Raw genomic sequence first — 139,012 nt, 5'->3', positions numbered from 1 at the left:
TGCTGATAGCAGTACCAATCTCTTAGGGTAATTGTGAAGATTACATGAGATACTACTTTTGAGGTTCTGAGAACAGAGTCTGGCCGGAGTAAACACTCAGTAAAAAACTTGCTGGGCCTGTGCCTTACTTGCTTTCCTGCTTTCTGCACTACAACTACACCTTTCCTAAAGGTTTCATGATCTTTCCTGCCCCAGGGCCTTTGCATGTGCTGTACCCTCTCTTCAGTTCTCTTTTTCCCTTTGCCTCCGTCATCTTTTTGCATTCTGCTCAGGTAACCTTTCCTTAGGCATCTCCTCCTAATACCCAGCTAGGTCAGCTTTCTTTGTTATACTTCGAGACCCACGTGTTTCTCTTATCTCAGCTTGTCATTTTATGATACATACCATGATTATTTATTGCTGTCTGCCCTCTGTGGTCCTATAAACCTCGGTATCGTCTTTGTAAGCTCACCTTTGTAAGCCTAGCCCCAGCAGAGTGCCTGGGACGTGACAAGTGTTCAATAAATACTTGTTGATGAGGCAATACATGAAAAAGCAGACAGCCAGAGTTCAAATCCCAGCTCTGTCACTTTCTATCAAGTAATCTGAGGCCCGCGGTTCACCTCAGTGTGCTTATCTGTAAGGTTAGGGCATTCATGCTCACCTCGGAGACTTCTTATGATTATAAAGTGAGAGGGGTGCAATGTACATGGCCCAGAAGCTGGTACAGGAACATTTGGGAGGCCTTGCTATCTTCTTCATTCCTCAGGCCTGAGAATAGTCCTGGGTCCTGGGGTAAGAGAGCCTCAGCAGCAGGCCCAGGGGCAGCCAGAGGCAGAAGTGCCCTGAGGTCCCTCCACGTGCAGCCAGAATACCAGGCGGGCAGGACGGCACAAGGGACTGTGACCCTTTTGTTTCCGAGAGCTCCAGAGCAGTGTTTTTTCATGACTTGAGCCTGAGTCCCAGCAGTGCTACGGGAAGGCTCCATCTGGGGGCCAGAGCATCAGAAGAAGAGCGCCCCCTTCAGGCCGGTACAGGAGGGGACCTATTGACGGAATCCGGTAGAATCAGGGCTGGGAGGTCCCGTCCCCGGCACCTTCCGGGAGGGGATATTCTTTTGCTGTCGCCAGCCTCCGAGGAGGGGTTGATTTATTCAAAGAGTTGAAAGACTTCCCTTCGTGGACTCCATCCCCCACAGGCCACTGGGTTGCGCCCTGAGTAAATGGGCAGGTGGATGATAAGGCCAGGTGGGCTTTTTCTTCTTCTCATAAACTTTTTCGTTTCAAAGAATGATGACTCACAAGAAGTTACACAAATAGTACAGAGAGGTCCTGTGTGCCCATCACTTTGCTTCCCCCCCTCCCCCCCCCCCCCCCCCCCGTGGTAGTGGCAACTTTGGTAACTGCAATGTGCTCTGAAAACCAGGAACGTGATCAGCACCATGGGACGAACTAGACTCACTCCATTTCCTCCTTTCTTACGTGCACTCCTTTTTCGTCTGTCTTTGTGTATAATCCCATGACATTTCTTATCACATGTATAGATTCGTATAACCGCCACCACAGTCAAAAAACCGAACTGTTCCGGGGCGCCTGGGTAGCTCAGTCGGTTAAGCGTCCGACTTCGGTTCAGGTCATGATCTCGCCGTTTGTGGGTTCGAGCCCTGCATCAGGGTCTGCGTTGACGGGGTGGAGCCTGCTTGGGATTCTCTCTCTGCCCTTCCCCTGCTTGCACTCTCTCTCTTTCTCAAAAATAAATAAATTTAAAAAAAAAGATATCAGGGGCCCCTGGGTGGCTCAGTCGGTTGGGCATCTGACTTCGGCTCAGGTCATGATCTCAGGGTTTGTGGGTTCGAGCCCCATGTCGGGCTCTGTGCTGACAGCTCAGAACCTGGAGCCTGCTTTGGACTCTGTGTCTCCCTCTCTCTCTCTGCCCCTTCCCCACTCACACTGTCTCTCTCTCTCTCTCCCTCTCTCAAAAATAAACATTAAATTAATTAATTAATTAATTAAAAGATACCGAATTGTTCCATCACCTTAAAAGAAATCCCTCATGCTGCCTCTTTACAGCCACACCCTGCCTCCCCTTCCCTCATGCCTGGCAACCTTGTCAGCTGTCCATCTCTCTAATTATGTCATTTCGAGAAAGTTCTATAGATGGAATCATAAATTATGCACCTTTCGAGATTGGCTTTTTGCGCTCCGTGTAATGCCTTTAAGAGCCATTCAAGTCCTCCTGAGTATCAGTTCACTGCTTGTACTCCACAAATACACTTCTAAAGAGGTTCTCCCAGCTGTGGGCGGATGATGGAGGGAAGAAGACCAGTTAGGAAGCTGCTGGGGTCCAGGTAAATCTCGCAAGTCAGACTTCCATCCCTGCAAGGGCTCCCCGCCTCTGGAACCAGCCCTAGATGGCTCCAGGCCCCCTGCCTCAGGGTCGGCCACAGGGACGACGTGATGCGGCTTGTGGGAGCGCGGCTGACAATAGGGGGCGCCCGAGGTCTTCTGTCCAAAGGGTGATTCTCCACTTTGAGTGCTAGGCAGGGATCCAGGGCCCTTTGGGCGGCTGTACGCGCCAACCAAGAGAACTTTAGGGTCTTATCCCCCTGCAGACCCCAGCCCCAAGTTTCAGGGCATCCTTGAGCCTTAAGACCGGGGAATGAGGCTGATAAAGTATGCGGAGGAGCTGCTGAGGAGAGGCCTGAACCCGAGGAAGTAGGCAGGTGTGGTGCAGGGGGAAGAGGTTCCGGCCCTCCACCTGCCCAGGGGTCCCTCTCAGAGGGGGGCTCTGAGCTCAGACCACCGGGCTGGGCCTTGGCACCTCTGTCGCATCCACCCTGTCCCGCCCAGGACAATTGCTCTCTTGTCCCAGGGAACTCTCCCAGGACCCTGGAACATGTGTAAGCCCTCCCTCCCCATACTCTGTCCCCCTCTTGCACGCCTCCCTGCAAGCCGCCTTCCGCCTTTCGCTGGCCCCCAAAACGCCGGGCTGATTAAGCGCGATGGGCTGTATAGAGCCTGTCTTTGTGAAACGCAAAGCGGGCACTTACTGCGTGAGGCACCTGCTAACCCTGAGGGCCAGGAAGAGAAGCAGCATTCCCAGGGATCTGGCCCCTGTCTGATGGTGGAACAGCGCTGAGTCGCTGGATTATCCTCAAAACCTATGCTGACCCATCACCTTCTGAATTCAAGCCACTTTTCATGATCTTAACCCAGTCCCAGGCTCCCCGTCCTCTGGCTTGCTCCAGCCCTCTCCACACCCCTGCCTAAGCCATTCCCTCTCTGTCATCAGCCCTGCGCCCATTCTCTAGCTCCATGCCCCCTCCTCCAGGAAGTCTTTCCCAGTGCCTAGTGCAGAGTAGGTTCCAAAAGTTATTTCTTTTCTAATTCTTTCCCGCCTTGGCGTCTTTTTCACTTGCTAGTCACTTAACAGGGATCAGGACTCTAGCCTTGCTGCCAGCAGATTTTGAGCTAGAATGTAATGACATTGTCTTATTTTTATTTCACGTATTTTCCAGTCACCTACTACCTATGACATAGGATATGGATTTTTCAGTTATTAGCATAACTGAAAATATTCAGATTCATTTATTGCAAGTCATATATCCATCAAAGGACTAATATCCAGAATACATAAAGAACTCTTATCAAAAAGAAAAATCAGGGGCACCTGAGTGGCTCAGTGGGTTAAGCACCCGACTTCAGCTCAGGTCATGATCTCACGGTCCATGAGTTCGAGCCCCACACCAGGCTCTATGCTGACCGCTCAGAGCCTGGAGCCTGCTTTGGATTCCGTGTCTCCCTCTCTCTCTGTTCCTCTCTTGCTTACACTGTCTCTTTCTCTCTCTCTCTCTCTCAAAAATAAATAAGGATTAAAAAATTAAAAAAAAAAAAAGAAAAGAAAAATCAATAAGGCGCCTGGGTGGCTCAGCTGGTTGAGCATCCAGCTCTTGATTTCAGCTGGGGTCATGATCCAGGGTTGTGGGATCGAGCCCTGAGTCGGACTCCACACAGAGCATGAAGCCTGCTTGGGATTCTCTCTCTCTCTCTCTCTCTCTCTCTCTCTCCCCCTTTCCCTCTGCCTCTCCCCTGCTTATGCACACTCTTGCTCTCTCTCTCTCTCTCTCTCAATAAAAATGTATATATAACAAAGTAAAAAAACAATTTTAAGGAAAAAAAGAAAAATGAATAGAAATTAAAAATCAAACAGAAAAATGAGCAAAAGACTTAAATACTTCGTAAAAAGAGGCTATATGTGGCCAATCAACATTTGGAAACACTCAAGCGCCTTAATCATGAGAGAAATGTGAATGAAAAGTCCACTTTGAGATCCCCGGATGGCCACTAGGACCAAAATGAAAAAGACTTCCAGTATCAAATGTTGGCGAGGATGTGGAAAGATTGGAACTCTGATTCACTGGTACTAGGCTGTAAACTGTGACAGCTGCTTTGGGACGTTGGCCATATCTACTGAAGCAGGACGTACCCAAAGTACTCTCTGACCCAGGAGCTCAGCCGCCGGGTATAACTCCAACAGAAACGAGTGCATGAGAGCACCGGGAGTCGTGCACAAGAATGTTCACAGCAGCTCTATTCATAATGGCCCCAAATTAATACATTCTGGTTAATACATTCTGGTTCATGCATATAATGTAATACTGTATAAAAGCGAGAATGAATACATTGAACTGTACAAATGTTGAGCCAAACACACAAGAAGTCTTTTTTTTTTTAATTTAAAAATATTTTTTAAACATTTTTATTTATTTTTGAGAGACAAAGTGTGAGCGGAGGAGGGGCAGACACACACACACACAATCCAAAGCAGGCTCCAGGCTCTGAGCTGTCAGCACACAGCCTGATGCAGGGCTCGAACCCATCAACTGCGAGATCATGACCTGAGCCAAAGTCGTACGCTTAACCGACTGAGCCACCCAGGTGCCCTGAAAAGAATGGTCTTTACGGTTCCACTTATATGGAGCTCAAAAGCAAACAAAACTAATCTGCTGTTACAACTGGAAGAGTGGTTGCCTGGCGGCAGGCGGGCGGGCGGGGGCGGGGGGGGGGGGTGGTTCCGGGGAGGGGTGGGTCGTGCCTGGCTGGAGGCCTGAGGCTGGCTACTGAGAGGCTCGAAACATTCTGGTTTTGACCTAGATGAAAAATTGTCATTTTTCACATGAGTGAAAATTAATTGATCTGTGTCCTTTTCATAGGTACGTTATACACCGAGAAAAAGTACTCAAAATTTTTTAAAGTAAAACATTTAAAGACAGCATTAAGGAAATGAAAGTCTGAGACGTGACGGTGCTCTTGATGGTGGAGTGCGAGTGGCAGGCGTTCAGGGGACTCAGCCTTCTAGAATCAAGTCCAAATGGCCACCTCTGGCTCCTCGGGTCCTGCGTCCTGTTATGGGGCAATTCAGCATGGCGGATGGAAGCACAGATTTGGGAATCTGATGAACCTGAATTTGAACCTGAGCTCTGCCACTGGCTGTGGGACTTGAGACCAGTTACCTAACCTCTCTGAACACCAGTTCCTTCGTCTACAAAAATCACTTTGGAGGGTGACGGGTTTGATCAGTGGAATGAAGTGGTCCAGCACGGGGCACACACAGTGGACAGGAGCCACATCCAGCTGCCTGCGCCTCCCCATGCAAGCCCTGCTGTCTCACACCAAGTGTCTGTGCCTGCTGTTCCCTCCCCTGGAATGCCCTTCCGCCTGGAGATCACGCTGCCCATCCTTCAATGCCCAGCTCAGACACCTCCTCCTGTGTGATGCTACCCCCCACATGAGATTAACCCTGCCCCCATCCCAGCCACAAGCATGTAGAGTTTATACAGTCTGCTGCATGGAAAAATGAACAGGTCTTGGAATGATTCTGGTTTCTCTGCTGGTTCCTTCTGCGTGCGCAGAAGAGTATTAGCCACACAGCCCTGCGTTGGGGACCTCATCTACCTCTCTGGCACCACGAGATGTGTTGTGGGTGAGTGGTTATCAGAATGACGTCAGCCTCAAAGGTTAGGGATGTCCCCAAGTCATCCCAGTTCCCGTTACCACCCTATATGGATAGGTCACCCATGACAGTGCCTCCAGCTCCCACTTAACCTCTTGCTGGCCTAACAGGTTCCCCAAGCCAGGCACTCTCTGTGTGAGGCAGTGACACTTAGTTTCAAACTATTAGGAGTTTTCAGCAGGGCACTGGGGACAGTGGGACAACTTGGTCAGGCGTGACTGCACATGTGACCACGTCCGCGGCTTCCTTGGTGGTTTAGTAAATCGGGACATATCTCTCGGCAAGACAAGCGCTACAGAACCCCATTTGAAACCCGCACAGCCGTCCAAGATGCGGCTCACGTGCGGCTTCACCCCACCGCCCTGCACCCCACGCTCTTCCCAAACCTGCGGGCACTCACGCGGTGACGCGGCTCTGCCCATTAGGGCCCTCAGCCGGGAACGCTGCGCCTCACCTTTCCAGCCCGTGGAGTGCGACCCAAAGGTACAGTTCCCACCAAGACCCATGCCGGTCAGGATAAGAGATGGAAAAGACGAGAATCCAGGTTCCCCTGGCTTCGAAGTGGAGACAGATCCCCACGGAAATTCACAGTACACGGTGGGGAGTGCCGTGGGGGCGGGGCACAGGGACCCGAGGGTGGTCAGAGGCACCGGTTCGGGGAGGAGAAACTGGGGAAGGCTTCCTGGAGGGAGGTTAATGTTTCCATTGCTGATCAGTCCACAGAATGTAAGTGCCACGAAGGCAGGGACCTCAGGCTCGTTCTCAGCTCTTCCCAATGCCTGAGTGTCTGTGAAAGAATCCGGCAAGGGCGGAACAACGTTGTGGGGGGTCGAGCAAGTCGGCCCCTCTGGAGGCATCCTGGGAGGGAGGTACTTTGTGACCCGAGGGCTGGAGGCAGGAACGGCAGGGCCTGGGAGGGAAAGTGATACAGCTGGGGTTGGGCCCGGTGAGGGGTGAGGCGGGCAGGGTGATCTCACACCCAGTATCCCCCCTCTTCTTCACAACAGCCCTAGAGGAAGGACCCCCTCCGTCCACGCTCGGATGCATCCACCCCCCCATTGCTTCCTTCCTTCCGTCACTGATACATTTAACACGTACCTATTGAGCGCCTGGCCTGTGCCAGGTGCCAGGGACGTAAGGCAAGCTGGACCGGCCAGGCGCCTCTCGCCAGCGGGTGTGAAAGAATGAACTCCAACACACGCACGAGGTGGCCTTGGATTAGGACAAATTCTGAAAGAGATGATAAACACGGTGACGCGACAGGGGGTGACGCGGCGTGACTGGGGGGGCTGGGCCGGACGTGTGCTCAAGGAAGGGCCCTCCGAGAAGGTGGCATCTGGGAAGTCACCAGCCACGGAAAGAGCAGGGTAGACCGCGCGCACAGCACACGTCCAGGTGCCGGCGGCGGGGACGATGCCTGGGGCATCAGAGAAGCGGAGGAAGGCGCTCAGAACCGGAATGTTCCATGGGGGTGAAACGGAGGCGTGGAAGGGATGAGGTAGAAGAGGAAGCCAGCAGCCAGATCGTGTAGATACCTGGATTCATTCTACAGTGAGATGTGGATGCATTAAAGGGGTTCAAGGAGGGGCGCCTCGGTGGCTCAGTTGTTAAGCATCTGACTTTGGCTCAGGTCATGATCTCACGGTTCGTGAGCCCAATTCCCACATCAGGTGAGCCCAAGCCCTGCTTCGGGTGAGCCCTGCTTCTCTCTCTCTCTCTCTCTCTCTCTCCCCCTTTCTCTCTGCCCCTCCTGGGATTCTCTATCTCTCTTTGCTCCCCCCTCAAAAAATAAACAAATAAAAATAAAAGGGTTTAAGGAGGAGATATTCTCATTGATGTATTTTAACAAGACCACAGGCTCAAGCTGGAGGCGGCAAAGGTGGGAGACTTTCATCGGCTTAAGATCCACATGGGAGGCAAAACTGTCAGAACCAAGGGCTAGGAGCCTCGGTTTCTCTTCCCAGCCTGTTTCTCCCCATCTTTCCCGTCTCAGAAAACGGGCATCACCACACACCCTACTGCTCCAGCCAGAAATGTCTAAGTCCTCTCTGTATCCTTTCTCTCCCTCTGCCTACGCCCAGCCAGTTCTGTCCATGTCCACACCAGGGAAAGGGAGCAGTTTCCAGGCAAGGCCAAGGTTAAGGCGCGCCCAGGGAAGCGGGCTTGTGGGATGGCCTCAGCAACTTCCCGCTTCTCTGGTGCAGGTGGGGAGAAAGCGGAGAGCTGGCTTCGGCCACGGTGAGGCTCCGCCACGCACACGTGACAAAGGGGGCAGGGAACAAGAGTCCGGATTGTTGCAAAAGAATAACCAAAATGGTAGACCGTGGACTCCAAGGTGTCAAGGAGAGGGGTGACAGCCAGTGAGGGAGCGGGAGGGCTCCTGGGGGTGGGGGCGGGGGGGGGTGGTTATAGAAGGGGCCTGGAAGGATAAGAGGTGTGGCCGGGGTGGAAATCCAGGAATGGCACTGTTAGCAACGAGGCAAGGTGTAGGGTATGACCTTGGGAGTGGGCAGCTGGGCAGAGCGGAGAAAGTGATGTCTGGGGGCGAGGAGGTCAGGGTGTGGACAGGGAGTCGTGTGAGTGCTGGAGTCACTGAGAAGGAGGCTGGGGTGGAAGGCCGGCGGTGAGCACCCCCAGAATGCAGGGGAGTGGCCGGGAGGTGGTGGACCCGGTGCTGGCAGGCAGGGGCAGGGGAGATCTAGCCGGTTGCGGTGTATTCAAATGAGCCCAGGGGTTGAAGGAAGAAGGGGGAGAAGGAATGGTTTGTAAGAGGCACAGGGGAAACCAGAAGGATGCCCTTCCCTGCCTCCCAGCCCCAAGGTGCCTCCTCTTGGAGGCTGCTGGAAAGTCTCCACCAGGGCCAGGAGGTGAGGGGACACCCTAGAACCCCAAGGTCCCCAGAAAGGGCTGCAAAGGGGTTACAGAGAGGCCTGAAGAGGGAGGTGAGCCTTGCCGACATGTGGCAGGCTTGCCCGCTGGCAGAGGTAGAAGACGAGCCAGCTGGGCAGCGAGGAGAGGGGAAGAAGAGGATGTGGAGACCGTGGGTTGTCATAGCAGAGGGCACTGTGGAGGGAGGAACGGTCCCAAGGAGGGTCAGAAGTTAACTAGCTGTTAACAGCGGTTAAAACTAGCTTTTCGGGAACTGCAGAACAATCTCTCCCTGCCCTGTCTCTCCTTCGGTCCCCTCCCAGCCAAGCCCGAGGCTGCACAGACCCAGGTGCGGGTACCTGAAGGCCCGAGGGAGGGCAGGCCCCCTGTCTCCTCACCCCTGCTGCTTTGCAGATAATCTCTGTGGGCACCAGAGAGGTCCTGCCTAACGGATGTCTTCAACCACGAGGAGGGCGGTGGGGAGCTTGGGGAACCAGATTAGCCACCAAGCCCCTCCTCGGTCTCCCTGCTGTGTTTGCTGTGCAGAAAGCAGGTGCCTCCCAGAGGGCCATGCCACCTTATCCGTGTGTGCAGGGTCGACCTGGTTAACACTGCTTCTGCCTTCCTCTCGACAGGCTCCCATGGCACTCCCGCCTGGGGAGGAAACTGAGAAGAAACTGGCCCTGTGTGATCCACCTTCTTGGCTGTAATCCTTACAGTGTCATGGAGGGAAGCTCTGGGGTTTCGGGTCAGAATCTGACGGATGGGAAGGTATCGGGCAATCTCAGAGGAAGCTCTGACCAACTCATTCTCCTCGCTGTCCTTTCCCCAGCACTCACCGGGCAGGAGTGGGGCTAGGCCCTGGGATACGGGGGGTGAGGCCCCATCCCCAGCCCCTGGGATTCCACAGACCAACAGGTGATCTGTGTGCCAGAGCTGGGTTTGGGGAACACAGGGTGTGGGGGCCTACGGGAGCCCCAAGGAGGTACCCCATCTGCTTGGAGGGTCAGAAGCCCCAGTATGTTCATGGGTTGGGCATCTCCATGAAGCCTGGGCCAAGGGCCTTTAAAAACCCCGGATTTGTCTTTCTGGTCACAAGGAGACTCAACCTGTGATGACCAGTAATGCTAACGATCCCCATAATCCCCTCCTGAACTTCAGCAATGCTCTAGGCAGGGGCACCGGCCCATTCTCTCAAGTCACCACCAACACTCCTGATGGATAGGCCCCATCATGGCACCCATTTCACAGAGGAGCGAGTGGTGCAGCCGGTCTGGCCTCACAGTAATAGACACACCATCCATCCATCCATCCATTTACTTACTCAGTGAATGTTCACTGAGCACCTACTGTCACTGTTAGAAGCACTGGAGATGTAGCAAACTACAACACAGATAAACTCCGGTGAGCTCCTGTCTTTGTGGAGTTCATACTCTACTGGGTAGAGTATAAAGGAAACACAGATTAGAGAGTGAGCGTGTTTCAACAAGCCAGATCGTTGGTCCCTTCTAACCCAGTGACCGTGGGAGCACTCTGCCCAGAAGAAGGGTGGGAGCAGCCTCCAGAGCCAAGCTCTCTCACTATTGTGAGCTCAGATGTGGGCGGGGGGGGGGGGCTCTGACCCTCTGAGCCCGTGGGGCCCTGATGGAGAAGCTCCCAGCACCCTGGCAGGTCCCCCTGGCTCATCCGTTCCTAAGTGCAGCCCCCCTCGCTGTCTGTAGTTGACATTGGCTGGCCACACGGACCTTGGCTGGGACTGCTGGCCAGACACCTCCACAAATATGGCGGAGTTTGTACCGTTTACATGGCAGCTCCTAGCGCCAAAGGTCACTGTCCCTGGAGAACTCGAAGGAAGCTGAAGTGTCCTTAAGACCTAGCCTTGGAAGTCCTATCACAATAACTTCTGCCGTCCCCTATTGTCACCGGCCTCTCTAAGGTTGGCTCGGCTTCGAGGAGAGAAGACGTAGGCCCCATTTCTTGACGGGCACGGTGCCAAAGAATTTGTGGGTACGTTTTCAAACTGCCACACAAAGCCGGGAGTGGTGGCCCCAGATGCACTTGGGAGGTCTGAAGGCAGAGTCTACACATTAGGCCATAGGACTTCACGGGATGCCAGGCTGCCAAGAAAGAGAGGGCAGGGTCTTCACCAAGGCAGTGGATCTGGGCATGGAGAGGGGACAGAGAAGACAGTCATGAGGGGAAAGTTCTATCCTGTCCCTCACGGGCATCCCAGCCTGGATCCACACAGAGGATCGGGGACCGCTGGGCTGGATGGGTGGTTCTGAGAGGTGGGGGTGTGCATGCTCAGGGAACCCCTTCTGGATGTGTGTGGGGGGGTGCTGAATCAGGACGTAGCACTGGGGACCAGGGAGGAGGAGCCCTCAGTGGGTAGGTCACAAGTCAAACTCCTCAGGGTTTTCAAAAGAAGCCGGTGAGGGAGCATGAGGGATGTCAGATCCCACTGCCCGGAGTGTAGCCACCACAGTGAAATCTGGGAAGTGAAACTTTTTCAGATTTCTCATTTGTTGTTTGAGGTCGGCTTTCAGCGCCCCCCCCCCCCAACCCCCGTTCGGAGCTGCAGACCGAGGCCAGGGGCCCAAACCACCCAGAAACTTGCCTGGGGGCTGTGGGAGAGGGCGGGCTGCTGGCTCCCAGGTGACCCCTCCTTGGGGATTCCCAGTGAGAAGGTGGTGATCTCATGCGGCCTTCTCCTTTAACACCATGGGGCCTGCGGCCGGGAGGGGGCAGGGCAGGGACTCTGGCCCGGGAGTCAGTCTGGGTTTTGGTGGCAGCTCCTCCGGGAGAGATCTGTGTGACCTTCAGAAGTCACTTCCCTCTCGAGTGCTCCGTTTCCTCATCCATCAAATGTCAAGTCAGTTGATCTTTAAAGGCGCTCCCCTCCACTGACATCACCAGCTGACCGCCCTCTCGAGAGAAATCATTCACCCCAAACCCCTTCTCTTAGCGCCCACCCAGAGCCCGCCGGCTAGACAAACACACAAAGTGTTCCTAAAGATTAAGGCTCCGATTCAGCCCAGATCCCCCTTGGTCTCAGGTGGAGCCTCTCGGCGGCCGCACCTGATCCCTCCCACCTCACCCCATTCCCAGGGAGGCTGGGGACAGTGTGGATGGCTCGGGGCTGTCAGCCCCACCGTGGGAACCACCATGTACAACGACCCTCCTTCCCAGGGATCAAGAGCATCTCTCCGAGCCCTTGTCCCCCAACACCCCATCCAGGCACCCACCAGGCGGGACACTGAGGGCGAGAGTGAGAGGGAAGAGATGGAAAAGTCTGAGGCTCGAGTGCCCACCCAGCCTGTCCTTGGCCAGGACGTCTGCTTGGGGCTTGTCGCAAAGCTTATTCATCGTCCAGGGTCATTCACACTTAATATTCGTCTTCTTGGCCAGCCTGGAAGCTCCATGAGGGTAGGGGCTAGTTCTGGTTCACTGCTTTATCCTCAAGGCTTGGAACCGTGACTCGCATATAAAAGTTGTCCAATAAATAATTGTTAAGTGAATGAATGCATGAATGAATGAATGAATGAATGCTTTTAAAGTGCCTTTAGGGGTGCCTGGGTGGCTCAGTCAGTTGAGCGTCCGACTCCGGCTCGGGTCATGATCTCCTGGTTTGTGAGTTCAAGCCCCGCGTCGGGTTCTGTGCCCACAGCTCGGAGCCTGGAGCCCGCTTCGGATTCTGTGACTCCCTCTCTCTCTGTCCCTGCCCCGCTGACACTCTGTCTCTCTCTCTCTCTCAAAAAGTAAATAAACATTTTTAAAAAAAATTTTAAGTGCCTTCAAACTACTGGGGAAAGATCAGGCAGATAGAAATACTGTGATAAAAAGCTTTTCACGTCACTCAACATTTATTATTAATACACCAGCTAATGTACACCGGGAACTATCTCTGTGCCAGGCTAGAGCTGTCAGATTAGCAAGTAAAGACACAAGATACCCCGTTAAATTGCAGGTAAACAACGAACAGTTTTTTTAGTGTAAGTATGTCCCACGCAATATGGGTGTTTTGCATTTTATTCTCTAATTGTCACGCCAACGCTCTGGGAGGAGTATTATTATTCTGCCCTTTTACAGATGAGGGAACTGAGGCACAAGAGAGCTAGGTAACCTGTCCGACGTCACACCACTGCGGTGTGGCCAAATCAAGGCTAGATCCTGAGGGGTTGGAGCCTCCGGTCAGCCCGCTCGCTCACCACCATGGTCTCCAGTCTCCCAGCAAGTATCCATAAGTGGTAGGCACTGGCCCGGGCTCTGGGACCCAACGGGGAAAGAAAGGTCCGCTTTGGCTGGGGTGGACAAGAAAAGCTTCCCAGAGGAGGGACAGGCGAGGAGGTGGGACACAGGGGAGGCAGAGTCTTGTGGGAGGCAGGTCAGGGAGAGAGAGCAACTCAGACATATACCCACCAGCCCATTGGCAGCTGTGACCCCCCCCCCCCACTCTGAGCCTTGACTCTGCTGGGAAAAAGAGGCACAACACAGACCCACAGTCTCTTACCTAGACTCCTGGGAGCCAGATGGGTTTTCAAATTCAGAATTTTTCAGACTTTAGAAAGGAGATTCTAAAATATGCATCAATTGTATATGATACAGCACCTCCCCGGGAACCTAGGACAGACTCTCGTGTACTCAAGATAGGTACATTTCTGCAGCAAAATGTATAAGCGTCCATATTTCAGCAGGATAAAGACTGCAACTCCTTCTCTTTGCAGTTCAAGTCAGGTTTTGCCGTCCTGTAAATTTGGCTGCCGGGCATTTGGAGATTCTTGAATTGGGGACAAGGAAGCATACACCCATCCTCTCTAAGGCCGGTCGTGGGTCCCCCTCCGCAGAAAAGGCGCTTGTCCCCAGGCTTCCCTGCCCTCCTTCCCAGCCGCCTACGGGGGACCTGGGAGGAGACCGGGTGGCTGGCGCGGAGGCGGCTAAGGAGTTTCCAAATAGGAAAACCAGCGGCTGCGGGCCCAGGACGAGGCCGGGCGTTCCCGGGCTGCCTGAGCCGTGAGTCACCGGGTCGGCAGCAGGCAGCGCGCAGGAATGCGGCGGGGCGATCGCCCGGCCGGGGGTGGGCGGCGGGCAGGCGAGGCGAGGGCACCGCCGTGCGCCAGAGTCGCGGGTGACTAAGCAAGACCCACCCCGCCGACCCCCACCATCTGGCGCTGCCCTGCGCGCCCCCTTGTCCCGGCCCCGCGCCTCCGCGGCCAACGCTCCCCCTGGGAGGCCCCCACCCCCACCCCGCCCCTGCTCAGGGGCCTCCGAAGAGGATGTGGGAAGAAACAGTCCTTCCATGTCTATTTGTAGACCATCCTTTTCGTTTTTAATTATTTTTTTCAAATGTGTAGTGTCTTCATACACCTCAAAAAGGTAGACACAAGGGTCTCGAAGAGGTATTTGTAGCAACCGTCTTCACAGTATCCAAAAGGTGAAGGCACAGGTGTCCACGGAGGGCTGAATGGACAAACCAAATGCGGTATATGCACGCGATGGAATATCATTCAGCCTTAAAAAGGAAGCGAATTCTGACACGTGCTGCAGGATGGATGGGCCTTAGGACGTTATGCTACGTGAAAGCAGTCAGCGACAAAGAGGCAAGCCCTGCGTGATTCCACTTGTAGAAAGTGGCAAGAGTGGGGGCACCTGGGTGGCTGCGCTGGTGGAGCATCTGACTTGGGCCCAGGTCATGATCTCGCGGTTCATGGGTTCGAGCCCCGCATGGGGCTTTCTGCTGTCAGCACAGAGCCGGCTTCGGATCCTCTGTCCTCCCCTCACTGCCTCTCTCTCTCTCTCTCTGTCTGTCTCTCTCTTTCTCAAAACTAAATAAAACCTTAAAAAAGAATTTAGAAAAAAAAGAAGTGGCAAGAAGGGGTGGGGAATGGAGAGTGGGTGTTTAACGGGCACAGAGTTTCTATTTGGAAAGACGGACAGTGGGGATGGCCGTACAGCCGTGGGAATGGACCGAATGCCTCTGAGCTGGGCGCTTCCAAATTGGTAAGGTGGTAAAGCCTAGGTTACGTGCGTTTTACCACGGTGAGTTCAGAAAAGAAGAAAAATGTAAAGGTACAAACGTCAGTCTTCCACTCCCGTCCAACAGCCCTGCGGCTCCGTCACCCAACACTCCAATGTCACCGCCAGCTCTTCCGTCTCCTCCCCGACAGAGGCTATGAGACGCGGGCAATTCCACGCGGCGTGTCTGTGTGGAAATGTGGAAATACAAATGTGAATACGACCTCTTCTATGCACCCCTTTTCTTTTTCAAAAGGCGTCGACAGCAGCATACTCGCACCTTGCTTTTTCCACTTACCGACCGACACATCTTGGAGACCTTTCTCTACGGATGCTTAAAGAGCTTCCTCGTTTTGTGCTTTTAAAAATAGCTTCACTGTGCTCGCTTTGGGAGCGCACATACGAAAAACAGCTTTCCTGATAGATTTTGCACGAAATTCATCCGTTGTTAGGGCACGGTGCGATGATTTTCAGAAAACTTACAGGCTTGTGCAGCCTTGAGCACAATGGGTTTTAGAACACTTCCATCATCCGTAAAGCTCCTGGGGTCTTTTGGAGTTTAATCCCCCACCCCCACCCCCACCCCACCCCGCTAACGACCGAGCTGCTTCCTGTCTCGAGGGCTGGCCTTCCCTGGAAATTTCTCCTGACTGGATCATACAACATGTGGTCGTTTGTGTCTGGTTTCTTTCACTGGGCCTCGGGTCTTTGAGGTTTGTCCGTGTTGCAGCGGGTTTCATGCGCTTGCTCCTGAGTAGTATTCCATTGCGTGGGCATTTCACATTGTGTTTGTCCATTCACAAATTGATGGCTCGTCGGACGTTCACAGGGGTTTCTAGTGTGCATAATGCTGCTATGAGCATTCGTGGACAGGCCTTTGGGGTGCCCACGTTTTTAATCCTCTCGGGCAGACCCCTGGGAGAATGGTTGGCTCATGTGGTTGGGATGGGTTTAGCTTTTTAAGAAACTGTGAAGCTTGGGGCGCCTGGGTGGCGTAGTCGGTTAAGCGTCCGACTTCAGCCAGGTCACGATCTCGTGGTCCGTGAGTTCGAGCCCCGCATCAGGCTCTGGGCTGATGGCTCAGAGCCTGGAGCCTGTTTCCGATTCTGTGTCTCCCTCTCTCTCTGCCCCTCCCCTGTTCATGCTCTGTCTCTCTCTGTCCCAAAAATAAATAAAAAACGTTGAAAAAAAAAATTAAAAAAAAAGAAACTGTGAAGCTTTTTTTTCCGAAGCAGGGGCACTATTTTACATTCTCCCCAGCAATGCGTGAGCATGCCTGAACACTTGTTACGATCTTTTTTAATTCCAGCCCTGCCAGAGGGTGTGAAGGGGTATCTTGTGTGGTTTTAATTTGCATTTCCCTTACGGTAAACGACATGGAGCATTTCCATGTGCTTATGGACCATTCATATACCTTCTCTGATAAAATGTCTATTCAAAATTGTATCCGTTTTTAAATTTAGTTCTCCTCTTATCATGGGCTTACGAGACTTCATTCTTTTTTGTAGCTCTGTAGCGATCCGTTGTGTGGGTGGGCCATGATGTGTTTGTGTCTTATTGAAATCTCTTTAAAATTTTTCATTTTGGGGCGCCTGGGTGGCTCAGTCAGTTAAGCGTCCAACTTCAGCTCAGGTCATGATCTCACAGTTCGCGGGTTCGAGCCCCACTTCGGGCTCTGTGCTGACAGCTCCGAGCCTGGAGCCTGCTTCCGATTTTGCGTCTCCCTCTCTCTCTGCCCCTCCCCTGCTTGTGCTCTGTTGCTCTCTGTCTCTCAAAAATAAATAAACATTAAAATTTTTAAAAATCTTCTATTTATATATAATTCTATAGTGGGCATAATATATTAGTGTAATAGTATGTGTTCCTCAGTAAATAAACACATGTGGGGGGAAATTTTCTCAAATTATTTTCCTGAGAGGGGATCAGAAAAGCTTGGTGACCACTGGTTCGAGCCTTTATCCTCCTCCTGGCCAGCCTCACCCCATCCTTCAGGCCTGTTCCAGCCATCCTGAGCTTTGTAGAAACCCTGTTGAAAGCCTGATCTTCTGGCAGCTGGGGGGCCCCAAAGAACCTGATCATTGTCCCCTAATTGATGGGGAATCTGAGGCTCAGAGGCATTTTGTTCCCCCCACCCCCGCCCCCCGGGGCATTTTGGCACAGTGTGACTTTCCAGGGCCCTATGGCAGGACGCCTCTCTTAATTTGGGGAGCTCCAGGCTGGATGATTTGATGTTCCCTTGGGCATTCCCTGAGCCCAGCAGGGCCAGAAGAGCTCAAAGTCCAGGAGCTTGGTTTGGGGTTCGTGCTGCCCTCGGCCCCCGCACTCTGTCCATGGCGTCATGCTAAGCTCAGAGCTCCAAGGGACAAGACTCTGCTGGTCCTTTCCTCTCTCCTTGGTTGGTTCTTTCCTCTTCCTCATCTCCACTATCGTCATTGTCACCATTTACTGTAGATGTACCGTGTGCCTGGATAAAACATGCAGAGCCCCATTTAATCCTCCCATCATACTTGTGAGGCCGAGCTTAGTCGTTCCATTTTGCCCAAGAGGAAACAGAAGCTTGGGAAGGTTATGCGTCTGGTCCTTAAGGGATAGAGGCAAAATTCAAACACAGGTTGACTAACTCCAAAGCTCACACCTTTGACTGGTCCTTGGCCCTACTGGAGGGGCTTCGGCTAATCTTCCTCTGGTTCTTGGCAGACATCTCGGAGATATCTCTGAGTGATAAAATGGGGGCAGTGTCAGGGGAGGAAATGGGGGGTGAGAATTGAGGGTAACCCCCTTGCCCTGAGCCAGGGCAACTCCAGAACAAGTACTATTGCGGGCAGGACAGGGGTAAGGCAGGAAATGGACGCTGGAGAGCCGGAGGGACCCAGAGAGTGGACACCTCTGCCCTTTACCTACCCCACCTCGGGCTCAGCCCCCCGGGTGGGAGAGAGGAAATTAAGCCCAGAGTAAGGGAAGATGTCAAAGGTACTCAGGCTTTCAGTACTTCGGAAGGACAAAGCTAAGCTCTGTCATCACATTTGGTGCTTTCACTCTCCCTGTTTCTCAGTGAGCATGTCTTTTTTTAAATGTTTATTTATTTTTGAGGGAGAGAGTGAGAGCGAGCAGGGTAGGGGCAGAGAGAAAGGGAGACAGAGGATCCAAAGCAGGCTCTGCACTGACAGTGGAGAGCCTGATGCGGGGCTTGAACTCATGAACCGTGAGATCGTGACCTGAGCTGAAGTCAGACACTTAACTGACTGAGTTATCCAGGCACCCCTCTCGGTGAACATTTCTTTTTTTTCTTTTTAAGTTTATTTATTTATTTATTTTGAGAGAGAGAGATAGAGTATGAGCAGGGGAGGGGTAGGCAGAGAGGGAGAGAGAGAATCCCAAGCAGATTCTGCACTGTCAACACAGAGCCCGGTGTGGGGCTTGAACCCTCAGACCGTGAGATCATGACCTGAGCTGAAACTAAGAGTTGGATGCTTAACCAACCAAGCCACCCAGGTGCCCCGTGAACATTTCTATTGGAAAGCTCCAGCCTTGTCTGTGCTGAACCAGCGGAGGAGGGAACTGTGGGCACCCAGGGGGATGGGGAGGAACAGAGGGTCCAGACACTCTGGCAGACAGTACCAGTTCTCAGGAGCTCAGATCTGATGACCCCCCATCCTCCAGAACCATGCATGAATGCCTCCCATATTCAATCCATACCCCTTGATCCGGCATTCACGGCCTTTCCTCATACGGTTTCAGACTTTGCTACTCTCTGTGCTTATCTCTAGGTTTTTGCTCACATTGTTCCCTCTGCCCAGAATATTCTTTCCTCCCCATCTCCCCAGATCTACTGTTCAAACTGCAGTCATCCTTCAAGGCCCAGCCCAGATGCTTCCTCCTCCATGAAGCCTTCCTTGATCCCCTTAACTGGAAATGACATCTCCCTCTTCTGAACTCCCACAGTCTTTGGTTCATACCTTTCTGAGGGCGCGTTTCATTGTCCCACCAGCAGTAGGCACTGACCCTTACTCCACCCAGCTTTCATCGCCCTTCTGATCGTAATAGCCCAATCTTCCCCCACCTTCGGTCATGTGATCCAGAAGAAGCTGACCGCACCCCAGGATCCAGAGAGGGATCCGGTCGAAGCATCACATCTTCTCTTCGGCTACTCCCACCCCCACCCCCACCCCCATCTCCAACCACTACAGAGATTCATTCAGGGTTGGGCCTGTGACCCAGAGTCAGTTAAATCAGGGCTTTCCTGGTATGACCAGGAGATGGGCCCATTCTTTGGGGTGAGACTGATAAGCACAGAATATATAGTCCCAGGAGTACGAGCTTCAAGAGCAAAGCTAAAACAAAGAAAAGCAAAGCCAGGCAGATGGCATACAAGGATTGGGATTCAGCCAAGCCTGAAGCTGGAATTTTTTCAGACGTGGGGACGAAATATTCCTTTTTTGAGATTGGTTCACTGTAGATAAGTCAAGCATCGACTTAAGGTAGCAGTTAACTTCGGGGACCAACAAAAGGAGAAAAGAAAAGCTCTCAGCCTTGATAAACGTCCTTAGAATTTTGCAGTCAGAAAATCTAGAGTCACTGTTAATTTTGGTATACACACATCGACACATCGTTTCAGAGAATAACGTTTTGAATCTGAGTTACTTTCGGAGGTGAGACACAACCTTTTCTCTCTAGACGTCCAGCTGCTTGTAACCGAGAATCCCTGACGGATATACTCCCCTGTGTTGTGTTTTTCTGTAGCTAATGTCCTACTTGAGCCTACAGAATGGAAGCTCTTAGAAAGCAGGGACCACAACCTCTTGCCTTTGTGCTCCCCCACCACCACGCACGCACAGGGCCAGCCTGTGTGTCTGGATCCGAGAACTGTGAACGCTCTCGCTGTCCTGGCCCAGGCAGGGGCCAGCCCAGGGTCCTGAGACTCTCACCTTCTCCCCAGGCCTGACCTGGCTATATATAGCCCTACCCTGGGCTTCCTGCTGGCCACACCCAGCCAGTGGCTCCAGAATGAGCAGAGGCCAGAAAGCTCTGATTTGCCCAGATTGCAAAAGCTCTGTGTCCACATGGATACATCTAAGACACAACGTGTGGCTCAGAGAGACTTCCAGGCACCCTGGCCAGCATCTGGACAGCAGCCAGCGGCATCTGGACCTCAGCTTTTGGAAGCCGTGTTGGGGGTGGAGACTGAGGGGCTGTGCCAAAAAACAAACGGCTTGGGAAACCAGCAACAGGGGGTGCCTGATCTCGGGAGAAGGAGGCACCAGAACAAGAGTCCAGGCTCAGGGGGTCCCTACTGCCCAGGGGCTCAGGGAGATCTTCAGTATCCTCCCATCTGTTTCTGACAACTTGGCTCGGGACAGTCGCCACAGTCCCATTCTTAGTCTGGGATTCTTGAAACAAAGTGTCCGAGGGACTCTATGTTGTCCATAGCCAACCGGGTGCAACAGGGATGCATTTGGTGTCCTGTTCTCGTGTTATCAGTCAAGAGAGGCCCTAGTAAGCTGCAGTAACAAATCAGCCTCCAAATCTCAGGGCTGTAACACAACAGAGGTGTGGGTCTCATTCACACAAAGCTCCTGCAGGTTGGACAGCTCCCCAGGTCAGCTGTCCTCTGCACAGTAGCCGGCTGATCCAGACGGCTTCCTTCTGGTGGCTCCTCCCTTTCCAGCCATGGCCTCTGTAGTCACCACTAATGGGAAAGAGCAAACCGGAAGGTCGGGTACCAGCACTTAAATGCTTTGGTCCAGAAATGACCTGTGTCCCTTCCATTCACAGCCCACCGATCAGAGTTAGTCACTCGGCCCCAGCCCGACTGCAAGGAAGGCTGGGAAGCGTGGAGAAGCACATGGCTATCCAGTGAGTGTCGAGTGCCTCTGTCGCACCGGGTGTCCCAGGGAATAGGGACACAGAGGCACAGAGGGATTAGCAGACTTTGAAGTTGGCTATCCCGGTTCGAACACAACCTCCTCCAATCATTGGCCATGTGACCTTGGGAATGTTCATTTCTCTGAGCCCTGCTTTTTTCATCTGCAAAACAGGGATAAAATGAAAGTCCCTACCTCATTAGGTGGTTGAGAAGATTAATCGGATAGTGCTCATAAAAAGTACTTAGCAATGCCTGACACATGGTAAGTGCTAACAAACACACACTATTTAATGAGTCTCACTTTGCTTAGGAAAAGTCGAAGAGGCCGAACCTATGATCGAAAAATCTAGCCGAGACAGCAAGAATGCAAGAGACACCAGGCCCGCGGCTGGCCATGCCCTCTCAGCTGAGGCCAGAGAGCCCTGGTCTCCTTCCCTCCCCTCTAGAAGGGTCTGTAAGGACCCGCAGTGTGTGAGAATGCTGCCTGTCTCCCAAGGCACATGTATCCGACGCCTTGGTGTTAGTTGTGGGGAGAAAGCCTTGGTCCTCAGTTGAGAGAGTTCCAAACATTGTGAACAGATGGGAAAAGGGGGTTCTGCCCCCCAAACATTGCTCCTGCTCCTGTTTATGGCAAACAGGACACCCAGACAATGGAAGACCTCAGTGTGGGTATTAAGATCCCCGAAAAGCTTCTTGGAAGAGGCCAGATTTAAGCAAGTGTCTAGAAGGAGGGGGAACTGGGGAGGGAGCGGTGGCTGAGTGAGGTGGAAAGCAACTTCAGAGACAGAGGAAAACCAGGAGACGCCCAGGGTGGGGATGGGGTCTATCACCTCCAAACAGCCCTCTACAGTTTACAGGGCAAGCTCACAGGACTGGTTAAAATTCAGCAGGGCTCAGTGGCAGGGACGGAGAAATCCAAACCCTTCTTTCTAGTTAGTGTCACTTGTCGTTGGCAACCAGCTGCTGAGCCAGGGGGCACATTTTCCAGGCTCCCTGGCATCTAACTGTGGCCCCCTGACAGGTCCTTGCCAATGGAACACGAGCAAAGGTAAAGCACGTCGCCTCTGTACCAAGGCCTTTGCCGAGAGGTTATGCTTTCCATGGGGTTTCTTTCCCCTCCCACCGGATGGGCACGAGGATGATAGACCAACGGATGATAGATCCTCAAAACGCAAAAGGCCTGATCTCTAAATCACTGCATTGGACGGGAAAGCCGCCTGCAATCCAGGATCAGCTGCCGTGAACCGGTATGCGAGAGAGAAACACAACGCATCTGTGGGATTTATTGTTATAGCAACTAGCGTCGTCTTTTTTTTTTTTTTAAGAACTTTTTTGAAGTTTGTTTATTTTGAGAGAGAGAGAGAAAGCATGCGTGGGGGGCAGGGCAGAGAGAGAGGGAGAGAGAGAATCCCAAGCAGGCTCCGCACTGTCAGCGCAGAGCCCGACTCGAGGCTCGAACTCACAAAACTGTGAGATCATGACCCGAGCTGAAGTCACAAGCTTAACCAAGTGAGCCACTCAGGTGCCTGTAGTTAGCATTGTCCTCAAGCACGGTAGGTAGGTACACCTTTCCTTGAAGGGGCGTGGGGGGCATCGTGGGGAGTACAGAGGGGTGACGGCCCCCCTTTGCGTGCCCACTGCCCCCCACATTCCTTCTGCCTAGCAACGGGGCAGCCCCTGTGCCTTCCCCCCTCCCTCCCCTCGCACACCCTTCCTGATGGAATATGGACAGAATCCAGGATGGGTGGAGTCTTGGTTTGTCCTTTCCTGCTTCTTGAGAATCTTTCCTTAGAGCATGATGTGGAGGTTTTGGCCCTTGCAAGAGGCGTGGGCAGTTGGTTCCCTGGGTGGGGTGATGTGAAGGAATGGGGCCAGGGAACCCCCGGGGGGGGGTGACAGTAGGTGGGGGGCGAGCTGAAGGCCAGCCCAGGAGCGTGGCTGTGATCTTCTGAACCGAGTAATCCCAGGTGTTTCTGCCTCCCTCTCCTCCCTGCAGGCTGGGTAAGGACCAGAGGCCATGGTGGCTTCTCATAGAGAGGGCAGAATGTGCTACTGAGGCTGGCTTATCTGTCCACAGGGGGCCGCGCTCCTCCCAGGCCAGGGTGATAGCCACCCCCCCACCCCTCTGCGGAGCTGGGTGGATAAGGCAGCTTAGCAGCTCGGAAGGTTGGGGAGGGAGGCACAGGAGCCCTTTCCTGAGGCCCCAGTTTTGGCACTGGCCTGCTCTTCCTCTCCTAGGAGGGCTGTTGAGGAAGGACTTCCCTTCTTAGGAACAGGACAGAGAAAGGAAGCCAGTCTTCCGCGCCGTGTTGTGTATCCGACCCACTCCCACACGTGCCTCGAGTTTCCCACCCTCTCAGATCCTCCGCAGTTGCCTGCAAACAAGTGACACCTCCCCCGGTCACTTCCCCACACCTAGGGCCTCCTGAAGGTCTGTCCCTCCCGTCGCTGTTCTGGCTTTCGGCTCTGTTGCCGACGCTAGAAAATGAAATTTGAAAAACTTTCCTTTACAACAGCATTAAACACACACACACACACACACACACACGAAATACTTTGGAGTAAGTTCCACAAAAGATGCCTAAGGCCTGTGCGCCGAGGACTACAAAATATTGCTGAAAGAAATTCGAAATTCAAGAAGACCTAGAGAAATGGAGACATCCGTTCATGGTTCATGGATTGGCAAGGGCTCACTGTTGAGTATCAATATTGGGATGTCTGTTCTCTTCAAAATGATCTTTAGAGGCAACCCAATTTCAAGCACAATTCCAGCAGATTCTTTTGTAGAGGTTGACATGTTGACCTGAAAACTTTTTCAAAAAATTTTTTAATTTTTTAATTTTTTTTTTTTGAAAGAGAGAGCACAAGCAGAGGAGGGACAGAGAGGCACAGAATCTGAAGCAGGCTCCAGACTCTGAGCTGTCAGCACAGAACCCAATGCGGGGCCTGAACCCATGAACTGTGAAATCATGACCTGAGCCAAAGTCAGGCACCCAGGTGCCCCAGACCTGAAATTTTTTATGGAAACGCAAAGGACCTGTAATATTCAAAGCTTCTTCAAAAATAACGAAATGAAAGAGTTTACCTTACCTGACTTCCTGATTTAGTATAAGACTAGAGAAACTGAGGCATTGCAGCACGATCACGGTGACAAACAAATAGATCCATGGAATAGAAGATAGAACCCGGAAACAGGCCAACACTTAAACAGTCATTTGATTTTGTTATACAATCACCAAAGCATTTCAATGGAAAGGGGAAGGTTTTTCTTTTCTCTCTCTCTTTTTTTAAATTTTTTAATGTTTGTTCATTTTTTAGAGAGACAGAGTGTGAGTGGAAGAGGGGCAGAGAGAGGGGGAGACACAGAATCCGAGGCAGGGTCCAGGCTCTGAGCTGTCAGCACGGACCCCAACGCAGGGCTGGAACTCATGAACTGCAAGATTATGACCTGAGCTGAAGTCGGCCACTTAACCAACTGAGCCACCCAGGCGCCCCGAAAGTTTTTTCAACAAACGATGCTAGAACCGGCTATCCACATGGAAAAAAAAAGAAACTTCAACTCCTCCTTCACACCATTCACAAAAACTGATTTTAAATGAATGATCGACCTCAATCAGAAGCAGCTAAAATCATAAAACTTCTAGAAGAAAATGTAGGAGAATATCTTTGAGACTTAACGGTAGACAAAGGTATCTTAAAATGGAACACAGAAAACAACTATTTTTAAAAGATTGAGAAATTATACTTCATCAAAATAAAAAATACACCATTAAGAAAATGACAGCAAGCCTCAGACTGGAAGAAAATATTTGCAAAATATATCTGACAGAGGACATGTACACAGAATATATAAAGAACCCCTGCCACTCCCTGATAAAAAGATAGAGAACACAATTTTTAAAATAAACAAAAGATTTGAATAAAAACTTCACAAAGGGAACTATTCAGATGGCCAAGAAGCATAAGAAAAAATGCTTAACATCATTAGTCATTAGGAATATGCAGAATAAAACCACAACGGGACGCCGGCTATACACCTACCAGAATAGCTAAAATTAAAGACTGATAGCATCAAACGCTGGCAAGGATGTGGAACAATCAGAACTCTCGCACATTGCTAGAAGGAATATAAAATCGCATAACTTCAGCCCTGGGGATAAAAATCTGGTAGTTTCTTAAAACAAAACCTATCCCAGCAATTCTACGTCTAGGTATTCACTTTTAAGAGAAAGGAAAACATATGTCCACACACACACAAAATATGCCCACAAGAATGTTCAGAGCTGGTTTCTTCTTCTTCTTCTTCTTTTTTTTTTTTTTAAACGTTTATTCATTATTGAGAGGCAGAGAAGGAGCATGAGCAGGGGAGGGGCAGAGAGAGGGGAAGACCCAGAATCTGAAGCAGGCTCCAGGCTCTGAGCTGTCCGCACAGAGCCCGACGCGGGGCTCGAACCCACGAACCGCGAGATCATGACCTGAGCTGAAGTTGGATGCTTAACCAACCGAGCCACCCAGGCACCCCAGAGCTGCTTTATTCTTAATGGCTACAAACTAGAAACAAGTCTGATGGCTATAACAGAGGAATAAATAATTCTTCTGGTATAATCATATAATGGGATTTACTTAGCAATGAAAATAATTAACTACCTACACATATAGCACCGGGAACGATTCTCCCATTGTGCTGAGAGACGGAAGCTAGACATACAAAAATACATATAATACAATTTGACTCATATGAAATCCTAGAATAGGTAAAGCTAATCTCTGGTGAAAATATTAGAATGATGGTTACCTGGGTAGGGGTAAGAAGAGACTAGGAGGAAACATGGGGAATTTTCTGGGATGATGATGACGTACTATATTTTGATATGGGTTTGACTTCAATAAGTACAGGCATTTGTCAAAATTCACTCATACTTGCGATTCAGGTATAATTAAGATCTGTGCAATTCTTGTATATACATTTTACCTTAGGGGCCCCTGGGTGGCTCAGTCGGTTAAGCGTCCGACTTCAGCTCAGGTCATGGTCTCACGGTCTGTGAGTTCGAGCCCTGCGTCAGGCTCTGTGCTGACAGCTCAAAGCCTGGAACCTGCTTTGGATTCTGTGTCTCTGTCTCTCTCTTTCTGTGCCCCTCCCCTACTCTCTCTATCTCTCTCTCTGTCTCAAAAATAAATATACATAAAAAATGTTTTTAATAAATTTTATTTACCTAAAAAAGATAAACAAATATTGAAGTCTACTTAATTGTATATATCCTGATTAAGTGTTTAGGGGTAAAATATACTGGTGTCTACAACTTTCTTTGAAATGATTCAAAACAATAAAAATATGGAAAATTGGTGGATGAGTGGGTGGGTGGGTAGATGGATGGAGAGAGATGTATGGATACATGATTAAACCAATAGAGCAAAATGCTAACTGTAGAATCTAGTTGGCATATGAGTGCTCACATAAAATTCTTTCAAATTTTCTGTATGTTTGACATGTTTCTTAATAAAATGTTTTCTGAAGAAAGGCAAAACAAACAACTTGTTGATTGCTATAACTTCAGCACCTCGAACAGTGTCATAGTGTGCCTTAGGTGCTCAATGAATGCTTGTAGGAAGGAAGGAAGGAAGGAAGGAAGGAAGGAAGGAAGGAAGATAGAGAAGGAAGGAAGGAAGGAAGATAGAGAAGGAAGGAAGGAAGGAAGGAAGGAAGGAAGGAAGGAAGGAAGAGGAAGGAAGGAAGGAAGGAAGGAAGGAAGGAAGAAAGAGGAAGGAAGGAAGGAAGGAAGAAAGAAAGAGGAAGGAAGGAAGGAAGGAAGGAAGGAAGGAAGGAAGGAAGAGGGAGAGAGGAAGGGAGGGAGAAAGGAAGAGGGAGGGAGGAAGGGAGGGAGAAAGAAGGCAAGGAGACAACTGCAATTAGAAAATAGAAGCAATCTGGGGCGCCTGGGTGGCTTAGTCAGTTAAGCATCTGAGTCTTGATTTCGGCTCAGGTCATGATCTCACATTTTATGATATCAAGCCCCGCGTCGAGCTCTGTGCCGACAGTGGAGAACCTGCTTAGGATTCTCTCTCTCTCTGCCCCTCTCCCCCTTGCACGTGTTCTCTCTCTCTCTCTTTCTCTCTCTCTCTCAAAACAAACAAAAATAAACTTTAAAAAGAAATAGAAGCAATTCCTCAGGAGGACCCTCCCCTTCCCACCTCCCCACCTGTACCATGTTCTTTCTCCTTACCACAGTTGGAAGAGTGTCCCTGCTCCTCTCCAAGACCATTTGTCCCCCATGAGGCAGATGCCATCTCCTCTCGCCTTCTCAAGAACTGGGCTCCCAAGAAGTTCTGGCACCGGCAATTCCTCCTCTGAATCATTTCTTTTTTTAAATTTTTTAAAAAATGTTTTTATTTATTTTTGAGACAGAGAGAGACAGAGCACGAGCAGGGGAGGGGCAGAGAGAGAGGGAGACAGAGAATCCCAAGCAGGCTCCAGGCTCTAAGCTGTCAGCACAGAGCCCGACACGGGGCTCAAACTCACGGACAGTGAGATCATGACCTGAGCTGAAGTCGGACACTTAACCGACTGAGCCACCCAGGCGCCCCCGAATCGGATCATTTCATTTGTCTCTACTATCTTCCATTTTTTCAATCTCCTCCTTGACCCCACATGCACGTCCAACTACTGGGCCATTTCTTTGTTCCAGTGGTTCTGCTGTTATGCTGTATTACATTTACTGATGTAACAGATGTTAAACCATCGTCGCATGTCTAGGATAAATCCCACTTGATCATGATGTGTAATCCTTCGGATATGTTGCTGGGTTTAGTTTGCTAGTATTTTGTTGAGGATTTTTACACCTACAGTCATTATTTTTATTGGTCTCCAGTTTTCTCTGCTTGTACGGAATTTTGCTTGGTTTTGCTATCAGGGTAACGCTGGCCCCATAGAATGAATTGGGAAGTGTGTAGTTTCTTTCTGACTAGTCTTTTGCTCGAGCTTATCTCTGGATCTTTACAACACTCTGAGAAAAAACCAAGGCCGGGGAAGGTTTATCTGGGGTTCTCGGCCTAAGCATGCATCACAATTAGCTGGGAACTTGTTCAAAGCAGATTCCTGGGTCGTGGCTCCAGAGATTCTGACTCAGAAAGTCTGCAGCAGGGCCGGGGATTCTCTATTTCCAACAAGCACCCCCAAGAGATTTTGGGACGAGTGCCCTCTCATTTCACTTTAAGGAACACTGACACAGCTGAGTAGCCCCAGGGGATGGGCTAGAAAAGTCATGTTTTTTCATACAGGAGTCTCAGAGCCTTCTGGGTGTTCAACGTCTGAGGGGGAATCTAGAGCACGCGCTGTTTGCCAAACTTATTTGTCCACAAAAGCTTTTCGTTTCGGAGGAACACCGCATCGGATCGCTGTTCCTCAGAGCACTCTTTGGGAAACACTGCCCCCAGAATCGTTCAAATGTTTCTCTGAGCTCTCATGGGGGTTTGTGCTGAGCACTCTCCCCTCTGGCCTGCAGCTGGTCTGTCGGGGCCTCGATGAGGGTTAGATGAGTTGGGCATCTGCCTCAACAGCAATATCTCAGGAGGTACCAACAAACTCAGGAATCAAGACGTGTTATTATCTGGCAGCTAGGTCAACCAGCTAGCCCGTCAGGCAGCCAGTGGGATATGGGGTGGGAGGCGAGTAATAGCACAGCAGAGGTATAGTGACCACAGTGAGTGGGGCCAAGAGCCAGGGTCTGCCCAGGTGGGGTCCAGCCCTAGGGCAGCAGGATAGTCAAGCCAGACCTGTGGTCTGTCTCCCCCCTCCGTGGACTGTGAACCCCTCCAGAGTAGGGGCAGATCTTCCTCACCTCTGAATCCACAGTGCCTGGAACACAGAATTGTTCAACTCCTTCAAAGGAGAACACACGGATAATGCCAAGTTTACTTACCTCCCAGCCCCCACTTGCACGTCTAACCAGTATCAGGCACGAGGGGACTAAGCCAACACACATCTTGACATGATTGCGTGGATTTCACCTAGAAAGTTTCTCTAGGATCTGAGCAGTCTTCTGGCGATGCCTTGCTTTGGACGTGCTCCCAAAGCCGAATTGGGGGAAGGGAGCTGGGTGCCAGAGATTTTCTGGAAAAAGTCTGTCCTTTCCCGAATACCCTTCCTCTCCGTTTGCAACAGAGCTTGACCTCAAATGTGCAAGTGCTACTATTCAAAAAAAGTTGGGCTCGGGCCTGATGGGGCTGGCACTAGATGTTTGTGATTTATGTAATCATCGTGGCCTGATGGGGCTCTGTAGCTGGGAGGCTCTGAGCTTGGAAAAAAAAAAAAAAGTCTGAAAGCCAAAAGCAGTTGCCCGGGGACACTTCCCGGGCCCGCCCTTCAGGCTGGTTCCAGGACATTCCCCTACCTCAACCCTCCTCATTCCTGTGTCTAATTAGAAGGACTTTCTATGTCTCCTGTGTCTTCCTGAGAATTTCCATTTCTTTCTCCTAAGAACTATAAAATCTCGTCCATTCGTTGGCGACCACAGGAACAGGAACAGGATTCCATTAAAAAAAAAAATAGTGTAAAAAAGTTATTACAGGGGCGCCTGGGTGACTCAGTCGGTTAAGCCACCAAATTTGGCTCAGGTCATGATCTCGCCGTCTGTGAGTTTGAGCCCCGCGTCGGGCTCTGGGCTGACAGCTCGGAGCCTGGAGCCTGCTTCGGATGCTGTGTCTCCCTCCCCTCAGCTCCTCCCCTGCCCACACTCTGTCTCTCTCAAAAAAATAAACGAAGATTAAAAAACAATTTTTTTAAAAAGTTATTACAATAGCTCCACATCGATCTGCTAAGAGAGGAAACATTTGCACTCTTAGGCAACATCCAACTGAAGATAAGCCTCCAGCTGATTATAGAAGATTTTCTTCTATGCGATAAAAAGCTGATTCCCCCATGACCTCTGCTTGTCAACACCTCCCAAGCTACCTTAGAGTTGCTTCATAACCTCAAAATTACAGTGATGTCTTCTGGGAATTAGGCTTTATAATAACGCGATTGTGCTAAACAAATAAACTTCAGAAAGCAGGGCAAGCGAGGGGCCAGGGAATCTGCATGCAGGCTTCAGGATTGTGGGAAGGCTGGTTCTTAGGGACGGTGGAATTGGTCCTAGCTTTAGGATGTGGGCTCTCAAACAAATGTCATTTCACGGAGCGGGGAACTGAGATGTCAGGTGGGAGAGACAGCTGATTTGTCCATATTTACACAGTGGCAAAGCTTAGGACATAGGTCTCCAGACACCGGATCCTGTCTCCCTTTTCCTTCCCAATCCCAGGACCCAGCTCCTCTGCTCTCCTCCCCTCCCTGCCAGGAAGGCAGAGAAAAATCTGAGCCTGTGTAGGAAAGACATTCGGCCATTTCCTCTCCTCAATCAGTCATCTGCATTTTTTTTTATATGAAATTTATTGTCAGACTGGTTTCCATACAACGCCCGGTGCTCATCCCAACAGGTGCCTAGTCATCAGCATTTTGAAACCACTTATCTTTATTGTGCTGTGAAAGCCCCTGTGTCAGATGAATTTCAGGCCGGTGGGAAGGGAGCATCAGGAAGGCAGACGACCCTAAAGTCATACCTGGGGCCAGGCCACAGTTCTCACCCTTGTCTACACAGTAGAATGACCTGGGGTCCTTTTAAAAGTCCTGAGGTCCAAAAATAAATAAATAAATAAATAAAAGTCCTGAGGTCCAGGCCACACCCCGGATCAATTACACTAGACTCTCCAAGACTGAATTCAGGCCTGGTGATTTTTTATTTTTATTTTTATTCCTATTAAACTCCCCTTTGAGTCCGACATACGGCCAAGTTTGGGAACCAAAGCGGTAAAACGATTGCAGATCAGATGATGCCAACGGAGGGGCAGAACAGCTGTGGTGCGATGATGGATGCCCACCCTCAATGGAGACAAGGCCGTGTGATCTGGTACAGGAGGTCCTGGGCCCTCACCTTCGCCCATCCCTGTCACCAGAGGGAATCGTCATCACAGCGGCCTGCGTTGGCCAAGGCGAGCTCTGCCCGGCCAGGCGTTCCACTGGGTGCTCTCTGTGCGTGGCCTCACTTCCCCCCGGCTGCCCAACAGGCCAGGTGCGATTCTTGTCTGCACTTTGAAGATGACAAAGCTGAGACTTGCTTAGATAGCACGGGAACGCGGGTCTGTGTGGCTCCTAAGCCTATCTTCCAGGAAGTATTTTTGAAGTCATTGTTGTATGGATTAATACTGTATGCTTAACTGTAACGATGGCTTTGACCGGTATCTCCTGGGTGCCTCTTGTGGGCTGGGGGTGGAGTGGGGAGTGAGGGTGAGGCCTGGCCCTCCGGGAGCTTACAACCCAGTGGGCCAGATGGACTCTATTCGAAGACTCTATTCTAACACTCGTGCATGGAAACGGGTCATTTCCAGAGGCCGAGGCTGTGAAGGAGGCCAACAGGTGGCCCGAGTTGGGAGCAGGGGAGGGGCTGCTTTCACTGGGGGCCCAAGTGGCCGGAAGTGAGAAAGTGGGTCCTGAGAAAGATCCAGGCTGCTTCCAGCAGGCCGGGGGCAGGGGCCTCCCCCCTCTCCTGGGAGAGCCAGAGAAGGTCCCTGAGGGTTTCAGGGCAGAACAGTGACAGGACCGGCTTTGGGTCATTAAGAGACAACCCCCCGGTCAGTGGACTCACTCTGGGTCTCAGCACCTACCAGCTGGATGACCTGTCCTCTTCCATCCCCACCCCCCCACCCCACAAAGGAGGGGCGAGAACAGCAGGATCTCAGGCCACCAGCCCACAGAGCCCGTGGGTCACGGGCCGAGGAGCCCATTTGTTAGCCAGCCCCGGCTCCGATTCTCAGGAAATACCGAAATGCCAAGTGACCGGAGTGACCTAACTCAGCCAGAGAAGCTGGGAGGTTTTAATCAGAAACATCAGAGAAATGAAAACCTCACCCCAAACAATCTCTGCCAGCTGGAAATTCAGGCTCTCCTTCAAGGTCTTTAAAAATGAGTTCTCTGTACACAACACACTGGTCAGTTTTTGTACTTAACCAATATTCGTGGCTGGGACTCCAGCCTGGGCCTAAATCTTCTTTACTGAAATCAAACATGAATACCAGCTGATTATCACCATTCTTCTGTTGGTGGCGTTACGTATATTTAAAGATAGTTGGGGTGCCTGGGTGGCTCAGCGCAGGTCATAGTCTCACGGTTCGTGACTTCAGCGCAGGTCATAGTCTCACGGTTCGTGAGTTCGAACCCCGCATCGGTCTCTGTGCTGACAGCTCACAGCCTGGAGCCTGCTTCGGATTCTGTCTCCCTCTCTCTCTGCCCCTCCCCTGCTCACGCTCTGTCTCTCTCTCTCTCTCTCTGCCTCTCAAAAACAAATAAGCATTAAAAAAATGTTAAAGACAGTAAATTGTTTTCCAACAAAAAGTTAAAAATTAAAGATGACCCTGAGCTCTTATATAAAATAGCAGGTGTTCCCTTAAGCCACATCTGTCCCGGGTTCTGCACCCAGTAGGTGCCTTATCTATATTGCCAGTAAGGAAAACAGCGGGGTTCCCTCAGGGCAGGCCCTGGGCCAGACACTTCTCACAAGATTATCTCATAAGAGCATCCAGAGGCAGATGCTCTCATTCTCCCATTCTACAGAAGAGGAAACTGAGGTTCTGTTTCCAGGCTGAGCCAAGCATTCCCATCTGATCTCTAATCCCTGTGCTTTGAGGCCATAGGGTGGGGCGGGGGGGGGGGGGAGGGGAATTGGTTTCTCCGGGACAGGAAAGTGCTAGGAGTTTCCCCCACAGGGCTGACCTAACCATTAGGTACAGGGCCCATGATACTTTTAGGGGCCCAGGAAAATGTTTCCATTTTAATTTCTTTTAAAACCACAAGATAGGCGTGCCTGGGTGGCTCAGGTGGTTAAGCACCCGACTCTCGGTTTTGGCTCGGGTCACGATCTCACAGTTCGCGGGTTCGAACCCCATATCGGGCTCTGCACTGACAGCATGGAGCCTGCTTGGGATTCTCTCTCTTTCCTTCTCTCTCTGTTCCACTCCCATCTCTCTCAAAACTAAATACACATTTAAAAAAATAATAAAACCAAACCACAAGATAAAATGAATAATCATGAAAACATAACCATGAATCCAGCCTGAATTACATTCTCTACACTAATACAGCCGTATAATATACTTTTTAATACTTTTTATAGAAGATGGGCCCCATGAAGGCAAAAGTCATATGTGACCCTGGTGCCCCATAATTCTGTCCCCACAGGACAGAGGAAGGCCGAGAGCTCCTTCTCCTGGCCCCCCACCTCTCCATGTCCTCTTGGCCCCTGGGTAGCTCAGCAAGGCCCAGCCTGAGCCCAGGCTAGGCCACCCTGGCTTGGCCTGCAGAGCCCCTACCCCACACCCTGTCCTGTGACCTGCCCCCCCCCCCCAGACTCCCCCACTGTCCTCGCAGCCCAGGGCTGAGGAAGGGCGTGTTCTGATTCCTGGCAGAGCCCAGCTTCCTGTTTTTCTCCAAGTGGACGAGGTCAGGCTGCTGCTGGACAGGGACACGGAGACTAGTTATGGGCCAACAGATCCCAACCGCACTGATAGATTCAGAGGCTGAGGGAGGCAGGGGACAGCAAGGCAGGTCACACTGGGCTCCCGGACGTCCTCCTCCTCTTCCCAGAGGGCCCCCCCCTTCCTGACACCCCTGCAGACCCCCAGAGACCTCCACAAGGCTTCCTTGTCCTCTCTGACCTCCCTGGCTTCAATGTGCTCATCTGTGAAGCAGAGGAAGGTTCTGCAGAGCCTGCCCACCCACTGAGAGGATCCGAGTCAGGCTGACATGGGAGCAGATGGAGCTTTGTCAACTGCAAAGACCTCATCAGCCATCAGCGAAGCAGGGCTGGTGAGGAGGGGCCGCAGTAACGGCATCCCTCCCTGCCCCGTGCGGGGGTCCGCCCCTAAGCAATTTCATCTTCGCCTTGACCCTGAGGATAGACCTGCGTTCCTATTTTGCGACTGAGGAAAGTGAAGCTAAATGCCTCGCCTCTGGTCCCGGGGGGAGGGAATGACCCATGGCAAGCTGTGCCCACACCACAGCCCCTCCGCGGCAGGTGTGGGCCGTGCCACCCCAGAGCCGGTGAATCCAGGTTCCCTCTGGCTGGTGGATTGCAGGGCCCTGACCAGGGTGAGGAGTTACTGGGTGGGGAAGACGAGAGGCTCTACTAGCCGGTGCCAGCAGACGCCAGACCCCGGGGGTTTATGTAAAGAGCCAGCCCCCAGCCTCCCGGCCTAACGCCCCTGCACCACCAACCGTTCAACACTATTCATTGCGCGCTGCCTACATGCCAAATGCATGCCTTGCTCAGGATGCCCTTTGGGGGCTTTTGCACCCTTCCCCACCCAGGGGTTGGAGCCACCTCTACCACCTCTGTCGTAGGCTTTGGGTGAGTTTCATAACCCGTCTTTGCCTCAGTCCCTTCCCCTGGAAAACAAGAATGGTAACAGTACCGACCTCGCAGGGTTGCTGTTCAAATTAAGACATTGTGGGGTTCCTGGGTGGCTTAGTCGGTTGAGCGTCCGACTTCAGGTCAGGTCATGATCTCACAGTCTGTGAGTTCGAGCCCTGCGTCGGGCTTTGTGCTGACAGCTCAGAGCCTGGAGCCTGCTTCGGATTCTGTGTCTCCCTCTCTCTCTGCCCCTCCTCTGCTCATGCTCTGTCTCTGTCTCAAAAATAAATAAAAACGTTTAAAAAAATTTTTTTTAAAAGACATTAATGTGTCAATTCATGTTAAATGTCATCATCAGCGTTCTCTCACACTTTTGTCTTTTTAACCCCTCTTGCCTCACTAGGTCTCACTTGTTTCATCCACTTGCCCTGCCCCCTGTCCTCTCTGGTTTACCCCTTTACTTCATCCCTTCCAGGTCCTTTCCTGACATCGAGAGAGACACAGGAGACAGAGGCCAGGAGTACACAAGGCCTTGGCCAACGTAGGGTCAATGTGGAGAACACAGCCACATGAGACAGCAGGGTTCCAAGCTGCCAAGGACCCTCTCTCCCGCTGAGCCCTCTTGGGTCCAAGAGGAAGGGTCCACGGGGTCCTTCATGAAGCTCATTCTCCGCCACCAGCTGAAGGTCCAAAATGCAGGACAAGAGGTAGCTGGGCCACGACGGAAGCTGGCTTTCCATCTGGGTGACTTTGAGCACGAACGAGAAATGGCAGAAGACACAGCCTGTCATCAAGGCAAAAGCAAGCCCAGGGTAGCCTGTCCATTTGCCGAAATACTTATGGGATGCAGAATAAAACAAGAGTTTGGGGCCTGATACATGGGTAGGAGCTCAAGAAATATTTGTGGAATGGATCAATGACTCCAAGTGGGAGTGGGGAACGGTGTGCTGGAGACAGGAGTCGAAGGGAGATGAGGCCCAGAAGGGGCACCAACAGCCACATGTACCATGCTGAATGCAGACCAAGATGGCAGCTGACGGGGAAATACCAATGGCTAACCCCAAAGGAGCACTTTGCGTGCGCCCCAATAGTTCTGTTATCATTACCACTGTTTTACAGGGAAAGAAACTGAAGCATAGAGAAACGGAGAAGCTGGCCTGAGGTTACGTAAACTCAGGCACTCTGGCCTCAGAGGCCATGATGCTAACCACCGTGTCTCCTGTCTCTCAATTTATTCAGAAAAGGGAATATCCTCAACGTTCAGGTCATACGCTGATTTTTTTCAGATCAAATGTCATGTTTTGGGCTTCCCTCAGGTTTTTTAAGTTCACGTGCTCTGCCTGAGGCTCCTTCAGTGGTCTGATTTTTCTCTTCACGTTGTCACCCGTCCTTCAGCAACATCTTGTTGTCAGCCGTCTTGGTTCAAAATCAAAACCATGTCCGCAGCTAGGAGAGAGGTGGTGGTTCGCACTAGGGCAGAGGTGGCGAAGGTGGAAAGGAACGGTCTGGGGCTCCGTTTGGAGGTAATGATGAGAGAACTTCCTGATAGTTTGGATGTGGGGGTGAGAGTAATAATTACCCTCACCTCACCGCAAATTAAATGATATGATGCACGTGCCGTGAGTGACGTAATGCATGTGAAATGATCTGATGCACGTAAGAGCCACCAGCTGTTCTCTAAAGCCGAGGAAACAGGCGAGGGAAAGGAGGAGAGCGAGCGATGAAGAGCTTGCAGACTGAACAAGCCCTGAGCTTAATGCCACCCTGCATTGACACAAGGTTCCAGCTGAAACCCCCGACAGGTGCTCCTGCTGTGGGTGCCTCGTTTCTGGCTATTGCCTAGGCATCGTTGTCATCCGTGCCTCCGTGGCAGACGCTGTGAGGCACCATCCAAATCCCCAGTTATTGGGAAAGCCGCCAGAAGATGCCTTCAGCTGTCAGCCCTCCTTGGGGTCAGCCTCACCCAAGGTCACACCTCCTTCCAGAGGCAGCCAGTATGACTGATCAACACGACGGTGCACAAGGCAGGCCACCCACCCCAATTGGAGCTGCTGCCGAAGGGCCATCCCAGCTCTGAGCGCCCTGTGGGGTTGGCTGAAGCCTTCACTGAGACTGTGTCACATCTCGATTTCTTCTCCCTCTGCTCAGTCTTGCTTCCGTCCCTTCCCTTCCATAGGCATTGACCCCAAAGCACTTCTTTTTCTTTTATATAACAAATTTTTTTAAGTTTTTTTCTTTTTCTTTATTTATTTTGAGAGAAAGAGAGAGAGAGAGAGAGAGAGAGAGCACGTGCACGCGCAAGTGGGGGAAGGGGGAGAGAGAGGGAGGGAGAGAGAGAGAGAATCCCAAGCAGGCTCCATGCAACAGAGCCTGACGCAGGGCTTGAACCCACAAACTGTGAGATCACGATCTGAGCCGAAACCAAGAGTTGGAAGCTCAACCGACTGAGCCACCCAGGCATCCCGACCCCAAAAGCACTTCCAATAAACTTTCTGCACTCGAATCCCCATCTCAGAATCTGCCTCCCGAAGAGTTCAACCTGCAACAATCACTTTTACTCTCAACAGTGTTCCAGCTGGGATATTAAATTATACAGTCACTCCAGCTCTATGAGACCTACCAGGTCCCAGCGCTTGTCACAGCTCATTGTAATTACTTATGTAGTGACGCTGGGCAGGCTTCCAGAGGCAGGCAATGTGTGGAACTCATTCATTCCCAATCATGCAGCCCTGGGCTTGTCACAGCAGGTGCTCAGTAAATATTTGTTGGATGGACGAATGAACCACATTATCTGAGCATTTAGAGACCAAGGCAGGTAGTGGGGGCTTCGGGGAGGAAGCTTCTCTGAATCTCCGAAAGAAAAGTAGCGGCAGGACGGGCGTACCCCACCCCACCCCCATCCCAATCAACCGCCTTTGCTCTTAGCTCCTCCTCCCAATGACATTCCACCCTGACTGTGGGTTTTCACGTTTGCGGCTTCATTCATTCATTAATTCATTCACTCCCTCCTTCATTCATTCGTGTGATACCTGCTGAGCCATCCCTACGTGTCTGGCTCAGTGCAGGATACTGGGGTCAGTACAACCCAGCCCTCTATCCTCTAGAAGCTCACAAGTGAGAGGGAGGAACAGATGTGTGAATGACGATTCTGATACAGAATGCAATCGTACGCCCAGGCTACCCTTGATTTTTATTTTAGCAAGATTTCACTTGCACCAATGTTGGGTGGAGGAAGGAAGTGAATCCTTGGGTTTGTCTGCAACCTCAGGGATAGCTCTGATTCCAATTATACCTTTTCCTAAGAAGCCACACCCATACCCGGCCCTCACTGCTCCTCCCACGCCCTCCTCCTCCCCCTCCGACTGAAATCCATCAGTCCTGCCGCCCAGGCCAGGCTCACAGTGCCCTTCAAGATGACAAACGCCGACTCATAAAAATGGCCGTGGGGTCAGTTGTTCCTGCCTGGATAAGGGTCAGGGTTTGCTTTTTAAAAAAAATATCTTTATTTATTTTTGAGACAGAGCATGAGCAGGGGAGGGGCAGAGAGAGAGGGAGACACAGAATCCCAAGCGGGCTCCGGGTGGTCAGCACAGAGGCTGACGCAGGGCTCGAACTCACGAGCCGTGAGATCATGAGCTGAGCTGAAGTCAGACGCTTAACCGACTGAGCCACCCAGGTGCCCCCACTTTCTGGAAGAAAGCAAGCCTTCTAGAGAGAACAGCCTGTTTGGTTGCCTGCTCCAGACCAGGCAGGCAGAGAGCTTGTCCTGGGTAGAAAGAGAACCCAGCCCATAGACTTGCCCGGGCCTCTTGCACCTTCATGGGTGAGGTTCTCAGGAGACCCAGCTTGGCTCCCAGAGGAATCCTGGAGCCAGTCTGTGGAGCTGACAGTTCCCCGGGAGAGCTGTCAGGCCAAGCTACGTCCCCACCCATCCTCTTGCTTCCCATTCAAATCTGCTTTTAGTCAGAGGGGCCGGGGCTGCCTCGGGAAGCTTACACACAAAGCAGAATTCCAGGAACACCGGGCTAGGCAGACTCCTGGCTGTTCTCTCAGTTCCTTTTTACTTCTTAAAGGTCTCTGGTGCCAGAGCTCAGCCCCATGACCTTCCAGGCAGAATCCTGGTTGATTGTCTCTGCGCTGCCCGCCCCCTCCCCCACAATCGCACTTCTCCTCGGTGGCTTCTGAGAATCCTAGAAGGTCACTGCTGGAAAGGACCGTTATAGATATCGAAAGAGGAAGCTGATGGGCTCCAGCCCGGAGAGATGGCCTCCTGCACCTGCCAGGCTGCATTTCTTCAGGGTCCCCAGCCTCTGGAAATGCAGCCATGAATCAGGAGCCAGCGGTGTGGGGCGCTGGAACAAGAGAAGTTCACTCTTGCGTGCCTGACCCTTTCCAGAGGTGACGAAATAAAAAAGATTTAACTGTTCTAGGAAAGGGGGGTGTGTGTGCCTGTACAGATAACATACAAAACCCAGACTCTGAAGGGAAAAGGCAGAAAGCTCCCCATCCCACCCCCAGCAGCACGGGGGGGGGGGGGAGGGGGGGTTGATGCTGAATTTTCTAGAAGGATGAAGACTCCTAAACTGAGTGTCAAGTGATGGGAAGATTGAGAAGTGACTCCAGGCAGAAGTGGGTGATCGGAACTGCTTTGGAGAATTCAGGAGGCGATTTTTCTTAGCCCGTGATCTGGCCTGTGATTATGAAGATGCCAGAAGCTTGGGTATATAAGTGCACTACAGCCCCCTTCCTTCCTTCCCTCTCTCCCTGGCGCCACAGAGCAGAACTCTGGGTAGGATGGACTGTAGCCTGCCTTCGTGCAAAGTGTCTATGCACTTACTTATTCATTTCGTTCTTCAGCAAAGGTTTTCAAGCACCCGTTTCAAACCCCAAGGAGACAAGCTGGGCGTGGGGTCTGCCCTCATGGAGCATACAGTCCAATGGGGACAACTGAACCATGCCACAATCGGGGCACCCGGCTGGCCCAGTTGGAAGACCATGCGACTCTTGATCTCGGGGTTGTGAGTTCGAGCCCCACATTGGGTGTAGAGATTACTAGAAACAATAAATAAACTTCAAAAATAAATAAACACACAATCATCGTGTGGGATAAAGTGCTGTGTGGGCAGGAAAAAAGAATGCTGAGGAAGCACAGATGAGGGACCTGGGGGTACGACCTGAGAGTGAGAGAAGGTGAAGTCTAACCCAACGTCAGGGATGATGATGGGTTGTGGGTGTTAGACAATACCTCAGGCCCAGAGAGGCTCATTTTCCCAAAGATCACACCTCCAGTAAGTGACAATCACCAACACAATCCCATCCCTAGAAACTGACTTGTTTTGAATCCTGACTTTGCCGCTTTCTCACTCAGTGCCCTCCAGTCAGTTACTTTACTTCTCTGTGCCTCAGTTTCTCGATCTGTAAAATCAAGCTAATGAGAAACCTGCCTCATTGGGCTGCTTGGAAAAATGAAATGCCTGAGGACATCAATTCTCAAAGTGTGGTCCAGGGACGCCTGGAAGGCCCCAGGACTCTTTCTGGGGGGTCCAACAGGCCAAAACTAGTTTCATAGCAATAGTGAGACTTATTTCCCTTTATTGCTCTGCAATGTTTCCCAGAGACCACACGATGTGTGACATCATAATGGATTAAATGCAGATGTATGAACTCAGCTATCTTTGATTAAACTAGACATTTTTAAAAATATTTTTTAGGGGAGCCTGGGTAGCTCAGTCGGTTGAGCATCCAACTTCAGCTCGGGTCATGATCTCACAGTCCATGAGTTTGAGCCCCGCGTCGGGCTCTGTGATGACAGCTTAGAGCCTGGAGCCCGCTTCAGATTCTGTGTTTCCCCCTTTCTCTGCCCCTCCTCTGCTCATGCTCTCTCTCTCTCTCTCTGTCTCAAAAATAAATTAAAAATTTTTTTAAAAATTAAAAAAATAAATAAAATGGTAAATATCATTTAAAAAATATTTTTTAAATGTCCATTCATTTATTTATTTAGAGAGGCAGAGAGAGAGGGAGAGAGAATCCCAAACAGTCTCTGTGCTGTCAGTACAGAGCCTGACATGGGGCTCGAACTCACAAACCATGAGATCATGACCTGAGCTGAAATCAAGAGTCACGCTTAACCGACTGAGCCATCCAGGCACCCCTGATTAAACTAGACCTTAAAGGGAATGGCAAAAATATAAAAAAGCAAGGCCACTGTTCTCAAAAAGGATTTTTTTATTTGGGGAAAATAACCGTTTTTGCACGAAGAATGTTATCTGTATTGACATGTAATGGGTTTGTTATTAGTATTTTTAACAAATGCATATTTTGAAATTTCCTCAGTTTTCACTTCGAACACCTTAAATATTGATAAATGTTCCAGCAGTGTGCCAAAGTCAGCTTGCTTGGCTTGAGAGAGCGCCTCTGCAAATGTTTTCTCATTTGACGTTCAGTGATGGTAGGCTGGGGTCTTGAAACTGGCCACAGCAGAAGTCTTTTCACCATGGGAATTGGCGAATGCGACAAATCAGGAGTTTTCCCCCTGTAGAAGCAAGTTGTTAAACATCACATCATCAGATATAATCCACAGAAACAAAAGCTCTTTGCGGAGGGGTGGGGGGGAGGGGTCCTAAAAAATTTTTAAGAGTGTGCCCAAAAGTTTGAGAACCACTGAGCTAGCACTTATAAAATGTGTGAATCAGGCGTGCTGAGTGGCTCAGTCAGTTAAGCATCTGACTTCGGCTCAGGTCATGATCTCGTGGCTCATGAGTTCAAGCCCCACACCGGGCTCTGTGCTGACAGCTCAGAGCCTGGAGCCTGCTTCCGATTCTGTCTCCCTCTCTCTCTGCCCCTCCTCCGCCCACGCTCTGTCTCTCTCTCAAAAATAAATAAACATGAAAAAAGAAATTTTTCTTAACGTGTAAATCAGTGCCTCCTACCTGGTACATCCTCAGTAAATAATTGTCAGCAGTCAGTCTCCCCCAGATTTCAAAGCTCAAGGATTTAACCATTAACAGATGACCTCACTTTTTGTTTCTCAGTTTCCAGGATCCTAGATGCCCCTTCATTGCCTACAGCTCTGCTTGGCCCCATCCCCACCCCCCCACCCCCCCCCGCCCCCCCCCCCCCCGCCCACCTCACCTCTCCATTAGCTCTGGTCCCTCTTATCTCCCAGCACAGAGATTGTCTGCCACAGGGCCTCGAGGCATCTCCCATCCTCTGACCACAGCTGACAACCGCTGGCAGAAACTTACTACCACCTACTTGGCATAAAGGGCACATTTGTGAAATGCACTCTTGTTCACACCTGCAATCACCGAGCTAATTGTGTCTTGAGCTAACAAGCTTGTGGGTGGTTACAGACCCATCGGTGGTTGTGGAATTGTTCAGAAGCTTCTGGCTTTGAAATCTCCTCAAAGGCCTCCTTTGGGTTTGGTTGCTGTATCTTGGTATATTTTAAGAGAATTGTGGAGCAAGCCTCAACCAGGTGATGAATATCGGACTAAGCGTAGTGCGTGAACACCCCGGCAGAGGCATCTCCAAATAGCTCCAGCGCCAGCAATGACAAAGAGGCCCCAGGCATCTGGGGAATTCGAATGAAACAGATTTTCCGAGAGCTCGAAAATTGCTACCGGTTCATTACAGCACCACGCGTGTGTGTGCGTGCACATACACACCCTGTTACGACCAGACCAGAAACTCTGTGAAATCTAAGCAAATAATACATGATAAATAAATAAACTTGCCTAGGAAGAAACATGGAGGCAGGACCATTTCAACACCAAAGATGAGTAAGGATACAAAAATAAACATCAACAAACATTACATCTTTACAGCGTAAAGAGCCTCGTCTTGTCCCTTTGTTTCGTTTACATCAGGGATTTCCTCACCTCCATCATTTGAATATCACCTTCATGGGATTTCTTCCCACCTCTGAATTCCACCCATGTTATTATTTACTTAACATTCTTCTCTAAACTGACTCATCTTTCTTTTTAAACTTAGATTATTTTGAAAGGAGCCTTCGTATTTTGACGATAGATGAAAAAATCAGTACCATTTGCTATGTAAAATAAATCCAATAAAAACCAAACATGATTGGGCCGCCTGGGTGGCTCGGTTGGTTAAGCGTCCGACTCTTGATTTCGGCCCAGGTCAAAATCTCGAAGTTCATGAGTTCAAGCCCCCACGTGGGGCTCTGTGCTGCCAGCGTGAAGCCTGCTTGGGATTCTCTCTCTCCTCTCTCTCTCTGCTCCTCCCCTGCTGGCGTGTGCTCTCTCAAAATAAATAAATAAACATTAAAAAAAAAAAAAAACAACCACAAAACATGGTTGTTAAACTCCAGCTAGGCTCTGTGGTCTGACAAAAACTCTGATCCTTAGACCAATACTCGGTCTTAAAAAGATCAGCAAGTGTTAGAAAAAGGTATTAAAGACACACTGGCACCAAAGTGAGACTTTCTTCTTGACTTAATTAGAAGGATTGGCAGAAAGTGGGACCCCTTCCTAGGGATTTAATCCTATGTCTATTCTGCACGACAGCATGGCAGCTCTATGATGCAAGGACCCAGGGTCTTTGCGTTCAGTGCTCTTTTCCTGGTGTGTAGAGCTGGCCGGGCATATGCTATGTGGTCAATAAATGCTCATTTAATGCATGGATTAATTAACATGCAAAATGAAATAAGTACAAGGCAACAATTCTTGTAATAGGAAATGGTTGGAAACGGGTAAGTCCATCAATGGGGACCAAGTAAATTACATACCAGCCACACAATGGGATAGGATGCAGTCTTTACTACATGGAACTCACTGATATGTACAGTGAAATAAGCAAGGTACACACACAGCAGTCGTGTAGCGCATGCCTCCATTAATTTTTTTAAAAGAAAGCTATATGACTGTGTGTGTTTGTAGATGCATGACACATGTCTGGAAAAATATACAAGAAACTGGTAAGAATGGTTGTTTCAAAAAAAGGAAAACTTCTGGCCGGAGATGGGTCCAGCATACTCTTGAAATTTGTACAGGGGCGCCTGGGTGGCTCAGTCGGTTGAGCATCCGACTTCGGCTCAGGTCATGATCACATGGTTCGTGGGTTTGAGCCCCACGTCAGGCTCTGCGCTGACAGCTCAGAGCCTGGAGCCTGCTTCGGATTCTGTGTCTCCCTCCTTCTCTCTGCCCCTCCCCTGCTCGCGCTCTGTCTCTGTCTCTCAAAAATAAATAAACATTAACCCAGTGCTTTAAAAAAATAATTTGTACCAAGTGCACACATCTCACATCGACTCTTCAAGGAATAGACAAATCAAAACAAGACTTGGGACGAGAACAGCTTTCTCAGCATGACATCAATGCTACTTAGGGCTCTGGCCCACCACACACAGTCTGGTGCACCACCGGGGGACCAAGTGCCCCCCTTTGGGAAGCCGTGGTTTATAGGAGAGCTCCGTGAGAACGGCACAGATTTGTGAAAGCACTCTCCTCTCTGCCATGTGCTCTAATCTCTGAATCTTAACGCCTGGGTTTTCCCTTTACCTCATCTGAGCATCTTTTATCTTAATTGAGTGAAACACATCTTGGTCCTGATTGGCCTATCAGCAGCAGAATCACATAGGCCTTCACTGAAATTTCTGGCATTCTCTCCAGCCCATTCAGTCACTTATCTCCTTCCATGGCTTTTGCCCAGGAGAGGTTCCCTTTCTCAGAAAGTAGGAGTGGCACTCGAACTGACCTGGGTCACAGACCCGCCTGTCTCTACTGTTTCCACATGTTACACAATCCCTCAGAAGCACAAGCTTATCACACAGAAAGGCTTTTGACAGAGTGGGATTTCATTCCCGGGCCATTTCTCCCTATCGAGAACTCTCAAGATGGATAAATTGTTACAAATCTCCACGAACAAGTCGGTATTGCATGTAGCAGAAACTCAGCTGGAGTGGCTTCACCATGTAGCAGGAGCTGGAGGACAGAGGTCCCTAGCGGGTGGGCAGTCCCTGGTTGTACCACGGTTCCAACGAGGCCATCAGGGACTTAGCCCATCTCACTTTCTCCTCTGCCGTCAGAGAGTGAGGTTCTCATTCTTAGGTTCCAACACCGGCTGCTACATCTCCCGGCAGTGGGTCCACATCCCAGACGGAAGAGGGTCATAAGGCAAAGGACAAAAGGCTTTTGGGCACGTGCCAGCTGGACTGGCCCTTTTTAGCAAATTTTCCCAGAAGCCCCATCCAGAGTTCTGCATGTACACCTCACCGGCCAGAACTGTGTCACATGGCCACCCGCAAGGGAGACTTTAAAACCGAGCAGGTCGCCACTACGAGCAAAATGAGAATTCCAATCTTAAGAAAGAATAGGCAGGATAACCCATGAGCAAAAGACATTATTTTAAACTATTATTATACTAGCTATTAAAGTATGGATAGCTTATCCACCCTTGTAGATACAGGGAAGGCAGAGAGGATGTATTTTATCCTTTCTGTTTTTTCCACACTTTTAGCATGGAGTTGAAATTGATTGTGGGACACATCTTGGGGAACGGGGGTGGGGGTGGGGGAGTGAGGTTAGATACATAAAATGGAACCTGGGAAGCCACTAGAAACGGGCTCCTGAAGTGGTTGACAATAAGGAGCCACGGATCGAGGTTCTTGATCTGAGGAATGGTTTTGAGCCAATTCAGTTCAACACACATTTACTGAATACCAACTCACCAGTTGACATTATAGGCTGTCTTCAAGGCACTTACTGTCTGTTAAGGAGATGAGGCAGGCAATCACCTACGAAGTGTGATCTTAGAGAGGAAGCCTTTCATCAGGGCCTTGGGGGATGGGTGTGATTTGGCAGGCGGAACCAGCGGGGTGCATTTCAGTCTGCAGGACCGCACCCCCCCTCTACATGCACCACACACGGGGTGGGTTGGGCAATGGTTGGTAGTACAGAAGGGTGTCCGCAAGGAAGTTGTAAAAAGTAACAGCAAATACTAAGGTGGGGCTGGGCTGTGAGGACCTTGAGAGCCAGATAATAAGCTTGTACTTTATCAGTAGGCAATGGGGAGCCACTGAGAGTTTTGAGCAAGGCAGTGACAGGACAGAGTAGGAAGGATTGGAATGACGATGATAGGAAGCAAGAGGGGTGGTGAGACGTCACCAGGGCACTGGCAGAAAGGGGGGACAAAGGGAGGCCACAGACACAGTGGGCATTATGGAGACAGAGTCAACACGGCTTGGGGGGGAGCTGGCAAGAGGAGGTGATGGAGGTTCCTGGGGCGAAAGGTGATGTCATTAACAGGGAGAGATGGGTGAAGAACAGGTTTGGGGCACTGTGTAGACAGAGCTGGAGATGTCAGGTGGCTAGAAGTGGAAATGTTTGACAGGCCCCTGGAAATTCCAGTTGGAAACTCAAGATCAAGGTCAGAGAGAAAGGTATTAATTTGGAAAACAACAACCAAGAAGGACAACTGAGGGAGCCAGAAGCACCTCGGATACATTCTGTCCCAAGCTGACACACCTGTTCCTCCCAGAACCTCCCTCCTACCTACCTTTGCACGTTATTCCTTCGGCCAGAATGCTCTTCCCGCCTCATTCACCTGGCTTGCTGCTAGTGTGCCTGGCAGCAATCTGTTCGAGCATCACCTCCTCCAGGAAGCCTTCTTTGATCTCTTCTATGTGTTCTTATCTTACCCAGGGCTTCCTTCTACCCTCCACACTGTATGGCATCCCTCACTTAGTAATAAGCATTTAAGTTTCCTGCATGTCTTCTCGTGGCTTGCTAGCTCATTTCTTTTTAGTGCTGAATAATATTTCATTGTCTGGATATATCACGATGTATTTATTTATTACTATGGAGACAGTACAAAGATCAGTGGTTGCCAGGGTTGAGACAGAAGAAAGGAATGAAGAGACAGAACTCTGGATTTTTAGGGCAGTGAAAATACTCTGTATGATGCCATCATGATAGATATTTGTCATTATACATTTTCCAAACCCATAGAATATACAGCTGCAAGAATGAACCCTAATATGAGCTATGGACTTTGGGTGATTAGGGGGTCAGTGTAGGTTCATTGGTTGGTTGGTTGTTAAATTATTTAAAAAACACCACTCTGCGGGGGTGGGTGCCTGGATGGCTCTGTCAGTTAAGTATCTAACTCTTGGTTTCGCCTCAGGTCATGATCGCACAGTTTCATGAGTTCAAACCCTACATCGGGCTCTGCACCGGCAGCATGGGGCCTACTTGGGATTCTCTCTCCCTCTCTCTCTGCCCCTCCCCTACTTGTACTGTCTCTGTCTCTCTCAAAATAAATAAGAAACTTAAAATAATTTTTTTTTAATTAAAATAAAAAACACCACTCTGGTGGGGGGTGTTGAGACTGTGGGAGGCTGTGCATGGGTGGGAATGGGGATACATATGGGAAATCTGCACCTTCTGCTCAATCTTGCTATAAACCTAAAACAGCTCTTAAAAATCTTAAGTCTTTTGGGGTGCCTGGGTGGATCAGTCGGTTGAGTGTCCAACTCTTGATTTTGGCTCAGGTCGTGATCCCAGGGTCATGAGATCAAGCCCCACAACAGACTCAGCACTGAGCACGGAGCCTGCTTGGGATTCTCTCTCTCTCTCTCTCTCTCTCTCTCTCTCTCTCTCTCTCTCTCTCTCTCTCTCCCCCTCTGCCCCTCTCCCCTGCTCATGCTCACTTGCTCTCTCTAAAAAAAAAAAAAAAAAAAAAAAAAAAAAAGTTATGCCTTTTTTAAAAAAATGCCCGTGATGGCTGGTAATATTTTCCCTCTCTCTCCTCTTCACCTTTCAGGTCTCAGCTTAGTTTCAGGTCTCAGCTTAGCTCTGCACTGGTGAATGATCCCTGCAGTCTCCCAGGCTGATGAGAGGCTCTGGCAGAAGACCAGAGAGTGGAAGATAGAAGGAAAGGAGACTCTTCATCCCTCTTGGTCTGGAGTAATGTCTACAGAAGGAGTTGTGTCTCTTCTCTGGTTCCCACTTGTTCCAAGAGACCCTGGCCCCCAGCCCCTGATTGCACTGCTTCCCCCCTCAAGAACCTCCAGCCCAAGAGTAGCAGTGGATTCCTGAATATCTGGCCATCTCCTCCTGGGCTTCTCAGCAATTCCATCCTTTACATAACCAATTCCTTGCATGTTTAAAAACTCAGAGTGAGTGCTGCCTGCCTACTTGGGCCCTGCCTGATACAATCTATTCTATGCTCCCTTTTGTTGCCTTCATCACCTGGAATGACTTAGTCACTTGGTCAAGGTCTGCCCACCCACTAGACTGGAAGCTCCTTAAGGGCAGGAAGAGGTCTAGAGGTTCTGCATTCCCTAGGACCTGGCCCGGCAGGTGCACGGAGCACCGCATTTGTGGTGGCTGTAGATGAGAGCTGAGATGAGGTCATCCGACAAGGGGGCAATTAGGGTATCCATGGAGAGAGGGGGTGGTGGGCAGAAACCAGACTACAGGGGAACCTACAAGTGGGAGATGAAACGGATATCCAGAGTACCAAGAAGTTTGGGAGTTGGGAGGGGGAAGAAGGTTTGGCCAACAGTGTAGGGGAAAGCCAGGATGGGAGAAGGGGTTTTTATTATTATTGGTCTGTTTTTAGGCTGGGGAGACTTGATCACGTTTGGAGAGAGGAAGAAGATAAAGGGGAGGAGTTCAAGGGCAGGAGAAGCTGGGACATGGAGTTGGAACACGTAACCACAATGGTCCCTTAGGAGGACTGAAGCCACCAGGAGGGTTGAGGCTGGTAAGGAGAGGGGACTGGAGGCAGGGAGGTGAGTTAGGAGGGGATAACCAGTCAGGAAGGAAGAAGAATTTGAGTCAAGCCTTAACCCAGGGCTCCCTACGAGGGCTCCCAAGTTGGGAAGGGTATCAGAAAGGACGTCCAGGACCTGCTCTTGATAAGGTCATTTTTGCTCAGTGCCCCACAGAGACTCCCGGCCAGTCAGCTCCATCCTTTGCAGAGATGGGCACCTCTTCTCCTTACCCATGTCACCGTGGCTCCTCCTCTTCTCCAATAGGTCTATGGTTCGCCATGCCCCCGTCCATCTCCCCTGTGGTGAGAATTGGCGAAAGATGATCAGGGTCCAGGATCTGCACGCAGTAGTGTACTGATAAGTGTTTAACGACCCACTCGGGGGTAGGTAGCCCAGGCTTATCCCGTTTGCCAATTTCCACAGTGTAAACGCTCTCATCTTCTCCAATATTAAGCTACCAACATGAGGTCACTGAAGGAGGAGTAACAAACCACCGCCTGCCTCCATTCCCTCTCCTGCCTCCCCAGCCCCCCCACAAACCATCAGACTGGGTGGCAGCAATGACAGGTCCAAGCCAGGGAGGGCGGTGACAGCACCATGGCTGTGGCCCCCATCAGGCTCCGATGGGGAAAGTTAAACTGCCTCTTCTCTGGGAACGTTCACCCCCAGCCCCTAGTCATCTCTGATCTCAGCCTCCCATCTGAGTTCTTCACAAGTATAACTTCAGGATCTCACAGGAATTTGGGGCCTGAGATCCACAGACACTCAGATGATTCACTAGCCACTTTCTCACTAGACATGACTGGACACCGTGAACTGTGCTGACTAAGGAAATAGAAACCGGAACATAATTTCCTTCATTCCAAAGCAAACAGAAGAGGCAAAATGATCAAAGGAGCTTCGAGCAGTGTCTCACCGATGCACACGAGTCACTTACTCTTCTACAGAACTGATGGGCAAATCGCTCCTTGAAGCCCAAAGGCTTTTTGCAGGGTCCTGCATGCAGGAGGACAGGGGCCTTGGGGACGCACCTGGTTTGAATCCCAGCTCTTCTGTTATAGCAAAGTGACCTTGGGCAAGTCACTTCTCTCTGAGCCTCAGTTTGCTCATCGGTAAAAGAGGGTTGATGATAATAGTACCTACTCTATGGGGTTAGACTGTAAGTGTCTTCAACTGGAGGGGGGCGGTGCAATTCTGCTTCCTTGGGGACACGTGGCAATGTCCGGAGACATTTTTTGTTGTCACAACTGGATGTAGGGGGGTGGTGAACAGAGGTGAACAGAGGTGCTCATTAATATCCTACGACGCGCATGAGAGCCCTCCACGACAAAAAAGTGATCCAACGCAACCCCAAACGTCAATAGCGCCAGGTTGAGAAAGCCCACGCGAGAGTGAATATTCAGGGAGGTCACCCCACGAGGCACTTAGAAGCATCTGGTGCCGTTTTTGCAAGGTCTTAAAAAAACAGAAGTCGCTAGTCTTTTTGGAAGAGCACAGTTTACCCCTTTTCCAGACCCGAACCATTGGGGTAGGATGTGGAAATCCTTGAGTGCTGAGAACCTGGCTCCCTGCTCCAGGTGTGAGTCACCCTGTAAATGTCTATTTCTTTTACTGAAAGCAGAGCTGGGGCTGCCCAAGTGACTCAAGGCTAGAAGGCTTTCCAGGTTGTTGTGACTTAACTGGCTGGGCTGGGAGGAAATAATTTTACCCTGAAGCTCTCCTTCCAAGACATGTAGGCATCTCAAGACTCAGAGATTCCAAGGCGCTCACTTGGAGTGGGTATTGTGTTGTTCCTCACTTCACAGCCCCCCCGGACACAGCGGGGCTTGGAAAGGCCTGAGAAAGGTGGCCGAAACCACGAAGCCCTGCTTGTCCCAAATGCCCTCCTCACTGGTCTGTAACAGTTTGTTCCTCGCTGCAACCTGATGTGAATTTCCTTTATGGGAGTTGCAACTTGGGGTCAAGCCGTCACTTTCTCCCACTAACGCACACTAGGGTTAGTGGATAGATTCTAAGACAGATCATCTTGACGGGGTGGGTAGGTACATGCAGGGGACCCCAGACCAAAGAAGTGTCAAGGCGAGCTGGGCAAAGTATGTGGGCATTGGGTGTCTTATAGCAACGATGGCAAGCCAGGGAGCGTCTGCAGACTCTGGGCCCGTGCCCACGTCTTTCCTGAGAAGTGGTGTGCCCAGAGGCAAATAGGTGGTGGGAGAGGCAAGATACCAAGGTGTAAACCACCATCTGGCCAAGCTCTGCCTCTCCCAGAATGACTGAAATGAAAAACCCTGGGGTTGGAAGGAATTTTAGGGGCCCCCAGCTTCTCTCTTGCCCGCCATCTCCCAAGCTGGCCAGTGGCAGAACCAATTACACAGCAGACGGCGTCCAGCTCCAAAGCATGGGCATTACTGAGGACCACAACTTCAAATGCTTCAGGGGCGACAAGGATGACTGACATAAGCTAAGTGGCTGGGTGTAAGACAACACAGGCAGAGGCTGTGAGGAACTGCTCTAAGGCATTTAAATTAAAAAAAAACAAAACAAAACAAAGCATTCCGCCAGCCAAACAAAACATATCTGTGGCCTGAGTGAGTGGGTGAGGCCCTTAGGTTGCGAGTTTTTGACCCCTGGCCTCGGGTAACCCCCAACAACACGGACCTCCAAAAATAGGCTTTGAGCTACCACAGACCGCCTGAAAACGACAGCTCCTGGGGTCTTTGTTCTAACACTTTCAGAGATGGCATGATCCTTGCTTCCCAAGACATCTCAGATTGGGCCTTCCTAATCCCACCACTGGATCCAGTTGCCAGACCTGCCTGCTGTGGACCACCGAAGGAGGTGGGGTGCCCGGATAGGGGTGTATCTTTTATTTTGCAAACTTTTTTTTTAAGTTTGTAATTTTTTATTACAAATAAAATACAAGCTCACGGTGGAAACACTGGAAAACACAGATAGGCAAAGGTTAGAAAAGAAAAAAATACCCCTACCTCCCTAACCACTCCCCACTCCCCATTCAGAAAGAAGCACTGTTGACACCTTGGAGCATGTTCAGATTCCAGGTCCTTTTCTTGCACAGGTAACGTTCCAGTCTTCTCTCTGGCTCTGTAACCTGTAAACCCAGCGAGGAGATGCCTCGCGCAGCGCTCTCACCACGCTGCTCCCTGGCCGTAGAAAGGGGTTGCACCACTCCATCAGCAAGCTCTCCTCAGGCCTGGATTTCAACACGTCCTGGATCCAGATCCAGGCCTGGATCTGACCCATGAAGGGCCTAGGCTCCCCAATCTTCTCAAGGTAAGGCATCAGAACCTGTCTTACTCGTCCTCAGGGAGTCTACAGCGCGGGGCACACAGTAAGTGCTCAATAAAAGTGTTTCTACTCCTCCCCGCTCCCCCCTCCCCCCCCCAACCACCACACCGAGGCTAATTGCAAAGAGGAAGCAGGACCAGATCCAGGAGCAAGAGCGCCTCGTCGTCTCCAAGGTAACCTTAGTCCGAGGCCTAGGGGGCCCACGCATGCGCACACTCGCCCTTCCTTCCCGTAATGTCCAGAAGCACGCAACCCATAAAAAGACTGCCAGAAGCCCAGCGCGCATGTGCGGTTGCACCAACACCCCGGCCGCCTCCGCCTTCTGTCAATCTGTCCGCCTGGCAATCTCTGCTCTATAAACACTGTCCGGAAATAGTGCCCATTTCTGGAAACAAGGCCTTGTTAGCCAATCGTTGCTAGGGGGCCGTATGACGGGGCGAGACGTCTCATTGGTTAGACTGGAGGAATGGGCGGGGCCAAAGGCGGAGGTGCGGCCAAAGCAAGGAGGCGCGAAGCAGGACAAATCTGCAGCCGCCGGGGGAGGCGTGGCCCCGGGGGCGGCCTGGAAGGCGGTGGAGGGGGGGGAGGGGCCCGAGGCGGTGGCGGGGGGCGGGGCCCGAGGCCGGGGCGGGGCGACCGTGGTCCCGGAGCACAGCGGTCGGCGGCCGACGGCGGGAGACCGCGGGCGAGGGGAGCGCGACACTCGCTGGTTGGGGAGATCGGCGCTCAGCCGGTAAGTGACTGAACGGGATCCCGGGACTCCGAGCGGGGCGCCGAGGGAACGGCGGGGAAGAATCGCCCCACAGCCCGGGGTCGGGCCGCGACCTGGCCCGCCGCCCGGAATGGTGGGGGTCCGCGGCGCGGACGGTCGGATCCACTCGCGCGCGAGCCCCCGGCGGCCGGCCGCCGGCGCTCGCTTCGCACCACGCTGCCAGGGCCAAGGTCGCACGCTGCTCTCGTCTCGCACCCCCGCAGGCCGCACGCTCGCCGAGAGCGCGCATAGGGGCGCCCTGCTTCCCCTTCCCCAACGCAACGCCCCCATTGACCCCGCGCTCAGCCTCCCCTGCCGCCGAGCCCGCCCCTCCTACTCTTCTCCCTGGGTGCCCGCAGGGTGGGGGTTCGCCTCGGCTCGGGACGGAAGGTGGCGGATGCACAAGCGCCCCGGATCTGTGCGTCCTCTCACCTGCTGTGGCCGTGAAACCCTCGGCCTTCCCTTGGGAAGTTCTCGGGTCACACTCCGAAGCGGGGAGAAGGAGCGGAGCTTGCCCTTGGCACCCGGTGGGGCAATGCTGGCCACTCTCGGCATCCTTTCTCACCCTGACCCTTCTGTGATTCTTATGTCCGCTACGCTCAGGACTTTATCCGGGTCCGGTGTAATGTTCCCATCTTGGAAGCCCACCAGGCACCAGGTAGAGAGAGGCCGCTTGTAGAGTGCAGTCTCACCTGCCCCAGAAGCCTCCTTGGTGCTGGGCAACTTCAGAAGTGCTTCCCTCCTAAATAGAGTTAAAACTGTTGCTTTCGGTCTTGAACGGTGTGCTGGGGAGGTAGTGTGGGGAGCAGAGGATAAGCAGAGAAAAGGTACAGAAATCAGTGGTAGAAGTGGCAGGATTATTTTTAACTGGAGGCGGTGAACACCAGTGGCTTGATTAAGGCGTCTAAGCCGACGAAGTTAAACGGTGAGAAATGGGGCCCGCTACAGAAGAGCAGTCTGAAGTTCATTCCAGGAAAAATGTTGAAAACCGCTTGACTAGAAACATAGTCTCTGAGAGATTAGAGGGAGATAGTATCTTAACATTAGTGATGTGTTTTTTACTTAGTGTCTTCATACCTGTAACCTCCATTTTCCTTCAGACATCTGCAGGAAGACATAGACGGTATTGTCCTGTTTCATAGGTGAGGCACCTGGGGCGGGTGGGGGTGGGTGGGTAGTATACATTTTGCCTAATGCGTTCTAGCCAAAACTCAGGGTGAGAGGCCTGGGCCACTGGAGTCTTACCAGGGTTCTTTCCCCTGGACCAGGACCACGTTATGGGACTTGGTTGCAGGAAGAAGGGAGAGGTCTAGCGTGGTATTTATGCTCTTGCCGTGAGAGGACAGGTGCTTGGCTTGCTTACGATGTATTCGGATTTACTGTTGGTGTTTTTTAAGTGATGTCAAAGTCAGTTCCTTGGGTGTGGTGATGCCAGACCTCTCTCTGACACCTTTAAGACATCCTCATTTATTTTGAAGGGTGTGGTGAACTTCTCAGAAGGTCTCAAAATAAAAGTAACTTTAGAAATACGTACCCAGGTGTATGTTCCAACACTGTTGTAAAATCAGACAGCAACAAGCTGCCAACCTTCAGATCATCTTCTGTTTTCAGATTATAAGGAGCCGTTCTGAAGGGGGTTTTTTGCCCCTGGTATTGTCTGGTAGGGTTTGTGGGAGCGGCACCACAGACAGAGACCCTGCCAAATGAGCCTTCATCTATTAAACAAAAATGTCTGGTTGGCCGTTTCGCCTCAACAGATGGAGGTTTGGTTCCTCATTTTGGTTCTCCTGTTGAACACTGACTCCTTTGTGATCTGCTTGGAGTGTTTATATATCATTTAATGTTGAGAAGCAGGCTGGGCCCTGATTGGTTGTCCAACTCCGGGCAACTGTTGTGATCCTTTTGGTTCATGGTAACAGTTCATCCCGGCCAAGGTCTGGTGAGAGATCTGTAGAGATGGGAAAGACAAAGCTTCGTCCAGCATTGTTTTCTTCGTCGTTGGCACCCCCTTAAGAGGGCTCTATCACTTTGGCCCGTGAAGTCACTTTTCATTTCCTATTTTTTTTCCTGTCTCCGTGGACAGCACACGAGCTTTTCGAACAGGTCTGCCTGCCTTGATGAAGAGCTGACAGATTCATACCAGTTGGCTTGACAGATGTTCTTTCCGGGAGGATAGTTAAGAAATCGTGGAAGCAGAATCAGTCCTACGTGAAAAGTATAAGTCAGCTTGATACTCTCACAGGCAGCTTGTTTGTACCAAAGGCTTCCATCATCTCAAAGCTGTTTTTTTTTTTCCTGGCAAAAGGTTAAAATGCAACTAAAATTCTGCTTTCGTGATTAATAAGTCACTACCGCAGTTGTGTCTGATGCTTCCTGTTTGCCCCATTTTAGTATTTCAGTTAAACTGGAAACATCTGAGCACAACGGGCACTTTTGATGGCACCGGTGTGAAATTGGCGGGAAGGGAGACCCTTCCATGGCAGCGGATTTGGGGAACTCGAAGGATAGGCCGGGCCCTCTGGCCTGTGCACACCACACCGCGACTCGAGACTCGACTCGGAGGGCAAGGAGTGGAGGCTGGGCCCTCTCAAGGGGGTGGAGCGAGCGTTAGCAGTGATGCACGTGTGAAGGCTTATGCATTTACTTGGTGGTGCTGACTGAAATGTTGAAAGCAGTAGATCAGAAATAGAAGGCTAAACATAGGGCAGCCTGGGTAGTAGAACATTGCAGTCGAGCGGAGTGAGACATCGACGTACGTCGGGCGGACGGTCGTTAGTTCGGGGCTTGTCTTCCACACCTGAGTGGCACTGCAGAGAAAAGCCATTTTCCCTTCGGTGGCCCGTGTGTCCTTCTTTGTGTTCTAGTTGAACGGAGCCTCCTCCCGGCTTGCTGTCTTAGGGCTTTTAATCGCTTGCTGTCTTAGGGCTTTTAAATCCCTTAAAATTATATGGCATGAAGAGTAATGGCACGTTGTAGCCATTTTTTTTTGTACTTTTTTTATACTTCTACTTTGTCAAGAAAGGCAGGGCCGAAGATCAGGAAAGGGAAGCCTCCTAAGGAGAAATAGGGCACACAAGATTCTTCAGGAGAGCACCGTCATGCCCAGAAGCTAAACACACGTTTCTTAACATCTGTTTCACTGCTTTTTCTACTAACTTACTCATGAAAGGATAAGTTTCATGAGTAACTTTTTTTTCCCCCCTGAACATGCCAATTTTGAATGTGACTACACCGGGGTAGCCGCTGTGTTTCTCTGTTTATGCTAAAATAGTAATGAGTGTCGTTGACAGCGATGGAGTGGCATTGGTTGTTCACAATTGCTCGTTACTAAAAGGCTGACCGAGGACTAGCACGTTCTCTGGACGAGTCTACTTGTCTTCATTTTGCAGATGGCAGAAATTAGGGCCGAGTGGTCAGGTGATTTGGCCCGAGCAGTAGAGCAAGTCTGGTGGTGTCTCCGGGGTCAAATGTGGGGGTTGGGGCTGTCATGTCAGACAGACCTGGGTCAGGTCCAGCTCTGCCACGGTCTGCCCGTGTGACTCAGGCAAATCACTTCGCTTCTCCAAGCACTGGGTGCCTCATCTATACATGGGATCAGAAATACTTCACGGGGTTGTTTTGAGTAGAAAATGAGAGCACCTGTGCAAAGTGCTGAGCTCCGTGCCTGGCACGTAATAAGCCGCAGGACACAGTAGCTTAGCAGTAGTGGTAGCTGCCTTTTCTTCTGGAAGATGCTGTCAAGGAGGGTCAGACTGCCTGACAGGGCAGAGTCATTTTCTCAGTAGGACCTCCGGGGGATGTTTCTTCTGGGCAGAGGTTTTAGCTGTCACGTTCTCCCCATCTTATACTAGATACTGTCCTCACCACCCTCCAAAGGAGCCTACAGAGGCCCAGGCTCTGCCCGATCAGAGTGGGGGATCCTAGACCTAGGCCAGCCTCGGCCCTCCCAGGACTCTGAGCCAGAAGCAGGGCTGGGCCTTTCTTTCCAGGCCTCCCTTGTGTCCCCCATGTGGTGTAGCGGGTCCCCGCCTTAACTCTGGAGATGAAAAGTAGGAAAATGCCGTATAGAACATAAGTCAACAAGGACTTGTTCTTTGTTTGAGGGACTCAAAGGGAAATTTTGGTTCTGAAGAAAGAGGGCACCTGGGTTGGGTCAGTCGGTTAAGCGTCCAACTCTTGGTTTCGGCTCATGATCCCACGGTTGGTGAGATCGAGCCCCGTGTCCGGCTCTGCACTGACATCTCGGAGCCTGCTTGGGATTCTCTCTCTCTCTCCCTCTCTGTCTCTGTCCCTCCCCAGTTCATGCTCTCTCTCCCTCTCGAAATAAATAAATATTTAAAGAATGAGAAGTCACCCAAGGGGGAAAAAAGTTTCACGTTACATTTTAAGTTCTTTTTTCCTCTTCTTGATACAAAACAAAAATATAGGCTCCCACCAGGCTGACGTTCCCTTTAAATAACATTTTGTTTTCTCTTGGGGAAGCTGCCTTCATGGCCAGAGTCATTTCTAAAGTGAACCTAGTTTTTAGAAAAAATAGATCACCGGATGTCAAGCCTCATGTGGAGCTCAGTTCAGATGAAAATGAAACCAGCAGGCCCGGAGTGGTAGCCCCACACTTGACTTCAGGCCGGAGGTGAGAGGCAGCATGTCTGGACCCGGCTCACTAACTGGTCGGCCCCACGGAGTGCATTTGATAGGTGCCTTAGTCATTTTCCAGGCAGCTTTGCTTAGGTGAGCAGAGCACTTTCTCCAGAAGGTGAGTCACCCGTGCAGGGGTGTAGGTGACAGGCGACTTATTCCCCGGCACAGTCGCAGAGGAAGTCTTGAGCAGACCTTGTCAGAGAAGCTCTCTGCCACAGGGCACCTGGCCGGCTCCGTCGGAAGAGCGTGCGACTCTCGATCTTGGGGTCATGAGTTCGAGCCCCTTGGTGGGTGTAGAGATTACTAAAATAAAAAAAGTATATATATATATATATATATATATATACACTTTATAAAAGAAGAAGAGACAGCTCTCTTTCAGAAATCACTTTCATTTCAGCAGAAGGGCTTTGGAGGCAGGGGTTGGAGCCAAGGCTTGCCAACCGACAGATAGATGGATCCCCTGGCTGGGGCGGGGAGGGGGGAAGGGTTGGGGGGGGTCATGTGAACAAGGCACAGAGCCCAGATCAGCAGTGTCACTGCACTCCTGAGTCCAGCCACCTTGAGGGTGGAAAATGGCCCACTTCCAGTGACAGTCAGCAAAGAAGCTGGAGGGGAGCTTTGGCTCCAGGGAGCTGGGAAACCCCTTGGCAAAGAGCAGAGAGATGCAAACCATACTTTGGTGTGAAAGACCTTTTGGGGAACCCTTTTCTACCTGCCTCTCTTTTTGCCACCTGAGTTGGAAGGCTCTAAAGAGCTGCGGTGATCAAGAAGGCTAGATTCAACCCTGGACTTCAGAACACTGTCATTCCAAGCCCACCGCCACCTCAGTTGTCGACACTTCCGGGACCAGCGTTTGGGCCCAGAAAGAAGGAGCAGAGGAAAGTCCTGAGACACCCCTGCCAGCCAGTGTCTGGTTCCTGTGGCTTCTGTTCACCCTCTCAGCACTAAGGCCACGACCAGGGGTCCATCAAGACAAGGTTTGTTCAGACTCTCTGTTCTAGACCAGTGTGGTTGGTGTTCAGCCTGACTGCCGATCAGGGACATCTGTAGGCAATGTCCACGGTTAGCCTCAAAGTGGCCTTGACTTTATTGAAGCCTTCGGAGGAAACGCTAGTATTACCTTGCAAGTGGTCGCAGACTCCACCTCAGCCCCATATGCACACCCCATCCATCCGAACTAGCCAGCCCTCACTTCAGGCAGGCATGGCTAAGTGACCTTTAGGCCTCAACCACTGTGTCAAGAAAGAGCTATTAGAATTACAGCCTAGAAATGATCGTTATCATTTATATTCTCCCCTATTTTTCTTTATTTAAAAAAAAATGATTTTTATTTTTATTTATTCATTTGGAGAAAGAGAGAGCAAGCAACCGGGGGCGGGGGGGTGGGGCGCGCAGAGAGAGAACTCCAAGCAGGCTTCTCGCTGTCAGCACGGAGCCTGATGCGGGGCTCCAACCCGTGAACCGCGAGATCATGAGCTGAGCTGAAACCGAGAGTCAGATGCGTAACCGACAGAGCCATCCAGGCACCCCTCCCCTATTTTTCTTAAAGTTTATTTATTTATTTTTGACAGAGAGAAAGCACGCAAGCAGGGGAGGGGTGGAGAGAGAGAATCCCAAGCAGGCTCTGTACTGTCAGCTTAGAGCCCGATTCAGGGCTCCAGCTCACGAACTGGGAGATCATGACCTGATCCAAAACCAAGAGTCGGACACTTAACCGACTGAGCCACCCAGGCGCTCTACATTCTCCCCCGTTTTACAAAAGAGAAAACTGTGGCCCAAGGAAGCAGAGTTGCCTAAGGCCACGCGGCCAGTTAATGGCAGTATCTGAACTAAAGCCCAGGCTCTTTTCACTATGCGGTGCTGCGACCACAGAACAGAGGAACTGCTCCCGGGGTAGGAATTGTACTTTTTCACTAGTTCCTCCTTTATTCCCCCACCTTGGCCCCATGCCTCTCAGCCTTTCTGCAAGCTCTGCCAGACCTGGGAGGGGTGGAGCCAGAACGGCAGCTGCTGTGGGTCTAAGAAAAAGTCAACAGAAAGCTATTCATTTGATACTCTCTTATACCACGAAGTTTGTGTAACCAAAAGGAGGTCAAGGTTGATAAGAAAATACAAGTCTGGGCAGGGTTACCCGGAAGTCTCAAAGGTTGCTTGCACCTTTCAGGTACCTTCCTACCTCCCCAAGCAGTATCTTACCCAAAGTGGGTGTTCAGTTACTATTAATGACTGATTGCGAGGGGACAAAGCCATGGGGCACCAAGAAGCCCTTCTGTATCTTTCCGCCGTGAAGAAGAGACATGTCGCCCGTGGCATGCAGGTGGCCTGGAAAGCCAGAGCAGTCGGATGTCATTCCAGCTGGATGCCTCCAGCAACTCTGAGCAAAGAAGCTCTTCCTCATGGGCAGAGCATGATGTCGGATCGGGATGGTGGCCCCTGTAAGTGCAAAGAGCCGTTGTGTCTGCGATTAACCACCCACCTGATGCTCTCATTGATGTGTCCTTTTACTGGGCCAGAATTTGCCAGTACTCCTAGTTCTGCTGGTCAATACCAGGGATGACCTGGGGTGGGAGGGGTAGGAGGAAAGGGGGCCTTAGCCAGCCTCAGATGAGGATGTCATTACCAATTAAGATTAGAAATGGACTTCTTTGGCCCCAGAAGTGAGTTGGATGAACCAGGCTTCTTGAGCCCATGCTCAATAGTCCCAGCTGGTAGATGCTGTACTTTGAGAGGCAGGAATAGCTTTACAGAGATAAATGTAAAAGGCAGAGATTTGTGTATGTACTACCTCCTAGCGAGCATATGTGCACACATCGGAGCCCAGATGGATGTTGTCTAGTTCAGAAGGGTCACCGTCTCAAAGACTTGGAAATCATTGGGTCTTCAAGGTCAGCATTTAGGAAAGGGGACAAGGGCGGCTCAGGACCCAGCTTGCATGACACCTCCTTGTACCCCCGTATAGTCAGAATACAGGCACCGTGCTGGGGCACCTGCGTGGCTCAGTCGGTTAAGCGTCCGACTTCAGCTCAGGTCACGATCTCACAGTTCATGGCTTCGAGCCCCTGCATCGGGCTCTGTGCTGACAGCTCGGAGCCTGGAGCCTGCTTTGGATTCTGTGTCTCCCTCTCTCTCCACCCCTCCCTGCTCACACTCTGTCTCTCTCTCTCTCTCTCAAAAATAAATAAACATTAAAAACTTTTACAGAAAAAAAGAAAGAATATAAGCACCGTGCTGTGACCCCTGGTATAGGGAGCTGTCTCTGCCCCTTCCGGCTCACTGAATGAATGGCCGGTCTGGACACTCAGACACTAGGCTGGCCAGACTCTTGGAGCCGAGGCACCAGGTTATTCTTCAGGAGCGCATCAGTCACCCTTTCGATGAGTGCTTGCCAAGAATGTCACGGTTGTAGGCTCTGGCAGGTGCTAGAATATAGAAACGAGGATAACTGAGGTGCTGCCCTCGAGGAGCTCACTGTGGTGGGGACGGGGCGGGAGGAGACAGACCTTGCAGGTGCTAAATAATGAACCGTGACTGAGGAGGCTGGAGAGGAGCCAGGAAGACGTGGTGGCCCGGGGACCCTCCTTGTCCTGCGGGGCCCGGTACGGTCACACACACAGCTCCTCCGAGGCAAGGAGCGCCACCTCCCATCCTGCAGGTGTCCGGATGGGAACACCCTCAGCATTTCTCATCTTGGGCTCTTGTACCACTTGTCAGCCTGGAAAAGGAGCTTGAGAACAATCTGGAAACCTCAGCACTCTGGGAGAAAGGAGCATAGTTGCAGAGGCGTATGGCAGTCAGGAGAAATGTGTGCTTGCACATGCCTCAGAGCAGAAGCAGACCACAGGGAGCCAGCCATTAAAGACGTGGCTGACTTACCCCAGCCTTCCAGGCTGGAATAGAGAAGGCGGTGACACAGTGACCGAGCCCATGTGCTTGGTGCCACTCCGACACAGGCTCGTAGGCAGATGATTCAAAGCCTGACCCATGACAGTGCTTCTTAATAACCAAGTTCAGCATTCCAGAAGAGCCTTTCCAGGGTTACGACGGTGAAAGCCTCATGAGGGCAAGGACCTTGTCTGTCTTGGTCACCATGGCATCTTTTGGCCAGCACGGCACCTGGAGAATGGGAACCACTGGCTAAGTATTTGTGGTCAAGTGAAAGTACAAGAATAGCATCCATATTCCTCCTTCTAGGCCCTGACGGCCTGAGAGAGCCACAGGCTATTCACGGTTTCCCCTCCTTTACCAAGGATTACTCTGAGAGCCTCTGGAATATTCCCCGTTATCCCACAGGTCCCAAGCCTTTCTTCTCTTCCCAGAGGAGGGCAAGAATGCGACTGTATTATAAAGGGCTGTATTATACAGGGACGTGTCAAAGTCACCTTTGCTGCTCACGTCCTCAAGTCATCACTCAGGCCAGTCGGCCAAAGGGTATGGTATGGCAGCATCCGAAATGAAGCCATGGGCAGGGTTCCACTGCCACAGTGCTTCCTTCCATTAACCCCCGCACGTTGGAAGTCTTCTGTGGAAAGCCGAGTTGTTTGGGTTTCTTGTTTATTCTAAGGTTCCTCAAACTAGTTCCTCAATTTCAAAACCAGTCACCAGTGACTACAACGAACTTGGAGCCTCCTCCCTTACAGGGAGGCTGAGCCTGTCTTTCTCCATCTGCTCTGAATTACAGGTAGACCCTGCTCGAAGCCAGTGCCACTTGGGAAGACCAGAGACAAACCCAGAGAGGAGGGGAATAAGTGGTTGTATTTCAGTGGGATTAACCGTAGCCCAGGGAACTGCTCCCTTGCTCAGAATCCAATTCAAAAGGTTAAACAAGGAGAGCTGTTTTTCACAACCAAATGTTGCTTGTAATGATGACCTCAAGGCTTGGCAAGATCCAGAAGTGCATTTTGACTCATCAAAAGAAAGCTGATTGTGTTTGGCATGATTCTGGTGTCGGGGGCAGTTTATGGCACTGTAATCTTTGGAAATTGATCATTACCGAATGGTATCCCCTGCAGGCCCCCTTAATCAAAATGTTTAAATACACAAAATACCACCCACAGAACACACTTGAAATTTTTTTTACACAACATACATTAAAAATTCCTTGCCAGTTTAGTGTAGAAAATGAGGCATGCGTGTGGTTGGGGTGTTTTTTTTTTTTTCCCCTTCAATACTACTCCCCTCCCCCAACGTTCTCCTGCATACCAATTCCATAATTGTCTGTGTGGGTCAGCGAGGCCCCAGTGACCTCTTCAATCCGCCATTGGCTCTCCTCCTGCAAAGGATTCAAAAGTTGAATTGAAAATGCCATTGTAACACTTCTTTTAAAGTGTCTACAATGCTCTTTATCAGGGGCCCGGAGGACAAGGTACTGGCCATGTTTATGAAGACGGTAGCTGTTAAAAAAAAAAAACCTAGGGGCGCCTGGGTGGCTCATTGGGTTAAGTGATCCACTCTTGATTTTTTGGCTCAGGTCAGGGCCCCTCCCTGGGGTTGGCTTGAGGTTCTCTTTCCTGCTCCCTCTGTCCCCGACCCCCCTTCAACAACAACCACAAAAATAACCAAACAACCAAACCAATAACAACAACCAAAGCAAAATAGCCTGGAGCCAGGTTTTCTCAAATGAATGGCTGGAGCACCTGGGTGGCTCAGTCGCTTGATTTTGGCTCAGGTCACGATCTCACGGTTCGTGGGTTCGAGCCCCGCGTCTGGCTCTGTGCTGAGCGCAGAGCCTGCTTGAGATTCTCTCCCTCTCTCTGTCTCTCTCTTTCTCTCTCTTTGTCTCTCTCTCAATAAATAAACATTTAAAAACATAAAGTGGATAGCAGATTTGAACTTTGTCATAGAATGGGTCCTTGTGACGGGCCCAGGTATGTATTAGCTGATACCTGCGCTGGGCGTGGGTGGGCTAGGGAACGAACACAAGCCTGCCACATGTCTTGCTCCCCCATCACCGTTTCAAGTGTCTTCTTTCCAGAACGTCAGCCAACTGCGTTTATGCTCCCTAGCTGAGATGCTTCCTCCTGGGTCAGTCCCTGGGTTTCTCACTAACAGACCTTTGGCTTGTGGCTGCTTCTGTGTGTGTGTGTGGGGGGGGGGGGGGGGGTCTCAATTCTTTTTTTTTTTTTTTAATGTTTATTTATTTTTGAGATAGAGAGAGACAGAGCATGAACAGGGGAGGGTCAGAGAGAGAGGGAGACACAGAATCTGAAGCAGGCTCCAGGCTCTGAGCTGTCAGCACAGAGCCCGACGCGAGGCTCAAACTCACGGACCGTGAGATCGTGACCTGAGCCGAAGTCGGCCGCTTAACCGACTGAGCCACCCAGGCGCCCCCCAATTCTTAAAGCTTAGATCATTTGAAAATAGGGCATCATGGTTAAGAGTATGTACTTTTTGACATAAGAGTCCTGTGTACAAATCCTGCTTCTGCCACTTCCTTGCAGAGTAGCCTTACACTGATCTCTTGACCCCCTGAGCCTCAGTGTCTTCCCCCACATAAAGGGGACAATATTAGCGCCTTGTTCACAGCGTTACTGTGAGGGCCCAAGAAATAGTACGTGCGTTACCTGATAGGTAGCATGTAATAATAGCTGCCGTTATTATTTTTATTATTATTGACAACCGGCGTGTAATTAATGTGTATACACATAGCAGCAGCTTGTTGAAAACACTTGAAGATGTCCACAGGACGGCTAATTTCAGCGTGAGCTGCCCAGGAATTCTGGGTCCCGGGTTCATTACGCACCGCCCACAGCTCGTTCCTTAGTGCATCCAGAGCTGAGGCACGGCCAGCAGAGAAAAAAGCTGGAAGGCACGTTTCGAATGCACTTCAAAGAACTTCCCCCTAGTAGGTTGGCCTTTCCTGGCTGACTGCTTCTGCCGTGTGGTCTCAGGATTCTCCCCTCCTATTCTGACAGCATCTGTTCCAGACCTTCCTCCTGATACTAAGGTCGCTGGCTAGAGGCTTTGCAAGGTAGATTTCAGCGCTGCAGAGGCAAGGACTTTCAGACAACTGGTACTTCCAGGCCCAGAAGGGCCTGCTCATCTTGGGACAGCTTCCTTCTGACTGGAGGCTTTGCTCACGTTTATAGAGCACCTGCTTATTCCAGACACAGTATTGGGCATTTAGAGATTGCTTCTTGCGTTTGTTTAATTGGCTTGTAAAATCCTGTTGTTTTAGTTTGAGCATCCCTGTTTTACAGATGAGACACCCGAGTCTCAGAGTAAGTGATCTGCACCTGGTCACACACCAGAGTGGTAGAGGCTCCAGTTCAAACTCGGATCTTTTGACTCCAAGGCCATCCTGTTAATGTAGCTGAAATGGCCGTCCTCAGGATTATTAAGTGATACCTTGGAATAAATGACCTCCAAAGGCCCTCTGATCCCAAGATCGTTGTGTGATTGCTTTATCATTTATTTATCCAGCCATCCATTCTCACCAACTAGATTATAAGCACCTTGAAGGCAAGGATAGCATCTTTCTAGTAAATAGCTGATATAACATTTGGGAACCCACCTGTCCCGGACTGACCGATGCTGCCTACTTTTCTGACACGTAGAAATGAGAAAAGAGCAAGCCCACGATGAAGAGGGTCACCCAGAAATTCCAGCCCCAGATATTTACCACCCAGAATTAACCTATACAAGTGCACAAAGAAGTAAATAAACGGTTGCAGGGGGAGTGGTTTTGTTTTTCGGTTTTTGGGTTTTTTGCGGTATTACTTACAAGAGTGAAAAGTTGGGAACGATGTGCAAGTCCATCCATACAGGAATAGATGAAGAAATGGTGGTATATTTATACCATAGAATCTTATGGAGCCGTTAAAAAAAATGAGAGAGGGGCGCCTGGGTGGCTCAGTCGGTTGAGCGTCCGACTTCAGCTCAGGTCATGATCTCACAGCTCGTGAGTTCGAGCCCCACGTCGGGCTCTGTGCTGACAGCTCAGAAGCCTGGAGTCTGCTTCAGATTCTGTGCCTCCCTCTCTCTCTGCCCCAACCCACTTGCATTCTGTCTCTGTCTCTCTCAAAAGTAAACATCAAAAAAATTTTTTTAAAAAATGAGAGAGATCTAACATACACTGAAATGTAACAGTATCCATAATCTATTGTTAAGTGAAAGATGTGACTTGTACAATATTATGTATGTAGGGGCGCCTGGGTGGCTCAGTCAGTCAAGCATCCGACTTTGGCTCAGGTCATAATCTCACAGTTGTGGGTTCGAGCCCCACATCAGGCTCTGTGCTGACAGCTCAGAGCCTGGACCCTGGTTTGGATTCTGTCTCCCTCTCTCTCTTCCCCTCCCCCAGCTCACGCTCTGTCTCTCAAAAATTAATAAACGTTAAAAAAATTAGAATATTCTGTATGTATAAGCCTGTGTTTCTTTTAAAACCAGTCCCAAACTCTATGTTTGTACATGAATGCTAATGGACCTAGAAGGATTTATACCAAATTTAAGGGTTTCTTACATTGTAGGGAGGAGGGAATGGGGCAAAACTTGCTTTCTTGCTTTCTTGCTTTCTTCCTTTCTTTCTCTATATACTTTGTATGGTTGAAATTTTCACAGTGAACAAGTATTACATTTGTATTTGAAAACAAAATATAGATGAAAAAGAAAAAGAAAAAGAAACCGGGTCAGATATTACATCAGGAAGGTAGGAGAGATTAGCCAGAACAACTTGCCTTCTTTGGGTTTCCCAGACTGAGCCCACCCCTCAGGTCCCACCCTTGACGTAAGCAGGGAAGGAGGGGCTGGTGGCTTTCTGTCTGGTCCAGGGCCGCTGTCTGTCCCATTGTCTGTGGGGCCACTTGTGGGCACAAATGTTTCTTCCATCCAGCACTAACACAGCCTCAGCTACTGCAACGCTTGTCTCCCATGACTATAAATAAAAGCAGGGAAGCAGGGGTCATCAGAGCTGAGGACGGCTGACAGGGCCACCTTCTACTGCTTGAGTCATAACTGATAAAACCCACAGTCCCCAGCGGGAAACAAGAAAGAGAGAATGAAAACCAAAACCAGAAGGACGGGCTTGCCCGTCTCCAGCCTTCTGTGTTAGTAGCCGTGCTCCCAGAACTCACTGACCGACCACCGAGATTCTGGTGAGGTTTCCACTGGGGGCAGGAGGCAGCCATCACGTATTTATGAAGTCCCCCTCACAAACATGGGCCAGAATGCCTCTTAAATTCTTATCCCATACCAAGAGACCCTTTTCTAGTCATAGCTTGTTTTTGTTATACAAAGTAATACTCCCCAGAGGACATCTCTGGTGGGACATACAAGAAACCACTAACTGGGATCCCCTCAGAGGGATGGGGGAAGGGTGAGAAGGACTTATACTTTTCACTGTATATCTTTTCTTTTTTTTTTTTTTTTTTTTTTAATGACTTGGAAACATCTGTTAAGAAATGAAAACAGAGGGGCGCCTGCTGGCTCCGTCGGTTAAGCGTCCAACTCTTGGTTTCAGCTCAGGTCATGGTCTCACAGTTTGTGAGTTCAATCCCCTGCTTGGGGTCTCTCTCTCTCTCTCTCTCTCTCTCTCTGTCCCTCCCCCACTCACTCTCTCTGTCTCTCTTGAAATAAATAAATCAACTTAAAAATTTTTTTAATTAAAAAAAATGAAAACAGAAAAGTAATACATGATGGTTGAAAAAAAGTGGAAAAATTAAAAAAGTTTAAAAAAAATCAAAACACCACTAAACCCCAAGAGAGAGCTGTTGCCGCGTGTCTATGCTAAGTGTCTGCATTTTCATAAAGGTTGATGTAATACGCGGACGGACACATGCTAGGCAGGGTCATACTTTAGATATAATTCTGAATCCTTTCTCTGTTACTTCTGTGTTCCATTGGCATTTTTCCATATAGTTAAAAACTATTTGTAAACATTATTAATGGCTGTGCCATCATTTATTTAATAATTATCCTCCCCCTGTCATTAGACCCTTTTGTTCCAGTTTTATCATAAAACACCCTGAGCGTCTCTGATTTTCCATATTTCTGTTTGCTCCATACCTAGACACAATTCTCTGAGTTGTGCGCACGAGAAATGGCTGTCTTCTCTTGGTGTAAGGGTTTCTCATTTCCAGAGTGTTTCATCTGCATTATTTCATTTGATGAGTAAAGAGTGTGAGAGTGTGGGGCGCCTGCCTGGGTGGCTCCGTGGGTTAATCATCCAACTCCTGATTTCTGCCCAGGTCATGATCTCACAGTTTCGTGGGTTCGAGCCCCGCATCAGGCCCACGCCAAGCCTGCTTGGGATTTTCCCTCTCTCCCTCTCTCTCTGCCCCTGCCCTGCTTGCACTGTCTCTGTCTCTCTCAAAATAAATAAACTTAAAAAAAAAAAAAGAAGAAGAAGGTGAGGGTGTGATTAAGGGCCAGGGAGATGGTGAGGAGAGCCGGTGCCATAAGCAGTCGGAAATGGAGATGGTTAGTGCGATAAAACCGTTGGGAGGGACTTCCTGGAGGCGTAAGTCGCGAGCTTGGTCCGTGAAGGAAAAGCAGGATGTCCAGGGTGACCCACACAAGGACATGATACACACAGGGACCTGTCGATTTGAGTCCCATGCAAGTGGGGTGTGGAGAGACCAGACTGGCCAGAGCCAAACCCTGTGTTTTTAGGGAGATAGTGGTCGGACAGATTATGGACCACAGAATTGATACTGGGCCCAGAAGCAGTGCCCAGCCAACGGATATCTCTGAACCTGAGGTTATGTTAAGGATGTGATGTTTTGAGATTAGCTTGGGATGGGAGGAGGTCTGGGAGAAGCTGGAAGTGAACAGACACGAGGTGGTTGCCTCGACCACCTGAAGGGGCCCTCGGACCGCAGTGTTTCTGCACGTGCGGGGCCAGCCGGCGTCGGCGGCCGTGTAGTGGCAGTCGGGAGACAGTCGGAAATTTCATTCCATACATTGCGTTTACCCCGGCAGTTTGACCCGTGGCCTTGGCGAGACCGAGGTTTTGCGGGCATGTCAGGTTTTTATTTTACGATTGATCGGTGAGATTTTAATGACTGATGTGCGTTCACATTTCCTGTCCTCCTTAATGGGAGACGCTTAGGCGGAAACTGCCCTCCTGGGAAGCAGGCCTCAAGCTGGCGCGTGAGGCCGGTTTGGAGACTCCGGCTGAGTCTCAACTCAGAGTGCTCCTTCCTCCTTCCTCAGATGTGTCTCTAGGTCCCAGAGCTGGCTCAGCCTCTCCGCCTGAGGGAGGGAGTTAAGCCAGCCTCCCCCAGGCCTGCGGCTTTAAATGCTGTCAGCCCTGGCGGGGGATAGGGTGCTGGGAGGTGGGGTGGGGGTTCTGTCCTGAGCGCAGTTCACATTTAAACGCCCACGTCCACCCCCCTCCCCACCCCCACCCCGTCTGCCCCTACCCTTACCCTGTGGGTTCTTCCATCTTCTAGAACTCTGCCTCTGAATTCTACCCCTCTGGCTAAGAATTAGCCCCTGCAGTTGCATCGGGACCAAACACGTTTCCGTGATCTGGTACCCAGACCCCATCTGCAAACTCCTCTCTTGGGGCTCCCGGGCCTCAGCTTTGCCCGCCAGCAACTTTGAGCTGTTGGCGGCTCCTTCTAGACTCACCTCAACTTTTGCCATTCCCTCCACCTGCAATACCTTCTCCTTTTCCTTGGGCAACTATTGCTCGCCCCTTGAGATGTAGCCCGAGGGCTTTAGGGAGCCCCTCCTGACACACACCAGGCTGGGCCAGGTGCCCCTCCGCGTGTCCCCATTACATCTGCTGTGTGTCTGTGTGGCTCATTGCGTGACCGTGTTGTATTGGAATTTTCTTTCTTTCTTTTTTTAATTTTTTAAAATGTTTTTATTTATTTTTGAGAGAGAAAGAGAATAAGAGTACGAGCAGGTGAGGAGCAGAGGGAGAGGGAGACACAGACTCCGAAGCAGGCTCCAAGCTCCGAGCCGTCAGCACAGAGCCCGACGTGGGGCTCGAACCCCTGAACCGTGAGATCATGACCTGTGCCACTGACTGAGCCACCCAGGCGCCCCTAAACATTTTTTTTTTTAATTCCATTGTTAATTTAATTGAGCCACGTGTCGTACGGATTCCTGCATCTTCCATTGTTTCTTGTATCTCATTTCTCTGGCTTACGTTTCTGCTTGCCAAAGCACATCCCTCGGGGACTATTTCAGTGAAGGTAGCGCCGTCTTTCCTGGAATTCTTGTTTCCATGTGTATGTATTTATGTGGGGGTTTTGTTGTGGTTGTTTTAAGAAAATGAAATGGCCTGTTACAACTAATCCAGTTGAAAGTCCTGACATCCTGGTGGTGTAACTCGACTAGAACTCTGTCCAGCGTATTGCTGATTCCGCCTTTACCGGAGATCCCTCATTTTTGGCTCTTGTGCTTCCTGCCTACCCAGGCTAAGAAATTATTGTGAACAGTGGGCCAACCCTGTGAGTAAAATAGAAGCAGTAATAGACACATGGGTAAAATCCTGCTCAGTTCCTTGATATTCCAGGTACTTCTGCCAACAAGTTTTTTTTTTTTTTTATGTTTATTTATTTATTTTTGAGAGAGAGAGAGCAGAGGCGGGGTAGAGAGAGGGGGAAAGAGAGAATCCCAAGCAGGCTCCTTGATGTCAGCATGGAGCTGGACACGGGGCTCGATCTCAAGAACCGTGAGAGGGGTGCCTGGGTGGCTCAGTTGGTTAAGCGTCCGACTTCGGCTCAGGTCATGATCTCACGGTCTGTAAGTTCGAGCCCCGTGTCGGGCTCTGTGCTGACGGCTCGGAGCCTGGAGCCTGCTTCGGATTCTGTGTTTCCCTCTCTCTCTGCCCCTCCCCTACTCTCTCTCTCTCTCTCTCTCAAAAATAAATAAACATTTAAAAAAAAATTTTTTTTAAGAACCGTGAGATGGTGACCTGGGCTGAAATCAGGAGTCAGATGCTTAAACAACTGAGCCACCCAGGCAGTGGCTCAGCTTTTGTTCTAGAATGGAACTGGGAATACTTAGGTCCTAGGGGAAGGGGGCAGAAAGCTTGAGCCCTAACCCCATGGTAGATACTCTAGTTGTGTAAATTGGGCCTCATTTGTTTCCACAGGCAGCTTATCTCTTAGAGCCTTAACTTCTTCGTCTATAAAATGGGAATAATGTCACCAACGTTGCAAGGTTCCTGTGAGGTTCCTCAGTAAAGGAGACAAAGCACATAGTACAGGCCCTGGCATTTAGGGGACACTCACTGAACGCTTGTGGGGTGAATGCAGGTGCTTCATTGAGGGGATCGGTTATAAAGGATGGGTGAGGGCCAGACGGATAGTAATAAAGGAAGAAGGTATTGTCTACTAGAGCAAAGGTATTGTCAGAGTGAGCAAAGGAAAAGAAGCAGAGGCTTACCCATTGCTGCTGCGCTCGGGCAAGTGAAAGAGACAGATTGGCTGGGACAGAGGCTGGGGGTAGGGGAGGTTTGGGAGAGCGGGCAGGGTAGAAAGGGGAGCCGGGGCTGAGTGTACATGGGGATCTCTGGATCTGCCAGGCCAGATGGCTGTTTTTGCCAGGCCTGCTCACACTGCCTTGCACTTGACCTTGGTTCCCCTTCCTGCACAGCCCCTCATTCTTGATAGGCAGAGGCCAGCCCAGTGCGGCCTAGTGGCCAGGCAAGCTGAAGGCTCAAAAGAGGAAGCATCAGAATAAGATTGGTTTTCAACTAATATCTTATGAAGGAAGTTGAGTCATTCTGCTTCTGCTATGTGTCCCCTCTGGGCATTCAGAAGAGGATAAGTTTGTACTTCCAGATGAAATAGTCATGACAGGGATTTGCCCCGGTCTGCCCTGGTCCCGCAGTGGACATTTCCAAGATGACCCTACGAAACGGAGATTTTTATTTCCCTTTTATATACAGAGAACCGAGGCTCAGTGCGTTGAAGGCCTCAGCTACGGCTGGAAACATTGACTCTATGATGCCAACACGGAGAAATCCCATTGTCTCAGTGATGGCATCTGTGAGCCAGGCGCAGGGCAAGAAAATGAACTTTGATCCAACATCTTCTGTGGGCCGGGCAGACCGCCTGGCGTGTCCTGTATGCTACCTCACCTGGTTCTCAAAACAAGTCGGGAGCAGCTAACAGAAGAATCTGGGTGGTCTGCTCAGGGTTGAACATGCAGGCTTGGAGACAGCCACGTGGGTCCAGCCCCACCTCTGCAGCTTGTAGCTGTGCGGCTGTTCTGGCAGGCCACTGACCTTCTCCAAGCCTCGGTCTTCACATCTGAAAATGAGGTCGATAATGGTAGGTGCTTAGTGAATACCGACAGTGTTGATTCCGAATCGGTCATCCTGCCCTCCGATGATCCTGACGAATCCGTTGCATCTGGTTGGGGAACAAATCTGGTTGGGGAACTAGAAGGAACCTTGGAAGATTTCCTAGGTCACTGGCTTTCAAGCTTTCTTCCTCAGAAGAGAGGACCTCGGCTTCCACGGAAATCCTGGGTGGATGAGAGAAAGCTGACCACGTGGGGCTCCCGCCCGCCTTCTTTAGCGAGCACCTCTTTCTTCATGTGAGCCACGTTATCGTTTGCGTGCTTTTATATATTGGGCATTGAGCTAGGATTTCATTTGACAAAAATGGTCTCACTGCCTTTTTTTTTTTTTTTTTTTTTTAAGTTGCCAAAGCTAGAACTCCTATCCTTTAGTTCCTAGTCTGGTGTTTTTACTGTACTCCCTCAAAGAGGGAACTGAAATATGATACATTTTAGAAAGGTTATCATCACTGAAGATCAAATTAAAGCATATTTTCGGACCTTCCAGTTAATCGGCAATTCATTTAGTCTAAACTCCTGTCCCAGGATCCCAGGAACAGAAATTTTGCTGTTGGAGAAAACATTACTATCCCAGCCTTAAATAAGAGCTGTCTGTTAGGACTTTTCTGCAGTGATGGCGATGTTCTCTATCTGCACTGTCCAATATGATAACTAGTGTGACTGAGGAACTGAGTTTAAATGTGATTGAATTTCAGTTGATTTAAATGTAGAGAGCCGCATGTGGCTGCCATTTTGGACGGCACAGCCTTACAGTATAGAGCAGGGGTCAGATGGCAGTCTCTGGCCCCTTGGCATCAGAATCACCCAGAGAACTTGTCACAAGTACAGATTCTGGGCTTAACGCCCAGCAACTGATTCAGTATGTCTGGGGCGAGTGCATTTTAAAACTCATCAGGCCATTCTAACTTGCAGTCGGGTAGGAAACTGCTGTGTTTTTGAGCTCTTCCTTGACACGAAGAGCAATGCCAAAATCAGGCATTAACCCTGGTCTTGATCTTCTGGAGAGACTATGGTAACCTTCTGGGGAACGGCAGACCCTTAAAAATTATGATGGAAGCTGTGGACCTCTTCTCTGGAAAAATACAAACTGAATGTAGTTTCTGCGGTTCACAGACCATCCTGAAGCTGTCCTTGAAGCCACATTAAGAATTCCCCAACTCGGCTGGGGCGCCTGGGTGGCTCGGTCGGTTAAGCAGCCAACTTCAGCTCAGGTCATAATCTCACAGGTCGTGGGTTTGAGCCCCACGTCGGGTCTGATACTGAATAAATTCCACGCCTTTCTTTCCCCTTTTGTTCGTGGCCTTGTCAGTGAGCTGAGTGGGTGTGGCTGTTGCCAGGGCCCACGTCTTCAGCCCTGCGAGAGAGCAGAGGGGCAGAATGCATTTGAGACCTGAGTGGAGCTGGGGAGGGCGTCCAGACTGAGTAATGGATCAGGATTTTGACACGCCTTCAAAGGCAGAGGCGCAGCTGGCCCCCACTCAGTCTTCACCCCACAAGCTGCGGGAGAGAGAAGGGGCAAGGCCGTAGGGCAGTGGTCCGGGGCAACAAGCCCAGGGCTGGAAATGCCACCCGGCCAGCAGTCCCAGGCTTCGTGAGAACCCCGGTTTTTTGTAGGCCAGGCCCCTTACAGAAGTGGGGAAGGAGGCGGGGGGAGGGGGGGCAGCAAGCGTGTGTGAATGTGTAGGAGACCTGCCATCAGGCCAGAGTATCCTGAGAATAGCTTCTTGAACTTGGAGGCTGTCAGCGAGGGTCTGAGTCACGGTCACATGGCACAGGAGAAGCCGCACAGCTCCCAGGCCGTGATTTTGTGGCCCTGGGAGGTGAGGGTCAGCCTGTTTTCCCGTGCCCTTCACAGGTTCAGCTGCCAGCTGCTGGGTTAGTTTCTCAACGGCCTGCTTGTTCCTCTCTCTGCCTGCCAGGCTGTGGGATGAGTCATCAGGGAACTGCAGAGGAGGCCCTTAGCCCGGCTGCCTCAGCCTCAGCTTCTCTGGGCCTGGGGAGCCCAGCATGCTCATGGAGGGGGATCAGAGCCCCTGGCCAGCGGCCCAGCTAACCCCCAAGGTGAAAGGACGGCTCCTGGGGGAGAGGGGCCGCCCCCCAGCCTCTCTGGAGGGCTCTAGCTCACGATGAGCCATGTCAGACAGAGACAGCCCCGTGAGCCCAACGCAGCCAGTTCTCCAATAGCTGAGTGCCCCTGCAGCAACCACTGACAGCTTGGCCTCGTTTGTCTCACTCCTCAGATGGAACTTCCTCTTTATCCCTGGTGCCCAGGATCATCCTGTCTCTGTAGGTCATCCTCCGATTCCCCCATTCAGCCAACATCGATCGTCTCGTCTATGCCCCGCCGTGCCATTCCTGCCCTCAGGAGCCTTCTGACCAGGCAGGGCCGTGAGTTTCCCCCTTGAGTTTGCCTGTAGTGCAGGAGACTTGGGGAGGGGGCAGTACAGCCTGGAGCTGGAGGTTCCAGGCTGTGGTCCTGCAGTGCCACACGAGGCTGGGTGACCTTGGGCGAGTCTCCACCTGGTTTGCATCAGTTTCTTCAAGTGAGAATGAGATTACAGCACTGCAGGCACACGTCTAGTGGTGTTAGGTCCAGAGGGCTTGGGGTTCGTTTTTTTGTTTGTTCGTTTGAATGTTTGTTTGTTTGTTTGTTTGTTTGTTCTTGAGAGACAGAGCATGAGCAAGGGAGGGGCAGAGAGGGAGGGAGACACAGCATCTGAAGCAGGTTCCAGGTTCCGAGCTGTCAGCACAGAGCCCGATGCGGGGCTCGAACTCACAAACTGGGAGATCGTGACCTGAGCCGAAGACAGACGCTTAACCGACTGAGCCACCCAAGTGCCGCAGGGTTTGTTTCTGAGACCCCATTTTCCCTGGTAAAGAGGCTGAGATAGGTAGGCACTTGGAAGTCAGAACACCCCTTAGACTTCTTAAGGTCATCGCGTAACAACGAGACCTCCCATGCAGCCTCCTCAGCATCCGAATTCGGGGTCACACCCAAGCATCTGTGCTGAAAGCTGGAGCTGCTCTGACTTCAAAGCCAGCAGACCCTTGAAGGCAGAGATGAAAGGATCAAGTTAGTAGTGACCAACAAGCCCATCCCACCCTCACCCTCCCGCTCAGTGGAGCTGGTTCAGTGCTTTGTGGCCATTGCAGGGAGGCAGACTCCATAAGAAGAGGACTTCGGCCTTGAGATGCCCAGCCTCCCACCGTCCCATGTCAGCTTCTAGCCACCCAGGGCAAAGGGCCAGCGGTGTAGAGGTTCGCCTTCACACGGCCTGCCTTTCCGCCCCACGAGCAAATGGAGGCGTGTTCCGGAATGAGTGCACTTACAGCAGGGAACACTCCCATCTGTTACCAACAGCTTTAGACCAACCTGCCAGCAGAGAGCACTTAATTAAAAACCTGTCTGAATGTGATGCCTTCTCAGGCTTGGTCTAAAGCAAGTCATGACCCAGGAGGGACCTACACTTTGGGAGTCCACAGTCCTAGTCTTTAAAAAGGCTCCCAGATGGGAGCAATCCCAGATCGGTGCAGATCTCTTTCCTGACAGTTCTAGTCCACATGCCGTTTGCACAGATTGCCTCAGCGCCGGGCTCCCACCCCCTTGGGGCTTCCAGGGAACACACAGGGCCGCTGGAGAGAGAGCCCAGAGAGTTGAAGCCCTGTGCTTTGTCTTCAGATTTCTAGAGGTACAGGTTGGCGTTGGGGGCTCTAATACAAATTCCACTACTAATGTTGCCTGGAAGAATGAGGATACGTAGGTTGTCGGCAAATGAGTATTACAGATGGAAGCATGGCAGTTCCTTCTGGAAGGCCACAGACAGATGTGTCCTGGGAAAGGAGTCGAGTGCAGGCGCTGTCATTTGCATGCTGATTTTTAGACTTTGTAACATTGTGTGTGTGTGTGTGTGTGTGTGTGTGTGTGTGTGTGTGTGAGAGAGAGAGAGAGAGAGAGAGATGTATATATGCACACATAAATCTGTATACACACACGCACATACATTTATCTACCTCCTGCAAGAGAATAAAAACTTGATTCTCCCCATTTGGAAAAGAGCCATCGTGGCCAGTGTAGACATGTCCTCTAAGAAGGCAAGTCAGTGGGGTGACTGGCAGTTTTGGAGTATGGAATGTACCACCGTGTTCTGAGGGAGCAAAATTCACCATAAAGTGAGCCACAGAAAACGATTCAGCCAGTATTTGTAAAAGCAAGAATGAACCAATCCCAGATGTCGGTGCCGTGGTGGTTCTGGAGGAAGTGGGCTGGAATCCTCCTTGTGGGCCGAGTGGGGGAGTCTGTTTGTGGTGGTGTGCTGACGGGACCAGGGGCGGGGGCCGGTGCCACAAGGAACAAGAAAGGTTGACTCCTTCGTCACTTGGGCTGTTTGGAAGGTAAATGTATGAGGCAGAGCGCCTTTCCCCCCGCTTTTCTCCTCCCACCCAGCCTGGCCCGGGGCCCCGTGGGATCCGAGAGTGACCTGCTCTGCGTCTGGTCCCTCAGGGTGAGCGTGAGCCTGGGAGATGGCAGTGATGGAAATGGCCTGCCCAGGCGCCCCTGGTTCGGCGGCCGGGCAGAAGGAGCTCGCCAAGGCCAAGGAGAAGACACAGGCGATGGGGAAGAAGCAAAACCCCGCCAACAAGCTCGAGGCCGTAGAGAAGAGCCCTGTGTTCTGCGGGAAGTGGGACATCCTGAACGACGTGATCACCAAAGGCACAGCCAAGGAAGGCTCCGAGGGAGGACTGGCCGCCATCTCCATCATCGCGCAGGCCGAATGTAAGGGCCCGGGCTGGGGACAGAGAGGGCAGGTGGGCGGGCCTACAGGTGGGCACGGTCCCTGCGCCAGGGTGGCACGGCGCAGGGGCAGGAGGTCAGGGCAGCGGCTCTCTGAGATTTTCACAAGACACAGCCTGGGGGGTAGGCCAAGAATGAGTCGAAGCAGGAGCCGTAACGGTGCCAGGGAACAGAGCACAGAAGGGAGGAGTGGCGCAGGGAGGCTTTTGCCCGTCACGACCGGAGCAGGGGAAGAGAGCTGGGAGGCTTCACAGGTCCTAGGGCTCTTGGCAGGATCGTCAGGCAGGCCATTAGCCTTGTGCTGTGACCTTGGGCAGCCTGAGCATCTCTGGAGAGGCCCCAGACAGGAAAGGCCAGGTCTCCTGGAAAGCCCCTCTGGGGCCTGTAGGCCCTTCACCACCTTCCATGCTGAGGTGGCCCCACCCTAGAGAATGAACACCTGCTCTTGGGCCTGCTGAGCCAGTTGAGGGGACATAGGCCACTCCAGGGCGGGGCCTGGTCTGGTCCTTTCTGCTTCCACCCAAGATACTTCAAAATGACTCTGCCTGGTCACTGCCACCAGAGCCTGAGAAACCCTCAGGTGCCTGGGTGAGGCCAGAAGTCCTCCTCTCTCTCTCCCCCACCCTCCAAGAGGCTCCCCCCTCTCGGGGGAGAGCCTGGCAGCTCGTGGTGGCATTTTCCCACCTATACACATCTTGCCCTGAGTTCCGCTTCCTTCTGGCTGGTTTTTGAGAAGCGATGAGAGAATACAAATTAAAATGGAGTGAGCGAGATGCCCGTGGTCATAATACACGCATTTACACACATACAGACGTCCACAAGAGCTGATACTTACTGAACTGTTACTACGTGCCGGGCACTCCGTTGGGTGTGTTATGTGTTATATAGATCATCTCAGTTAAGGGCCACGGTGAAGTGAGGTGGGCACCCTTATCACGCCCTATTATCAGCATGCCCTTTGCTCTTGTTGGCAGGGGGGGTGGGCCGGCAGGCAGGTGGTGAGGCCGAGGCACGGCAGCCCAAGAGGATATCTGTAAAATGTCTGTCTCCTCAGTGCCGAGTCCCTCTTCTTCCTCTCCTCCTTTCTGCCTGTCCAACCTCTCTTTTCCTTGACTCACAAGGTGAGAACAGCCAAGAGTTCAGCCCTACCTTTTCAGAGCGGATTTTCATCGCCGGGTCCAAACAGTACAGGTAAGGAGGCCAGCTTGCATGGGGCCCAGGGAACTGAAACCGCGTCATCCCTCCCCCCCCAGCTGCTCGCTCAGGCCGCTCCCAAGTGACCCCTGGCTCCCTCCTCCAGCACCTGTGGTTCAGCTCTTGGAGCCCGCCCAGGTTTTCCTGGCTGAACCGCTCTGTCAGCCAAAGAAGCTTTTCAAAAGCTTTTCATGGCGTGTGGATGACTGCCTCTGGGTCCCATCAGCTTGACGTTTTATTTTTATTCTCCTCGGAGTCCTTGCTGCTCCCCCTCGTTTCCCATCAATAGGGAGTGTGCTGGAAACAGGAGTCTTTTTCCCACTGGTGCGTGACCATGAGTGCAGGCGCCGAGGGGCCGCTCGAACTATGAGAGAAACCCGCTGGTGTCTTTTCCCCTTCGAGACACACCCAAGGAGGGATGAGGGTTGGGGATCAGAAAGGGACCGACGGATTCACAGCTGGGGGGCCCCGTGGAAAGGAGGCTAGAAGGGGGCTCAGTCTGCTCCCCGGGCTCCCCATCCCCAAAGATGGTTTTTGGCCAACTGCAGGTTGAACCTGGAAAACAGTTCCCTCCTCTACCAACAGACGGACTTTTTTATCATGGGGATTTGGAAAGCGTTCGTGATGAAAAGGTTGTGGGGAAGGCTGCTGCTTTTGCACCAAGAAATGTTCAGTGTTTGATCGGATTCCTTATACCGCCCCAGAGGCCTTTCGGCCCAGAGTAGGGGGTTTCTGATGGGCCCATTTCTTTCAGGTGCCTGGGAGAAGCCCATAGGCCTCTAGCAGTCCCCCCCACCCCACCCCCCACCCAAGACTGGTGTGAGTCTGCCTCCTTTGCAGGGGGCAGAAGATGAGGCCATTTGGGGGCGGGGGGCAGCTAAGGCTGCGGCTTTTTCAGACACTATTCTGTGGCCAATGCCTTAATGCCTGGCAGGGGGAAAGCCAGCTTGGATCCATGGTGGTAGTGAGCCTGTAGGCTGTCGGAGGAGGGGAGGCTCCCCTGATACCGGGCATCAGCCCAGCCACGGTGTCTGTTTATATAGCAGCTTACATTCCCAGAAACCAGGTATCTCCAGGAACCAGTGGGGGGGGGTTGGTGCCCAAACTCAACCGTCCCTCCGTCCAGAGGCAACAGAAACAGACTGTTGTCAGAGCTGAGAATGCCCGCTGGGGAGTGTGGCCCTCCTAGCCACACGCCCCCCGACCCCGGGACCTCTCCAGGGGCAGCCCACCCTGGAGAGCGGTGAGAGAACCTCGCGTCCTCCCATTCCCCGCCCCCCCCCATAGAGCCTTGTGCACCCCATCACGGTAGTAATAGCTGCCGTCTATGGGAAGCTTGCCTTGGGATCAGGTGCCGAGGTAAGCTTTCTAAATGAGCGGTTTCCTTTAAACCTCATCTTCCTCTGCATGGCAGGAAATCCTACACCCATTTTATAAATGAGAAAATGGAGGCTCCTTGGGGCTTAGGAACTCACCCACGTTCACACAAGGACTCCCTGGGCTGGGATCTGAGCTCAGGTCTCCACGACTCTAACTGCAGTTACCCGAGCTGTTCCGCCTTCCTGCCTCCTCACACTCCACGTGCGTATCCGTCCCTTTTGACAGCCAGTCCGAGAGTCTCGATCAGATCCCCAACAATGTGGCCCACGCAACCGAGGGCAAAATGGCCCGTGTGTGTTGGAAGGGGAAGCGTCGCAGCAAAGCCCAGAAGAAACGCAAGAAGAAGAGCTCCAAGTCCCTGGCTCAGGCGGGAGCGGCCTTGGCCAAACCCCTCCCCAGAACCCCGGAGCAGGAGAGCTGCACTGTCCCCGTGCAGGTGAGCCCCGCCAGCGCCCCCCAGACCCCGGGCTCGTGGGGCCTTCGGGACGGTGCCCGTGCCTCAGCCTGGCCCTGTGTATGTACTACCACCTGTGTTTTCCCCCACAGGAGGATGAGTCCCCACTGGGCCCCCCATATGTGAGGAACGCCCTCCAGTTCACCAAGCCTCTGAAGGAGCCGGGCCTCGGCCAACTCTGTTTCAAGAAGCTCGAGGAGGGCCTGCGGCCGGCACTGCCTCGATCAGAACTCCACAAACTCATCAGCCCCTTGCAATGTCTAAATCACGTGTGGAAACTCCACCACCCCCAGGATCTAGGCCCCCTGGCCCAGCCCGCTCACCCCTTCCCCTACAGCAGACTGCCCCATCCCTTCCCGTTCCACCCTCTCCAGCCCTGGAAACCTCACCCCTTAGAGTCCTTCTTCCTAGACAAACTGGCCTGTATAGACAGCCAGCAGCCCCTGTCCGGCCCCCACCTGGGCAAACTGGCCTGTGTGGACGGTCAGAAGCCTGTGCCCGGCCCACACCTGGAGCCCGGCTGCCCGTCCCGGGGCCCGTATGACAAGTTTTCTGTGGAGGAGTACATGGTACACGCCCTACAAGGCAGTGTGAGCTCAGGCCAGGCCCACAGCCTGGCCAGCCTGGCCAAGACCTGGTCGGCAGGAGGTTTCAAGCCCCAGAAGCCCAGCCCTGAAACGATGGACAGCGAGGGGGTCCTGCTTACAGAGGTAAGCCATCCCCCAAACACAGGTACATGTACCACCCGCTCTGGGGCCCAGAGCAGCAGCTGGCCGTCAGGCGGGACCTGTTCTGGGGGGCAAAGCATCACTGGAAACCTGCCAGACCCTTTTTACTTCCCACCTTTGCGGGGAGTCGGGGGGGGGGGGGGGCGGGGCGGGGAGTGGGGCGGGGCGTAGTCTTCACTCTGTATCGAAGTATCTGTATCGTCATCAGATAGTCGGAAAGTGCTCATTCCTGGCGAGAGGCAGTATCCCCTGCTCCACCTCCAGATCATTCTTCAGGCTTTTTAGATATTTCTGCTTTGAGTTCTTCTGAAGTTATTGCCGAACTTATTAAGTTATTGCTGAAGAGTGTGTGTGTGTGTGTGTGTGTGTTGAATGATACACATACTGAGAAAGAGGAATAAGCAAGCATCAACTGCACATGTTCCCTCCTGACCCCTGCTATGAAAGACGAGGCTCTTGACCATCTGCATATCCCCCTGGCCTTCCTCTTTCCCTCCAGTGCTCTGCTGGAGAGCTTTATAACTCTAAGATGATTTTACCAGACTTCAATTTCTGGGGGTTATTCCATCCATCTTTGACATGATCCTTTGTCCCCCACCCCTCTTCATGGTCTCTTCCCTTTTTTCTACCTTATAGCTTCGGAGCTATACTTTTGGTCAAGGTTGTTGATAGTTCCATTTTTTTTAAAGTTTGATTTATTTATATTGAGAGAGAGGTTGGGGGCCAGGGGTGGGGCAGAGAGAGAGGAGAGAGAATCCCACGCAGGCTCCGCCCTATCAGTGCAGAGCCCCGTGCGGGGCTCAAACCCATGACCTGAGCCAAAGTCAAGAGTCAGACGCTTAACCGGCTGAGCCTCCCAGGCGCCCCGACAATTCCATTTGTGTCCCACAACCACAAGTCTGGGGAGAAGGATCTTTCGCCACAAGGGTCGGCTTAGCTTGGGCAGCCGGCGAGGCTGTCCACTGCCTTCACTTTATGCCTGTAACTCCCTCCGGTCCTGCCCCTGCAGAGCCCTGCCTCAGACCCGGGGGTGTCTCTGGTGGTGAGGGCGCTGCCCCAGCAGCCTGGCAAGGACGACCAGCCAGAGAGCCTTCCTCACTGTAACCCTTCGTCCCGCCCGCTGCCCTGGTCACTGAAACTGGCTTCTGTCTCCTGCCAACCCCAGAAACTCAAGCCGGTGGATTATGAGTACCGAGAGGAGGTCCACTGGGCCACGCGCCAGCCCTGCCTGGGCAGAGGCTCCTTCGGAGAGGTGCACAGGATGCAGGACAAGCAGACTGGCTTCCAGTGTGCGGTCAAAAAGGTAGGCCCGAAAGAAAAAGGTGCGCCTGGGCTCCGGGGGCTGCAGAGGGAAGCCAGGCAGGTGGCCTGTCGTGTTCCTTCTGCTTTCTTTCAAGGGCAATCACAGGGCAGCCATGGCTCTGGCTTGTTAACAGAGCCTGGCTGTCGCTGGGCACCCTGGGGTCAGCTGGAGCCGGAAGGGAGCAGTCTCGGTCACATGTCCCGGCCTGGGAGCTGCACTTGGTGTGCGTGTGTCAGATGGAGTACGCAAGTGTGCACGCGTCCTGGGCCACTCCTGATGCCGGGGCCCTTAGGGGCAAGTCCAAACCTGGAAGGTGTTGGCTCGTCGTGCAATTCGTGTTGAGCTGAAACCCCTAAACCACATAGTGGGGCCGCTCACGCCTGGCCCAGAAGGTAAAAACCACCACAACAATAACCTGCCCCTAACAGGTGCCTCTTGGACGAGGCCGTGCGCTTGGGACGTCAGATCTGATTTTGCTTTGGGCTCTGCCTCCTGCTGGCGGGAATAATAGGTCCTGGGAGGTGGACCTTATGAGGAAATGAGACTTAGCAAGAGACCCAGGCTTGGCTAGCTCCAGAGTCTGGCTACGATCCGCTCTGTAGGAAGTGGGCAGGGGAAGAGACTCATGGTCCCGGGAATCGATGCGAGCAGGGGCGTGAATCGCCTCCCCTGCTCCCTCGTTTCACCAGGGTAGAACCGGGGACCGGAGAAGGTAGCGTGCCTTGCCTAGAACCGTAGAGCTGGGCCTGGAACTGAGCCTCCTTGTGCCGCAGCAGAACACAGACCTTGGTGCTGGCCCTCCTCCCCTTCAGGTGTCTTTTCTCCTACCCCCACCCTCAGTTCACCTTGACTGGAAGCCACCTTGTCCTCGGCCCAAACTCAGCCTCAGAGCTAGCGCCCAGGACCGCGAGAGGCTGAAATGAGAAACGTTTCCGGGGGCCGTTTACTTGGCCCGTGACAAAAGGAAATAAGCTAGCTCCCCGGTAGACCTTGTTTTCGAGCAGGTCTTGTCAGGGACCCTCTGCTCCCCCCAAAGGGAAGAGGACCAAAGGCACGCTCAAGGCCCCGGGCTGAGGCCGCGGCTGCGGCTGCTTGTGGCTTTCAGCGGTGAGGACGCAAATTGTGATGTGAATACCCTGGCTTCCTTGGCTTGTAGGTGGGCCGGGATGTTACAGTTGTAGAGCTTGGGCCCCCGGGTGATGGGCTGAGAGGGGGACTATCCGTAGGTATTACCCCAAACTTCAGACACACTGTGTCAACGGAGCGGGCCCCACCCCCGCCTCCCCCCGCCGGCCCGGGCACGTGCTGAGTGCCCGCCAGCGTGGGCCGGCATTTCCCACTGGGTGCCAAGGCCATGTGCCCTCCCCGGGCCATCGGAGAAGGCTCAGCTGTCCCTCCTGAAGGCTGGGTGGGAGGAGAGCGAGAGTATGAAGTGTCCTGGAGTCCAGTGCCCAGCGCTAGGGGAGCTTAGTCACTGGGCTTCTCAGCTGTCGCCCTGCTGAGGTTCTCCGGGGTCCCAGGCAACAAGGAAAACAACCCTGATATAGTAGAAGACAGATACTCCATTTCTCACCTCCCCGAGGCAGGCGGAAAAGCTCCAAGCACAACACGTAGGCTCCCCAGGGCCAGAACTGGCCGCTTCCAGAATCTGCCTCCCCGACCCTAGAGCTCAGTGGGGTGGCTTTGGGGCCGCCCACACAGCTGCCATCGGGTGGGCAGACAGCCCCTCCTTTCTCTCCTTTTTCTGGGGGGGGGCGGGATGTAGAGCAGGCACTGGGGGAGGGGGCAGGGATCAGAGGTCAGAGCGGGTGTGTGCACTCTCCAGTGTTCCCTGAGGAAGATCCAGCATGTGGAACAACAGCACTTCCTTGGTCCTCCTTCTAGAACATCCATGGCCTCGGGTCAGATGCTGACTGGTCACAAGTCCAGGGTTTAACGCACGGGGGTCTGTTCACTTTGTTAAGGCCTTGTTTGATCTTTTCATGGCAAATAAACACAGGCTCATTATAGACGATTTCAAAGGATACCCCAAAACACAAAAGTCCTTGTTCCCCAATCCCGTTCGCAGAGGCAGCTGCCCTTTGACATCTTTTTCGACTTTTTATGCATACCTAAACATGTAGTTGCTTTTATTAAAACGAGACTACTCTAGAGGCTGTCCTGTGCCATATTTTCCATGTGATTGCATATCGTGGACAGAGTTCCTTATTGGTACCTACATGTCTCTCTAGTGCTTTTTATCAGCCGACGTAGAAGTCCGTATCCTCGCCGGTGGATGAATTTATAAACGTGTGAACTCCTGGAACTTTGTTCAATGGTGTATCTGTGTGTGGCACACACATTTTGGATGGGGAAACGTCCGTTCTCATGTATCAGGTGTTAGAGACGTCTGTGGCCCAAAGAGGGTCAAGAACCATTCATTTCAGAACATCTGGCTCCTGCATGGAGTTCTGGGAGCCTCCTTTTGACTCTGCCTCCGATTGGGTTAGTGTGGCCTTGGCCAAACCCAGCCGTTACCAAGCGCCTGGTCTGTGCCAGATACGGCGCCAGGGGCTAGAGGCAAAGCTGCGGAATCCACACCCCCGGAAAGGCTTGGCAACGTTGTAATGGGGGATGGACATTTACGTGGCATAAAGGTGATAGAAAGCAGCCGTCAACAAGGTACACCAGTGAGGGCAGCCTGGACGAGCGCTGAGAAGGGGATCTAGGACTGAGGGGAGAGTATCTCCATGGCGACGAGGAAATGGGGGGACCCCTCTGTTTACTCGACTACTGTGCGCCCAGTACTGTGAGTTACTTTTCACGTGTCTTATGTTCCCGGGATCTTTAAAAGAATTTACAGGATTGCTATTTTCCGCGTTTTTACTGATGAAATAAAATGGATACAAATACTGAACAAGAGGGAGAGTTTTAAGAAAGAAAAGTCAATCCCCAGGAAGTGGCTTGTGGACTTGGCAGTCAGGGGACTGCTGACCGCGCTCCCACCTACACGCTCCCGAATGTACGTGAGAGCGTCCTGGATGTAAGAGCTGATACTCCTGGGAAGGCCTTCGGTGAGGCGGGGCAGCTGGCACCCCAGAGTCAGGCTTCCCCAACCAAAACCCCACCTCTGAGACTTCCTACCAGTGACCTTGGGCAAGTTATTTGTCCAGACTCTAGCTTCCTCGTCTGTAAATTGGAGATAATGAGAATAGCACCCCATAGGCTACTGTAAGATGTAAATAACGAATGCTCATAAAGTGCTTAGAATGGTGCCTCACATGTGTTCAGTGGGCAGTGAATATTAGTTTTCGTGAACACCCTCACCGTAGTCCAGCCCCTTGCTTTAACAGATGAGGACCCTGAGGTCCAGGGAGGAGAGGGGGGCCAGCTGGGCGGCCGTGTGCTTTCTCTCCAGCTGCCCCGCTCGGGACTGCCCTTTCTGCTTGCTCTCCCTGGGGCTGGCACAGACTTCTAAATCACCTTGTGTTCTGGAGTGTCCCCTCTGACCCGCCCCCACCCGGGTCTGGGTGAGAATTGAAAAAAAAATTTTTTTAAGATTTTCATTTTTAGTTTTTTTAATTTTTTTTTTTGAATGTTTATTTTTTGAGAGAGAGACACAGACATAGTGTGAGCAGGGAAGGGGCAGAGAGAGAGAGAGAGAGGGAGACTTGGAATCTGTAGCGGACTCCAGGCTCTGAGCTGTCAGCACAGAGCCCAAGGCAGGGCTCACGGACCGTGAGAGCATGACCCGAGCCAAAGTCAGACACTTAACCGACTGAGCCACCCAGGCGCCCCCGAAAGATTTTTATTTTTAAGTAATTTCTACACCTAGCGTGGCTTGAACTTACAACTCTGAGATCAAGAGTCATGGGCTCTACTGACTGAGCCAGCCAGGTGCCCCTGGGTGAGAATGTTCTCAACATTACTGGAATACTCCAGAGGGCTTATGGATTTCTTAAAAGTTAGGGCAGAGGTTCCCAGCCTTTCTTGGTTTATTTACAGCCCTCAGTGTCAGTGATTTTCATGACACCCCAGGCCAAAACAAATACCTAAAAGTTCCGTTTATTAAAGTAATTAGGTCAAATAATAGTGTCTTTCCTAACAACTTAGTAGTCATTTGAATAACAATACACATGAGTTGAAAGGAAATTTCCTTCTGTTCTTAATCATAACTACTAACGGGATGTATGCCTCGTTGGGCACTGCACAACTTCGCAAAATTTTGAAATCAGATCAGACATCCTCAGCTTCATACCCTGCTTCCTATCCCCCCCCCCAAAGTACTTGTATCCCCGCAAGCTCCAAAAACCTAGCTTCGTAAAGATACATGGAAAGAATGGAGCACAAGATACATGGAAAGAATGGAGCGCAAGCTAATGTTGAAACTGAACTATCTTGAGGGAGTAATTTACGCGGTGTCCCACAGACAGCCATCATCCCTGCTCCCCTCAAAAGTAAAACATCTTGGGGGCGCCTGGGTGGCCCAGTCGGTGAAGTGTCCGACTCTTGGTTTCAGCTCAGGTCATGAGCTCACGGTTTCGTCAGTTCAAGCCCCGTCTGGCTCTGCGCTGGCAGCGTGGAGCCTGCTTCGGAGGATTCTCTGCCCCTCTCCCCCTCGTGCTCTCTCTGTCTCTCTCAAAATAAACTAGAAAGAAAGAGAAAGAAAGAAAGAAAGAGAAAGAGGAAAGAGAAAGAAAGAAAGAAAGAAAGAAAGAAAGAAAGAAAGAAAGAAAAAGAGAGAAAGAAAAAGAAAAACATCCTGCAGCACCCTGCCAAGTCCTCTGGGGTGCCCCAAACTGCTTCAGCTCCGTTTGGGAGCCCGAGAGTTAAAGACCTTTGCTAGTACGAGTCCTGATGGTGAATTCATTCCAACTCAGGTTCAGAGCTGGAAACGCTGACAAAGAGTCAAAATTTCTGCAGGTTGATTAACCAGACCAGATACTCTGTAACCAGAAGAGAGACATTTTCCACTGATAGGCAAAAGTCCAAAAGCCCCACATCGTCAGGGCTCCTGCCAAGTCAGCATGTCTCCAAGCCAGACTGCCAGGTCCTGAGTGATTTCTTCCAGGCTGGTTTTGTTGCCACCGGCGCCCCCTGGTGGTACCTGTTTAGACTAACAGGAGAACCCGCGGCAACCGGAAAGGAGAGGACAAGTGTCTGTTAGGACTTCTAAGTGTTTAATTAGTTGCTCTTATAGGAGCTGGAGGGAGGAAGGGGGCAGCTAACATTTCCTGAGCACCCGCTGGTTGCGAGGCCTAGTGCTGGGTTATCATCCCTCCCAAATCCTCACTCTACGCGGGAGCAGATGCCACTGTCATCGCCGTTTGCACATGGAAACACAGCTTAAGGGACACGCTCTACCTTTGGAAATGGCCAAGCCAGAGTCTCAGTCTAGGATGATTGTATCCTAGGCCTGTCTCTTCCCGCCTTGCTGTGCTCATCCCTACACAAAGGAGCGGGTGGTCCCTATGGGAGGGACCTTGGCCAAACCCCTCCCGTTAGAAGCCTCCTTTTGCCCAGATCCCGGGGCAACAGCTGCAAACAGAATAAACAGGCACTGCTCCGTCTACATGGGCACTTTAGCCTTCAGGGGAAAGACAAATAGTTACGAGCTGAGAAAAGTGCTGAGGATCCAGAGGCACTGACAGAGCCAGGATCCTTGGCTGCCATCGGCTCTGGCTACAGATAAGATGGAAACCCAGCCTCTGAAGAGTAGACGTGGATGTTGATAAACAAAAGGTCTCATGTCCTCGAAATGGCCCAGACATTTGGGCTGGGGCAAAAAAAAAGTTCTGTGTTTGGCAGATTTGAGGGTGGGCAGCGTGCCAGGAGCCTGGATAAGGGCTGTAGGCTTTGTGATTGTGTATTTCCACACACATCAGCAGTGCAGAATTTTAACCAAGTACTGGATGTTGAACCTGACCCCCCAGGGTATACAGTTTAGTCTCTGTGGCTCCAGTAGGCCCACCAGGGCCCTGCCTGGCCTCAGAATCATCACTGGGAACATCAGCAGTCTCTGTGCAGGGGCACTGGGGAACCAGCCCTTGTCCCTCACCCTGACTCACAGCTACCTCTGCGCCCTGCCAGGTGCGCATCGAAGTGTTTCGGGCAGAGGAGTTGATGGCATGTGCAGGACTGACCTCACCCAGAATCGTCCCTCTGTATGGAGCTGTGAAGGAAGGTCCTTGGGTCAACATCTTCATGGAACTCTTAGAAGGTAAGGAGCCAGGTTCAGAGCCAGGGGTTGACCTTGGTCCCCAGTTATTCCATTTTTAATCTCTTGACCCTGCGACATCAGCCGGAAAGGCCTACTTTCCACCACCTGCCCTTTGAAGGCCTTTGCCCGTGGCCCGCTTGCAGGCCTGGAAGTGCACCATGTAAAGACTGGCCGTTGGTCTCCTAGGTGGCTCGCTGGGCCAGCTCATAAAGCAGAAGGGCTGTCTGCCGGAGGACCGGGCCCTTTACTACCTAGGCCAGGCTCTGGAAGGGCTGGAGTACCTTCACACCCGAAGGATTCTGCACGGAGATATCAAAGGTGAGGCTTGTGCCCCCACCGCCCTGGTCCCCAGCGGCCTCCTCCTTCCTTACCTCAACCTGCCTGACTTCCTCCCACATCTTCTGGGCCTGCCTGACCGTCCCCAGTGGCAGGTCCCACGTCAGGCTGGCAGGGCTGTGCTGGCAGGAGGGGGAAGTGTGTTCCCCAGGCCCTTAGCCCGGCACCCTCGTTGCCAGTGGGCAGTGCCTGCAGAGAACTGCGGATGGAGTTCCTAAGCACTGGTGGCCACTGGGGGAGGGTGGGGGCAGCAGAGCTGAGTGGCAGTGTCCCAGGAGTAAACTGTCCCCAGACCTCAGAGATCCGCCTGCTCCCTGCCTCTAGCCCGAACTGATAAACCTCCTCCCTTCCTTATGACTAATAAAACTAATCAGAAGCAGGCAGCTGTCATGTAGGGTCAGCCAGAAACTGCCTCCCTGGAGGTCCAGATGGGGCTGGGGCCTGGAGTGACTCACCTGTTCCTCTTCTTCTCTGGGGTGGCCTGGCAGCTGACAATGTGCTCCTGTCCAGCGATGGGAGCCGTGCAGCCCTCTGTGACTTCGGCCATGCTGTGTGCCTTCAACCCGATGGCCTGGGGAAGTCCTTGCTCACGGGTAAGCCCTGCCTCCTGCCTCCCTCCCCCACGATGACAGTCACCACTAGCCTTCACGAAGCATTAGCCTTCTCCTGTGCTTTCTGTAATAGCAGTCAGAGGTGTGAACCCTTTTTCTCCACCACAGTATTTCAGCCCATCAACAACCCTAGGTTAGCAGAAAGCTTTTGTTACGCTTAAATGCAAGAATGAGTATCAGGTCCTCGTTTCTGATATTCCTGCTACACAGAGAAGGGAACGGAAAGGCTGGCTGCCTCTCATCCAGCCTTTTCTGGGTGGCTCGGCTCCCAGCCTGTGGCCTCAGCCGTCCTGGGCCTCTGAGCACAGTTTCTGGAAGCACAACACGAGGGCTGACCAAGAGGCCTGGGCTCTGTAGCTGGAGAAGCATCTGTTTTTAACTTAAATCTTCTGATTAGTAAAGTAATCCACATCCATTGTGACATATTTAGCAACTACAGAGTGAAGTGGTGTAGAAGAGGAGGGGAAAAGGAGCTACCCTGTTCCTCTTGCACAGAGACATAATCACAAACATTGTAGATCACTTCTTCCATCTCCTTTTTTCTTCCTGTACCTCGTTAAGGCCATTATAACACAATTCTGCTCTTTTTTCATTTATAGCGTTCAGCATAAGGTTATTTCCTCTTGAGCAAAGGAAAATCAACCTCTTATTTATTTATTTAGAGAGAGAGAGAGAGAGAGAGAGCAGGGAAAGGGCAGAGGGAAGAGAATCCCAAGCAGGCTCCACAGTGTCAGCACAGAGCCCCGTGTGGGGCTCGAACCCACAAACTGCAAGACCATGACCTGAGCCGAAACCGTGAGTCAGACGCCCAACGGAGCCACCTGGGCACCCTAGGCAAAAACCTTTTAGAAGTGATTTCTCTGACAGGGCACCTGGGTGGCTCAGTCAGTTAAGTGCCAGACTTCGGCTCAGGTCATGATCTCATGGTTTGTGGGTGCCAGCCCCGTGTCAGGCTGTGTGCTGACAGCTCAGCGCCTGGCGCCTGCTTCAGATTCTGTGTCTCCCTCTCTCTCTCTGCCCCTCCTCTGCTCACCCTCTCTCTCTCAAAAATAAAAAGCATTAAAAATTTTTTTAAGTGATTCTCTATCATTAGAGGACCTGTCTTGGTCATTCTGAAGATGTAAATTGAACACAGACACCTGCCTGTATTATGAAAATAATTTATTTTCTAAAATCTTTTGCAGAAAGTAGAACTAAGCAAAAATAAAAAATACAGATCACCAGAGTGGGGGAAACAACTTCCTATCTGGTATCGATCCTTCTAGTCTGCCTAGAAGTTCGTTTGGTTGTTTGGTTGTTTTTGTTTTTTTTTCACTTGCTAACATTGCGGGAACATCATACCATGAGTTAGTCTCCTGCCACATAATTTCGAATGCCCAGGCCCCTCCCCATTGTTAAAAAAGCACTCTAAGAGTTTGGGCCAATGGGTAGAGCCCATATTTTGGGTGATGCCTTCTTCGTGCCAGTCTCCAGGGGAGCCCCTGCCTTAGCTCATCCCCGGCAGATTTGGGGTGGAGGCTTTCTCTCTACTCGAGGCCCGTTAACAGAGACAAATTCAAGGTATCTCGGGAATTGACTGGTGGGGTCACTGCCAAGGCTCTTGCCCCCCAGAGTTCACGGTTGGCTTTTCCGCCTCGCCTCACCCCCTCAGGGGACTACATCCCTGGCACAGAGACCCACATGGCTCCAGAGGTGGTGATGGGCAAGCCCTGTGATGCCAAGGTGGACGTATGGAGCAGCTGCTGTATGATGCTTCACATGCTCAACGGCTGCCACCCTTGGACCCAGTACTTCAGAGGGCCACTGTGCCTCAAGGTCAGTGACAGCATGCGGGAGGGCCAGGAGGCCCACGGGCCTGGGGCTGCAGACTTGGGGCGGTCCCCATTTTGGCTGCTCTTCCGTGGCCGATGGGAACAGGAAGAGGCCTCATCGTAAACGTGGGAGCCTCACTAAAACACTTGCCACCCAGATCGGTGGGCCCAAGGGGACATCCCAGGTGAGGGATCTCCTTAGGTTCGTGGCAGGTCAGGGCTGTCTTCCACTCGTAGGCTGGGTGCTGGGAAGTGAGTGGGGGGGGGGGGGGCAGGCCACACACGTTGCCTTCTGACCCACAGATTGCCAGCGAGCCGCCACCTGTGAGGGAGATCCCACCGTCCTGTGCCCCTCTCACGGCCCAGGCCATCCAGGAGGGGCTAAGGAAAGAGCCTGGGCACCGCGCGTCTGCAGTGGAGCTGTGGAGGAAGGTCAGCCTGGCCCTGCAGCATGGTAAGAACCCCACACCGGCTGCAGGGGTGAGAGAGTCAACACGGCCCATACCGACCCAGCACCAAAGAGATTCTCGCCCGGACATGCCGGAGGGCCCGCACTGCAGGGTCGTTTGCAGGAGAGGAGTAGGCTCAGTGGCGGGTCCCTTGCTGGGAGACTGGAAAGGCCAGAGGCAAGGGTGGTGGGCAGGGTGGGCCCCGTGGAGCACCACGCAGCAGTTAAAGCAACCCAGTGGAGCAGAGCAACCTGGCTGGATTTTGAAACCGTGGTGTGCTGGGCAAAAAGGAGACGGACAGAGCGAGGCCTAGAACACGATACCTTTTCTGTAAACGAGATATTGAAAAATAAAAACAACACACAGTTTGCAAGAACACGATCGAACCCAAAGTGGCACAGCAAATATAATAGAAGGTCACGGGGCGGGGGAGGGGGGGAGGGGGTGGGCGGTGCAGGGGAGAGGCAGTGGTTATGGGAATGAAAGGGGAATAAAAACAGGAGAGAGATCCTGAATGCCCCCCCCCACAAAACATAGATGAACTGCCCCCCCCCCCCCCGCCCCACTCCAGAGAAAGCGTGGAGTGTGGGGAAGAAGGGGTAAGAGAGATGGGGGCGGGGCGGGGCGGGTGGTCAAGGAGGCCAGTGTAGATGGGAACTCAAAGTTGGTGTTACCTCGGAGCTGTGTGTAAATCTTTACCATTTACAAAGTCCTTCTCTGGAGCCAATTCTGGCATTTTTAAATTTGTGATGGTTACCTAGAAGGAAAATAGAATAAAAGACAGAAATACCATCCTGTTCCCACTGTGGGAGGCCGTCTTACGGAAGAGGCCGCCTCCGAGACCGCAGCGTCCCCTAGTGGGGCAAGAGCCCTCCGTCACTGCTTGCCTCCAGCCCTCTGCTCCGGAAGGGCCACCTGGCCGGGCCTGTTTGCACCTCACCGCCTGTGCTCTGTTTTGTAGTGGGAGGTCTGAGGAGCCCTTGGAGGGGAGAGTATAAAGAGCCAAGACATCCGCCGCCACACCAAGCCCATCCGCCGCCCAGCCAAGGCCACTCTCCCCGGACGCCACAGGCCCAGCCGAGGGAGCTCTCACCTGGGGCTCCGGGGCCCCAGCCAACCGAGGACACGACAGGCGGGGCCCCTAAGCTCCAGCCTCCTCTACCCCCAGAACCCCCAGAGCGGAACAAGTCTCCAAGCCTGAACTGGGGCAAGGAGGAGTCTGGAACATGGGAACCATTACCTCTGTCCTCCCTGGACCCGACCCCTGCGAAAAACCCCAGCTCGGCGGAGCGGAAGGCGACCTTCCCAGAGCAGGAGCTGCAACAACTGGAAATAGGTATGGGCGGCCACGGCTGCGACCTCTGGGTCCCCGCGCACAGACCTGGGCCTCCCCCAAGGCCCGGGCTTCATCCCCTGCGTAGCCAGCGTGGGCTCTCTTCTAGGCCCTTCCCTCAGAGGTCAGCTCCTGCGGTCCGTGCAGCCCCACACACAGCCGGGCCGGGCCACTCCCGGTCTTCCACAGCCATCCTCTGCCTTCCTCTGCAGAACTATTTCTGAACAGCCTGTCCCAGCCGTTTTCACTGGAGGAGCAGGAGCAGATTCTCTCGTGCCTCAGCGTCGACAGCCTCTCTCTGTCAGACGACAGCGAGAAGGTAAGCCGGCCGGGGACCCAGGGCCGGGGCACGGAGCTTTGTGTCCAGCTGGTGAAGGGGCTGTGTTCAAGTAGCGGCGAAGGGAGGCTGGTGGGGGGTCACCCCTTCCTTTTGGAAGGGCTCCCCACCGGGGCAGGGTGTCGCGCTTTCTCAGGAAGAGCCAATCCGTCTCCAACGCACCTGGGGAACTGGGGAACCGTTTGGCTACTCGCGATCGTGGGGATGGAGATTTGGGCTTGGGGCCCCCTAGAAGTACTCTTCACCCCCCCCCCTCCAGACCCCAGCTTAGCCCCAAAAGTGCCCAGTGGGGCCACGCTCCAGCCCGGGACACGAGCGGTTCCTCGCCCCCGAGACCTTCCGCCCCAAGCCCCATCAAGGCCAGAGATGGTTCCCCAAGCCCAGGGGCCTGAGTTGCGCCCCCTCTTGTTTCAGAACCCGTCAAAGGCCTCTCAGAGCTCGCGGGACACCCTGAGTTCCGGTGTGCACTCGTGGAGCAGCCAGGCAGAGGCTCGCAGCTCCAGCTGGAACATGGTGCTGGCACGGGGGCGGCCCACCGACACTCCAAGCTACTTCAATGGTACACCCCAATACTTGCCCGCCCAGCACCTGATCGGCCTGCGACGAGGGAGTCCGAGGCAGTTTATGTCCCCCTTCTCCTGGCGCAGCGGGGGAAGGGAGAGGAAGGCACCGGGCGCCCGGACTGGAGGAGCCTGGCCACGAAGTCGGTCTAGAGCAAAGGCCCTGATTGCCCCAGAGCCTTCCCTGGTGGGGCAGTCAGTGAAGGACCTGGCCCCTCATGGGTTGCCGATGGAGTTCTAGAAGGCCCCTACTGTGGGGCACGGAGCGGTCTCTCCTGGCCTAGCGTCAAGAAGTAAATAATGCCTTCCAAGGGGAACAGGAGGAACGAGGTCTTATGAGCATTTAAAAAAAAAAAAAAATTTTAATGTTTATTTATAATTTTTGAGAGAGAGAGAGCACAGGTGGCAGGGGGGCAGAGAGAGAGAGGGAGACACAGAATCCAAAGTAGGCTCCAGGCTCTGGGCTGTCGGCACAGAGCCCGACGTGGGGCTCAAACTCACGAACCGGGAGATCATGACCTGAGCCGAAGTCGGCCGCTTAACCGACTGAGCCACCCAGGTGCCCCGACCTCGTGAGCATTTTGATCGGGAACTCCGCAACAAGTTTGCTGGGATCCTCCTCTGGGATTTAAAGTCATTAAGACGAGAAAGAAAACATACATGGACTTGTTTTCAAGGGTGGCTGCGTAGGCTATGTCGTGATTTTGATAGAACGAGGGTTTCGTCAGCTCCCACTCTTACCAGGGCCGGTGTGACACATGGCATCAAGCCCCCGTGGCCTGGCCGACGGCTGTCCCAACTGAGGGGACATTACAGCCTAAGTTGCCCGCAATCTAATTTAAGAGTCTCTGTTTCCACTTCCTTTTTGCTTTGTGTGCAGGTTGGAATACTAGTTCCCCATAAGAGCCAACCTTAGCTCTTTGCATTGTGCAGGCCAAATTCTAGACGTTGACAGAAAATTACCAGGAAGAGCTAGCAGGCGTAGAACATTAGGGCCACTCCAGTCTAAATGTCACATCGGCTTCCTCACAGCCATCCTGCGTCCCTCTCCGTGGGGCTCCTTACAGAGAGCCAGCAGCCACTCTCCTGATGGTCACCTTGCCTGCCTTCTAGGTGTGAAAATCCAAATACAGTCTCTCAACGGCGAACACCTGCACATCCGGGAGTTTCACCGGGTCAAGGTGGGGGACATCGCAACTGGCATCAGCAGCCAGGTAAGGGGACAGGTGCACACTTAAGAGGCAGAGTCCCAGAAGTCAGTGTACCTGGCCCAGCCCTCCAGGGGGAAGGCTTTTGAATAAGTAGAAATGGCACTGTAGGGAATAGTTGACTTCGGTTATCCCCCAAGGGCTCAGGGCAAGCCCCGCGGTGGTGACTGAGGGGTCCCCAGGACGTACCCTTGGGCTGGTTGAGATTCTCCAGAAAGAAAGGCAAGAGTATGCCTTCGGGACAACCCACCTGGCTGGAGAGAGACCTCCGCTTTGCACTTCTGGGCAGCCCCCAAACCCCATGCTGCGGTCTCAGGCCTGCTGGTTTGCTCTGCCCCCAGATCCCAGCCGCAGCCTTCAGCTTGGTGACCAAGGACGGGCGGCCCGTGCGCTATGACATGGAGGTGCCAGACTCGGGCATCGACCTGCAGTGCACCCTGGCCCCTGATGGCAGCTTTGCCTGGAGCTGGAGGGTCAAGCATGGCCACCTGGAGAACAGGCCCTAACCCAGCCTTCCACCACTGGCTCCGCTCCACCGGAAGCGGCCTGCCTTCTTGGTGTCAGTGCCGCCCCCGACACACGGGCTCAGCCTGCTCCCGGGGACCCGCCACCCTGTGGCTCATTGGTGGGACTAGGGGTGAGCAGAATGCCTCCCAGGATCTGCTGTGTCCTGCCTGACCCTGCCAAGAGAACGCCCGGTGCCCACGTGAGGAGGAGGAGGGAGGCAGGAGGCCGCTCCCCATGGGGAGCCAAAAGGGTCTTCTCTGCTCTGGTCCAAACAAGCCGGCCTGACCTGCTTAGATCAGTGACCACTTGCTGGTAATCAGGATAGAGCAGCTTCCGGCCTGGGTCAGGGAGAGGTGGGCGAGCCCCTCGGCCTCCAAGCAGGTGTCAGGGTGTCGAGTGTCCCAGGACCCACACCCAGGTCCAATGCAGGAGCGGGACGGCAGGCGTACCCACCCCCGGATTAACGGGGAGCCCTCTGACCCCCTTGCCTGGCCATCGAACCCCCTTTTAGACCTAGCAACTTTTCTGCCAGAGTCAGGGAGGGAGGGAGGCCGGACACTGGAAGTCTCCCAGGGAGAACATGCTCATCATGTTGTTGCAGCACAGGTCCTGAGCCGAACTGCGCTTCAGCCAAGGACCAGAGGTGTCTTAAGTGAAATGGTTCTCAGTCCCCAAGCACATGTCCCTTTGCTGCCGGCCACCAGTCTTCCCCAGAGCCGCAGGCTCTGAGCCCCAGCACTGCTCCCGACTGGCTGGCACTCAGCCCCCTCATCTGTCAAAGTGAAGGGCAACGGGAGCCCTACCCGGCTGCCGTCTGGAGCTGGGGTGTGGCAGATGTGTGAGAAAGCAGCAGCCGCAGGCACCCCCCCCCCCCCATCCACCCCACCCCCACCCCCCGTTCCTCCCGGCCACGGCTTGGAACATCATGCACACCAGCTTCCTGAGACACAGCCCCGGCATCACACTCACACCAGCCCCGCCCTGCCCCTCGTCCAGGGACAACTGCCAACTGCACTTTGCACTCTGATGACCTCAAAGCACTTTCACGGCTGCCCTCCAGGAGGGCAGGTCAGTGGCTCTGCACGCGCAAAAGCAGGCCAGGAGATGGGGTGAAGGGATTCAAGTCTTGACCTGTCTTTACGCGCACGACCCCTCAAACCTCTGTTTTTCTTTAAGATGAGCCCCACCCCCCACCCCGTTGCCCCAGCCCTGTCTTTTCTTCAGTGGGGGTGCTGATCAGGACTCATGTAGCATTAATCAACTGTGAATCATTGTGTGGGGGCCTGCCAGCCTCTGCTTCCGGGGGTGAGGGGTGGCCCCTGAGATCCCTCCTTGGGAGAAGCTCGTCCCCGTGTCTTGCCAAGGCGGCGTCTGTCCAGCTATCCACATGGAGCCATTCTCCTCCCCATGGAGGGACCCCCAGCCCCCAGGACGTGAAGATCTCCAGCCTTGTTACTGCAGAGTTCAGGTTGTAGAGAACTCTTTGTAAGCAATAAAGTTTGGGGTGACGACAAACGTGTTAGGCCGTGGCTGTCCCCACTCTCACCTGCCTACTTACAGAACCTACTTACAGATCCTAACAGCCGCCTCCCTTTGCCTTCTTGGTGGGATCTTCCCAGGTCTGCCCTTTATTGTGGGCAAGGACTGTTTTCAACCCTTGAGGTGGGTCACTCTTCCCCCTTCCCCCTCCCAGTGGGAGCTTCCAGGCCTCCTTTTGGCCTATCTATTCAGACCAGTTAGGCAAGATGCCCCACCTGATGGCAGTAGGGAAGCCCCTGGCCTGGGGGGTGGGGGTGGGGGGGGACCAGGAGCCCAGAACAAAGACTGCCCCACCCACTCCTGTCCCTGAGGCCTGGCTTCCAGGGAACAGAACCGGGAGCCAGCCTAGACTCCCAGCCCTGAGTGACCAGAGTTGACTTGCCAGGAGTGGGCTCCTGTCTGAGGATGAATTCCACCCACCCTCCCCCCACACCCCAGGCCGCCCTGAGCACATGGTGCCTTGTCAAATCTGGCTGCACACCCCCGGAATCCTTGCTCAAGTATGTGCGCGTGCCCCAGGCAGGTGCAAAGGCCATCCAAGCTTACCGGTCGCGGCCCTCTCTGGGACTGCTGGGAAGAGCCAAGCAGTCAGTCTTGCGTCTTTGGAGAGGGCTGGGGCTGCGGGGGTGGGACAGCCTTCTCCGGAGGACACCTCCCAAGGGCCGCCCCGCCCGTGAGCCGGGAATCCTGAGCGCTGTTCCCTGTCCGCGGGAGGGTCGCGGCAGGGACGTCACAGAGGCGGCGACATCACAGGCGCCGGCGCCCCCCCCTCCAACCCCCAACCCAAGAGCTCACTGGAGGCGGAGGGGCAGCAACCAGCAGCCCCCTCCCCGCCTCCCCGACAGAGCCTCGGTCAGCATGGGGGTGACAGGTGGGAGTGGGCTGGCGCGCGGCTGGGCCGGGCGCCGAGGGATTTTTCCAGGCGGGCGGGGCGGGGAAAGGGGTAGGGGCGGGGCGCGGAGCAGAGGCGGGGATTCGGCCCGGGCCCCTCCCCCCTGCCCCCAAAGCCCCGGACCGCCTAGAAGGAAGGTCGACCCCAGCCGACAGTCCTCCGCCCTCTGACTACCACGCCCGGCCTGGGCCTTGCGAGGTGCACAAGCTTGTGCCCCAGGGCTCACATGCGCACCTGGGAGTACAGGCCACATTCAGCAGAATCTTGAAGGGGTTCTGGGCACACGCCAAGAGTGGCCTTGTGCCCAGGAAACAACTCACGAATTATCCCAAACTGCTGATGACCCTAAAATCCCTTTAAGTCGTTCCTGATGACTGGAGCCTTTGCAGGGAGAAGCAGTGGGCTTCAACAGATACTGAGCGCCTCCTTTGTCCTTTGCACTCTTCTCTGTACCAACGGGCAAAGCGGTTTCCACTGAAATGGGGGCCTTCTTGGGACCTTCTCTCCCAGGAGGACACGGGCCAGCATTAAAAATGTGCCAAGAGCCAACAACCAGAGAGCTTTTCCCCTTTCCAAACTTGTGGAGTAACAAATTGATGCAGACACCTTAAATCACTCCTGTGACATTTACGGCACCCCCTTCAGCCTTTGTGTTAGGCCCTGAGTCTGATGAGTTCACTAAAAATTAAAATGTGGGTTAGACAGCTAGGTGTGTCACAGAGAAGAGGACTCAGGAGAGGTGAGTTGGCCTGTCAGGAGTGAGTAGGATTTTTCCAGAAGAGAGACTTTCTTGGTATCTGAAGTAGCCTGTGCAAAGGCACTCAGGCACAAAAGGGCCTGCTTGCTGTGCTCTGGGGGAGCGGGCTTTGGGGCTGGATACCAGGAGATGCCAAAAGAGAGCAGAGGTCAGACGACACAGGATCTTTGAAGCCACCCTGCAGTCTGGATGGGACCGAAGGCAGGTGTGGCGCTGCGGGCTCGCTCTGGGGTCTTTAAGAAGCCCGAGCTGGAGGGAAATGTGGCTGCAGTGCTCCAACTAGAAGCCTAAAGAGATGGCAAAAAACACCGTGGTGGGCCTCGTGGGCTTTGGAGCCAGTCAGACCCAGGGTCAGGTCATGGTGCTGCTCTTAACAGCTGTGTGGCTTGTGCAGTTTCCTCATCTGTGAAAGGGAGAGTCACGGCCGCTTGAGCCTAGAGTGGCTGTGAGGATAGAACATACGGGAAGCACTCAACATGGAGTGTCAGTGGGTAGTAATTGCTAGGTTTGTGTTGACTTTGGTGTTGGGAGCTGAGGAGAGGCAGTGGGGGTGGAGAAAGGGACCTGCACAAGGTCAACGTCAGAAGTAGGGAGGTCAGAAACTGGGGGAGGGAGGGGGGGAGGGGGTCACAAATAACCCAGGTTTCTAATTTGGGCCAAAGTTTGAAGGATTATCGGGGAGAGGGGCTTATCAGGAGTTGAGTGATTGGGAAAGAAGACGGGTCAGGCGGGCAGAACTGTGTCGGCCACACTAGAGTCGGGACACGCAGGGTGTCACCTTGTGAACAAATGGAGGACAGGCCACGTGGTTTGGCAGGGCGAGAGGGATGAGGAATGCATTTCTTCGCGCAGACTTGGGCCGACCATCCACCTTGCAGACTCTGTGTGCGGGGGCATCAAAGAATCAAAGTGGGCCGCCCACACACTCTGCCCATCTCTAATGAGGGGTCAGCAAGAGGTCCTGCGCTCAGAGGTCTGCAGGGGCAGGGCAAGCGAGACTGGAAGAGAGGCCGCGGGGTGGAGTCCTGAAGGTCTCCAGGAAGCAGTAAGCCCCGAGCGTCATCTCAACAGAAAACAGGGGACATTTCGGAGACAGGAGATATCTAAGGCTCTGACAAGGGAGAGTGCCCCCATCCTCCCAACATTATTTTTAGATCTGCTGATGCCTTTGTAAGTTTAATATACTCCTGTATTTATTTTTTATCACTGTAGACAGTATCGTTTGATATCACACATAGTAAGATGTTCTTAGTGCCCCTGCCTTTCCCTTCAGCTTTCCTCCCTGCCTTTCACCTCCCAGTGTCTCTAACCTGTATTTTTACTTTTTCAATATCAAGGTTGGTAGCATTCACACTGCCCTATAGCCACAAATATGTTTTCCAAATTTTATTTATATGTTGCTTCTGAGGGTTGAAAATTAGTAAACAGGACTTACGTTATTGTGACTACGTAACTACTGTTTACTGCAGAACCAGGAAAGGTGCCACAATGACCTTTTCTTTCTCATACAATTTTTTGTTTTTCCTGGAGTTTCTAGTTGCCTTTGCTTATATTCTTTGGTGTATCATAGTCTTAGTTTTTACCAACCTCTACATCTAGTCAACTATTCTAGAAGATTTTCTTGATTTCAGAAATCTACTGCCCCAAACCCTTCATCTTCTTGCCTCTGTACAGTTAACATTCCTAGGACTTAGCTGCTTTCCTTGGGTGGACACACTATTTCCTTCCTAGGTCTCTTGTTTTACACCTGTATTTTGTTTTAGCACATTCTCAAATAACTTCCTAAAAAAAGAGGAAGCAAATTTCCTGAGTCCTTCCATGTCTGAAATGATAAGTCGGCTGGATGTAAAACTATAGATTAGGGGCACTTGGAGTGGCTCAGTTAATCGACTCTTGAATTTGACTCCAGGTCATGATTTCATGGTTCGTGGGTTTGAGCCCCGCATCAGGCTCTGCGCTTGGAGCCTGCTCAGGATTCTCTTCGTCTCTCCCTCTCTCTCTCAAAATAAATTAAATTTTTAAAAAACTGTAGGTTAAAAAACATTTTCCTCAGAATTTTAAAGGCAACCATTGTTGTTAACTCTGCCGCCTATATAATCAGTTCCCCTCCCCTTGTAGGTGACTGGTTTTTCCACTTTAGAAGCATTTAAGAATTCCTTGTTCCCAGTGCAATGAACTTTCACAGCAAGGATCTTTTGATATCTCTAGTGCTGGGCATTCACTGAACCCTTTTAAGCCAACGACATCACTCAGTTCAGAGAAATTTTGATTTTTCTTTTCTATATTCTCTATTCTTTCCGGATCTCCTTTTTATTATGACTCAGAATTGGACTGTCTCTTGGTCCTTTTCTCTCACTTGATATTTTGGTTCCACTTTCTGGGATATTTTGGTTCTACTTTCTGTGAAGATTTTGTTTTATTTTCTGATTCTTTTTGCCAAAAGCTCTTTTCCTAATTCTTTTTTAATAGCATCCTATTCTTGCTTTTTGGTTGCAACGTATATTGTTGAATATGTACATCTCAGAATCTCTTAAGATTTTAGAATACTTTTAAAGCTCCTTTCTGTCTCCCAAATAACCTCTGGTCTTCTAGAATCACCTTTTCTCTTTCTCTGTCAATTGCATATGGGTAGCTTCGTCAAATGTCTGATGATGCTTGACTGTTCATGTTTAAGAGTGAAATCACGAAAAGCTGATTGGGAACCTGTGACTGCAGGAGTGATTGCCGGGCAGATATCACTTTAGGATGATCAGGCAGGAACCAGATATATCTCTGTCCAGTTCAAAAAGATCAACAAAACTGATAAATCTCTAGCCAAACTGAACAGGACAAAAAGAAAGAAGACAAAAGTTACCAATATGAGAAATGAAAAAGGTGACATCACTACAGAATCTACAGATACGAAAAGGACAATAAAGAATATTATGAACACCTCATGCCAATAAATTTGCCAACTTAGATGAAACGGACAAGGAAACTCCAGGCCCACATTCACAAGCTTCACCTGTGAATTCTACCAAATGCAAGAAAGAAAGAATACGAATTTTATACAGACTCTTCCAGAAAATTGAAGACAGAATACTTCCCAACTCATTCTATGAGGCCAACATTATTCTAATACCAAAACCTGACAATATAAGAAAATTATATACCAATATATTTCATGAACCTCATGAGAAATTTCTTTTAAAAAGTTAGCAGAGCAGGGGAGCCTGGCTGGCTCAGTCAAAACATGCAACACTTGATCTCAACCTCATGAGTCTGAGCCCTGCATGGGGTGTAGAGATTACTTAAATAAATAAATTTAAGTAAGCAAATCAAATTCAACAATGTATAAAATGATAATACACTATGACCAAATGAGATTTATCTCAGGAATGCAAGGTTGATTTTAACATTAAAAAATTAATTTATTTCACCATAAACAGAATATAAAAGAATTATTAACAGAATAAAATATAACATTGTTCATATGCTATAACATGTTATATATAACAAATAATATACTAACAGACTATGAAAGAAAAACAGGAGCGCCTGGCTGGCCCAGTCAGAAAAGCATGCAACTCTTGATCTTGGGGTCATGAGTTCAAGCCCCCCATTGGGTGCAGAGATTACTAGAAAGAAAGAAAGAAAGAAAGAAAGAAGAAAAGGAAAGAAGGAAGGAAGGAACAGAAAGAAAGAAAAGAAAAGAAAGATATACAAAAGAGAAACCATATAATGATCTCAATAAATGCAGAAAAACCATCAGGCAAAATCTGACCTCTCTTCCTAATTAAAAACTAAGTGAACTAGAAATAGACGGGAGCTTCCTCAACCTGATAAAGAGCATCTATGAGAAAAGCTACAGCTAACGTTATACTTAAGTATAACAGTATACTTAAATACTGAAGGCTTTCTCCCCAAGGTCAGGAACAAAGCAAGGGTGTCCACTCTCAATTTTATTCAGCATTGTACAGAACATTGTTCTCAGTACAGTAAAGCAGAAAAAGGAAATAAGACACATCCAATTTGGGAAGGAAGAAGTAAAACCGTCTTGTGTCACACACATTGAAAGTAATCTCTATGCCCATCATGGGGCTTAAACCAAGGACCCAAGATCAAGAGTCACATGCTCTACCAACCGAGCCAGCCAGGTGGTTACAAGGTATACATTTCTATATACTAGCAACCAGCAGTTGGAAATTGAAATTATTTCACATACTACAGAATGTCACCTGAATCCCTAATAGAACATTCCCAAGTTGGGCACAGAGGTCCCAAGTTGAGCCAACCTCAGAATTTTGTTTCCAACCCCCAGAGCTGCTGTGAGGTTCACACCATAACACTTTCGCTTCCTAGCCACACCCCAGTTGTTGTTCGTGGAACGGTTTAGGCTGTGGCTGTTGATTAGATTGTCCAGGGAAATTTTGTAGGGCGAGCAAAGGTTCTGAGGTGAGAGGCCTGGAGAACAGCAGCACTGGGGTCAGGTGGAGTTGGAAACGGAGACGTGGGGAGGAAGCTAAGGGAACGCGGCCGTTGAATTGGTGCAAGATGTGGAAGAGACCACTGAGCTGGCTCTTGGGAGCCCCTCTGTGGCAGTACACTCCTAGCCCGGCCACGCAGGTGATCCAAAGCGATGCCCAGGCCCAGAAGGAACATGGATGCGCCCAAATCCCAGTCACAGAACCAACCTCTACATCTCTTAGGAAGAAGCCATGCACATTCTGATCCTTTGGATATAATCTTGGGAGCAATTCTTCTCGGCCAGAGCCAAGGTCATCATTTCCTGCCACACTCCAGGCTCGGGGGGGGGGACCCAGCTTTCCCGCTGCCATGACAACTCCACCATCAACCCCCATCTACTACCCGGGGGAGCAGAGAATGGGACAGCCTGGTGCCCCTACCCCCCAGAGGATGAAAAACAAGCTTCCTCCATAAAAGATGCGAGCCTCCAGGGAAATGACTGGGGTGGGGGAACCTTCCCCAAAGCGTTGCTCAGCCTCTTCTGTAGGAGGTGATCGGAACCCAGAAACCAAATAGCTGTCAGCATCACTTCAGATCAAATCCCTAGGGTGAGAACCTCGGCCTGCAGTGGGGGGGTGGGTGACCCCAGAATGTGATGGACTGAGGAGCCTGGAGGAGAGAAAGGGCTTCAGGGTAGGAGAGGCCGGGATTAGGGTGAGCGCCAGATCTGAAGCCTGGCCAGAGAGAGTGGAGAAAAGGGGGCAGAGGAGCAGGAATGGAGGGAGACGAGGAAGGTTCTCGGGGGGGGGTCCCACGCAGTTACAGGCTCCTGGGTAGGAAAGTATGCAGGACAGAGGAGTTGAGAGTTTCTGGAGTCAAATCTGCATCCAGTTCCTGACATCAGCAGCTATCAGCTGAGGGACCCTGGGCCAATGAACCTCTTCTCATTTTTTGTTGAATCAATTGAGATAAAGCAGAGAATGTGCCCCCACACAATGCCCGGGCAGCCTCGTGGAGGACGGTGATGGATCAGGGAGAGCTGCAGGAAAGGCAGATTCGGGTGTGGAGGGGAGCAAATGTGGGGCGCGGGGCTGGTGACCTTGGTAGGGAGAGCAGGGAGCCGAGGGGCAGGACGGGAGAGGGGAGAGTGAATGGGCTGAGATGGGGGACAGGGAGGGAGGCAGACACCTGCCTGGACTCCAGACTGCCCCCCACCCCCTGCCCTGGGACTGTCCCCGCTTGCAGCTCCCCTGCCCTCACTTCCTTCTCCCTGCCAGGTGCCAATGGATTTCCCTGCTGTGGCAAGGAGTCAGTGGACATTGTGGAGACGCAGTGAGAGCCAGTCCCCCACCCTCCGGGACCACCAACCCTTACCCCTGCCACCACCGCCAAGTCTTCGTATACTACGCCCCCCCAAGCCGGGATCTCCCTCCATCTGGCTTCTTTCCAAAATCTCCCCAGGGGCAGTATCCAGGCCAAAAGGTCGTGGGGGGAGTCCTACCACCCCCGCTTCTTCTTCTGCCTCCAGCCCCTGACATTAGTGAAGGACTGAGGGGTGGCGGGGCACATGGGGGGACATGGAGGGACTGATGCCTTCTCACTGCCTTGCTCTGAGGACAGAGCTACCTGAGGTGAGGGTGGGCAGATGCCCGAAGAAGGAGAAGGAGTCCCTGTGGTTGAGCACTGAGGGCAGGGGCCCAGATGGCAGCAAACTTCCAACAAGAACTGAGGGGATCCTACACACGCACACACACACACACATACACACACACACACACACACACCCCTCTGCCTTTCAGATCTGCCAGGAGGAGGGCATTATCCTTGAGCTTCTCCTTCTATAAGGAGCCAGCCTCTGGGCACTGGCCACACTGACTCACTGGAACACTTGGTTAAAATGAAGCCTCCTGGGCCTCACCTCCAACTGACTGGGGTCCCTCTTTGGGGCAGGGGGCAACCTGACAAGCTCTCCAGGCACTTCCTAAACCCACTAATGTCTGAAAATAGCTCTCCGGTGGATGCAGGGACAGTGAGGGGAGTGGATGTGCCGGAGGCATCTTGCCAGGGGGCGAGGCCGGGGGCCTTGAGGCCCCCAGAGACCTCCATCCTCCTAAAGCATCCCATCCACCCCACGGAGGCCTGTCATCCACTCTGTCTCCTTCCGTCGTAGGGGCACCATAACCCAACACCAGTTCCAGCTGGCACAAGAAAAAGAGGAGACTGAGGTAACAGTGGGCCTGGGGCACCTCTTATGGGGAGGCGGTAGGTAAGGGGCAGGATTCTTTAAGGCCCGTCTTCCCCAAATCCCTGACAAGTCTGGGACCCTGGACGGGGCACGCTCACGCACAGCCACCCTCCTGCCTCCCCGCCCCAGGGAGGTCTCTGCGAAGTGGCACGTGTAGGGGGGGGAAGCAAGCAGGGAGGGGGTAGGGCAGTGTAGGGAGGAAGGCAGGAGAGGGGGGCAGGGAATTGGCGCCAGGGAGGACCTCAGGGCCAGGGGCCTCCCCGGCTTCATTTGAAATGTTTCAGCCGGAGAAAGATTTGCTAGAACTGAAGCCCGTGCAGAAAGAGGACCTGTACCTTAAGCCAAAAGTGGAGCTGGAGCCCGAGCCAAAGCCCAAGGACCCTGAGCAGCAGGAGTATAGGACAGAGTTCCTCCAGCCCTTCCCGCAGCAGGACATCAGCCAGTGGAGCGTGAGGTCCAATTCCAGCTACCTGAGTGCTGCCGAGGAGGGCAGGGCGTCCGCCAACCATCGCTCCATCCGCGTGCAGACCTCCAAGCACCTCTTCTGGGCAGACAAACTCATCCAGGCTTCCGAACACAGCCTGCAGCAGGCGGTCGGCAGGCAGCTGGACAAGAAGAGTACAGGTAAGGCCACCAGCCATCAGGACCAGCAGTCCAACCTCAAGGACGCCACGTGCTCCAAGCAGCAGCTCCAGAGCCCCCACGCCCAGCCAGCTCCTCCGGCCGCAGACGCCCAGCAGCCACCGGATCCCCACCCGGCCTCCCCCAGTCCCTCACCAGCCATTGGCCTGGCAGAGCTGATCAACTTTGCATCTTCCTTGGCCGTGGCCTCCTCCAGCAATATGGACTTGCCCAAATTGGAGCATATGATCAAAGCTCCACCACAGAAGGCCGAGGCGCCTTCTACAGATCCTGCCGTGCCACCGGCCGTGGACCAGCCGGAGAAGGAAGAGCTCGCTAAGGAATGGCTAGAGAAACCACTTGAAGCAGGGGAGCCACAGAAAGCTTGGAAGCAGGAAGACAAGAGCTTCCCCCACTCTTACCTTGACTTCAACAAGCCGGGGGTCAAGAGGGCCACCATCGAGGGGGAAGTGAAGCTTCTCCAGGCACCGACCATATCCCCTCCGCCTCAAGGAGCCGTGGAAGAGTAAGCGAGGCTGGCCCACAGCTCCCCAAAAGAGCAGGGTGTGGGCTAGGACGTGTGGGTGGGCCCACTCTTCACACAGCTGGGAAAGTGGAATGGGGGGCCGGGGGAGGGGATGGGGTGGCCTGTGATGTCGCAATCTCAGTGGCCTCATAAAGGCTGCTGGAAACAGGGTTCCGGTGGACTGAGGCGAAGTGCCAAGGCCAGGGCTGGAGGAGGCCTGGGGATCATGGAGGGTGAGCACTCCTGGGCTCGGGCAAGGACCCGGGCTCAAAATGGGAAGGCCCATTCTAGCATTAGGAAGTTTGGTCACCCTCGTCAGAAATGCTCAGGCTAGCATCTGCCCTGCTGAGAACCTGATGGCCCTGGGCCCGGGACACACCGTGGACTGGAATGTGAGGGAACAGGGTTCTCCAGCACCCCTTTCTTCCCGGTGACAAACAGACACAACAGAAGGTCAGCTGCCCATCAGCGCGCAGCAGGAAGAGGCCCTCTTACCCCCAGGGCCCTCCTCGCAGAGGCCTCTGGGATCACCCCTCTCCCGGACCTTCCCACTGGGCCCCAAGTGACATTTTCTCTTTTACGTTGCAGCTCACTGCCAGGAACCAGGAAAGGGAGTCCATTATTGCTGAAAATCCATTTTAAGGTGTCGTCCCCCTCTTCCCCAGAGAAATGACTAGACAAAACCAGTAAAGCCTCCAGTGCTGCCCCCGGCTCAGACTTTTTGTGCAAACACTCCCGGACTAGTGAGCTCACCCAGCCGCGGCGTCCCGGTCTCGATTTTTTAGGGATGCCACCCTCCCCCTTTTTTTAGCTACCCTAGCCCCACCTGCCCAACCCACCCCCAAGGGCTCTGCCAGCCCTATTTGGCCCCTACTCACTCCCCACGGGTTGTTTCACCTCACTCACACCTGTCCAGAGCTCTCAGCTGGTCAGCAGAGACTCATGACCAGTCTCAGGGAGGCCTCGGTGCCCTCTCTGAGGCTTCGGGCTTCTTAGGTCATGATGTGGGGCTTCCTCTTGGCCTAGAGGCAGGGGCATGATGGGATCATCTTAGGAGAGAGCCTCCTGGAGGTGGGCTGGGCAGGTGAGGAGGTGAGTCTGAAAGGAGTTCTTCCTGCTCGGGGAAGGGATGGTGTCCAGGGGCTCAAAGGAAGGGAAGAGAGCAGCCAAAGGACTGGCCGTCCAGGGCCACAGCCTTGAGCTGGAGGTGTCTCAAAATGTAGGGGAGAGCCCGTACGTAATGGCGCACCTCCTCATGCGGTCCAGACACACACACACACACACACACACACACGCACCCCCATCCGCTGACCCCTAACATCACACAGGCACGCACATCTGTACATCCGCCCACGGACAGTCCCACGCATGCCGTGTGCACAAGCACACATACACGCACAGGCCTGTGAGCCAGACACACGCAATAAATACACACACAAATGCACAAGCCTCCCCACGTTGGGGAGGACAGGTAATGTGGGGAAGCGTCTGGAAGAGGCGAGATGGCAGCAAAGGAGGGAAGGGAATTCAGAATGTGGGGAAGGACATGGGCGTGAAAAGGGCAGTCAGGGAGAAAGGGAAGGGAGAGGCGGAGCCATAGCTGGGGCCCTGGTCAGACTCCAGACCTGCTGATGGCAAGGCTCCTGTCAGGTGAAAGCCCAGGCTTGCAGGCCCTCAAGAGCCTGCCCTGCCTTGAGCGGGGGCCAAGTAGGGGAGTGCCCAGGGCCTAGGAGGGTGCGATTAGGAAGGAGTGAACAGTTGGGAATGGGCCAGGGCCAGAGGAGGGGAGGGGTGCGGGCAGGAGACTGGAAAGAGGAAGAAAGAGAAGATGCAGAGGTATCTGGGGAGGGGCCGGGCCGAAGTGTCACGTGACCGTTGGGCTGCATCTTCCTGGAGTATCTGTAAACTGTGGTTTGTAAACTTGCATAGTTTGGAGGAGGAGATCCCTCCCTCCGGGGAACCTGGGTTAAGGTGGGCCACGGCCCCACCTTGAACTATCCTCCTCCTTCCCATGCCCTGACTTTGGGACTCTGAGGCCTGCTTCTCCCTGGGCCTCTGCCAGCCTGTGTTAGCTTCTGGAGTGGAGTCGCAAACTCAGATGCCTTAATCTGGGCAGAGACGCAAAAGAGTAAAGCAGCAGCTTCCCCAGCAAAGAGAAGCTGGTTTGTGGTGAGGGAGAGAGCGCACGCCTGTCTAAAGATGTTAAAGTTCACCCCAAAGCCAGCTTGGGGGCGGCGGGCCTGGGGCGCTGGACCAGCCTCAGACCCTGTGACTCTGCCTTTCAGGCAGCAGAAGGCAGAAGACCAAAAGAGCCCCGTCGTCGGCACAGAGAACGTACAGGTGACCAAGGCTGGCGAAGGGTCTGCTAGTACAAGCTATGCCCCCAGAATCCTCTAGATAGGGGACCGTGGGAGCAGGCTGGTGTGCGGGTCCTGGAAAGAGGTAGAGCTGAGCACCCGCAGGCCTGGTCCCAGGGCCCCTGGCGCCCGAGCACTCGGGTGGGTGGGCAGGGCCCTCAGCCCTGTCTTCTCCCTGCCTCCAAGGCCTCCACAGAAGCCTCGAAGACTGCCCCCACCAGACCCAGGAGAGGAGCAGCCCTGCAGGACGCAGAAGGGGAGGCCGCAGCAGCCTACTGCCCTGCTGACCCAGGTGGAGCCAGCATCCATCAGGGCCACAGGGGCTGAGCAGGCTTCCCCGAGGGCCAGGGAGTGCAAGCGCCTTGCAGCTACCCGTTTGGTGCAGTCTGGCTCAGGTTCTGGGTCTCAGAGGTAAGGGCAGGGACTGGAGACCAGGCCTGGGGTGCTGGGTCTGGGGCAAGGCCTGCTTGGCCCTGGCATCTCTCTGCAGCAGGTGTAAAGGCCTTTCCAACCTCTTCCACCCGAAGCAGAAGCAGCTGTGCAGACGAGAACCTGCTACCCATGACACCCCGGCAGCTGGCAGGTGAGGGCCCCAGAGCTAGGAGCGGGAGGTGGGGCGGGGGAGGGGGGTGGGTGGTGGAAAATTAGGGAATGCTTGGAGCCTAACTGCAAGGGATTGCCTCCTCCAGAGGCTGGGGTCACTGTGAGAAGTTAGTGACCATATTGTAACTGTCCTTCAATGCCAGTCTAATTGGCTAATCTTTACAATTCCAGGGCTCACTGGTGTGTGTGTGTGTGTGTGTGGGAATGGATTGGTGGATAAAAAGGTATTTGGATGGTGGGTGGATGGATGGATGGATGGACAAGATGGAAAGAGGAAGGGAGGAAGGAGATTGGGAGAAAGGAAGGGAAAAAAATTAACCTGAGTTCCCCACCCCCCTGGGGTCTGGGGCAGTGGGGTTAGGGGTAGAAGAAACCACTTCTACATTTGGGGACCCCAACGCCCCCTCTAAGGTCATGCCCTAATAGTGGCAGGATCCCTCAAAGCAGAATCATTTTACTCACCATCAATAATTTTCAGTGCCCGCTGCATGCCGGGTCCCAGCAGGGCCCCTGGAGCCCCAGAGCGTCCCAGCTCCAGAGCCAGACTGCCAGGGTCCAAAGCCCAGGCTTGCCCCTACTGCTGGTGTGACCTTTGACATAAGTTTTGAATGTTTTTTCACACAGGCATATCCGAACATGAGTTTGGGACATGAGAATTGAATGGAGACTTTACACACAGCAGCCACTGCTGTTCTTTAAATGCTATAATGCCCCAGGGGTTGGAGTGACCCGAGCCTGGAGTGATTCAGTCCCATTCTGAGCTTGGAGTGGGTGGATCTCTGGGCCCCCGTGTGCGGTTCACCTTGCTGCCGGCCTCCCTCCCTGCCCCCAGCGTTCCAGGAGATCTTCAAACTGTTCAGCCCCAGCCCGACAGGCACTGTGGACATGCGCAGCATGAGAGCTGCCCTGCGCCACGTGGGTATCCAGCTGAGCCCTCAGGAGATGTGTGAGGCTCTGCGGCAGGCAGACCTGGACGGTGGGTGCCCCCATCCCTGGCCGCTTGTCCTCCCCCTCCCCCGCTTCTAGCCCTGGAGGCTGCCTCCTCTGCCCACAGAATCCCTGGCCTGGTCCTATTTTAAATCCCCTCTTCCAGGAAGCCTGCTCTGATCAACACATCTATCTCATAGCCCCTACACACTTCTGTGTTAATACTCATCCTGACTTGGGGCTCCCCGCAGGGCAAGGACTATTTTTCTCCCCTATTCAGCTGGGGTTGATGTTTGGCTAGAAGTGGGACTGGAGTCTCTGATGTCCACAAAGAACTGCAGGCAAGCCCCTAAAGCATATGTGGTGTAGGCCTTCTGCAGGGGAGGCGCCCCCAGGACCCCCTCCTCTCTCTCTTCCCAGGTGATGGAACTGTAAGCTTTAAAGACTTCCTGGGTGTCCTTACCGACAGCTACCGCCTGGCTCAGTGCTTGGGTAAGGAACAAGGGCAGTGGGTGGGAATGGCCTGGCCTGGGGGAAGCTTCCTCCTCACCCTCCCCCATGATCTCTGCTCCCAGGCCAGGCGAGGAACAGCCGGTTCTATGACCCCCAGGGCCTACAGACCCTGTTCTTAGAGATTCTGTTCAAGCTGATGAGCCAGGGCTTTGTCCCCCACAAGTCGGTGCAGGAAGTGATGAGGTAGGCACAGAGCCCCCAACTTCAGGGCCCAGGATTGGGGAGGGGCAGACTCTGCCCCATGCAGGGGTCCCCTGAAGTTCCTGCCACAGAGACGGGAGCCCTGAATTCTGAGTCAGTTTCCTGGGTCCCAACTTGCCCCAGGCCAGAGACAAGTGGCTTCCTGTCCTGCTTTGGTTTCCCCACCTATGAGATGGAGAGGACTGGGGGAGGCGGTGTCCAAGAAGGCTGCCCCACTCTCTCCTTCAAGCTACTACACCAAGAAGCAGCGGGCTCTGCGGCCGAACCCAGGCTGGAAGGACAGGTGGCGTGACCACAGCGGCTCCGCGGGCGCTCCCGGGGGCCTCACCTTCTTCTGCCAGGCGGCGCGCCTCAGCGGCCTCTCCAGCAACGAGCTGGAGCTCTCGCTGCACAGACTAAACAAAGCGGGTGAGCCCCGGGCCGGGCAGGAACCCGCTGGAGGCGGGGGGGGGGGGGGGGGGGGGGAGGTGAGGGGGACCCTCACTCAGGACCTGCTGTCAGGACTAATCTCTCCTTTTCCTCCTACCGGTTTGCCCGGTCCAGGTGCGCGCAGCCCCTACTCTCAGATCCCTAACTTGGCGAGGCAGACACCGCCAGAAAACAGGAGGCAGAAACGAGCCCCGCGCCCTAACGTCCGACTTCTCAAGTCCTGCCAGCCCAGCAGCCACAAGCTTGGGCTCAACCAAGGGTCTCTCAGCGCCGGTGAGAGCAGATAAAGGGGGCGGGGCGAAGAGGGGCGGGGCTGTGGGTAGGGGCGGGGCAGGCGGAGTGGAGGCGGTGCCGACACGGGGAGGACAGGAGTAGAGTGGAAGCTGGACTCCCAAGAAACCGGGACCAGGCAGACGGAGAAGTAATCCGGGATCACTCGGGGGCGTGACCAAGGGTAGGGCGGAGCCTACGAAAAAGGGGCGGGGTGCCCAGGTAGGAGGCAGGACTGGCAGAAATGGGACTGAGAGGGTAGAAAGGCTAATCCAGTCTCTAAGGGGAGCTGCCGGCTTGACCCTCCGCATGCCCCCCTCCGCCCTCCCACAGAGTTCGTGGGCCAGCCAGCAGACCACGTGCGCCCCTCGAAGTTGGCTCCCTCGCCCCCAACTCTAGTGCAGAAGCAGCCCTCCTCCCCTTCGCCAGCCTGTTTGCAGAAATCTGCTATGAAAAACGTGTACAAGTAAAGCGTTTGCGGAGAAAAACAGGCTGCGTGTGATGGGGCAGGCACAGAGCGGACAAGGATCTTTTGCAAATATCTTTATTAATCTTGTATAAAAATAAGGTCCATGGAGAGTTCCTGGAGCTGGGGGTGGGGCGCGAGGTTGCACTTTATAAGTTACAGGCCAGGCTCCCGCTGAGGCTAAGTATGGCTATTAGGGGAAGAGGGGTGCCGCAAGCAGCATTTGGGGGAGGGACCGGCGATGCTGCCCCCCACCCCACGCCCCCGCGCGCCCGACCACTTGAGGTGGGCCCAACGCAGCCGCAGAGGGGGCTGCCCGGCCCAGCCGAGCTGAGGACCACCTTCCTCGAGCCCCAGCTTGCCCCCCTCATCCCCCACTGAGTCCATCTGCTGAAGTAGCAGCTACAGTGAGAGGTCCGAGGTGACCTGCAGGGGGGGTCCCGGGGGGCGCCGGCGCGCACTTCTACGGCCTGTGTCTGTGCGGATGTAGGGCTGGTTCCGCAGATCTGGCAGCCAAGAGGAGAGACATTTATCTTTCAGAAGTCTGCATGGGGCTAAGACCACAGCTCCAGGGCAGAGGCCTCACCCTTCTAGGGACCCATGTGTGCATGTAGGAAGGGACCTGTTTATGTTTACCAGACCCCGCTCAAACCTATCCCAGCCATGCATGACCCAAGGGGAGGACGGCATGACCCAGTCCCCCAAGGCCCCCCAGAGTTGTGGGCAGCCTCTGGGATCAGAGGCCAGGCTACCCAGGTACCTGGGGGCTAGAGAGGAATCTCTTCTCCCAGGCTGGCCTCACAGAGGAGCCTGGATGTCCGCTTGCCGGTGCGGGCCGTGAAAGGCACCGTCTTGAGCACTGAAGGTTGGGAGGCAGGAGGGAGGAGAGAAAGGAAAAAAGAAAAAAGACAGAAAAAGTAGCAAGAGGCAGTAAGGCAGCCAGACCCCTAGGGTGGGGTAGAGGGGGTGGAGGACAGCATTAGATGGACAGAGGACAGGACAGGCCCAGCCAAACCCTCACCTGTGATGATATCTTCAATGGCCCCATCGCGGTCACTCTCATAGATAAGTGGCTCCTTCTGCTGCTTCCGCTTCAGCTCAGAGATGAGGTCCATCTGCTGCCGCCGGGCCTTGGGTGGCGACTGTGGGGGGGACAGGGGGCGTAATGGAAGGTGTATAGCTCCAGCTCCAGAATCCCCTCTCCCCAGGCCACGAAATGCTAGAACACGTGTCTTCCTGGTCCTTCCGCAGCACCAACAACCGGCTCGAGCGGAAGGAACCCATTCCCACCCACCCCAGGCTACTGGGGCACCGTGCTCACCTCGGGCAGGGTCTGTTCCCAGAAATGAGAGCATAGAAGAGGGCCAGATCTCTGGGGTGAGGATCGCTGCAAGCAAGTGCCAAGCTCAGGCACAGCTACCTACCTTGGATGCTGGGACTTCCCCTCTGCCTGGGGCGTCAGCGCCCGCCTCCTGGGCTGCCGCTTCTTTCTTCCACTGTTCCACCTCCTGCTCAGCTTTCTGAGGGGCCAAAGTGGGTGTCCATGAGGGGGGGGTCCTCGCCCACCCCCAGACAGAAGCATCCCCTCCCCTTCCCACCGCCCATGTGGAGGAGCCCCCACAATGCCCTGCAGGGGTCCCAGCCTGCCCGCCAGACACACATACCTTGTAGGCCTTGATGAAGCGGCTGAAGAGGGAAAAGAACATGGAGGGGGATGTGGTCTTGGGGTTCTCTCCGAAGTACTCCACCACAGACTCGTAGGCCTCCTGTGGGCACAGCCTGTCAGGCCCACCAGCACGGACCCCTACAGGCTCTGTGCCCCTTTAAGACACCAGCCACTTCATCTCTGCCCCTCCAGGCAGGTGGGCCTTCCTGCCCCATCCCCCACTGCTGTGGCCATGCCCCTCCAGACCTTTCTTCCACAACCCCACAGCCTCCCCACCTCCAGGCCAGCGCTGGCCCACCTGAGCAGTCTTGCTGTCTGCCAGCAGCTTATCCATGATGGGGGAGTTGGTCTTCAGGAACTCCTTGAGCACCGTGCAGTTGTCCTGCCGCACAAACTCTCTCTGGGTCAACTCTAGGCCTCGCTGTAGGGAGCGCACGTCCCCTAGGACACTGTCCAGGGACACTGAGTGGGGGAGGGGGAGCAGTACAGAAGCAGGGAATCAGGCAGCATTCCCATCTAACTACACCCTGTGGTCCCCTTTCTCTCAACCCGTATCAGTTCCCAGGGCTGAGCCCCTGCCCCCACCCAAGGAGGACAGGGCACCTGCACCCATACCTGAGCCTGCCTTGTCCAGGAAGTGCAGGTCGCTGTGGAAGCCTGTGAGCTGCGGGTACTTCTCAGCAATGACCTTCACCAGGTAGTGCAGCAGCGTCTGCTTGCGGTCAGTCGACTTCATCTCCAGCAGCTGCATGAAGACCTATTGTAAGCCACAGGCCACCAGCTGTCCCCCATCCCCCATGCCTGGGAACCCCTCCTTGTGCCCCTCACCACATCCAGACTCTGGAGCCGGAAGCCGTAGGCTGCTCCACGCTTGCTGCTGTTCAGGTAGTTACCAAAGGCGAGGACAATCTGGGAGAGGCAGGGGGGAGAGTTCAGGAGGTTGCCGGGGCTGAGGAAACCCTCCCGAGTATAAGTTGCACGAGAAAATGTGGCGAAAAGCAAGCCCCACACACTCAGCCCCCACTACTCTCCTGCATGGCCCCTTCAGGTCTAGGACACGTACATGCTTGTATATATGTCTGACATATGCATATGGCTAACACAATGCATGGCGTACCCTGTTTTTTTTTAAGATTTTTTTTTTTTAATTTATTGAGAGAGGGGGAGAGTAAGCCGGGGAGGGGCAGAGAGAGAGAGGGAGAGACAAATCCCAAGCAGACTCCGCATTGTCAGCGAAGAGCCCGAGGCGGGGCTGGAACTCATGAACCATGAGATCATGACCTGAGCGAAAACTAAAAGTCAGACACTTAACCACCTGAGCCACCCAGGTGCCCCTTAAAGACTTTATTTTGAAGTAATCTCTACATCCAATGTGGGGTTTGAACCCACAACTCCCAGAACAAGAGTCACATGCTCAGGGCACCTGACAGGCTCAGTCAGAGAAGCATGTGACTCTTGATCTCAGAGTTGTGAGTTTGAGCCCCATGTTCAGTGTTGAGATTTCTTAAATAATAAACTTAAAAAAAATAAATAAAGAGCTGCATGCTCAATGGACTGAGCCAGCCAGGTGCCCCTTGGCATACCCAATTTTGTCCTCTGCCATTCCTACCCAAAATGGTGCTGCTGACATCGCCTAGGCTGTAGTATCATGGTCTTTCTACTGGTTCCCTGAGACTCCACTAAGCAGGCGTGGGTACTCTGCTAATCGTGACCTCCACCCCTGCCTTAGTTTTGTCTTTCCGTGTCTGCGAGCGCTAAGAACATAACTGTTGCATCCCAAGGGTACAGACAGAGCAAGGCCCGGATCTCCCTCTCACACGACCCAGAACGGGCAAGGAGCCATAGGTGGGCCCCGCTTCCCAGACCCTTGCCCTGGGCTCTCACCTCCAGGATCTGCCGGAGTTTGTCAGAGGACTTGATGGACATTGAGGCTGCAATTATGGCATTCAGTTGCTGGGAGGGGCGGATTGGGGAGGTAAGGTAAGTTGGGGCAGGGTGGGAGGCAAGCCCATGGGAGGCTCAAGTACCCCTAAATGCCCTCCTGGAGGCTAGTAGCTGCCCCCCTCCACAACCCCAACCCAGAACACAGTGCCCCCCCCCCCGCTTGCCCTGCCTGCCCCCCTCCGCAACCCCAACCCAGAACACAGTGCCCCCCCCCCCCCCCCCCCCCCCCTCCGCTTGCCCTGACTGCCCCGCCCCGCCCACACCGCTCTGCCAGTCCCGCCCCGCCCCGCCCACACCGCTCTGCCTGCCCCGCCCACACCGGCATGAGCAGCTGCACAGTATCCGGAAAGTTGCCCAGGAAGGTGAGCGTGGCCATGCGCTCCGGCAGGCGCGGGATGCGGCTGAAGCGCAGCATGAAGCGATCCTCCTCCGACAGCTCCTCCATGGGTCGCTGCTCCCGCTCGAAGCGGGCAATGAGGCTACGCTCATACTCCGTGGGCAGGAAGCGGGTCAGCAACTCCAGGAAGTCCAGGCCAAGGGCTTGTAGGTCGTACCTGGTGAAAGGCGGGGTAGTTATCACTCTATACCCACCAGTTCTTGAGGCAGGACTACATCCCCCCGTCCATTTCCTTGACTGAATAAATGAACTTCAGTGTTCACTATTTGCCAACAGCTTCAGGGACCAAGAGGCAGGTGTCAAGGGAAGTTGGGAGCTGGGAAGCCTGAGGTCCCTATCATAGGTCAGTGGCAGATGCACAGCTGTAAATGCCAGAGCCTGAGTTCCCATAGCTGGGCAAGGAGGCAGGGAGGAAATGGGAACATCTCAGTCTGGGTGTGGACTCACAGCATAGACTATTTTCTCAGCCTGAAAATGGGAACAAGGTTCCCAGGCTAACTTAACCCTGACCAGGGTTAGCATGAAGTTTGATGGGCTCTGTCCCATAGTTGGGACTCTTTTACTAGGTACTTGATGACCCTGGTTTAGTAGAGGGGCTGGGCTACCTACAATCCCAGGGCAAAAGTACTCACGTCTCGATGGCCTGGCAGATGCGATCAGCCCCCAGGTTGCCCTTGCGCAAGGTGATGGCCAGGTTCTTGGCCCGGTTGGCCTCGATGAGGGTGGCCTTGCTGGGGGCCTTCTGGGCTGCCTTACCCTTGAGAGCACTGAGGTCTAGGCTGGGACCTTGGGACTTAGTCTTGAACTGCTCCTCAAAGTCACTCATGTCTAGCTCCTGAGGGCACAAGGAGAAGAGCTGGGGCTAGGTGGGCTGGGGTCTGATATATTCCTGGCTGAACCATCTAACCAGCCCTGACCACACAACACAACCCACAGAGAAAAAAACCCAGTAACCCAGCTTGACCACAGGCCCTGATGGGGGATACAGGGGAAGTACAGACAGCACTGAGGAGGAAGAGCTGCAGCCAATCCAGGGCACCCACACTCCAAGCCATTACAGCCAAAGGAAGAGCTGAATTGGCCAGGGATTAAAAAAAAAAAAAAAAAAAGGTGGGGGGGGGGGGAGACAGGGAAGGGCATTCCAGGCAGAAGGAACAGCATGAGCAATGGCCTGGAGGCAAGAGAACACATCACTTTTGGAAAACTAAAAGTAGAATTAGAAGGCCTGAAGCCCTGGTTGTCTGTGGGAGTGGTGGGAGAGAAGCTTAAGAGGAGAGTGGACACAAGGGGGCGCCTGAGTAGCTCAGTCAGTTAAGTATCCGACTTCCACTCAGGTCATGATCTCACAGTTCATGAATTCAAGCCCCACATTGGGCTCTCTGCTGTCAGCGCAGAGCCAGCTTCGGATTTTCTGTCTTCCTCTCTCTCGGCCCCTCCCCCACTCACCCTCTTCTTCCCTCTCAAAAATAAACAAAAATCAAAAGAAAAGAGAAAGAGAGAGAGACCAGACCTGGGGGGAGGGATGTGCCCTCTGCAGGGAGGAAGGGGAAAGCCTCCAGGGGAGTCAGGATACACTGCCTATGCAATATACTAAACCAGTTTAGCTTAACGCCCATCCCTGGGCCTCCATGCCCTCATCTGTACAATGGGGTGGAGGAGATGATCCAGCATGATCCACACAAGCCCCCTCCTCCTCTGGTGCCCACACTGGGAGCAAAGAAGGGCCACACTCACCTGCAGCACCTTCTCATCATTGAGCTCAGTGAAGACGGTGCCTGTGATCTGGCTGGGTTTCAGGGCCACCCAATTTAAGAGTGGCATTCTGAACTTGGTCTGTATGGGTTTCTTGGCCTTTACTCCTGGGACAGGGAGGGAGTGGTGAGCATAGGGAGGTGAGGGTGGGGTGGTTGGCAGGACCCAGGGCCCAAAGTGGCCAGACGGGACAGGCAGAAGGCAACAGGAGGCCCCCAGACAGAGCATCCTGGAGGACACAAGTCTAGGCACGGCACCTCTCTCCATATCACCCCCAGCCCTGGGTGGTCCACTCACCTGGGCCCATCTCTGGGGCATCAGAGTGACCTCCAGGAGGCGGTGGGGGCGGCGGAGGTACCGGCCCATCTGTGCCAGAAGGCAGCGGTGGCGGTGGGGGTGGGGGCGGCAAGTCTCCCGGCAGCGGCGGGGGTGGGGGTGGGGGAGGGGGCGGGGGATCTGAGCTGCCAGGGAGGGGTGAGGCCAGAGGGGGCGCCAAAGGCGTGGCTTCCTGCTGGAAGGGGAGGCCGGGCAGTGGGGGCGGTGGCGGTGGGGGTGCTGCTCCGGCAACCGGCTCCGGTTCTGCCGCAGGTGGGAGATCTGAGCCTAAAGAGAACAGAGAACCAAAGATGGAGGGGAAGGGGTGTCAAGTTCTGGGCCTGGGTGGTCTCGCCACCGCCTCCCTCCCTACGCATGCGCACTGGGCCCACGTCTACCATCTGGCGTCCACCTGAGCCACGCCCACAACCCAAACCTACCTCTTGCAACTGTCCCGGCCCGAGACGTCCCCAGGCCCCCCTTCCAGACACTGGTTCCCCCATGCCCACCCACCCCGGCTTACAGCTCCTGCGCACCTGGGCTGAGTGAGCCGGTGGGCACTCCCGGAGTGGGAGTCGGAGTCGGAGTCGGAGCGTCACTACCGCTTGGAGTTGCCACAGCGACCGGGAGGATCTCGATGGAGACAGCATCCCCGGGCCCCCGCAGGATACGGATTAACCCCTTCTCTTCCAGCTCCTCCACCTTCAGCTCTAGGGCCGAAGGCCGTGCAGGGACGGGGGTAGGCACTTTCTCAGGCTCGGAAGGACGCCTAGAGGCACCCATGGGGGTCGACTCGCTGAAGCGCTCCTGTGAATCCCGGGAGAAGGGTCAGTGCCCAGCAGCAGGCCTGGCACATAGCCCCCACCCTCTTATTGGGGTAGAGGGAAGTGTCAAGCCTAGAAGCCCCAACGGGTCAGTTCGCGGGAGCCCGGCCTGCCCCCGGCCCGGCCCCCTCCGCCGCCAGCCTCACCCGCAGGGTCTCCAACTCCTTTCGAGCCTGGCTTAGCTGCTTTTCCAGCTCGGCAATCTTGGCCATGGATTCGTTCTCCGCGTCCCGAAGCCTTTCTGTCAGCTGTGGCACAGCACATGGTGAGCTCCCACCCGCCGCTGGGCACTGGTACCGCCGGTGAGGGGGCGGCAGCAGGCATGCCTGCCTGAAGGGCTGGGGGAGGCTTCCGGATGTGCTGGCGGGTGGGCTGAGCCTGGCACTTGAACCCAAGTAGGTGAGGCACTGAGGGCACTAAAGTTCTCTCAGGAGGAGAAACCAGGGCACCACTGAGGACGGAGGTGAGTGGAGAGGCGATTGGGCTAGGAGGGGCCCCAGGCACCTAGTTCCGCCCAAGCCAGGATGTGGGCTCTGAGCACAGGGAGAGGAGGGGCCTGCCTCCTGCAGAGGTCCCACAGCGCAGGAACCCAGCGAACAAGACACCCAAGATGTGGATTCAGGTCAAAGTCTGGAACCAGGCAGACAGCCACCCCCTGTTTGGGCTTGAGGCCCAGGGCCTGATGCGATTGTGAAGCCCTGGGGGCCTACGATGTGCTGGGCCAAGTTCAGGAGCACCTCCCACCTGGGCCACCTGCTCCTGCAGCTCCTCCATGTGCTCCAGCACAGCATTCTTGGTCTCCGTGTCCTCCAGCAGCGCACCCACATCAAAAACATTGTCCAGGTATGCTTGGATCTGTACCTGCAGCTTGTCACTCTCGGTGAGCCGAAGCCTCTGTCCCCCAGACAGAAGGAACAGGGTGAGGCCCAATGTGAGGGGTCTCTCAGAACCGCCCATCACCGCTAGAGCCCAGGGGAAGGGGCTTGAGCCCCAGCCTGCTTTTTCTTTTTATTGAGATATAATTCGCATACCATAAAATTCATCACTTTAATGCGTATAATTCAATAGCTTCTAGTATAGTCACAGGGTTGTGCAACCATCACCGATGTCTAATTCCAGAACATTTCTATCACCCCCAAAAGAACCCCTGTACCTGTTAGCAGTCAGTCCCTATTCTCTCCTCTCCCAATCCCAATTGGCAACCGCCAATCTATCTTCTGCCTCTGTGGACTTACCTATTCCGGACAGTCATATAAAGGAATCGTACAGTATTTGGGCTTTGGTGACTTGGCGTCTTTCGCTTAGCGTAATGCTTTCAAGGTTCATCCACGTAGTAGCATGTATCAGTAATTGATTCCTTTTTATGGCTGAATAATATTCTATTGCATGGATATATCACCCCAGCCTGCTCTGCACCTTTTGTTAATCCTGGCTTTTTAAAAATCCAATCCCAGGGGATTGGCTCCCAGGGGAGCCTGGGTGGCTCAGTTGGTTAAGTGTCCAACCCTTCATTTCAGCTCAGGTTATGATCTCATGATCATCGTCAGCCCGTCGTCAGGCTCTGAGGTGACAGCACGGGATTCTCTCTCTCCCTCTCTGGCTCTCACCCTCACGTGTGCGTGTATGCGCGCTCTCTCTCTGTCTTTCAAAATAAATAACAAAAAATGATAAAAATCCAATCCCAAAGTCCCCACTTCTCCAAGCAGCCTCTGAAAGGAATCAGGAAAAGCCGCGGCTTCTCTGCACAGGCTGGACCCGGAAGCACCAAGCCCCTCCGCCTAACCTTTCCCGGGGCAAGGAACTCCTCCTTGACCTGGACCCATCCAGCATGAGCCAGATCCCAATACGGCCCAGTATCTCTGTGCTCTCCATTATGTGCCTGTCTGAGGCTGATCCTCCCAGAGCCAGACCCAGGGCCACCTAGAACCCTTCCGGTGCCTGGCAGAAAACGTTCTGCCTCATTCTATTTAGAGTCATTATCATCTTTCTAACTCTCCTGTTTTACAGATGGCAAAGCTGAGACTCAGAGAGAAGAGACTTATCCAAAGTCACATGGGCTTGGAAGTGACAGTCAGGATTTGAACCCGGATCTGCCTGACCTCAACACCCATGCTGCTAACCACAGAGCCATACTCTGCAGTTGGCAAGTGGTTGAGTCCCAGAGGGGCGGGAGGATGTAGGGCTCACCTCCAAGTACAAGTCCAAGCCCAGGTGGGTGAACTCATATTGCAGGAAGACACGGAAGTTCATGTTCTCCACAGAGTGTACCACGATGTTGATGAATTGCATGCAGGCCACCTGGGGAGTAGGGAACAGGAGCACGTCGGTCTGTGATCCTCTGGGTGGGGGAGCTCAGTGCCTTCCACCACCACCCCCCATTTATTACCAAGTCTCTCTCCTTTTCCCCATTTCTCACTCTGCTAACCCAGCTTTGTCCCTCCCCGTATTTTCCCCCTACACGCCGCATCCCCTCCCTCCAGCTTCCCCTCCCCACCAACCTCTCAATCCTCATACTTTGCAGGAGCAGAGCCCAGATCCCAGATGCCCAGGGCCCCTGACTGCCCCTCACACTGAGGGTGGTTGGGCCCAGCCTGGAGTCCCGAGCTCACCATGAAGTCGATATTGCTGTCCTCTTTCTGGAAATATTCCATTAGCTTCTCAAAGCGGTGCTGCTCCCCACACACCTGGGTGGGGAGAATGGCTGTCATTAGGGCCCCAGCGACACACCTCCTAAGCCTTTTTCCAGCTGCCACCCTTGTGCTTCTACAGGTTCCTCCCACGTTAAATCCAAGTCAGGCCATGTCACTCTTCTGCTCAAAAACCTCTCCCCCCGTCTCCATTTCCCCCAGCCCTCTCTGTGCTTACTCTACTCTGGCCACACTGGGGTCCTGGCACATTCCCACCTCAGGGCCTTTGCACCTGCTCTCCCATCTGCCCGGTTGCTCTTACTCGAGGCCGCCACCACACCAAGTCTCTCACTTCCCTCACAGCTTTGCTCAAACTTCACCATCTCGATGAAGCTCCCCTGACCACCCTGCAACCCATTCCTCCTGTCCCTCCAGCATCCCTGACTTTTTCCTCAGAGCATTTATCATTTTCTAACACATTAGGTAATTTGCTCATTTATTATACTGTTTATGATGTCTTCCCCTGCCTTCTTTGTTTCTTTTGTTCACTGATGGGCCCCAAGAGCCCACTCAAGAAATATTCATTAAAGGAATGAATGACCATATCCCATCTTATGCATCATATTGTCCTGCACCTACTTCGCCAGAATCAGAGAGGTGTATGTATGCAACTCTGAGGTGTGTGGATCAAACCCAGTTTGGACCTGGCAAGGCTGAGGGTCCGAGGTTCAGCAGATCCCCTGTTCAGCTGTCCCTGTTGCCCTAGGCAGCACCCCAACATGACCTGGCCTTTCCCTTCCCTTTAAAGCCTCCCCATCCCAGATCGTCCCCACCCTGTGTTCCCCGAATGCCCACCCAGCACTCCCAGCTGCCCCCAGCAGAGGCCATGGCTGCCAGCAACAGTCAGTGCTAGAGAACAAAGACATTGGCGGGAGGGGGTGGGGGGCGGGTGGTTCATACCTCCTTGAAATTGTCAAAGGCTGCAAGGATGATGTCGTGTCCTCCTCGCACCAGGCACACAGCCGCCAGCAGCTCCAGCACCAGAGCCTTGGTTCTGGGGAGAGAAGGGGCAGTCTATCCCTTGAAGGCAGGCCCCACAGCAAGGGTGGATGTGGACCTGGCTGGGGGAGGGCAGGGGAGCTGATAGGTGAGTAGGAGTGGAAGGAGCCTAGACGGGAGTCCTGAGAACTGGGGAACAGCGCAGGCAAGGGGCTGGTGGCAGGAGAATCCAGATGTGGAGAAATGTTAGGGGCCTGGACTTCACCTGGGGTTCTTGTTGTTGAGGCTCAGAGCAATCTCATTGACACAGGCTGGGTGGGTCATGACAAGGCTGAAGCCAGACTAGGGAGAGAGAAAACGTTAGCTCCTCCAGGCAGACCCCCAGGACTGACAGCACTGTCCTGTCCAGCACCTCAAGCACTGTCGGTGCCATTGCATTCTGGTTTCTAACTGCCCTCAAGCTTAGGAAGTTTTTGATATCCAACCATAGCCTGTTCTGTGCTGCCAAAGCCTGGCTCCTCTTTTTAAACGACTCTGTCTGTGCAAAAGCCAGTGTTAGGACTCAGCACCGTGGACACAGAGAGCCCTCAAAGGCATGCTAAGCAAAGGAGGACTGGCCTCACCGGCCACTCCTCCAAACAAAGTAATCCTGAGCTGCTCTCCCCGAGGGCCCTGTGTCCAGCCTTCCTTGGTGGGTGTGCCTGGGTCCCCACATGAGACATATCCATGCCCCCAGTCATGTCCAGATTACTCTAGAGGACCTCACTAGGAGGGGGCAGACATCTGGGCTTCCTCTCAAGACCTGATCAGCCTCAAGACCCCCAACAGACCCCATCCACAGGGTTCTCCAGTGGGCAACAGGGTCGGGGGACCATTGGTCCCTGCACCCCAGCAGCTCAGGCAGCCCCCAGTGAGGACAGGCCCAGCTTCCTGGGTCCCCCAGTGCCCTCGTGCTCACTGACCAACCTGGTAGTTCATGATGGCACGCAAGCACATGATACAGACATGGACGTCATCCTTCTGGCTAACAATGCGAGAATTCCGCAGGGCCTTCCTGCTGTGGGCTGGGGTCAGCCTGGTGGGGTAGGGAAGAGGCAGCAGGGGTCAGCGTCCTACACCCAGCCTCCCACCCCCACCACCCACCACCACTCAGAAGGCACGTCTGGAACATTAGGCCACTGATTCCTATCCACCCAACCAAAGAGGTCAGCTGAGGGCAGGAAGGCTTCCTTGGCCCCTAGGCTGGGGCCTGGCATGCTGCAAGGGGATAAGGAGGGGGTCAGGAAAGCAAAGACCCTTAACAGCAACTTGGCATCAGAAAGGATTGCTGTGTTGTGCGGGTGGACAGCCCAAAGAGGGAAGACAGCCAAAGCTTGGAAATCCACAAGGTGGCGCTCACAGGCTCATGGGCTCATCTTCCATCTTGAAAGGTCGACCCTGAATTCACACACACCGTCTTGGTCCAAATCCCAGCTCACCACTTACGAGACTAGTTAATCACCCTGTGCCTCAGTTTCCTCATTTGTAAAATAGGAATGGTAATAATAGTACCTTCCTGATAGGGTTTTGGGGACTATGAAATGAGCTCAGAACAGTGCTTGATACATAGTTAAGTGCTGTACCAGTGTCCTTCATAATTCTCTGCTTAAAAGTATGTGATTTTTTTTTCATTGCTGCAGATCCGCCAATCATGACTTCCACATCAGTTCCTCTTGACAATTCTATCACATTTCCAACAACACTGGGAAGCCCCACCTCCTCCCTCCATCTGCTACCTTGCCCTTCTCCCGTCACTGCTCTAATATGTCTGAGTCTTTGCTCATGCTGTTCCCTCCACCTGGAATGCCCCTCCCTGTCCCCACCACTGCCTGTAAAGCCCGAATCCATCTGTGAGACATAGTTCCAGTGGTATCATTCTAGGAAACCTTCCTGATGCTCCAGGAAGTAGCCACCTCCCTTCTCAGAGCTCCCAGACACACCTCCATGATAGCCTGTCATACACTGTCGCCTTCTAGACCAAGGGCTCCCAAGAGCAGGGTGATCTGTCTCCTGAGTACCTGCCACCATAGGACATGCTAAAAATATATTTGTTGAATGAATGAATGAATGAATGAATGAGCAAACAAAAAAACATATTGTGAGAGTTTGAAAGGCTTAATATGAAGTCGGTCCCCTAGACCAAAGTGGGAAGGATGGAAGCTGGGAGTCCACATGAGGCTCCAGGGCTGACTCCTTCCCTCTCCCTGCCTCTCAGCTGGATGTCCGATGTTAGGTGGGGTGGCCTATCCACAGCAGATGAACTCAGGGGTGTCAGCTGAACACCCCACCCCACCCCACCCAGGGAGCCAACCAGGCATGCACCTGCCCCCAGGTGGCTACGTACCGGGGAGAAGGGGGGCACCTGGAGGCCGCACAGGAAAGAAGACGGGGTTAGATGGATACAAGGGAGGGTCTCACTGACCCAGAAACACCCTACTTATCCCAGACCACCCAGACTCCAGTTTCTAAGTGCCCATCCCTAGAAGGCTTCTTAACACACCCATCTCCCAAACCCTGCTTGAGGCCCTTACTGTGATCCCCAATGCCAGGCTGTCCCTCCCACCACCCCCAAGGGCCAGGGGCAGGGCTGGCTGGGTACAGAAATCCAGGGGTGAATTCTCTATTCTCCCTGCCACCCTGCAATGGGACGCACATACTTGATGGTCAGGTGGCGACTCTTGGGCTGAGGAGGCAAGGCCGAGGGTGGACCCTTGCTGAGATCTTCCACCGACTGCTCCAGGGGCTTGCTCTTCTCTGAGCTGGGGACCCCGTTGTCTGTGCTCTCCATGTCATACCTGCAGGGATTAGAGCGGAGCTGGAGGCCAACACTGCAGAAGCACTTAAGAGAGGGGTGGGGGAAACTGAGGGGACAGACGAATGTGCAGGAGAGATTAGAGGCTGGGAGGTAGAGGCTGTGTTCTCAGCACTGTTCTGGGCAGACGAGGGGACAAGGGAATGGTGGAACAGAAGAGGAAGCCACCCAAGTCCCAGCTGGCCACCCCAGGCCATGTCCCTCCATATTCATGCAGGCCCTTAGGAAGGGGTACCGCCCACCGTGCAGGGTGTGGTTTGTGTGAACCCAAGGTGGACTCAGGCTGCTTAGACGTGGCCCAAGCAGTGGATGAGGTGCAGGGAAGCAGGGATCAGGGCTCGGAGGAACAGCATGAGGACTGGAGCAGGGGGCTTACGTGACGGAGCACTGGGCAAAGGCCAGGTACTCGAGGAGCACATCCAGGCCGCGGTTCTCCTCGTTGAGGAATTCTTCCACCCACCTGCAGGGCACAGGGCTCCCTGAGTTCCAGCCAGGAGGGAGGTCCTGCCCAGAGTGGGCACAGAACAGGCACAGCCAGGGCTCCAGTGCGGCTTCCCCCGTCCCCAGGAAGACACCAACCAGCCCAACCTCAGAAGACCCAGTGATGCTAGGAGATGCTAGGGGGCTCAGGTAGGACCCATGGCCCAGCCATGCCTCGAGGGGTGAGCAGAGAGGAGGCCGGGAAGCTGTCCTGGACACCCAACCCAGAAGTGGCCTACAGGCACAGCCTACGCAGGGGTGGGGGGACAAGGGGGACAGGGGAATAGCAAGGGGAAGCCCCAGGGGCTGTCTGGAGGCAGAGCTCTCCCTGGCCCCCAAGCAGGAAATCTGAGCCCTCGCTCACCCAATGTGGTTTGTCCTCAGGGAGATCTCCAGCTCCCGCAGCACCTGCGTGGACTCCTGAACTCGCCTCTTAAACTGGGGGCCAAGGACAGGAAAGTCTGGTGGGTGACGTCTGGGCTTCCCACAGGCCCACTGAGCCCCAAGGCAGCAAGTCAGCAGCCCGCGCCCTCCCCCTACCACTGGCCTTTCATGTTCAGCCTCCCCCACCACCCCCACATACCTGCCCAGCAGAATAAGCATTCTCAGGCTACTCCCAGCCCCATACACAGGCCCGCAGGGTGCACGCTCATTCCTCCACACACAGACATGCGGCATGCTTGCGCACGCGCGCATACACACACACACACACACACACACACACACACACACAGCCATAGGGTACGCACACATTCAAATATGGATACCCTGGCTGTACACACACACATACTCATCCACATACAAGCACCCTGGGTACACAGATATAAGACACCCATACATCCGCATACAGACACATGGGGCACACACACACACACACTGCACAAATACGCACAAGTGGACCCACAAGTGGATGTAAACATATGCAGAATATGCAGAGGAACGTGGAAAAAGTACATGCCCGCAGCCCTCCCAGTCCCCTAAAAATATGCACACGCATTCATACGCGTGCCCACACAAGCCCACCAAAAAGTTTACACATAGCTGCCCAGAGCTTGGAAGGTGCAGGGGGAAAGGGACAGAGAAAAAGGGGGAGACATATACCCCCAGGTTAGACATCCAGTCCGCTGCTACCTTTCGGCCAACCCCACCGGTTTCCAGGTAGCTCTTCAGCTTCTGGATATAGGCTGTGGGAGGGTTCTTGACTTGAAACCGCTCCTGGGGAGACAGAACAGGGTGTACAGGGAAGCAGCCAGAGCCACCCCGGGGCAAATGACCAGCCCTTGCCCCAGAATCCCATTCTCAGCTCTGACCCCAGGTCCCAGGCTATCTTAGGACCCCTCTGAAATACCAAAGATATCACCAAACAACCCACCAGGTCATTAAAAGACCCCGGTCCCAGACCTAGCCTTCACTCCTCACTATGGCCTCACAAGCCACAACCCTAGCACAGCGCCCCCCCGCCACTCCACCCCCACCGGTGGAGTTTGGAGGGGTCATTTCTGCCGCACAACCCACCACGCTGGGGGTGGGGAGGAGGACTCAGACCTGCCAGTAGGTGGGACCTTCCCAGGCCCTGCCCTCCCTGGGAGTCCAGGGAGGAAGAACGCTCTGAGGGCCCCTTCCCCACAGCTCCTCCCCAGCTGTCCCATTTACCTGTGCTGGTAGGTGTCTGTGTGTGCTTATCTCCAGTGCTCAACAAAGCAACTCCTAACTCCCCTGCCCCACCCAGGGCTCCAACAGCCACTCACACAAAGAAGCAGGGGCCACATCAGAGGCCCCCTACCCAGAGGAGCTCCCATCCTTCCCAGCCCAGATCCTTTAGGATTCCTGCTTTTCCCAGGCCCTTGAGCCCCCAGCCTGAGATACCAGGCCAAGTGGCAGAGACCTCCACAGCAGCCTGAGAGCCTCTAGAAGCAGCTCCCCATCCTCCCCACATGGCCCAGCCTTTACCCCCCAGACTCCCGCACAGCCTGCTCATCCCATTCCGGTCCATTAGCAGGAGCCAAAGGCCCAGCCCTGGCTCCCAGGGGAGGCTCCCTGCTCCCCAACTCCCCACCCCCAGCCTCCTTCCCTCACTGAATCACTGCAGCAGCCAGGCCCCACCCTGGCTTAGCAGTGGGAGAGGGGTCTTCCCTGCTACCCCGGAGAGCGGCCCTGGAAGCTGGAGAGGCAGGGGCAGCCAGTGAGCCCTGAAGATGGCAACCCTAGGTGCCTGGATGAGCACCAGAAGCCAGGAGTTCTATTTCTCGCTCGGCCACTTGGGAACTGGTTACCTTTGGGTTGTTGCTTGGTTGACTGCAGCTCCTCTGGGCCCGAGGGAAAGAAGGACAGGGATCCTGCCCCTTCCTCCCTACCTCCCATGGGGTCAAAGATGCCCAACCCTGGGGTTGCCCCCCTATCTTCCACAGCCCAGAGCTGGAGGGTCAACAGATGCTGCTCCGGGAAGCTCAGCAAGGAGGTGGGTGACAGCAAGGAGGTGATGAGCCCCTGCCAGCTCTTCATAGGGCAGACCCAGCCCAGCTAGGGACTCATAAGGTCCCTGGGGAGGCCCATGTTCAAGGGAGGGTGGTTGTAGAGTCTTGAAGACACCCCCAGCACCCTCTGCAGATGCGACACAGGCCTCTGGGCAGAGTCTTGGCCCGATGGGCAGCATGACAGTGCCCCCTCTCCTGCCAGCAGCCCCTTCCCCCCCCCCCCCCCGACAGCCAGGGCAGGGCATCCTGAGGCCAGAAGGGGCCTGGTACCCACCTGGTCACAAATGAGCTCCCACTTCTTCTCGTTGTCATACTGGCTCAGCAGCTGCACCTTGTCCGGGGGCAAGTTCATGCAGTTCTGGAGAGGGGAAGGACAAGATAATGACCCTGAGCCTGGGGTCCCGATGCAAGGGGCCAAGGGAGCACAGGCATTTTCAGGGAAACCACCAGGGGGCAGCTCCCTAGCAGATCTGTCATACGCATGAATCCTTGTCACCCCAGGAGATAAGTAGCGTTAGCTGATGAGAAGATGAGAAAACCGAGGCCCAAAGATACAGCACCTTGCCCTAGACCGCAAAGCTAGAAAGTGACACTGGGATTTGACTCTGAGTCGGCCTGGCTCCAGGGCCTGGGCTCCGTCTTCCACACACCCCCTCCCTAGCATGTCTCCCCCGGCGGTGAGAGCGTGGGTTCTCAGCCTGACTTCCTGGGACCTTGGGCATTTTTTGACTCACTGCCCCACGTGCAATAAGGGGGAAAGTCAACTCTTCTTCCATTTGAGTGGGAAGCTAACAGGGGACCCAGTTGCAGCCGGGCCCAAATGTGGCCAGTCTTGGACTCTGCCCCACCCCTGTGTGCCAGCCGACACCATCCGGACTGTATGCAGTCCTGGCCCAGGGCACCAGTGTCTCACAAACAGCAGAAAACCTCTCACAAGGATGGCAACAGTGGTCTCCTCCTTAGCCCTGTCCAGCCCCCTCCCTCCTCATCACTTCTGGAAGGAGGACATGGGGACGGGCCAAGGGAGCTACGGTCAGACAGGCAGGGAATTCCTAGCAGGTGCATCATGGCTACAGGGCACAGGGGGATTCCTGGGGAAGGTCACCCAGACATAGGAACTAGAGACAGCCGCCAGCATGCTGGGTCTGTGGTGCCGGTGGCCCAGGCTGGGACTCCCCTCAGGAGCTAAGAAAGGTCAGCATTGCTCTGCCCGATCCTCCAGTCACAGACGTGCCTGTCAAGCTCCTCCCTCACAGGGCAAGTATAGGGTCTTGCCTGGTGCTGCCTGCACTAGGGGTTCCCTGGCCCCCCCCTGAACTTGGCATGTCTTCCTAACAGACCCAGAAGATAATGCCAGTTTACCCCAATTCACTGAGTCCCAGGTTTAAAGAGGGTCTATTATGTATCAGGCCCCAAAAGATAGTTCTTGCCCTCAAGGAGCCCCATCTCTGCTGGGGAGGTGGGAGTCTCCAGGAATCCCCAGCCCAGAGTCAAAAGGCCCCCGTCACCAGCTCTGGTGGCTCAGACTACACGTCCTCAGTCACATGGCCCTGAGAGGAGGCCACAGCTGGAGCAGAGAGAGGGCCACACCCACCCGGGGCTCCTCAGCCAGCTTCCTCTCTGGGGTGCTGGGCTTCATTCTGGGGCTCTGGCCAGAACTCACCCCCCCAAAAAAAATCACTGCCTTAGGTCAGCCCCAGACAACAGGAAACTGGGTGCTCTCAGCCCCCATTGCTCAAGCTTTCCGGCTGAGGCCCCACTTGAGAGGTGAAGCTGCCTATCCCCCAGGCCCCCCAGGCCGGCTGGGGATGGGGATATGTCATTCTTCTCCCCATTGCAAAAGCGAGCCCCTGGATTGAGGAAACCACTGCTGTCTCATCTGCTGCCTTTCCCCAACCCACCAACAGCCAGAACAGCCCCCGCCACTACAGGAGACACTGCCTAGGAAGGGCCCCTGGAGCTGAGGCAAGGGCCCCTGGGACCTTTCTCTCTCTCTGCCTTTCTTTCTCCTTGGTCTCTCCTGATCCTGATCACAGAGATCCAGGGTGGGGCAGGGCAGAGGGGGCCAAGGCTGAGGGGGAAGGAGGGAGCAGGAAGGCAGGCAACGCAGAGAAACTGGAACAGTGGCCAACCCAGAGAAGGGAGGTGGTGGCAGGGAAGGGAAGGGACGAGGAGGAATGAGGGGACGGCTGAGCCCCAGCACCTGAGCCTTACAGGGGACAGCCGCTTCCCAACACGGGTCTTTCCAGGCCCTCGCCCACTCCAGGGACCTGTTTGGTTCCTGGAATGGCCCCAGTGGCACTTCTAGAGGCAGCTACCAGTCATAGTCAAAATAGCGACCCCAACAAATGTGGGCGCCAGCTCTGCCCGGATGTTCACCCTGCCCAGCACCGCTCTGAGCCCTCCACGAGGGTGACGTCCTCACCACCACACACCTCATCCCCATCTCACAGGTGCAAGTACAGATTAGTTTAGTGACCTGCCCAAGGTTACAAAACCAGAGAGTAGGGAGCGGGGCTGGCTTTGAGCCCAGAGCTGACTCTGAAGCAGCACCCTGGCCCACTCCCCGCGGGGGGCAGCCCCATGGTTATTACTGGGGAGGAAAAGGCCTCTGCTGTGGGGTACACCTGTCCCGGCAGTGGTGGAGGGCAGAGCACCCCTTGTCCCCTTCCCCACCTGGGCGTGCTCAAGCCCCCGAGGCTACGTGCCAGCCTGCCAGACGGGCTAAATTTAGGCTCGGAAATCAGAAATAGCTCTGACAGCGCTGAGCACTAATTAGCAGCTGTTCCTCGGCTGTGCCCACCAAGGAGACGGTACCCTAAGGAGCAAGAGAGGAACCAAAGGGTGCCACTGACTCGGGGTGGAGGGAAGGCGTCCTGGAACACGGCAACAGACCCCAGACCCGGGGCCCTCAGCAAGGAGGCAGCACCATGGGAGAGAAGTAGATGAGGCTGGCTGACACCGCTCGAAAGGGACAGGCAAGGACACGGAGGTCCAGGGGTGGGGAGGAGGGACACTTGCCTCCCGTAAGGGGACACAGGGAGAGGAAGCTGTGAGGCGGAAGAACCCACACTGGATCCTGGAGAGCCAGGCCCTGGGCTCAACAACTTCTCCGTCTCCTCGAGCCTCAGCTTCCTTCTCCATAAAATGGGCGCACTTCCCTTCTGCCTCCCAGCTCCCAGAGCTCCCAGGAATACCCAGTGAGAAGCTGGGTTTTGATGTAATAATACTCTGCAGTGACGCACGCTGTTAAGAGGCGTTTCACAGACTGGGGCCTGGGGGAGGAGTCCATTGAAGACCCCAAGGAGAGGGATGGTGTGGTGAGCAGAAGTTTGTGAAAACATCCAGATAAAACAGACCTGTCTCCAGTGCTTGGCCAACAATGAACTGACCCTTCAGCTCCCCTCTCCTTGCTGCCCTTAATGCTTTGGCTCCAGGAAGAGACAGGTAAGATCCATCTTTGAAGGTGTGGCCAAGAAAAGGAGCTGATCCCCCAGTCTTTCCACTAGAATGTGTAGACATCATTCTCCCTCCCTGCCGCGACCTCTCCAGGTGCCAGAGGGGCCCTCAGCCTCGCTCACCCAAGACCAGCCCCTTGCAAGCTTCTGCCGTACTCCTTCAACAACGCCCCTCCCCCCTCCCGCCACCGCTGACATCTGGAGAGGTGTCCCTGGTGACTGAAGGGGTTCTGTCTGCGTCTGGACACAACCACACCCTCCCGTTTCACTTTCAGTTTGAACTGAGACTGTCCCAACCCACCTGCCCACCCTCTCCTCATGACGTGTGGCCCTTTGAGTCCCAGAATGCCCTTGAACTTGGGTACCAAGCCCAGTCTCAGACCAGCCCCACAGAGGCTCCACAGCCTGATGGGCCCAGAAGCCAGGAAGTGTCTCCATCCGCCACCTCTACATGGTCTTGGCCTTTGTCTTAGAGCTCTTAGCACCTCTCCAAAGGCAATCAATCCACGTTTCAAAGTTCCAGTAGGTAGATTTTCTGGGGCTATTAGAGACAATCCCTGACTTAGAGGAGGGCTCTAGGTGACTAGTCCCAGGATTAGGTGCTGAGAGTCCCAAAAAGCTCATGGCTTCTCCCGATAGGGTTGAAGGGTCCCCATGGCAGGGACAAGGGCAAGCCAGGTGGGAGCCAGGACAGCAGGCACTGCCCATACAATCCAGGCTAGTAGGAGAATTATAGCAACAATAATAATGATAAATATTCCCCAAACATCCCATTCCGTGCTAAGTGCCATTCTAGGTGCTTTATATCTACTGACTCATTTAAACCTCAAAAAAGAAGCTGACACAGTAAATGCTATTGTGATCCCCATTTCACAAATGGGAAACTGAGGCACGGAGCGATGAAGTCATTTGTCTGAGGTGACCTAGCTGGCAAGCTGGTAAGAAGACTGTGTTTCCTTGGAAGAAAGAGCACTGAAGGCAGTGAGAAATGTGGGTCCCGGACCCCCAGGGGTCTTCTGCAGACAGACTGGCCCCAGTCCCCCTGTCTGAGGAACGAGGAACAGCCAGCCCCATTTCCTGCCACCCAGCACCCTACGCTTCCTGTTGTTGCCCACACTGAGCTCTTACTCACTGGGGAACCCCCCCCTCCCAGTACACCGTCTCTCAGAGGGAAGTGGAGGCCTCCCCACCCCCTCCCCATGTGCACACAGCTACCGTTAGCACCGCCACTGCCCCACCCTCCAGGAGAGGTGGGCCCTCCCTCTCGTGGTTTCCGGCCACCAGGCAAGTTTTCGGTCTAGGCCCCGCTGTGGCTGCCCTGCATGATGGCAGCCAAGGGCAGCCTGGCCTGTGATGGCTAAAGTTGGCATCCTTGGTTGGTCTTGGTAATGGAGGTGGGTAGAGGGGAAAGGCACAGGCTGGAAGGGCCTAGGAGGCCTCCAATATGAAGAGGCCTCTATCCACTCCAATGTCGCTCCCTTCCTCACAGAGGGGGAGAGTTTCTGGAGCACTCGCCCTGTGTCAGGCACACTCTCGGTAATCCTTCAACGACCCTAGGAGGCCAGCATATACTACTGGTATTCTCTTTCTACACATGGGGAAAACTGAAGTTCAGAGAGGTTAAGTAACTTGCTCAAGGTCATCCAGGTAGGAAGCGGCAAAGACAAAACCCACCCCCTGACTTAATGACCCCGAAGCTCAGGAAGCTATTCTGCCCTTCCCTTGAGTAACCCCGGCCCCTCCCAGAGGCGGGGAGGACAGAGCCACCTTCCAGGGTTCCATGTCCTCAGGAAAAATGCAGAGGTAGCCCCCAGGGCAGCCCCATCTGCTCCTGCCCATCTCACCCAGCTCTTTGCCAACTGGCCCCAGATGTCCCTGTGAATCATGCCTACCACATCCCTGGGTTTCCAGGGTCGACATGTGCCAGCCCCGCCTGCTAAGAATGTCGCCCCACAGCCCCTATCTGGCCCGATATCTGCCCACATGGCCACAGCCCCATTCTCTTCTCCTCAGGGAAGGGGTCCAGCTGAAAGCAGGATTCCCAGGGTCCACATGCTGCTGGAGGCTGCCCTGACCTCCCCACACAGCCTTGCCAAATGTCCACATCCCTAGGCACTTGCTAAGGGCAGCCCAGGGTGCTAGGCCCCATCAGGCAAACTCCTCTCCAAACGGTTCAGTCTCCGTGTGGATCAGCATCACTCTCGGCCTCAAGCACAACATCCCGGGCACCTTCCCTTGGTCCCTTGGCCCCAAGGTTACAGGCTCCTCTCTGACCAGACAGATCAGCAGTATCCAATGCCTGGCCATAAGCACAGAACTTCTGGACGGCCTGGGAAGAGTGCCTTGCCAACCCAAACCCTGATCCTTACAGGGGAAGGTCTGCAAGGAAGACATGAGCTTTGGGCATGGCCTAAGAGAGACAAGAGCTTGATGTCTGGCCAGCTGGTTTTCCCACCATTCCAGCAGGCCCATGTCGCTGGGCAGCCATCGCTCCTCCACTGTTGCTAAGGCAGCAGCAGGAAACCCTGGCCAACCTGCTCTTTCTCCCCACCCCCATTTTAAGCAGGGGCACCTCTCGCTCACAGCCTTCTTAGAAAAGTAGCCCCCCAACACCCTTGCATGGGAGAAAGGCCACTGTGGGGAAAGGGAGAGCAAGCTTCATCTCCTATCTGGCCATAAGCCTTGGTGGAGGCGCCCTTCACCCACACATGGGTCCCGCATCCAAGAGCCAAGGAGTGGTTTGGGGCTGCAGGATCCTACCCTCCACCAGGGACCAAAGGGTTTTGTTTAAGCGAAAGGAAGAGGTTCCCTGGGGCTATGTGACTATATCCGAAGGGGAGGGTGATGCTTTTCCCATCAAGACTCTGGGATCCCTGGGGGTGATGGGTTCATCACTCTCGGCAGTCTGAGCCTTTTTCTCCTCTTACACATTCACTAAGGACCAGACTCAGCCCCGGCCATGGAGGCAGTGCTCTGATGAAGGCGCACCCTGCATGACCCGTTGCCAGGCCTGTGGGTTTAGCCAAATACTTGGCCCAGGCAGCTGCAGGCAGCGGCCAAGGCTATCACCCCAGGGCGGGGCTCATGCCCTTGTTGGCGGGGAGTGAGGGGAGCCAGGTTCTTAGTCAAGTGACCTTGGGTTGGGTGAGTTCTGCCCACAGAAGACAAGGGACAGGCTGCTCCTTCCCCAGAAAGAAGGCCAAATATAAACACACTGGGGTTCCTGGGAGCCAGGACGGGAAGTTGAGCCCCATTGGGTGCTGCTGCCCTAGATTTCTACCCAGCTACCGCTGCCTTCTCCATGAAGACACCCTCTAAGACCCATCCCTGGGCCTCCGCCCTCCACACCCTGGTACTCAGGGACTCCCAATGGCATTTAGCATCAGGCTCAGCCAATCAGAGAGAAGGCCAAAACACAAGCAGGGCACTCAGGAACTACACATGCATCAGAGCCTCACCATTTGACTTTTGGATTTCCCAGTGGTCTGAATTATTCACACAGCTCCTCCCCATTAGCGTGTGTATGATAGAGACCGCACCTCACCCTGACAGCCTGTCCCACCCCTGTCCACAGACACACACTTGGGGGGAAAGAGAGACCCATATCCCCCCACCCTCACAAGGCTGGCAGGGGTCCAGGGATCCACCACCAACTCAGGCTCCCCAGATGGTCCCCCAGAGACTGTCTCTCTTCATTCTGCCCCCTCCCCCATCTGCTCAGCTCAGCTGAGCTTTGCGCAGGCCATGGGTTTGAGGAAGGGAGAGCAGGTGGAGAGATGGGGGAAACAGGGCCTAGCCTGGTGTGAGGTGTCCCTCAGAGTCCCTCCCTCTCCCCTAATCAAGCAAGGTGTCTTTGCAAGGATAGACCAGACCCCGCCCCACCCCATAGCTCCCCCAGACCCCTCTTAGCCTTCCTGCTGGGAGGGGGCAGCCAAGATTTCCAGGAACTATCATGAAGGGCCATACAGAGAATCTGGTAAGTACGGCCTAATAACAGGCCAAGGGAGGGGAAATGATGTCAAAGAGCTGGAGGGGACAAAGAATTGAGTGCTGCCACAAGCCAGCATTGCTCTATTGCCCGCACCTCCCTTGCTGCGCCCCCCCCCCCCAGACCTGCAGTGCCAGCCTGCTTAGACTGAGAAGTGCCCCCTGGGAAAAAGCACAGCGTGGCCTCATTCGCCTGTCACCCAGAGTCCAGCAAGGGAGCTGACAGCAGACAGGCCACCAGGCAATTAGTTAGAGAAAGGAGCCTGGGACAGGGCTGAGACAGGGAGAGGGAAGTGAGAATGAGTGGCCCTTCCCCCTCCCTACTTCTGCCTTGCACCAGGTCTTAGGGAGCCCTGATTTTGCTCTGGAGCCCCTCCCCAAACACATCCTGACTGTCTCCAGGCTCAGCCAGAGCTGATGGCTTCCTCCCCAGTGACCTAGTCTCCGAGCCCCCCAATTCCTCCAGCAGGTGATAGTGGGGAAGGTGGGGAGGGGGAGGGATGCTTCCAGACTTTTTGTCCCACCCCAAGCCAGAGTGACCAACCCATCCTGACCCCGCCCGCCCTTCCTACCCTTAATCCCCTCAGTGGGCTGGAGGAAATGCCCAAGATAAGGACCCACAGGCAACCTCTCCTGGACATGCAGGGGGTGAGAGATACAGACACCTCCTCTGCGTGATCTGAGGACTCAGCTCCCAGCAGCCCAGGCACCAACAAATCAGGACCAAACACCTGAACTCGGTCTCCAGCCCCCAGCACATTAAAATGTCACCCTTCCATCTTTGGCCCTAAGAAAAAGCAGATGTTCCACGACCCTCGCCTGGTGGCCGGGCCTGCGTGCAGAGCGGAAGGGGACGCCCCAGGACCCCCCTTGCGTGCTAGGCTCCCAACTTCCTCGCAGGACATTTCTGTTTAGACCTTTAGACCCAGGAGCGCTGGGGAAGGGGGTGTCCTGGGGAGGCAGACTGGGCGACTGCAGAAGAAAGTTTTGGGGGGAGAGTGCTAAGTCACTCTGAAAGAAGCCACTGTCACTCCCACCCCCTGTAGGGGCCAGCCACTGGGCCGGGGATCTCCAAGCGGTACCTGAGCCCCCGGGGGCGGGGACGCGTGCCGAACCCCAGCCGCCCCCCGCCCGCGCCCAGAGCGCGACAGATCACACTCACCAGAACCCTGTTAAACCTCTCCTCCAGCTCCCGGGCCGCGGGCATCGGCTGCTTGGGCGCCGCGGGCTGCTTGGGGGACGGCGCGGCGGGGCCCGCGGGCTGCTCCGCGCTGCCTGCCGCGTTGCCCATGGTGGTCCCCACCCAGTCGGCCAGGCGCCTCCAGCCTCGGAAATCCAGCTTTCCGGGGGACCGAGGACGAGGCTCCCGGCCTGGGGGGCGAGCAGGGCAGAGGCTGGGGGCGGCGGCGGCGGCGGCGGCGCGGCTCGGCTCCGCGGCGCTCGGCTCAGCTGCGCGCAAGGGCCGGGGCGCGGCGTCCCATCGGGGCGGCCCCGTCCGAGGAGCCGGGCGGCGAGCTGCGGGGTGGGGGGAGGAAGTCAGGCTGCAGGCCGCGGGGGACAGAGGGCTGGGCCGGGGGCAGGAAGCTGCGGCGCGGGCTCCCCCCTCGGCGATTTTCTAACTTCTGCTGTCGCTCCCCGAGCGCGCAAACCGCATTTCGCCGCCGCCGCTACGCACCCTGCCCCCGGGGGGCGGGCTGGAGGGAGGGGGCGGGCGCCGGGAGCGGGCCGGGGGTCCGCCGCAGCCATGGCGCTGCGCGGAGGGGGCCGGCGACCCGCTTCACCTGCCGCAGAGGGGGCGGCGGGCGCCGTTTCACCTGCCGGAGCGGGAGGCGGCCGAGGCGAGGCAGAGGCGGCGGCGCGCGCGGCGGCGCCTCCGGGTCCTAGAACCGCATGCTCCCGCTCGCTCGGAGCCGGGGATCGGCGGGGTCTGGGTGAGGGGGGTCACGGCCTGGGAGTCGGAGGGGGCAAACCTCCGGGAGTCGGAGGGGGCAAACCTCCTTGCCGAGGATGCCAGCAACTGCGTGCTCGGCTTGGAGACCCATGACGGTGCGGCGTTGGGGCGCAAGGGCTGGGTCTCCCTCTCGGATTCTGGACTGAGAAGGTGGGAACCCCCTTCCAGGCCCCCTACCCCTTGTTTCTCCCCTCATCTGTTTGGTCCAGAGAGGAGCTGAGGATCAGAGGGAACCATCTGCAAACGAGAGCCCCAAAGCATGGCGAGGAGCACAGATCCAGGCCAACCGAGACCCCCGGACCTGTCCCACCCTGGACCAACTCTGCGCCCATACCGACATCCCCAGGGTTTTATAACGGGGGCGCCTATGGGAAAAGGCAAGGTACGGGAATCTGGGGACCACCAAGGCGGTCTCAAGGAGAAGCGCAGGGGTTGGGGAACAGAGGATCAAAGCCAGCATCCAGGCTGAGAAAGGAGCAGGCTCCGCAGAGGAGAAAAAAAATATCTCCTTGACGCTGTCCCTCCAGGGACGTAGGGTGGCCTCTCACCTTGGTGAATAACAATCCCTGAAGTCTAGCAATTACAGAAATGCTTCCAGAGGTCTTCTTTCATTCATCCGTACAGTGACTGGGGAAGGTAGGTATTGCCATCTTCATTTAGAGATGGGAAAACAGACTCAGTGGTTAGTTGACTTGCCCAAGGGCACACAACTAATAAAGGTCAGAAACAGCCCTACTCTCTGCCCACCTTCAAAATCCACACTGCCTTGGAGCTGCTGCCCTAGCCCCCACTGCCCCTCTCATCCAGGGTGGGCCAGAAAGGTGAGTGAGTATTGGGAGGACTATAGAACCCCAGCTCTGAGACACAATCTCCAACCTGTATTTGACGCCCTTCTCCCTCAGTTGCTCTTATTGTTCCCCATCGAATCTGTGGAGATCCCCAGCTGCCCCTCCCTGCACTTCCAAAACATTGAGGATGGAGGGCCCACTACAGGAGGCCTGGATTTTCTCTAGGCCAGGCCAGAGGCCATAAGTGTCCCTTCCCCTTATACTTCCTCTTCCTTCTACCTTCCCTTTCACATGCAGAACCACTGACAAAGTTCAGCAGGAGCTGGGAAATTTACCTAATTTTAAGGAAGGCCCTGGGATGAGACAGCCCCTTCCCCCAGACCGACCTGATTTAAGTGCTTCTTCTGCCAAGGTCACCAGCACGTCTGGTGGGTGAGAGATGTTACTTATTTCATGTCCCAGCCAGGGATGCACAGGTAAAACAAAGCAGGATTTTCCTTGAACCTGCTACCAAGGTGATCCATTCTGTGCCCACTACCCTTATCCTCAGCTGACCTGGGGTTCTTGCCCTTGACATTAGCTAGGACATCTTTTTTTATTTCTTTTTAAAGAATTTCGTCCCTGATCCCCTCAATGCTTGTCCCTTTCCTTTTACCAACAAACCTTTCATTTACACTAGCTGTGTGCCCAGCACTGTGCTCACTCCTGTTGATTCAGTGGCAGATGAAAGAGTCCCCATTATTAGACTGCTCACAGCCTGGCAAGGGACAGACTCCAAACACATCTGGGAGAGTAACTACCATCAGGCAGACTGGTAGCAGGTATTCATGCTTCCCCTTGCCCAGAACTACTTCTTCCTGTAGGTAAGAGAAGGATGGGAGTTGTGCGCTGCAACTGAAAATCCGAGCAGGGTGGGGAGCCTCTAATGAAGTAGTTGCCAGCCTAAGCCCTCCATTCCTGGGGATGCTCTGGCCATTGCCAACCACTGCCACCCAAGCCCTGGTGGAAACAAGGCTAAGCTAAATAGAACCTCTTACGTGGAAAATTATGAACTCAGCAAGCCTACATTCTGTCTCGCGCGTGCTGATCAGAAATGTGAGGCACAAAAAAAGGGAGAGCATTGAATCAATGATTACCTAATAAATTTGGTTGGCTTGGCAGGAAGTATCTTTCCAATCGTGGTCCACAGAGGAGGAAATCCTAGAAGGGAGGCTTGGTGAAGTTTGGAACCTATGCTTTGGTGGATCTGTGCTTCCACCTGCTGGACGCAGGAGGTATGACAGCCAAGACAGGGCGAGGCCTCCAGAAGTGATGGAGATGGAGTCACAGCGTGGGTGACATTTCTGGACTGTTGTGGCCTTGTCATCTCCGATGGAGAAATTGTGCTGTCACTGGGGACACTCAGAGCTTAGATGACTGAGCAGGTCTCCCCAGGAATCTTCCTCCCTCTGCCTGATGACCATTACTCATCGAGCGCCTCTTCAAATTTAAAAAAAAAATTTTTTTTAGGGGTGCCTGGGTGGCTCAGTGGGTTGAGCGACCGGCTTTGGCTCAGGTCATGATCTCACGGTTTGTGAGTTCGAGCCCCGCATCGGGCTCTGTGTTGACAGCTCAGAGCCAGGAACCTGCTTCTGATTCTG

At 53.5% G+C, this 139,012-nt stretch overlaps 3 protein-coding genes and 2 long non-coding RNA genes across 9 annotated transcripts; 2 read left to right on the top strand and 3 right to left on the bottom strand.

Moving 5' to 3' along the window:
* Nucleotides 1-5,180: 5,180 nt before the first annotated feature.
* Nucleotides 5,181-10,383, bottom strand: LOC122233631. The gene is made up of 4 exons (XR_006211282.1): nucleotides 10,184-10,383; nucleotides 7,090-7,221; nucleotides 6,446-6,901; nucleotides 5,181-5,381 (listed from the first exon to the last, which is right to left on the bottom strand). It is a non-coding gene; the product is annotated as an uncharacterized LOC122233631 (long non-coding RNA).
* Nucleotides 10,384-51,855: 41,472 nt separating this feature from the next.
* Nucleotides 51,856-94,954, top strand: MAP3K14 (mitogen-activated protein kinase kinase kinase 14). Its single transcript, XM_042967011.1, has 16 exons — nucleotides 51,856-51,944; nucleotides 75,367-75,639; nucleotides 76,779-76,848; nucleotides 78,457-78,667; nucleotides 78,778-79,395; nucleotides 80,579-80,716; nucleotides 86,786-86,915; nucleotides 87,102-87,233; nucleotides 87,740-87,844; nucleotides 89,514-89,677; nucleotides 89,977-90,127; nucleotides 91,084-91,458; nucleotides 91,668-91,774; nucleotides 92,207-92,351; nucleotides 93,466-93,566; nucleotides 93,902-94,954. The coding sequence occupies exons 2-16, from the start codon at nucleotides 75,387-75,389 to the stop codon at nucleotides 94,064-94,066; spliced, it is 2,865 nt and encodes a 954-aa protein (XP_042822945.1). The 5' UTR covers nucleotides 51,856-51,944; nucleotides 75,367-75,386; the 3' UTR covers nucleotides 94,067-94,954.
* A 223-nt stretch (nucleotides 94,955-95,177) lies between these two features.
* LOC122233650 lies at nucleotides 95,178-96,370 on the bottom strand. Its single transcript, XR_006211302.1, has 2 exons — nucleotides 96,153-96,370; nucleotides 95,178-95,548 (listed from the first exon to the last, which is right to left on the bottom strand). It is a non-coding gene; the product is annotated as an uncharacterized LOC122233650 (long non-coding RNA).
* A 6-nt stretch (nucleotides 96,371-96,376) lies between these two features.
* Nucleotides 96,377-110,881, top strand: SPATA32 (spermatogenesis associated 32). Of its 3 annotated transcripts, none has more exons than XM_042967013.1 (15): nucleotides 96,377-96,477; nucleotides 102,979-103,033; nucleotides 103,872-103,926; nucleotides 104,231-105,093; nucleotides 105,682-105,736; nucleotides 106,120-106,177; nucleotides 107,379-107,433; nucleotides 107,637-107,861; nucleotides 107,981-108,033; nucleotides 108,886-109,029; nucleotides 109,401-109,472; nucleotides 109,556-109,676; nucleotides 109,924-110,102; nucleotides 110,238-110,396; nucleotides 110,727-110,881. In XM_042967013.1, exons 1-15 carry the CDS (start codon nucleotides 96,465-96,467, stop codon nucleotides 110,861-110,863), a joined length of 2,244 nt encoding a protein of 747 aa, XP_042822947.1. In that variant the 5' UTR covers nucleotides 96,377-96,464; the 3' UTR covers nucleotides 110,864-110,881. The 3 variants fall into 3 exon arrangements, with proteins under 3 accessions (XP_042822947.1, XP_042822946.1, XP_042822948.1); XM_042967012.1 differs by having other exon boundaries at nucleotides 107,978-108,033; XM_042967014.1 differs by lacking the exons at nucleotides 105,682-105,736; nucleotides 106,120-106,177; nucleotides 107,379-107,433 and having other exon boundaries at nucleotides 107,978-108,033.
* A 42-nt stretch (nucleotides 110,882-110,923) lies between these two features.
* Nucleotides 110,924-136,163, bottom strand: FMNL1 (formin like 1). 3 transcript variants are annotated; one of them, XM_042967008.1, is made up of 26 exons: nucleotides 135,796-136,161; nucleotides 127,463-127,546; nucleotides 125,816-125,929; nucleotides 125,079-125,152; nucleotides 124,611-124,694; nucleotides 124,080-124,217; nucleotides 122,350-122,458; nucleotides 121,649-121,725; nucleotides 121,345-121,438; nucleotides 120,367-120,441; nucleotides 119,945-120,055; nucleotides 118,502-118,651; nucleotides 117,904-118,005; nucleotides 117,470-117,740; nucleotides 116,916-117,221; nucleotides 116,601-116,725; nucleotides 115,499-115,701; nucleotides 114,789-115,023; nucleotides 114,410-114,478; nucleotides 113,354-113,434; nucleotides 113,141-113,270; nucleotides 112,824-112,987; nucleotides 112,524-112,625; nucleotides 112,284-112,379; nucleotides 111,881-112,001; nucleotides 110,924-111,365 (listed from the first exon to the last, which is right to left on the bottom strand). In XM_042967008.1, exons 1-26 carry the CDS (start codon nucleotides 135,922-135,924, stop codon nucleotides 111,262-111,264), a joined length of 3,348 nt encoding a protein of 1,115 aa, XP_042822942.1. In that variant the 5' UTR covers nucleotides 135,925-136,161; the 3' UTR covers nucleotides 110,924-111,261. The 3 variants fall into 3 exon arrangements, with proteins under 3 accessions (XP_042822942.1, XP_042822943.1, XP_042822944.1); XM_042967009.1 differs by having other exon boundaries at nucleotides 125,846-125,929; XM_042967010.1 differs by lacking the exon at nucleotides 110,924-111,365 and adding an exon at nucleotides 111,627-111,718 and having other exon boundaries at nucleotides 135,796-136,163.
* Nucleotides 136,164-139,012: the final 2,849 nt, after the last annotated feature.

This window comes from Panthera tigris, chromosome E1 (assembly GCF_018350195.1).
Source record: "Panthera tigris isolate Pti1 chromosome E1, P.tigris_Pti1_mat1.1, whole genome shotgun sequence".
Lineage (NCBI taxonomy): Eukaryota > Metazoa > Chordata > Mammalia > Carnivora > Felidae > Panthera > Panthera tigris.
This window is presented reverse-complemented; position numbering and strand designations above follow the sequence as displayed.

What these genes read in the sequence shown, in the direction of transcription:
- MAP3K14 (XM_042967011.1), top strand. Translation starts at nt 75,387, where the DNA reads ATGGCAGTGATGGAAATGGCCTGCCCAGGCGCCCCTGGTTCGGCGGCC. An exon ending in AGGGGGTCCTGCTTACAGAG is followed by an intron (nt 79,396 to 80,578) that starts GTAAGCCATCCC and finishes TGCCAACCCCAG; the next exon opens with AAACTCAAGCCGGTGGATTA. An exon ending in GAGGGCCACTGTGCCTCAAG is followed by an intron (nt 89,678 to 89,976) that starts GTCAGTGACAGC and finishes TCTGACCCACAG; the next exon opens with ATTGCCAGCGAGCCGCCACC.
- SPATA32 (XM_042967012.1), top strand. An exon ending in TCAGGTTCTGGGTCTCAGAG is followed by an intron (nt 107,862 to 107,977) that starts GTAAGGGCAGGG and finishes TTCCACCCGAAG; the next exon opens with CAGAAGCAGCTGTGCAGACG. An exon ending in GACACCCCGGCAGCTGGCAG is followed by an intron (nt 108,034 to 108,885) that starts GTGAGGGCCCCA and finishes CCCTGCCCCCAG; the next exon opens with CGTTCCAGGAGATCTTCAAA.
- FMNL1 (XM_042967008.1), bottom strand. Translation starts at nt 135,924, where the DNA reads ATGGGCAACGCGGCAGGCAGCGCGGAGCAGCCCGCGGGCCCCGCCGCG. An exon ending in ATGATGAGAAGGTGCTGCAG is followed by an intron (nt 115,702 to 116,600) that starts GTGAGTGTGGCC and finishes TTGTGCCCTCAG; the next exon opens with GAGCTAGACATGAGTGACTT. An exon ending in CCTGGACAAGGCAGGCTCAG is followed by an intron (nt 112,988 to 113,140) that starts GTATGGGTGCAG and finishes TCCCCCACTCAG; the next exon opens with TGTCCCTGGACAGTGTCCTA.